At 36.2% G+C, this 121,896-nt stretch overlaps 7 protein-coding genes and 1 long non-coding RNA gene across 12 annotated transcripts; 6 read left to right on the forward strand and 2 right to left on the reverse strand.

The window, feature by feature from the left end:
• LOC109728090 (alpha-dioxygenase 1-like) lies at positions 6,186-18,261 on the forward strand. 2 transcript variants are annotated; one of them, XM_020258387.1, is made up of 8 exons: positions 6,186-6,377; positions 12,438-12,571; positions 14,664-14,874; positions 16,454-16,599; positions 16,683-16,910; positions 17,066-17,268; positions 17,410-17,653; positions 17,818-18,261. In XM_020258387.1, the coding sequence occupies exons 1-8, from the start codon at positions 6,201-6,203 to the stop codon at positions 18,044-18,046; spliced, it is 1,572 nt and encodes a 523-aa protein (XP_020113976.1). In that variant the 5' UTR covers positions 6,186-6,200; the 3' UTR covers positions 18,047-18,261. The 2 variants fall into 2 exon arrangements, with proteins under 2 accessions (XP_020113976.1, XP_020113977.1); XM_020258388.1 differs by lacking the exon at positions 12,438-12,571 and having other exon boundaries at positions 6,232-6,377.
• On the forward strand, positions 25,982-28,685 carry LOC109728091. Its single transcript, XR_002220913.1, has 6 exons — positions 25,982-26,225; positions 26,302-26,448; positions 26,568-26,651; positions 26,778-26,967; positions 27,617-27,730; positions 28,475-28,685. It is a non-coding gene; the product is annotated as an uncharacterized LOC109728091 (long non-coding RNA).
• LOC109728093 (calreticulin-like) lies at positions 42,143-51,990 on the forward strand. 2 transcript variants are annotated; one of them, XM_020258389.1, is made up of 14 exons: positions 42,143-42,341; positions 43,324-43,431; positions 43,526-43,718; positions 44,101-44,359; positions 44,457-44,513; positions 44,798-44,845; positions 50,081-50,167; positions 50,248-50,305; positions 50,405-50,472; positions 50,598-50,693; positions 50,789-50,836; positions 51,090-51,122; positions 51,216-51,314; positions 51,700-51,990. In XM_020258389.1, exons 1-14 carry the CDS (start codon positions 42,218-42,220, stop codon positions 51,709-51,711), a joined length of 1,290 nt encoding a protein of 429 aa, XP_020113978.1. In that variant the 5' UTR covers positions 42,143-42,217; the 3' UTR covers positions 51,712-51,990. The 2 variants fall into 2 exon arrangements, with proteins under 2 accessions (XP_020113978.1, XP_020113979.1); XM_020258390.1 differs by having other exon boundaries at positions 42,144-42,341; positions 51,093-51,122.
• On the forward strand, positions 55,411-64,387 carry LOC109727965 (dihydrolipoyl dehydrogenase 2, chloroplastic-like). Of its 2 annotated transcripts, none has more exons than XM_020258210.1 (15): positions 55,411-55,875; positions 56,546-56,692; positions 57,071-57,205; positions 58,246-58,363; positions 58,986-59,110; positions 59,426-59,551; positions 59,649-59,729; positions 60,262-60,324; positions 60,401-60,475; positions 60,612-60,690; positions 60,788-60,888; positions 61,670-61,783; positions 62,149-62,262; positions 62,724-62,795; positions 63,727-63,878. In XM_020258210.1, the coding sequence occupies exons 1-15, from the start codon at positions 55,540-55,542 to the stop codon at positions 63,736-63,738; spliced, it is 1,698 nt and encodes a 565-aa protein (XP_020113799.1). In that variant the 5' UTR covers positions 55,411-55,539; the 3' UTR covers positions 63,739-63,878. The 2 variants fall into 2 exon arrangements, with proteins under 2 accessions (XP_020113799.1, XP_020113798.1); XM_020258209.1 differs by lacking the exon at positions 63,727-63,878 and adding an exon at positions 63,930-64,387 and having other exon boundaries at positions 55,412-55,875.
• LOC109727966 (GTP-binding protein SAR1A-like) lies at positions 69,046-73,643 on the forward strand. The gene is made up of 3 exons (XM_020258211.1): positions 69,046-69,411; positions 69,643-69,774; positions 73,072-73,643. Exons 1-3 carry the CDS (start codon positions 69,283-69,285, stop codon positions 73,390-73,392), a joined length of 582 nt encoding a protein of 193 aa, XP_020113800.1. The 5' UTR covers positions 69,046-69,282; the 3' UTR covers positions 73,393-73,643.
• On the forward strand, positions 88,214-100,087 carry LOC109727796 (probable beta-D-xylosidase 2). Its single transcript, XM_020257976.1, is given in 7 exon segments — positions 88,214-88,783; positions 95,629-95,922; positions 96,134-96,303; positions 96,832-96,929; positions 97,823-98,173; positions 98,758-99,171; positions 99,257-100,087. Coding segments are annotated over 7 exon segments (2,352 nt in total). The 5' UTR covers positions 88,214-88,354; the 3' UTR covers positions 99,853-100,087.
• Positions 100,716-106,234, reverse strand: LOC109727797 (putative zinc transporter At3g08650). Of its 2 annotated transcripts, none has more exons than XM_020257977.1 (6): positions 105,855-106,234; positions 104,250-105,122; positions 103,378-103,662; positions 102,418-102,546; positions 102,177-102,274; positions 100,716-102,063 (listed from the first exon to the last, which is right to left on the reverse strand). In XM_020257977.1, exons 2-6 carry the CDS (start codon positions 104,700-104,702, stop codon positions 101,250-101,252), a joined length of 1,779 nt encoding a protein of 592 aa, XP_020113566.1. In that variant the 5' UTR covers positions 104,703-105,122; positions 105,855-106,234; the 3' UTR covers positions 100,716-101,249. The 2 variants fall into 2 exon arrangements, with proteins under 2 accessions (XP_020113566.1, XP_020113567.1); XM_020257978.1 differs by lacking the exon at positions 105,855-106,234 and adding an exon at positions 105,418-105,823.
• Positions 116,805-120,195, reverse strand: LOC109728371 (60S ribosomal protein L10). Its single transcript, XM_020258764.1, has 4 exons — positions 120,090-120,195; positions 118,814-119,315; positions 118,185-118,266; positions 116,805-117,095 (listed from the first exon to the last, which is right to left on the reverse strand). The coding sequence occupies exons 1-4, from the start codon at positions 120,097-120,099 to the stop codon at positions 117,015-117,017; spliced, it is 675 nt and encodes a 224-aa protein (XP_020114353.1). The 5' UTR covers positions 120,100-120,195; the 3' UTR covers positions 116,805-117,014.

Below are 121,896 nucleotides of genomic sequence, written 5' to 3' on the forward strand. Positions count from 1 at the left end.
GTTGCCCTCTGCGAGTTGATCCATTTTATTACTCAAGTTTTTTAGAACCTCTTACTTAGTGAGAACATATGGAATTTCAGGATGCTAAATATCATAATTGTCACCATTCAATTTCTTACCTTTGATCAAATCAGCAACAACTTGTTTGGAGGCCATTTAATCTCACTAAGTTCACACAATGCGTAGAGAAAGATATTTTAAAAATTAGCATAGGATACATATATTCAATTTTGTCGCATCTCTAGTTAAATAAATTAAAAATTAGATCANTTCTTTACGCACTATGATCTAATTTTTAATTTATTTAACTAGAGATGCGACAAAATTGAATATATGTATCCTATGCTAATTTTTAAAATATCTTTCTCTACGCATTGTGTGAACTTAGTGAGATTAAATGGCCTCCAAACAAGTTGTTGCTGATTTGATCAAAGGTAAGAAATTGAATGGTGACAATTATGATATTTTAAAAATTAGCATAGGATACATATATTCAATTTTGTCGCATCTCTAGTTAAATAAATTAAAAATTAGATCATAGTGCGTAAAAAAAAATTTTGCTATACTCATAATCACATCACACGCCCTCCGTCAAATTTTTAATTATTTAATTAAGTTGCACAAAATATTTGAGAGTAAAAACATATAATTTACTCTATCAAAATAAAAACTCCCATTTGACAAAAAACAGGTATAAAAATATATTATGCTAAAAAATTTTATTCAAATATTATAAAGGTAAAAGTAAAATCATAACAATATTTAAATACATAGGATTATATTTAATCATGTAATATGATTTTAAAAAAATTTTTTTTTTTTTTTTTTTTTTTTTTTTTTTTTTTTTTTTTTTTTTTTTTTTGTCCTCGTTGCGCCGCGCGCGCAAGACACTGCGCAGGCCGGCCCAACATGGGCCTTGCAACCAATAGGAGATTTTTAATTTTAACGAAAAATTTGTAAAATTCGTAACTCTCAAAGTAAAACTTTAAATCATACAAGAAATATATCAATAAAAAGTTTATGAACCGACCATTTCTAGAGCAAGTGGCAAAGGACTTGGTGGTTGATACCCGAGACCCAAGTTCAAATCATATTTGATTCATATTTTCAGAAAAGTTTATTTCTATATGAAATAAATGAAGCAGGCAGCGTGCTATCTATCACTCAAAAAAAAAGAAAAAAGAAAAAAAGAGAGCTTATGAAGAGCTCTACCAAATCATACAAGTTTTATAGTGTGATATGCATTACACATGAAATAAACCTTCCGTAAAGTTTCGATTAAGGATTTTTTTTTTTTTATAAAATACAAAACCAAATTAAATCAAATTTTATAGATTTAATCTACAACATAGATACTACAAGATGTGTACAAATCATGCTCTAATATCCATCATAGAATAATCTACCATTAACACCGACAAGCATGCAAAAAAAAATTCAAACGATGGTAGATTTAATTCTACGCATGCCACCTTATTGAAAAATTAATCTAAGGCATGAAATCAATCTAGTAGTGTTATGATACTAATGTAAAACACAACTGAAGTAATCGTTCTTACCATTTCCGGAAGGGACTGACGCTAAAACGCGATGAGCCCGGATCATAGAAGTTGATTCACGTGTCCTCGAATCATCCACGAAGAACTTCTAACGCTCCAAACCCGCAGTAGATCGAATTATGAATGAGCACGATCTTTAATCCACCGTTCAAGACCCTAGAAAATAATAGGTTAATGGAGGATGTGGTTTCTCTCTCTCACAAGACGGCTCATAAATTACTTACGAATTTTTGAATATTTTGTTTCTATTTTTTCATATATTATTTCTTATTATTTCTTATGAGAAATAACCCATATATTTATAAGGAATTATAAAACCTTAATAGGGAAGCGAAAGATTAGGTCTAATCGGTTTATGGTTGTTATCCTAATATGGCTAGAATATATCTCTAATTAGCTTTTCAATTTAAAAGCGAGATTAATCCTATTCTAATTAGATAAAATAATAACCGTCGGATCGAGCCCGATCATGACCGCGCCCGATTCGGTTTAACTAGCCTGCAGGTGGAGAGAAAGAAAAAAAAGTATGTTAGATTAGAAAAAGTGGGTTGAATTAGAATATGATCAATGCAATCTATTAATACGAGGATCGAACACGTCATTGGCGCATCCGGTTCGGTTAACCAAATACCAACAGATGGAGAGAGAAAAAAAAGTATGTTAGATTAAAAAGACTGGACTAGATTAGACATATTATGATTAACGCAATCTTTAAATACGAGAATACTCCCCCTCTATCAAGGAAATGATATTAGTACTTAGGAATAAATCTTAGTTCTAACTAAGATTAATATTATCGAATAAATTATTTAGTACGTCACCGTCATAATTCTTTTTTTTTATTGAATTATTGAAAATCTCGAAAAGATAAGTATGAACCAAAGGCATTGTTAGAACCGTACGTACATTATCTCTCTATAGTTAGTTTATAAGAGAGTAAAATTTCTCCACGTCCTTTGTCATGCAAATGAATTAAAAGAAACATGATTAAAAAAAAGAAACACGTGCCCTAAGGTACACGTATCTATCGATGGTTCTTGTCATCTCTCCGTACATACGTAGTAGTTGGCCTGAAAAGTCATATGTACAGTATCAATTAGTAATTATGATAATAACTTTATATATCTACTTAATTTTAAGTTCTAGGCTTCTTTGGTTCGGGATTAAGTAAGAACTAATTATTTCAGAAATAAAATTAAATTTAGGGTTAAGGTGAGATTAAAGTAATTTTGTATTTAGTTGAGAATTGGATTTAGTCAAAATATAAATAAAATAGTGTTTGGTGGAGTAGGTGGGATAAGAAGGATAGTGAATTATTATAAATAAAAAATAATAATTTTGCTCTAATTTTTATATTTGAATTAAAATTTAAAGAATTAAAAATAATAATTTAAGATTTAAAATTTAAAATTAAAATCTATATTTTTAAATCTCAAATTTAAAAATTTAGAGTTACAAATATAAAATATCAGATTTAAAATTTAAATAATTAAAAATAATAATTTTAGATTTTAGATTTTAAATTTTAAAAAATAAATATTAATTTTAAAACTTTAAAATTTAAAATTAAAATTTATATTTATATTAAAAAATTAAATAAGGGTGGAATTAGCTAACCCCATTCCATTCCTGGAGTAGTTCAAATTTTTTTGTTTGGAATTAAAGAGTGATAAGGGGGTCTCTCCTTTGACCCCCAACCAAACCAAACGGGCCCTTGGAGAATGAGGCTAAAATTTTTCCACGTGATTTCGCATACAAATTAATTGAATGAATTAAAGAAGGATGTGCCGTAGAGAACTAAATATCTATCGATAGTTCATGTCATCTCTCTCTATATATAGTAAGTTCTCGGTTAATTAACAAGCACATATATATGTATACAGCTAAATATATATATATATATATATATATATATCTGCTTTACGTTCTAAGAGAGAAGTTAATTAGAGCTAGCTCTTAGAAGCATGTTTTCGTGGGCATTGAAATCCTTAATACACCCAGATTTTCATGCGGCCTTTGGGAACATGTCTTTTTGCGATAAGCTCCGTTTCATTGTAAGAATATGTCTTCTCTTCTTTTTTTTTTTTTTTTTTTTGTTTTGAAAGATATGGTAGGCTACGCTATCTCTTCATTTATTTCATACAAAATAAACTTAGTTATAACGTGAATAACTAGGATTCGGAACTTTGACCTCTGGTACCGAACCACACAACCTTTGTCACTGTTTAGGACAAGTCGGTTAGTAAATATGTCTCTCACTGCAACATGTATATATATATATATATAATATATATATATTATGTATATTTCTAAATTTGTTTTTCAATGATGGAATTTGTAATAAATCAAATCGACTGGCATATCATTATTTTCCTGGTGCTAATTCTTAATTTATAAATGTAATGTTATAGATTTAGGCATCACTTAACTTAAGCTATTGTGGATGGACCAATGCAGGCTGTGCAGCGCAGTGGATAAGACTGAAGTTATGTACCCAGGCTGCCAGTGTCGGGGAACTCGTCTTAACCTGGAACTCGCGTCACGCTGACTTAAGCACTATACACCTCACTCCTGGTTGGAGATAACCACGGGAGTCAATTCAACCCCAAAGATTATCCCTATCCCCACCCGGAGGGCCGACGCAAGTACAACGACCCGAGCAATAAGGATGCCGGCAACGTGAAGAAGACATCCTTCTTCGGTACGAACTAATGCGTCCGACGAGCAGCCCGCATGAGTATACTATACTTGTAATACATATACAAGTAAATTAATACGCGTATATAACGAAACAATAAATATGATATCAAGTCAACCAAGAACTTAAAACTCCGACATAGAATTCTAGACTCACTACATATCAGAATTAGGTATGGGACACATGTTTGGGACACTTTGAGTAATGTCCCATTATCCTAGAAAAACTTAAAAAAAGCATTAGTAATGTAAATATAAAGCCGCAATCCAAAAAAAAATAAAAGATTACTCTAACTCAACCTATCCACCCCAGTCCATTTTGCCGATACCAAACAAAAAAAAGGAAAAAAAAAAAGAAAATCAATTACCATCTTTCTCTTTCTTCACTCATCCACTAAAATCTAGTACGAATGAGCCATTTCCTACAGTCCTGCACTCCGCACGATCACTTGGAGATAGAGTTTTTCGGCGGTTCGCTAATGCTTAATAAGTGTTGGTTAAAGTTAATAGCACTTCTTCTTAATTATATCCGAACTGTCCTTTAAACTGTCCACTATACCTAGCCGACCCCAATATAGCAACACTTTTAAAAGTGTCGTAATATTAGCTAGTACACTTTTTGGACGATGTACCTGAATTTAAAAGTGGTCCGTCATAGAGCCATTTTTGTTGTATATGACTAAAACTTACATATATTTATATATATAATATATATATGTTATATATATAATATATATTATATATATATATAATTATATATTATATGTCCGACTGGGGCTAGCTATTAGTACAAATTCCATTATTGCTACCTAGTTTTTTAGCCTTCGAATCAACTCTTTCATATTTCTAACATTTGATAATACTAAACCGAGATGGGGACCACTTCAACCCAACCTATAATATCATCCCTGACGCCCTCACAATTTTATCCAAGGTTAAACAACTTACAGCAAAAAGACGTTTAAACTATAATAGTACTTCCAACGCCTAATTCTATATATATAATTATATAAAATTATTATATCATATATAGTATATTATATATATATATAATTATATATAATATATTATTATATTAAGTTATCGGCAACGAGTGCCTCCGTCTCCCTGCACCATTTTCATGAAGGAATTTCTGAATCGACGATCGCTCCGTTAGACTGATCTATTGGTATTTAAAGTTTCTAGAAAATACATTTGCAATTTTGGATATCAATTTACCTGGGATGCGAAATAATTCAAAATCAATAATTTTTAATGGTTAATATCTGCCGTTCAAGTTTAACAGTGTGTAGAAGTATTCAAATCAGCATAAATTTTTGATAGAAAATTTTTTTTATACTATTAAATAAATCCAATATTTCCGATCGCAGAATTTTAGTTGCTATATCACAACTTTTATAGCATTTTTATTTCCAAAGCGTTAAAATTATATTTTGAAGTCCTTCGATTGTCAGACAAAGTTATATCGAACAAATCATACAAAAATTAGTTTCGCTAACAAACTTCAAATACCTAATCAAGTCTACAAGAGCCTGATCGTCGATTCGGCGAGTCCTTCAGTTCGGAAAATTGCTTCAGTGAGCACGGAGGGCTTCTTGCTTCCTGAGAGCATCAGCAGGCCGCTAACCTCTCTCTCTCTCTCTCTCTCTCTCTTCTCCTCTCTCTCTCTCTCGTCTCTCTCTCTCTCTATATTATATATATATATATATATTATATATATTATTTATATAATACGTTAGGCTATGAATACTCCAAAAGTACAAGGGGTGTGTGCTTTTGAGTTTTTAACCATTGTATGGAGAGCATGTAGGGTTCTGATGATGGTGGTAGGTGAGGAGGTTGAATATTTTGATTTAAGGAGTATTAGTAATCAAGGAGTAGATCTAAGGGTTAGAAACTTAGAATCACCGAGGGCATGTTGAGGTTAATGATATATTGTATTGTATGGTTTGGTGGGACGTAAATACACAGTTGGTGAGTCCGGATCCTGAGGTGGTGGCGACAAAACTACTGGCTCGGCGAAGCTACAAGGACACGGGCAAGCAGTTCAACTTGATCGCAGCATCCTGGATACAATTCATGGTGCATGACTGGATCGACCACCTCGAGGATACTCACCAGGTAAATTACTATATATAGCTAATTAATTAATAGAACTTTTAATTTGCTACTTAAATCTTCGGTTTTTCTTTTTCTTTTTTTTCCCTTTTATGTTGAATTAGTGTTACTATATATCTGAATAATATAATCACAGCGTACCGTGAATTCCATCCCCAACCAAATAAGATTAAATTATAAATTTTGCTTTAATATTCTTGTAACTTGAAATATATCAAAGAAACCGACCTTCTCTACCTAGCGCAAGTGGCAAAGGGCTTGATGATTGGTACCTGAGGTTTCAACTTCGAATCCTAGTTGATTCACATTTCAAGCTAAGTTTATTTCTAAATAAAATAAACGAAGCAGGTAGCATGCTACCTATCTCTCTCAAAAAAAAGAAGAAAAAAGAACAGTATAACTAGACCTCACTAGGTCCACTACTCTGCAGTGATCTTGCCGCAGTCATGTGCCTGACTAACGGTGTTAGGATCTGCAAATGGGGCGAACCACAAGGAGTAAGGACTTTTGAAAGTTTTCAGTAGGTATAAGTTCCAAGTAAGACGCTAGTAGATGGATAATAAGAGCAATAATTATTTCTATACTATAAATACAGTAAATAAATTTACAACTACAAAGCCTCATTTACTCAAGATGCCACTATGACATTTGTTATAGGTTTAATTACCCAACTACCTCATGTTTCTAACCATCTAATTGATGGTTATGTTCCACACTAAACCTCATGAAGAGCCGAGAGAGATCGCACTACTCTTCAATCGGTTGACACACACCTCATGCAGAGCCAATCTCCAATCGGTTCGCACACAAATTAACCTTATAGAAACCCGAGAGAGGTCGTACTACTCTCCAGTCAATAAGCACTTGAAGTCGAGGGAGATCATATCTCCAAGTACCACATGCGGAGTCAAGAGAATCGGCACTCTGGTGCATAATGGGGGTCGAGAGAGATCGACCCTCCCAATGCGCAGGAGTCGAGTGTGATTAGCACTCCAAAGGACACTTCCGGAAGGTGACGACATAACACATCATGACATCCTAGGCTCAATGACTCCTAGGATTGTAACACATGTCCATTTATCACAACTTTTTCTCTAGTTCATGTTTAATTTAGAGTTCATAATTTTTGCGTCTTACTTTCAGATTTTATCTGAGTCAAAGGCCATACATTTTAACCTATATTATAGGTTCTCATTTTCATTTCATGCCTTTCTTCAATTTTCCATTCTCATACAGAAGAGTTTAAAACCCTAATCTTTTCTAGCATGCAACTAAATTATATATATTTAGAGTAATATTTACTAATTTAGCATGTTAATAAAACAAGAATAATGGACAAAAAAAGAGATCACTCATTTTTGGTGATATTCCCCATCTTTGCTAGTTTTGTCCTTTCAAGGATGACTTGATCTCTTGGAACACCAAGATACCCTAGAAAATAATTTAATAGGATCCAAATCCCAAAAACTTTCATTTGGAATACCCTAGAACAACAATCTCGAAATATCTACTTACCTGTCCTTCTCTAACACTCAAAACGTGGACGAGAAGGATTCTTTCTTCCTCCTAGAACTTTCTTTTGAAGCTTTCTATCGATACCAAGTGTCATGCCCAGGCCCAGCGGAAGCCTGTCCGACGCGTGCACAGACCCGCCGTGTATACCAAGCACCCCCGATGCACACAAGGCATCTACTAAAATAAGGAATAAACAAGAGTAGATTTCTAACAATGCTATTAGAGTAAATAAAATAAAACCACTAATAGTCTACAACATCAACATCTACATGATATACAAAGAGTATATACAACTGAATCCAAAAGACTAACAGATCTCTAAACATATACATAATACATATTTTCCATAAATACAAAAGGAAAAATGACATCGGGTCCATCTATAATAACTCCGCAGAGGCTCTAGCTAGTCGCTAACCCCTTGCCATGATCCCTAGCCTCTCTTGCCGTGGAAGGCTCTAAAACAAAAACCAACAACCAATGGGGGTGAGAACTATTAAACAATAGTTCCCAGTGGGTAAGCCGTCGAGAGTGGCGAAATACACCACTAAGACAACTAAAGCATGATATAATATGGTATGTAAGCAAATATCAAGGTAGTAAGTAAATTCAACAATTTAATTTATAAGTCATGCCTCTACCGAATAAGGTTAACTATCATATGCATGATGTTCTAATGTCACATGTTCAATTATATGTCAATGCCGGTTTACATGCATGTTCATTATTTCTATAATGCCACAAGGAGTAAATTATGCTTTTTATTGTCATTCTAACATTGCATCTATACTAATCCACATAGGCGTATATTTACTACCACTAAGATTGTCAATGTAATAATGTCCCACAAAGATGTCCAACTACTATGAATGCATCAAGTAGTACATAAGGTAGCAAACCACAAGTATGTCCATCTACTATATATGCATCAACCACGGTGATGTACAATATGTCAAGTTAAGTTTCAATACCCAATTTACGAGGGACTTACCCATAGTAACGTTCCGGCTCGTGCCATGCCTAATGACCCCGTGGTGGCATACACTCCCCATGGCCGTCCACTTCGGCGCCCAATCCTGCATGGGCGATCTATCGTCGCAAGGCTAACTCCGGAGTGTCGGCTTATAAGGGGCGATCCTCACAAGCATGTGCGAATGAGCACAAGGAAAAGAAAGCGTGATCATAGCATAGGGTCCACAATTTGGATACTCAATCATCATGTCTAAAATATGAAATTTTACACATCGACTTGACGGTCGGGTACTAGATAATTCATGTCATGTCTCGTTCACAATTACTTGGGTGGTATGTCCCTACCAACACATAATATGCCTAAAGCATGCATAGTTCACATGTCATTATCCTATCTAGGATAGTTCACTATTTTGTTCAAGACTTCAAAGGGGTTCATAAATATGCAATTCCAACAATTGTCAAGGAAGTGGCAAAGGGCTTGGCGGTTGGTACTCGAGACCCAAGTTCGAATCCTAGTTGATTCACATTTCCAGCTAAGTTTATTTCTAAATGAAATAAACAAAGCGGGTAGCATGCTACCACATTTACCAATACCATATGCAAAAGAGTTATAACAATGTCCACAAGAACCATAATGCATGCCATACATATGCTTTTCTACCAAAATCCCCACTACATGGAGTAGAAGTGTTATCATGCAAGCAATTCATTTCACTAGTATTATATGCAATTATTCCTATTAAGGTTCACCCCAAAGCCCTACTACATGGGTAAATAAGATTTGTTAACTAAAAGAAGAATTACATGACTCCTCTTCTACATAGAGTAGATTCAACCCAAGCTTTTTTTCTAAACCTTCCTCGCCTTTCTCTCGTCTTTTATAAACCTAAAAGACTTCTCTCACATGCACCCATGCATAAGGTGCATGCAACATGTCCTAAGCTTTTCCCTATTGCAGACACCACCAAAGAGTTTTTTCTCAATTCACACACGACCTGATCTCACTTTCAAACCCTCGTAGCTCTACCCGAAGCCAAAAAATCGTAGCTCTTCGAGTCAAATGTGACCAGCAAGATCAAATTCTGCCTTAAACTAGAAACTTGCCGCACATCTGTCAACTTCTGCACGAGCCCATCGTGCATCCAGATCTTTACCGTGCCAACTACCACAAATTTGCACATCGTCCTATTCCCCATCAGAGTCATTCCACCCTTGATCGCCTTATAAGTGGCAAAAGACTCATATCTAGACATACGTGAAAGGAACACGTTGAATCAATCACCTATGCATAATCTGAAATTTTAGCACCATCGGTCACTACATATAGTACATTAAAATCGATCATCTCCGATTTTGCCGCTTGCGCCATTGTTGTTGTCTCCTCGTCCTAGTCCACAATAATTTTTTCGTTCTGCGACTTCATCTCTTTCAGATCATTCTGAAGTTTTTGACATTTGTGATTTGTATGCTCTTTCCTATAACAGTAGAAGCACTCCACTTTAGATAGCAGCTTTTTCTTTCTATCTGTGGTCGTCAATATTTTCGCCTCCTTTTTTGCTTTTACTACCAAAGCTATATCATGGATCTACATGCCAAACTCTGGAGTCATCTTCCACTTCTCATTTGAGAGAAGCGCCACCGTGACCGCCTTCATTTTTATAGTCTCCTTGCCATGAAGCAAAGTGGTCATTAAATGCTCATATGCCGCCGATAATGAAGATAATAAAATCATCGCCTTGTTTTTGTCATCCAAATTGACTCTGATACTAGTCAGCTAGGCTACCACTTTGTTGAACTCATTTAGATGCTCATATAGTCTAGTTGTTTCCTGCATTCACAACATGAATAGTCGCTACTTTAGATACAACCTTTTGTCAATGACTTAGTCATATATAGATCTTCAAACTTCTTCCACAACTTTGTTGGTGTCAACTCGCTCGCTACGTTGTAGAGAACCTCATCCGTTAATAATAGATGATTGCAACTAGTGCCTTCCACTCCATCTTTCTTTATACCACATCTATGACCTTCGCCGGCTTTGCCTCTTTTCTATTCAATGTTTGATCCAAATCCTGTTGTACTAGAATTGCTTGAACTTTAATTTACCATAAGCCAAAATTGTTCTTGCTGTCGAACTTCTCGATTTCGAATTTTGTGGCCATCTCCATCGATCTCTCTCGAGAATCAGTGACTTTAAGCTCTGATACCAATCTTTAGGAATATGATACGTACTAGCCCTAATACTAGATTTTAATAATTTGTGACCCGCTTTGATACTAACTGCTATTGATTCGATACTCTTTCCAATAACAGTAGTTGGGATTTCGTAATGGAAGCATTAAATCAAATTTTTACCATAAAACCCATATCTCCAAAGCAAAACGCTAACACAATTGCAAAAGAGAGAACAAACAAAATAAAAAATATGGGTGAAATAAGATTTATAACCAAAAGAAGAATTACACCTAACTCTCTTTTTATACAGAGTAGCTTCAATCCGAGCATTTTTTCTAAATCTCTCTCACCCTTCTCTTGTCTTTTATAAACCTAAAGACTTCTATTTTTTTTCTCCTCCCTATTTTAGCCCAATAATAAACATCCAACAACAATCCCCCCTCCCGCTCAAACACTTGTACCGTTAATATAGTATATGGGAATTAAATCCGTGCTACTGTTTCTGATACCACTTGTGGATCGTAAGCGTTAACCAACTATCTCGAAAAGAACACCTCTTTTGGATTGTAAGCACTAACCAAAAACACGTGCTGGTAAGAAAAGCACATCCATCGGCTCAACCACAGTGCTCATGGACTTCGACCTGACTCAACCCACCTGGACGTTAGGTGTATAGTTGGCCTCTTGCCATTAGATCTCTTGTGGACTATAACCCCACTCAACTTATTAGGCATAGCCAACCCAACTTATTAGTCTTCTAGGCCTATTGTCATGGGGCAGGAAGTTAGACATATTTTAGCTCAATAATAAATAGCCAGCATGTGCGGCCTGGGGTGATGCTCAGCCTGGGCTGTACCCAGGATGTCGAGAAGATGACTGCACATGGGCTTAGCCAGCACGAAAGAAGGTCGAAGGTGGAGTTGGCTTTGGTGCGGTGGTGATCCTCAACAAGAGAAAGAGAGAGAGAGAGAAAATGAGAGAGAGGAGACGGAGGAGGAGGGGAAGTAGGAGGGCTTGTCCGAGGTGATGCGTGGGGTTACACACTTGGCGAGGAGGAGAGAATTAAAGTCGGCGCTGGGCTAACCAGCATGCAGGTGACCAAAAGAAGGGGGCTCAGTATATACGTAGGGAGAAAGCCAAAGGTGAAGCCCGCCCTACAGTAGGGCCAAGATGGTTGGAGGGGCTAGCGGGGAGGACTTTAGCACACCAGCAGGGAGAACAAAGCGTACCTTTTTCATTCCATTTAACTTTGTCTTAAATATTGCAGTGCCCCATTTTTTTATGTCACATTCATTTTATTTTCGAACATTTAACCATCGCATCTTCTTCCACACTAATTAGTTCGGTTCCCAACGTAATTTTTTCTGAAAAATGTACTTCGTTCTTAATTACCTGTAGGTGGAAATTGTAGCTCCGTCGGAAGTTGCGAGTGCATGCCCGCTCAGTTCTTTCAAATTTTACAAAACAAAAGAGATCCCTACACACGCAGAGGGAATTAAGACCGGCCACGTGAACATTAGGACACATTGGTGGTGAGTTTGAATTCCCTTTAGGGTTGATGCTTTCTCTATCCTTCTCAAATTTAACCTGATTACGAATTATATGTTGCAGTGTAAAATCTAATGAATAAATCTTGAATAGCTAGCTAATTAAAACAACATATCTGTCGCCTATATTCGTTATACATCTATTTCATATATTGTGGCATTAAAAGAGGAGGATTAAGACCTGAAGTCTTCGGGGTCAATATTACATTCACATACAGCAATTGTTACACAAAATTGACAGATATAACGTTTGGATAACTAACTAAAATTAATGCAGAGATTATTTTGACAGTTTTAGTAACCTTTTTATAAGTAGTGCAATAATATGTAACCCAAAGTGATGTTCATGGAGGGTTTAATGGTCCTTTTCTCTATTATGAATCGTACAAAGGACATATTTGTGTATCAACGCGCGCAACTAAGTCATCCCATATAATTTATAAACTACATATGTTCTTCGTTTATGCTGGTATCAATTGGCTCTAAAAATTTAGGAATCCTTCATATAACAGTTATGCTGCATAGGGTATACACCAAACTAATCTTATTGTTCTTCCACTTTTTTTTTTTCGATAATGAAACATTCGAATCGACGACTAGCTCCGTTAAACGTGTTCTACACAATTAGAAGTATTGAGAAACCAAATTTTATGATCTTTCAGCATCATTTACCTAGTGAACAACTGGTATTATTATTAACGGCTAAAATAAAAATCTCTAAAAAAACAATGATCAAGACTTGAATTTCATATTAGAGGTACTTATTTTGTTCTAAATATTAAAAAAATAATTCTATCAAAATTTGACTGGATTTGCATTATTTTACATCATTAAACATATATAAGTACGTGCACTACATCGGTTGTTAAATTCAATGTTGAGACCTTTCTATCATTAAACAAATGATCACAGGATTATATATTTTTCTCCATCCTTCTTTGTTCTGTTTTCCAATATGCCACCTCTTTTTAACTCCAAAACTGTTATGGTGGTGGGCCTCCAACAAATACGTTCTATATACTTGTTATGATATATGGAGATCTCCACAAAAAGTAAAATAGAAAAGACAAGAGAGGAAGAAGACCAAATCAAAGAATCTGGTACGTTGTAATGAAAGTAAAACAAAATAATTTTATTGAAGAAAATAACTCATCACCATATGCAACCTTCGGTGAGTGCTAATTAATTATGGCGACTCCCGACTTCATTAACCAAATAATCCCAACCTATCTATTTATAACTAATTACATAGAATCCAACTCTGATTCGATTTCATCTTAACCATAATCTAAATAACCGAATATATCTTAACCATAACCGAATATAATAATGGATATATAAGATCAAATAATCTAATCCTAATCTCATTAGCATTATCTTTAACAAAAACATACCTTCCCTAACTTGAAATCACCCAAGAATATTTTAGAGGACAAAATTTGAAATAATATAATGATAATTTTGGTAATTAACAGTTTTAGACAGTAAAAAATTCTAATCACAATTAGAGAGGAATAAATATTTTAATTCTTAAAATTATAAGGTAATGGTAACATTAGTAGCCAGGTGATAAACACACAATTGTAAAAATTAAGTTCGATTATATATATGCTATCAATTTGTTTAAAGTATGACTCTTTCAATTTCAAAAAATGTGCAATGTGACTGTGAAAAAAAAAGTGCCGAGAATCTTTTGAATCAATCATTTTCTCCCATTGGCAATATAACATTGCATATATTAATTGAGCAAAGAAGATAAAATTAATGGATCGGTAGTAGAAGGATGCAGATAAGAGTAACCATTAGTCACGGGTTGCCATGTAGTTAGTTCCATTTATGTTATTGAGCTTTAATTATTTCAAGTCATGTGTTGAACCTTAATTTCAATTCCAATGGTCGGTCCATGAGCTCCATCAATCTCCTAAGCAAAGAATGATACGGTAGCTGAATTAGCTGTCACTTTATCGAAAGATGATGATGTTATTGGTGCTTAGCGGCTTTTGGATAACACTTTGTAAAGATATGCAAAGTTTAATTGCTCATGCTATATATATGTATATATGTAATGTTTATATAGGGATGGGAGTGCACTTTATGGTAGCGGAAAGAATGAAGCCAAAGTAAGGGCACTGGTTGATGGGAAACTAAAGATTGGTGACGATAACCTTCTTCGGCATGATGCTGATGGAATAGCAATATCCGGCGATATCCGCAATAGCTGGGCAGGGGTGTCAACCATGCAGGCACTCTTCATTAAGGAACATAACGCCATTTGCGATGCATTGAAGGTACCATATATATATATATATATATATATAGAATTATGCTACTATACTATCAATAGTACCAAGCCTTGGTACTATTGACTTTTCGGTCGTTGGATGAAAAGAGGTGCGGTTAGGATGATAGTGGTCCCCGGTTAAATTGATAGTGATCCCCTAGGGTTGAGTGGGTGGTTGGTTTAATAGTATAATCTAACGGGTAGAAATGATCAAAGGATAGATCTAACGGTAGAAAACTCAATAGTACCAAGGGCTTGGTACTATCGATAATATAGTAGCCGGACTCTATATATATATATATATATATATATATATATATATATATATACATATATATATATATATATATATATATATATATATATATATATATATATATATACATATATATATATATATATATATATATATATATATATATATATATATATATATATATAGGGTCCGGCTACTATACTATTATGAGTACGATCGCCCTCGTACTCATAAGTTGTTTTCGATGATAGAGCTTCCGAATCGACGATCCACACCGTTAAACGTTATTTACAGCATTTAAAACTTCTAGAAATCAAATTTTATAATTTTTCGACATCATTTACCTTACGATCAAGAGGTCACAAATTTGACAATTTTTAACGGCCGGTATGGGATACTTGCTAGTTTAACGGTGTAAAAGAATCGAAATTTGTTGAATTTTTGATAGAAAATTCTATTCACTACATAGATAAAGATCAATAACTCCGATCTTGAATTGAAGGATCCGATCATCCTTTTTTAGGACGTCGTTCGATTTTGACCGTTCATTTTATGCCCACTTGATGGACTTTATTATGATTTTGAAAATTTACAAAATTTATTTTCTACAAGTTTCAAATACTCTAGATCATATTTAATGGAGTGGATTGTCGATTCGGAAGCTCCATTATCGAAAACAACTTATGAGTACGAAAGGCCCAATACTCATAATAGTATAGTAGCCCAACTCTCTCTCTCTCTCTCTATATATATATATATAGAGTATTTGAAACTTCTATAAAATAAATTTTGTAATTTTTTGAAATCATAATAAAGTCCATCAAGCGGGTATAAAATGAATGGTCAAAATCGAACGATGTCTTAAAAATGAATGATCGGATCCTTCAATTTAAGATCGGAGTTATTGATCTTTATCTAGGTAGTGAATAGAATTTTCTATCAAAAATTCGACCTATTCGGATTCTTTTGCACCGCTAAACTAGCAAGTATTCCATATCGGCCATTAAAAATTGTCAATTTTGTGAGCTTTTGATCGTAAGGTAAATGATGTCGAAAAATTATGAAATTTGATTTCTAGATGTTTCAAATGCTCTAAATAACGTTTAACGGTATGGATCGTCGATTCGGAAGCTTTATCATCGAAAACAACTTATGAGTACGAGGGCGATCGTACTCATAATAGTATAGTAGCCAGACTCTATATATATATATATATATAAAAGTATGTATGTATAATGTGTGTGTGGTCACGCAATCTCAAATCCATCATAACTAATGCACATTTTCATTAATATATATGTATATATATTAAGTCTAGTTTCATTTGCAGTCAGAGTATCCTAAACTAGATGATGAAGAACTATTCAACCATGCAAGATTAGTGACGTCCGCCGTGATCGCAAAGATTCACACTATTGATTGGACTGTAGAGCTCCTCAAAACTCCCACAATGGATGCAGCAATGCATGCAAATTGGTACACAATCGAAAGAGCACATGCCTATCTAATCACGTAGATCGATGCTATGTTACAAATTTAATTTTGTTTTCATTGTTAAGGTATGGATTGCTCGGAAAAAAGATCAAGGACACGTTCGGGCACATAGGGGGGCCTATCCTCGGAGGGCTTGTTGGATTATCTAAACCAATCAATCACGGAGTTCCTTACTCATTGACTGAAGAGTTCACTAGTGTTTACAGAATGCACTCGCTCATCCCCGACAGCCTTAAACTCAGAGACACCGACGCCGATCCCGGACCAAACAAATCTCCGCCATATGCGAAAGAGTAGGGAGTCCGGCACCTGAACTCTGTCATTGTTTTCCGCTTGAGAAGAATCAATCATCCGTTATTCTATATATTCATCATTCAATTGGCCGTCATCATTTCATTCGTTCCCTTATACGTGCTTACTTTGTCTGTTGTTTCTTTGATCTACGCAGCATCAAGATGGAAGAGCTAGTCGGGATAAGGGGGGAGCAAGTTCTGTCGAAGATCGGATTTGAGAGGCAGCTTGTCTCCATGGGCCATCAAGCATGTGGTGCTCTTGAGCTTTGGAACTACCCTTTGTTCTTTAGAGAGCTCATTGCACAGAATGTTGACGGAACCGAACGGCCTGATCATGTCGACATGCCTGCTCTCGAAAGTAGGGGGATTTTTTGTTCTTTCTGTTTGTATGACTAAGTGCGTTCACACACACACACACACACACACACACACACACACACACTTGAGTCTGAACAATTAGTTAAGGCATAAACTAACTATATATTTGTCATTTGGCTAGTTTATCGAGATAGGGAAAGGAACGTTCCGAGGTACAACGAATTCCGACGTAGGCTTCTGATGATTCCTATCTCCAAATGGGAGGATTTGACCGATGATCGAGAAGCAATAACAGCTCTACAACAAGTATACGGAGAAAACATTGAGAAGTTGGATCTTCTCGTGGGCCTTATGGCTGAGAAGAAGATAAAGGGCTTCGCGATAAGTGAAACTGCTTTCTTCATTTTTACTATAATGGCAACGAGGTATATATGTTACTTCTACGTACGTTGCTAGCTAGCACGCATTTCATTGCTTCCTACATTTTGATTTTAAACTATACATGTCGTACAATACTTTTCGTATGCAAAATGATAAAATTGAGCGACGGGGATCGACGAAATCTGTGGTACGTTCTTGCATGGTACAGGAGGTTAGAAGCAGATCGGTTCTTCACGAGCTACTTCAATGAGGACGCGTACACGAAGACGGGCCTCGAGTGGGTAAATAGCACGGAGAGCCTTCGAGATGTTATCCATCGCCATTACCCGAACATCACTAGCAAGTGGATGAACTCCACCAGCGCATTTACTGTGTGGGATGCTCCACCGAATTCCTTCAATCCCGTCCCGCTGCTTCTTCGGTTTCCTCCTGGTTAAGAGAACAGCTGTGCTACATATGACCACTTGTTTTCGTACATATATTTTTCGTCGATTAATAAGCTTTGCAAGTTTGATTGTCTGCAGAAAATAAGAAGGGAACCACTGTTGTTAATTATGTATGCACTAACTATGAAATAAACGAAGTCCAATATATAGTTTGGGCTCGGATATTCTCTAACATATATACTCGGTGATTTATTTATGTTTATGAACTCTTGTTTTGTTTGGAAATATATAAAAAAAATGCAGCATCCTCCAGTAAGTGAACTATGAAAGAAATCATTTCTGTCAACACCGATTCCAAACAAGAGGTTCTAAATTCTAAGTATTCAATAGTATTGAATATAAAATAAAGAAATGCATCTTATGATAGATCTTTATGGCTGCGTTTGGTATGGGAGATATTCCGGAACAACAGGGAATATCCCTAAGTTGTAATCAAATGGTAGAAGAACATTCCATTAAAAATTGTGTAGTGTCCCGGAAGTTTGGTATCGGATTGGTTTCATTATTAGTGATTGGTTAACATATTTGGAGAGTGTCGGACTGAATCGGAATTGTTTTTCCCTAAAAAGGATGCAAAAACGGATTCGGTACACTCAAATCAGCAAAATTAGAGTTTTGCCAGTTTCGGGCGCCCAGAACATGGTTTGCGTCGTCTAGAACTGAGTGCTGAACTGAACTGAAACTGGAAGCCAATTCAGACCCTGGTTTCGGGTGCCCGGAAGTGGGCCCGAATGTTCACCTTGGTTTTAATGGTTGCGTTGGCACGTGTATGGTGGTAGATGAGGTACGCCGGATCATGTTAGGGGCACATCATGCCGCAGGCGGAGGAACCGAAGAGAGAACTTTGTATGGCCTGGAGGTTTCTGACGCCCAGAAGTGGATTTCGGGCGCCCGAAAGTGCTCGTTCCTGCAGGACAGCATGTTTGTATTCCTTTGTTCCTGGGGCTTATTGTACTATTCCATCTCGGTATAAAAGCTTGTGTTCGATCCCCTGAGAAGCTTTTTCACCCTTCTTCACAGAGAAGCTCCTATTTTGCATTTTAGTCTCTCTAAACTCTCCAATTGCACAATTCCATCTTGAGGATTGCAATTTCAGCAGAATTCCAGCAGCGACCTTCGGCGTTTTGGCTTGTGTGCGACGTAGGATGGTCGGATTGCTACGAAACTTATTTTGGTGGTTAGTAGACTTCTTGAAGATTTTATGGTGCTAATTTGACAACAATTGATTGAGGTTAGTATAGTAAATTTGCTGTTTTTCTGAGCTGCTACTGTATTGGAGCTGAAACTTGGATTTTTGTGGTTTTTTGGATCAAATCTGTGAGAAAGCTGGAATTTCGACCAGAGGAGGTTGCTCCATCATTCCCTACTGGTTTTGAGACTGTTCTTCACCTGAATTGTGGATTAGAAGATTGAAAGGTGAGTTTTGATATTGGAATTGGAGTAATTAAGCTTAAGTGCTAAAATTTGAGGGTATTGATGCGATTTTGGTGCTTTTGTATTTAGATCTTTAGAGAGGGTTGTTGCCGGTTCAAGGGTGATCGTGGTAGGGCTTCCAGCAACTTCTAGCTGTGGACGGACTCGCGCTAGAGGTGGGTTAATGATATACTTATCGGATTCTACGGATTTCCTCCTAAGTCTAGTTTGTTGTCAACATGTATTTTTGGTCTTGTACATCATGCTAATTAGCTCAAATTCATTGATTTGCATATATTATTGAAATCTGAATTTGGAGCATAGTCGGTGATTTGTTTAATCTGAATTAGGAGAAAACTATCGATTCTACACCGTCATTTTTTGAAATTACCAGATTATGCTCTAGGAGCCGTAGTTTGTTTATATCGCCGTAATTTGTAGGCGGTGGATACCCAGAATAGTGTAGAATGAATTTACGCTCGTGCTGAGATGTCGAGTATATTTTTACAGTAGTGTATAGACTGTTCCGGATTGTCGGGTGCCGTTGGGTTGACGGTGGACCCAGATTGCTATTTTTGCACCGGATTTTGCCGAGGGTACGTAGATTATGGTTGTTAGGCTAGCTAGACCTTTCTACTTTGATTACAGCCTGTGAGAGCCTAATTGAACTCGGCAGAGATACGCTTGCATACTCGGTTGGGTAGCGCCCATGAGTGCCACTCCGGAGTCGGGCTTTGTGCTTTTGCGTTGTTGTCGGTTTGTCCTTGTTGGACAAGCTCTCCACTGATGACCCAGTGTGGTGGTAGTTAGTGTTGCTTCGACAGGCGGGACGGATGTGTTCACAGTCCCTAGTGAGTTTTGGGTTAGACAGTGCATTACCATACCTACAGATTGTTGATTAGTGATAGTATAGTAGCATATATGTAAGGTACCGAACTTCTTAAATTATGAAGTTGCGGTGGGGTGTAGTATGCTGAAATTTTAATATAAAAATAAATATAAATGAAAATAGTGTGAAATACTATTTTATTGGACTTATAGACATAAAATATAAGTCTGGAATGGCCCGTGTTGAAATCGGAGCGAAAACAGAAGATTTAGAATTTTCTGTNATTGAATTATTCCTGGGCAATTCTATGTACATGATCTTACTTTTGAGCCTTGGGCGGACAGGGGAGGTGCTGTCCGTCCGGCGTCTGTTCGACGCGCCCGAACCGGACCAAATTGGTAGCGGTCTCGGGGCATGACAATATAGCTGTAAAGTTTTTTTCAATTTTCTTTACTATCTTTGGGCATACATCTGTAGACTTAGTGGGTGAGCCGTTGAGGTCGGTAGCGGTATCCACTGAGGACTACTTCTTTTTGCAGTAGTTCTCACACCCAGTTGTGTATCCTTTTTGCAGAGCCTTATTCTTCGGCTGCTGCTGTCGCGGATACTGATCGTGGAAAGGGAGTCGCGAGCTAGATCTCTTCCCGGTTGCTGCTGTTTTAGAGATATATACCAGCTACAGGTAGTTGTAGTTTTTGTATCTGGATACTATGTATGTATATTGAACCGATGTTATTTATATATGGTTTTTTTTAGCAGCTCTATACTACTGGTTGTAGTGTTGTATGATTACATGTACATGTACAGTTATCGCTTCGTATACAGGAAAAATTTCTATGTATACGGCGAATCTGTTAGCGTGCCCGGGAAAACGAGAAATTCGGGGCGTGACAAATTGTTCCTAGGGGAACTGACTATAATTTTGTTATTCTCTTTATTTTATTAGATAAATAGATATATAAATAAATATATTTTTATATATTTATAATGTAAATATTATTTTTATGATAATATATTTATACTTAAATTTTATTATATAATATAAATTAATTAAATTTGATATATTATTTATTTTATTAAGTTTTATTATTTATATATTAATATTTAATTATTTTATTTTATATTAAGTATTATATATATAATTAATTATTTTATCCAAACTAATATAAATTAATTATTTTATTTTTAAAAATATATTTAGACATTGTTATACACTTTTTATCCAAATGCTAATAAGGATATCCTCTAGAATATCCCCGAATGCATCCAAATATATATTTACAATTGTTCTATCTTATGTCGGAATATCCCTTATTCTTGGGAACAATAAAAATTGTTCTCCAAAATTTAGTTCTCCAACCAAATGCAGCCTATAGCACTACAGGATAATTATCACTTGGTGGCGACATTAGTCGCCACCTAATATATAAAATGTCGCCACCAAATATCTATAGTGGCGATAAAATTTTGTCGCTACATATTGCCGCAATAGATCCGCCACGAAAGGTATTATTTGATGGCGACATTTTGTTGCCACCAATTGTTAGGATTTGTTGGCAACTAATTTTTACCATCAACTTTCAATTCAGATGGCAAATATTTGTTGTCACTAAAGGTGACAATTGGTGGCAAATATGAGTCGCCACTAAATACATCATTTAATGGCAAATATTTATTACCACTAAATATTTTTCATTTGGTGGCAAATACTTATCGCCACTAAATGTGTCACTAAATATGACATTTGGTGGCAAATAGTTATTGCCACTAAATGTGAAATTTGGTGGCGATAAATTATATTCACATTTGATAGTATTATTTATTGTCACCAAATGTTCATATACAAATATACATTAATAAGACAACAAAAATTATAAACAAAATAGTATTAAAACAAAACTCCAATATAACAAGTTACTTCAAAATAATGTCATACATTAGTTTTTTCAACAATAACGAAAATAAAAAAATAAAACAACAATCAATTAAGTTGCCAACTCAGAACATAAATTTAATTAAAAAAAATTAAAAATATTAGTCAGTCATGGAAGTTAAAAATACATTCGAAGTCTCAGTTGATACGAGCAGAAGAAGTTGCTGACGCCGCAATACTACGTAAAATCGATAATCCCGTCATGATAGTAGTATAGAGCTGCTAGAAAGAAATAAAACATATATAAAAACAGAAGTTCACTATACATACATAACATCCAGGTGTACAAAACTCTCGCTCCAGTGTGATACAACATAAGTATGTATAAGAACTCAAAAACTACCACTATCTGTAGCTGGTATACTGTAGATCAGCAGCAACTGGAAAGGGATCTAACTCGCGACTCCCTTTCCACGGTCCGAATCAGCAGCAGCAGCAGCCGAAGAAGAAGGCTCTGTAAAAAATTCCAACAACTGGGTTTACCCACTAAGTCTACAGATATATGCTCAATGATAGTAAGGAACTGAAAATAATCTACAGCTACATGCTACTATACTATCATGAATCAAACTAACAGTCTGTAGAATACTACAACCTCTGACCCAATCTCACTAGAGACTGTGAATACACCTGTCCCGCCTGTCGAAGCTATATAGCTACCTCCACACTAAGACATCTCTGGAGAGCAAGTCCAACCAGGACATAACGACACCAACGCAACAGCACTAAGCCGGACTCCGGAGTGGCACTCGTGGGTGCTACCCAACTGAGTATGCAAGTGTATTTCTGTCGAGCTCAATCAGGCTCTCACAGGCTATAGTCAAGTAAACAGGGTCTAACAACCAACTCACGTGCTCTCGGCACAATTTGATGCAAAAATAGTAATCCAGGTCCACCGTCAACCTCGACGGCACTCAACAGACCAGAATAGCCTGAACACTGCTGTAAAAATAAGCTCGGCGTCCCAGCACATGTGTAAATACATTCTACACTATCCCGAGTATCTCCCGCCGACAAACTACGATGATACAAACAAACTACGGCTTCTAGAGCTAAATATGGTAGTTTTAACATATGACGGTGTAGAATCGGCAGTTTTCTCTTGAGTCAAAACCAAGTCCAACATATATTATTTAACTAATAATTTAAGCTCCAATTTAAATTTTAGAAACACAATCAATCAATGAATTGAGCAAGGAAACATGCTATTCAAAACAGAAAATACATGTTGACGACACTAGACTTAGGAGTAATTCCGCGAAATACGGTAAGCATAACATTATCCCACATCAACACAAGCTCGACGATAGTCCGAGCCTCTGGAAATCCTTTCGAGGTCAGTCAAGATCACCCAGGTCCAGCAACAAAGCTACTCCAAATATCTACACACCAAAAGCATCAAAATTTCTATCAAAATCCAAAATTCTGCACTTAAGCATAAAGTAGCTTCAATCTCAATGTCAACTTCACCTTCCAATTTTCAAATCTGGTGAAGTAAGGTTCCAAAACCTGTGAACTATGATGAAGTATCACCCTCAGGTCCAAAATCCCACTTCCTCCGAAGATTGCATCATGAAAATCCAAGAAAACTCAAAATCAGGTCTAAACCACCAGCAGCATAGAAACACACGAAATTGACTAAACAAACCTCAATCAATTTTTGTCAAATTTGCTCCACGAAAACTCTAAGAAGTCCTCTAACCACCAAATCAAGTTTCGCAACAATCCGATTCTCCTATGCCGCACACGAGCCAAAACGCCGAAGGTCGCTGCTGGAAAACTGCTAGAACTGAAATCCTCTATGTGCAAATTGTGGAATTTGGATTAATTTGAGGAGATTAGAGGGGTTGGAATGCTGATTAAGGGTTCACTGTGAAGGAGGGATAAAAAGAGTTCATCAGGGTCGTACTCCATCTATTTATAGGGGTTTAGGATGGTCTAATAAGCCCTAGGAACAAAAGAACCTGAGATCCCAGCAGAAACGGCCACATTCGGGCGCCCAAAATCCCTTTCTGGGCGTCCGAAACATCCAGGCTACACAATTGCTCCCCTTCGGTTCCTCCGCCTGTAGTGTGCCGCGCCCAAGTCCTGTTCCGGCGGACATCACCTACCACCAGCCACGTGTCAGCGCAAGCTATATTCACGAGGTGAATTTTCGAACCCACAACGGGGCGCCCCAAACTAGGATCCGAATTGGCTTCCAGTTCAGCTCAAATCAGCACTCGAGTTCTGGGCGACCCAAACCAGTTCTGGGCGCCCGAAACTGGCAAAACTCCAGTTTTGCTTATTTGAGTGCACCGAGTCTATTTCTGCATCCATTTCGTGCAAAAATGACTCCGACTCAGTCCAACACTCTCCAGATGTGTCAACCAGTCACTAATATTGTAGCCAATCCTATCCAAACCTTTGGAAACCTCTGGAACACTACAAAAAGAGAGTTAAAGCAAATACTATCAATGATATTTCATCCAACCGAAATAGATAAGTCATCCAAATAAAGCTATAGCTTGTAGAAAATACCGTATTTATATACCATAATTATTTTCCTCTTCCTAAAGCAAAATAGATGATAATAATTCAAATGTTAATACATTCAAACAAAAAATAGGACTACAAGCTACGAGAAATACCGTAGAACAAATCTACTGTACACCAGCTTTGGCAGAGCTGAAAGAACTTCTGCTTCTGGAAAGCACAAACAAAAGATTAGGTAAATGCCTATTAGCAAATCTAGATAAAATAGCTACAAGTCATGTTCATGAAAGTCAAAAACCACATGATGTTAGGTCTGAGTCTTACTATATGCCCATTACATGAGATGGGTATGGGTCATGACAACAGGAGGAAATGACATAGTTGAATACGTGAATTTGCACATTATGTAACTAATACTCATAGTATATTAAATATTCGAATAGCAAAATCACATTCTTATGTCATAAAATACATAGTTCAAATATGAAAAATGGGCCATTAGGTCTTGATTAAACAAAATGCCATATGCTGTATTAGTTATTATAAAATCCTAGCATATGCATGTTCAGAAATTATAGAAAATTTTGCATGCCATGCTAAAAATAGCTCAAAACACTGCATGTAAAACAGTAGAATTTTGAATGTAAATAGCATGAAGCTACAAATTAAACTGTATATAATAGAAAATCATGTATCATACACCAACTAACCTTGTTCTCATCAAAATCAAAATCAATTAACGGGTTCGCATCTGGACATCGATACTCATCATGAAATTGGCAACTTCCTGCAGACCATAGGCAGGGTACCTAACACAAATACTTCAAGATTCCTAGATATTGTATATGTAATAGACTGAAAATTTGATTAGAAGCTAATTGTGATCAAAGTGATCACAATAATGCTAAAATAGAAATTAAGTGTTTTTGAACTTAATTAGTAGCTTGAGAACAGCAATTGACATGTTTTGAAAGTGTGTGAGTGGACTCGAAATGAATTGGATGTGCCAAAGACCTCCAATTTCTATTACTATCATGAAGCTGAAATTTTAGTTAATCTTGACCAAATGATCAAAATTAATGCCAAATTGGAAATTAATGCTTCCAAATTAAATTGGTAGCTTTGGGAGGATCCTTGGCATGTTTTAGAAGAATTTGGATGAATTGGAAGTGAGCTAAATGGGTGAATTATGCTAACTAAGCTGCTGCTGATGCTGCTGCCACATAGGACAGCAGGGCAAATTCTGAAAATAAAAGGGCTAAGTTGCAATTATACAACCTTATCACCTAAACCAGCTCACCTGAAGTTGCTTACGTACTGGATGTTTATCCTCTCAGCCCCTTTTCACTTCTCTTTCCTCTCTCTCTCTACTTAGCAAACAATTAAGAGAAAAGGGATTACCTTTCCTGCTGGAACTGAAGCAGACCTTGGGGAAGCCTTCAATCCAGCCTGGTGGCTTGCGGGCTGAGGAGGAGGTTTTGATCCGAGCAGGATTCCTGCTGATGGAGTTGTGAACTAAGGTGAGCTTAATTGTTAACTGAGTCAATTGCTTTAACTTAAGTGTTTTGGTTAATGTTGAGTGGACCTATGAAGCAGATTTAAAGGAAATCTCTGCAGTTGATGCTGCCGAACTGCAGGAAATTAGGCTAATTGAAGCTATCAAGTGGAAGTCCAGCTGAGAATAATTCATAAAAGGGGTTCACGGTTGCTGAAATTTCAGATTTCAGAATTGGGGAATTTTGGGTTAGTTGATGTTGAAAGAAAGTAGAAGAGCCTTAAATTGAGGCAAGTTGCTTCTATAATTAATTGTAATTAGGTTACTTACTTTAAAGTGAAGTAATAAGGACCTTATTGGCTGCCAGGAATTAAAATTTGGTGGAGTTGATGCAATAATTAAACTGCTTGTGACCCGAATTGTGAAGAACCTGGTAGAGCTCGGAAATGAGGTAAGCTGAATGTTTATCCCTGGTTTGAGTGTTTCTTTTGATTGCCTAAGTTGAAGAAGGCAACAAGCAATTGAGTTCTAAGCTTGAACTAGTAGCAATTGTGAAATGGATTAATTACTGCTGCAGGAATTGGGAAAAAGGAAAAAGAAGTTAAGTGCTGAAATTCCTGCAGTAAGGAATTTCTTGCTTGCTGAAGTTGCTGAATCAAGGTTGCAGTTGAAGGAAATTACAACTCAAGTGGAACTTCTTTTGATGCTTAAGCTGAAAAAAAGGAAGTTCTAGAAAGCTGAGAGCAAATTAGAAGCTTCTAGTTCAGGTGAAAGAAAAATAGAAATTAAACCCGAATTGAGTAGAGTTGTGAAGTACGATTTCAGAAATCCAGCATGGAAAATACTTGTCCTTGAGCTGGGAATTATGTAAATGGGACAAATACAGATTAAGCTACTTATAATTGTGTTATGATTAGAAGTTAGTTGGTTGCTCTAGAAGAATTCTAAGCATAAGAACAATTTGTTCCATGCTTATAACAGCTGCTCAAAGGGAAGGAAATGCTGAAAATTCAGCATAAGTTAGAACTTCAGCTTGATGCTGAAATGGAGATTGAGCTGAAACTTTTAAACACAATGAGCTCTACGGGATTTATTCTAAGTAAATACTTATGATTACTAAGCTACAGCTAGGAATTGTTGCTGCAGCAAGCAGATTTCAGCATTGAAATCTGTTACCTAGGGAGACTAAAAGTGAGTAGCGAAGTATTAATGCAGAAATTCAGCAAAAGTGAAATTTCAGCATTGAGATTGAGTACATTGAGGCTTATTGAAGCTGCTATAGTAGTAATGCATATACTACTTAGAGTCGAGATACAAGTTTCGCTGAGGTGTATGTATAACTTCAGTTTAATCTCTTTTATTCTCCTATGAAGGAAAGTTAAATATACTCAAAGGTCTAAATTAATATTTCGACAGGTTCTTGGTACGCTAATTACGATAAAGCCAGTTAGGCTCTATTTGCATCTAGTCGGGTGATACCTTCGTGGATTCAGCCCGAGACGTGAGTTCTAATTGTTAGCATCCCTACAGGTGGGTGGTGCTATCCGAAGTCTTTGAATCACCTTTTATGTCTATTATATTTCATTGAGCATATTTATAATTGTTTAGTCATGCATTATAGGGTAATTGGCATTGTGCAAGTGAAAATGTGAATTTCTATCAACAGTGAGAATTTGTGGACTTTAGAATATGGACATAGAACCCTATGAATGTATGGACTATAACAATAGTGAACTTGGTGACATTCAACTAGAGGTTTGGTTAGCATCGAGAAATGGAATTGTGAAACTAGCATAAAGAACTAGTTAGAGTAAATTGTGACAGTGTTTGTCAGTTGAATCCTCTAAAGGGGGATCAGATCATACTCACATTTGTTTGGTTCAAGTGAGGTCGCTCCTCCTTGAACGATGAGCTCCGGAGTAGTCATCTTTACTGGACCAGGAGGTTGCGTCTCCCCCAGTTGACAGTCCCGTCGGGTGCAGGTTGCGTCTCCCCGATATTTGGGATAGTGTCAGTGAGTGATTGTTAACCAAAAGGGTTAACCAATGAATTGGGTAAATTCAGTAAAAAGCATGCATGCATATTTACAGTTTTCCTATATTGCTTTCTTTCAGCTTGTACAGGCATTGTAGTAGTTACATGTACAGTTGGTTACTATCTGTGTTACTTTTCTTGCCTACATATGCCTGAATAGACCTAGTGGGTGAGTCGGCGAGGTCGGTGGCCGAACCCACTGGGAACTTTCTTGTAGTTCTCACACCACTAACCATACAGGTTCCAGTGCGAGCGTTGTGGCCATGGATCGCGGCAAGGGCCCCGCAGCTTAGCTAGCTGACACCAGAGTTCTAGTAGTTTACCATTTTGGCTTCATGTATCATCTAGTTTGATGTACAGAGACATGTAAATGAATGTATTATAGAATATGTAAATAACTAAATGCGTTCATACTCAGTTATGCAAAGTTCAGTTTGAAAGTTTTAAATTACTGTGAATTTTCTGTATAGCTAGCTTACTATCACTTGTGATTGTTGCTTGCCCTCGTGCAAGCCATGTATATTGAAATGTTATCCTGGGAATTGTTTATTTCTTTATACATGTACTCGTTGTGGTTGAGCCTTGGGTGGACAGCGGAGGTTCTGTCCGTTCGGCGTCTGTGTACGGGCCCGGATCGACCAAAGTGGCGATAGCGGGACGTGACAGTATATGTGTTCACTAAAGGTTCAGAGTAGTAACTATGCCCAGGCTATTTATTATTTAATTTGCATGATCGAAGAGCAATGCTCCTCTTGCACACACCACCTTCTCTCATTTGACGAGGTTAAGATATAAGCTTTCGTGACGTAACTTTTCGAGTTTCACATTAGTAAATTAGGCAATCGAGCACGAACTGATTGTCTCTACAAGAACTTATTCATTTTCTATATGAAAATAGACTATAACTCAAATCCAAACGATGTGCTAAACAAGGCCACTAAGGATAAAAAATGAGTGTGTCATGTCCCGGGACCAATTTTAAAAGCCTTTTATAATAAATACTATTTTAGAAATCAAAATAAATACTATTTTTGAAATTAGAATTGCGAAAAATGTGCATTTTTTTTAAATTCAACCTGGCCCACGTGGCGTACAGACCCGCCACAAATACAAAGTTTTTCTGCCCACATGGACAGAATCTCCTTTATATTTGCACGGCGTACCCAACAATAACAACAACAGAATCACAACTCACAATCTACATTTACCAATCCACAAACAATTCATGCGATGCAATTTCATACAGCTAGCGATCCTTAAAGATGATGTATGTCTTTAAACACTCCTTAGGTGCTGGATGATGCGATGCACAATACAACAGTCATTCTATTTAAAAGTACTCCCCGCCTGGAAACTTTATTTTTAAACTCTATTTGTTCATCCATAAAAATTATTCGAAAATCTTTTAAAATTGTTTCCTACTCGAAAACTCCATTTTTGAAAGCCGATTACCGCGAGGGGTAGAAAACCACAATGTATAAATCCAAATACCGACGATCTATAACACTCTAATTGCATGCATAATATAAAATATTAACTCATACAAGTTCACGATTAATCAAGCAGTAATTATGATCATCTAACTGAACCATTTATTATTTAAATTACTAACTGAAGAAAAGAAAATAACCAGGGTGATGACCACGAATGTAGCCTTGCTAGGACGTCCTCCCGTCGCGCCAAGAACTAACTCCTTGCCTTTGCCCGAGCCATCTGAAAAAATAGGGGGGGGGGGCGGGGGTTCCAGTGGATACAACAGAGTCACAAAGGCAAATCGTATTCACTGAAAAATAAAAAAAATAGAACAACAGGTATACAAGATACTTAAGTGAACAACAGTAGTAATAACAGAACAATAAATGAGCAAGGGATAAGGCTACAATATATGCCTCAAAGGTAAATGATCCAATATGATCCAATCAAACCTAATCCGATGCCGGCCATATTGGTCCGCAGACCTCAAGCGTTGCCTATCACAGAGCATACACTGACTTGATTCACGCATTCACTAACGACCTATTCGAATACGTACACTCCCTGATCGGTGGCCAAACCAACCGATGTCTAGAATACACAGTGCTGTGACTAAATTATGCTGATATACTCAATACGAAAATTGGTAGAAAATCGGTGCCTTGGTGAAGCCAGATACAAGGGCGTATAACGTCGAACCATGATCAACCAGATCGAAAGACACGACAAAAGAGTCGATGTGTTGCCTGGACCCAAGGTCCACAGATATACAATATATGCAAGCCTGCCCTACATGTCTAATAATAACTGTCACCATGCAACTAACACGATATAAATGAATGAACGATAAACAAAATCAACCAATATGTAGAGACTAAAGTACTGATATGCAAGTGCAATAGTAAGGGAGAGGAAGGTGAAACGATCTCACCGACTACCAGCTCGAAGCACCTACCTGTATCAGTGTCGCACCTGTTTCCAAACTGTATACGATCGTCAACCAGACCTACGGAGGGTCCATTGGGTCAGTATCCAACCCACTAATCCAAAATACACGACTAACGAGCCCCACACAATACCTCAGAATCGATTTCCTAAAATCGATCAGTGTAACTCGTCGGAAATCCCAAAAATCACACCGAGACTCCGCCAGGACCCACGAAGTGTCCCAGAACTCACCGACTAGTGCCACGAGTCACCCGCTGCTACACAACACCATAATAAGGGTGTCTTGGCAAGAAAGACGTATACTTACATCAAAACGATTATCGTCGGATAATCGTTCCGATCTGGGTTCCCGAAAGTGTCAATTTCGACACCGGAACCCACCGTCGCTCACCCGACGTCTCCGAACCCTCAAAACGACGTAAGTGATTAGCCAACTAGGCTCAACGACCATTATAATATGCTTGAACATTGTCGGAAGGAATCCGAATCGAAATCGTATTTCGTCGGTGAATTTCGCCGAAAAACGCACTCGAAATCGATATTCGATTTCCGCAAAGGTCTCGGACCTTGGACAATCAGTCCAGAGATCACCCACCACCCGCACATGCTGCCCACAGAAGCCACGAAGTGTACATTTGTACAAAAAGTCCCTACAATCACGTAAAATTACATTATTTTATGTGATTTATGAGGTTTTATGGCTCAACAGCACAAACTGAGGGCTTTCGAGGCAGGCTGAGACACATGTTGACTGGTCTCGACGTGCCGGAGGCCGTGCTCATTATCCGGAGCATAGCCGTCCACTGTGGAGAGCGCAGGAGCGACACAAAATTCAGTAAACTGCGCGCTGAGCCTAAACTGCGCTTAACTTGCAAACCTGAGGCTTGCTGACCCCAAAGGAGATAAGCATAATGATCGGCATTGATCAAGGATCATCGTGCTCACTTTCAAAAGCATCGGAGTGCCCTCGGGTCTCCGGAACAGTGACCCGAACCTGCAGTACTGCACAAAACAGCTTAATAAATGCTTACTGGCTGTGGGGAATTAGGGCATGGCCGGTGGTGGCAGGGCGGCGGGCATATCGACAGCATATGGGTGCGGCCGTGGGGTGGAGGCCGGGGCTCACGTTGGCCGGAGGCGGGAGGCGGCGGCGACGGCGGTGGAGCAACCCACGGCCGCACAGCTCGGGCTCGGGTTTAAGGAGCAGCGGCGGTCACGGCAACTGGCGGGGCACTCAGGGGCGACGGCGATAGGTCGCCAGAGGCAGAAGGGAGGCGGCGCGACTGGCCCTAGACGACGGCGGCGTGCGGAGAGGGAGAAGACTCAGCCTCTGCCAGAGCTGCTCCAGGATGGCCGCAGGCTGCCTGGGGCGGCAGAGGCAGCGGCATGTGGGGACGGCGGCAACCGGCGTGGGAGGTCGCCAGAGGTCGGGTTCGCTGCCAGAGGGGGGGCCCCGAGGGTGTGAATCCTCCTAGGTTGCTCTCGGACAGAGATGGTGAAGATTGGTGGTGGAGATAATAGAGGAGAGGAGGAAGCGACCAATTCCGGTGGCCGGCGACATACGCAGGCGGCCGGGGCACGTGCGGTTAGGACAGGGGGGGAAGAGAGGGAGGCGGCTGGAGGTTAGCTAAGCTAAGGTTAGGGTTTGCATGGTGCAAACCCTAGATGGCCTTATATACATGAAGCTTTATTTTGCACAAAAGTCCTCCAAAATTAAATATTTTAATCTGAGTCCTTCATAGCGCGAGTAAAACGCGCGAACACACCCCCATATTCGATTTCACACGAATCGGTACATAAAATGTAGGGTTTTTCGTAAAATTTCTATTTTCCCACGTATGACCCTTCCTCGATCCTCGCGCGATATCAGGAGATCCGTCCGTCAGATTTGCGAACGGACTGCACCAACGCGCTCTGCACGATAAACGTGGGATATAAACACCCGTTTATAAACCACGTTAAAATCACTTGATGTGGTAACACACATCAAGTAAGGAACTGCCCGCCATTAGCGTGAAAACGCTAATGGAAGAAGGGCAGACTAAAATCTATTTATCTTATAACTTCCCTTGGGAGAAATCCCCAATAAAATGTCTAAAACAACCCCTGGGAAAAAATCCCAATAAAGGTGAACCTGCCCGCCATTAGCCCTTTCAGGCTAATGGGATAACCAACATTCCATCCCTTGTCGGGACCCGAGATATTCCTAACAACAAACAGGTCGAACTTTTCTGTGATCACTATATGTAATTTAATAGGTATAAGACTGAAGAGGTATGGTACTCTAATAGATTGTCCCTGCTGTGACGGCTAGTTCAGTAGACAAAAAATGGGGGAATAATAAAAATCACATCACTTCGTTGTTCCACGTTCTTATCTTTGTTGGAATTCCGACTGCACTTTCAGCCTGCTACAGCTTGATTGCTTGCCATATTCATTCTCCTCACCAAACAGATAGTGGCTGAACGTGCCATAAGGAAGTTCACACTACGGGACTGAAACTGACAGTATTCTGTACTGCTGATACTGATAGCAATCTCGCATCCATAGAGGTGGTCTTCTTTAACCACGTAGTCTTATCCCCAGTAAAAGAATCCGTCAATCGAGCCGAAACTCGACCTATGAGTGTCAAGGGAGGATTCCCCACTTAGGGCAACCAAGCACGCCCGTACTAAAGGGGGATGGAAAGAAGAAGAGAGACCCCGAGACCTAGGTGGATGTAGCACAGCGCCTAGTTTTGGAAGGTAGGGAAAGGACCGCGGATGTGGGTGCCAGGAGAGTATTCTCAGGCTACGCCTTTCCCCAGTCAAGACCAGAGGCTCGGGCTCTAACTTGGGGAATCTTTCCCAGATTCACAGTTGTAGAAGCCAAGTGGGAATCCAGATCATTCGATTGAACTAATCGGAACTAGAGAGAGAGGCATTATTTTTTGAAAAAATCACCCTCCAGACAGAAAAAGACTCCTTTTTCTTTTTTTTTGAATAAAAATCACTGAATTCTATGTGAAATTCTGCGTCTCGCAAACATCTGTCCCCATCCGTTCCTCAAACAGCTGCACGTGTCGGATCTCATAGCCCAATTGGAAAAGGGGAGCGGGTCTGAGGAAAAAATCACGCCACATTCAAACTCACAATTTTTTTCACCTAGTTTGGTCGCAGATTCGCGACGAAACCCAACGTCTCTTTGATTAAACAAAACCACACACAAATAAATAACTTATACTCAATAATTGCCTCCAAGATCCTCCAATTAGTGAAAATGCGGCCAAAGTCCCTCCCAACTAGTCTTCTCTCATAGCAAGGTCCCTGCCCGAGGGTCCACACGCAAACGAAGCAACGAGAAGTTTTAAAAAGCAAAAACGGTAAGGAACAAAAGTCTACTTTGCAATAAAATCCAATTTTCTCGAAAATCGTGCGTCAAACCTAAAATCCGTCGACGCCATTGGGTCAACGATAGCGGACCATTGAAAATGAGCTATTGGATCATCATGAACGGAGTCCGATACGCGTAAGAAGTTATCTCTACTCATTGGCCTCTCTGAAAATCCGCGTTACTACTCACTTTAAGTGAAAAGTAAAGATCGCGTAAAATCTCCATCCTAGCTCGTTTTTTTTCTGAAACTTGACGAGTACTTTTGTAATTAAAATACACACAAAAACATTGTAAATAGAGAGTTTAGCTACATAGTCAAATTCTCAGTCCTTACAGAGTGACTACTACAAATTATATTTATAAAGAAATCTGTAAGCAGTATATATAGAAATCTACCTGCTGGCATGATAAACAAAACGAAATATAACAAAAAATGGCATGCTGTGACAGCTCAGTAAATACATCAGATGTTCAAATGCAACAATACGATTGCTTAGTGCTATTCGAAGAAGCAGTGACAATTTTTCATCAAGATCTCCTAAACTGCTTCTGTAGTATACTGAACCCTCGGTGCACCATACCGAACTTTAGTCAAAATTGACCGAAGTGTGGTAATGGACGATTTGGAGAGGTCCGTTATTGTTTCGAATGCTTCAGAATAGTTTAAACAAGTGCTAGGGACCTTGGAGAGCAAGCCTGAAATTTTCAAGTCATTTGGGCGTGTTTTGCTCTCAGGGTCCGGACCCTAGCTCCATGGTCCAGACGCCGAAAAACGCAAAATTTCAGAATTGACCAAAAATTAGTTTTGTGAAGGATTATGGTGTAATTGTGTTGGGGGAAGCCTTATATGAGGGTATTAAGTCATTTCCCCTCTCATTTCCCCTTCACACCTCCAACATGAGAGATTTCCCTTTCTCTCTCTAAACCTCTTTCTCTTTTCTAGGGTTTGCTCCAATAGTGGAGAAGTGGTGGAGAGAAGCTTGCTTGGAGGTGAAGCAACCTTCTTGTGCACCTTATCTTGGAGGAGTGTTTTGGTTTGAGGTAAGCTTCATGAGATTTGAGGGTTTTTGAGTTAGGGTTTGTGTAGAAACCTTAGAAATGAGATTAATTGAAAACGCTATATAATTCTAACCTTGATTATTGCATAAATCATGAGAGATTTGGATATTATGCTATATATGGGTTTCTAGGGTTTCAAAAGAGGGTTTTGTGATTGTATGGGTTTTGATCAAAATTGATCCTATGTTTCCGCAATTGAAGGTAAAACCGACACGGTGGATCGCTTAGATTGAGGTTTCGTTAAGCCGACGGAGGTCAATTTGGAGAAAATCTCGTTTTTGCTTCGTTTGTCGTAGTCGGTTGAAATCGACGACGATAAATTGCACAGCTTGGCTTACCCGCTTCGTGACGTCGACACAAGGTGGGGGGTGCTATCCGAATTAGCCGGATTTCATTCTATGTCTAAATTCTACATATTGATCATGTAGTATCATGCATTGTTATTATGTCAGAAACCTATGAGTTCTTGGTAAATTCATGCTTTAGTGTGAGGGATGATGATCCATGTTGCATGATACTTGTAGGTGTATTATTTGCATGATGTTGAGATAGACGTATATAGGTGTATACATGAGATGCTAGTGGACATATGCATGTAGATATGTTGTGAGAATATGCTAGATTCATGTGAACTAGATATGTGGACTTATGGCACTTGGACATGTGTATGTGGACATGTGAGAATATGCTAGATATGTGCATGAGATACTAGAGGACATATGCATGTGGTCGAGGGGTGTGAAAAAAGGCAACCTTATCCCAAGCTGTGACTGTGTACCCATAATCCTGCGGCCAGGGTTGAGACGTCACCCAATGCCAGGGCTATGGAGCTACTCTACTACTTGGGGTCAGGTGATCGATGCACTCACCACCTAGTGACCGGATTCATGAGGAACTAGATATGTAGCATATTTTCACTCATGAGAATTATAAACTTATGGCATTATAAAAATTGGAATGTGGGATTCCTTGAGGTCCTCGGGCAGGACGACTTGAGCAGTGTAGTGTCGTGGTGAGCAAATTAAGGAGCTCTAAGGATTGTTAACGCAACGAGCGACTACGGCCCGAGTGGGTCGAGAGCTGCTTGTGTTTGTGGTTAGTGCCCTAGTGTGACTAGGGGATGGTTGCGGTGGTCGTACCCGTAGTGGCGCGCTGTGTACTGTAAGGAAGCTGCGACAACGAGATCGCACTGTGAGAGAGTTTGAGAGGGAATCCTCTCGTAGGGTCAATTGTATTCTGTGTGTAGTTCGGAATGACAAGAACGAGGACAAGAACGAGACTTATGGACCTTACTCGCCCACCCTTGTTCTTCCTCTCGTCTTTCCTTTTTGCTTCTTTTTTCTTTGTTGTTCTGCTTCTACTATGTTAGTTTTCAGCTTCTTTCCCCTTGCGAGTCTTCTTCATTTTCTCTTTCCTCTTTGTTACTCTTTTTTTTTTTTTTTCTTTGTCGTTGTTCTTCTTCCTGCTGTTACTCGTCGTCTTGTTCACATATTTTTTTGTAGTTCTTTTACGTCTTACTCGTTTCTTTGTTTTTATCGTCTTATTATTTATAATTTATTTACTTTTTATTTCTTCACAATTTCTTACGTAATTAAAGAGCTTTTGCGTAGTTAGACACTAATAAGTTACACAATTTTATTACTAAGTAGTGCTTTCTTCTTCTTCTTGTATGTTCTTCTTTTCTCCTCGCTAGAGGAGAAAATTTGGTTTGACTAGTTTTCGGTTTAAACAATTCGGCTTGACCAAAATTTTCAATTTTTGGTTTTGGTTCGGGTGTCTAAATTAAAATCCGAATCGACCGAATTAACTGATTATGTCAAGATGCTTGAGTAGTAACCCCTTTTGTTATTATAATTCTTGGATCAAAATATTTAAAAAAGTGAAATAAAAACTTTCTATTAAGTCTAACAAAATTTTTGTTATTATTTTCTGTTAATTTTTTAGTATAAATTAAATTTGAATATAAATGGTTTGAATTTCTTAAACCAACAAATCTAAATGATTGGCTATATAATTCTTAAGGACCAATTTAGAAAGGCCCAAGCCCACTAAACCGTCCAAACCAAACCAAACCAAACCAAAAAAATTTTGATTTGTTTGGTTTTCAGTTTGGAGTAATGGTTTGGTTCGTTCGGGTCAGAAAACTATAAAATTGAAAATTTTGGTTCGGTCTACCACTCCACTAAAGACCAACCGAGCCGACCGAATGCTCTTCCCTACTTCGTCTCTTCTTCTTCTTCTTCAATCCTCTTTATTATAAAAAATTTGCAAATAGTGCAACACGCATTTAAATAGTACAAGATCAAGTCAAATAGTAAAACGTGTGTGATATATTGAAATAAATGGTACAATTCACTCTTAAATAGTGCAACAATGGTCGATATTTGTGACATACAAATTCAAAAAAAGGAAAATTTTTTTTGTCGTAACCAATAGGGGTGGCAATCTGGCTCGCTGTTCGTGAGCCAGCTCGTGTTCTGCTCGAAATGAGCTCGAGATCGANTGGTTTAGCTTGTTTAATAAACAAGCCGAACACGAGCTAGGGTCGTCTCGCTCGTGTTCGGCTCGATAATAGCTCGAATACATATATTTTATATTTATATATATAAATAAATAATTATATATGTATGTAATATAAAGTTTTATTATTTGATTTTTAGCCCAACTTAAATATAAAGTCCAACTCAATTATAAAATGGTTCATTTATATATAAAATTTCAACTATTAGATCAAAGTATAACGGGTAAGATCTTATAAATTTATTTTCTATATATATTTTTGCTATTTTCTAATTCTTTTTAAATTTTTATTTATAAGCCAACTCGTATTTGGCTCGTTAATAAACGAGCCAAACATGACCTGAATTTTTCAGCTCGATGAGCTAGCTTGTATTTGGCTTATTTATGAAACGAGCCGAACATGAGCCAACTCCAGCTTACTCGTGTTCGGCTCGTTGACACCCTAGTAACCAATTGTATTTGCTTTTCGAGAGAAAATAATGTTAACAGTTAGCGTGATGATGCAATAAAATATTTTCGAAAATTGTGAAAATTGATATTATTTTCATTGTGTACTGTTTGGATAAATTTGAAACAAAAATTGGGTAGAAAATTGGAGAAATAACTATGTACAACACAGACGACAAATGGTGTAGCATCTATCTAAATAGTACAATAATTATTGAAATAGCATAATGTACAAACCAAGCAATACAACGTGGTTACAAAATAGTGCAGTTTTTTTGCCAAATAGTGCAACTCACGATCAAGCAGTCTAACCCTGTGCGCCCTTGTTCTTCATCTCATCTTTCGCTTTCTTCTTCATCTTTGTTGTTCTACTTTTTCTTTCTTCGTCGTTTTCATGTTATTATTTTAGTCTTCCTTTTTTCTTTCTATTTGCAATTTTTCTTCTTTTCTTCTCTTCGTTCTTCTTCTTCTTCTCTTTCCTCTTTGTCAGGATACATTTAAGTAACAATGGACAATATATGTATACATGACTCATTAGTATCAAGAATTAAGGCTAACAATTTGTGCAGGTCATATCACCTTTTCGTTAGAATGCAACTCAAACCAGCAATTCTATTGGTCGTCCTCGCTGTTTGTTGTTCGTGTAAATTTAAAAAATAGCTAGGCCAATTTTATACAACACGGACGATAAATGATGTAATATTCCTCTAAATAGTGGAATACCTATTCAAATAATGTAATATTTCAATCAAGCAGTGCAATGTTGTTACAAAATGGTGCAACTTTGTAGCCAAATAGTGCAACTCATGTTTAAGTAGCTCAACCATGCTTGCTCTTGTTCTTCCCTAATTTTCGCTTTTTTATTTCTTTTTTTTTATTCCTCTCTGTTATTCTTCTTTTTTTTTTTCTTCGTCATTCTTCTTTTACTATGTTAGTCTTCTGTTTCTTTTTCTTTTTTCTTTGCAATTCTTCTGCTTTTCTCCTCGCCGTGCTTCTTCTTCTATGTTCTTTTTCTCCTTCCCCTCTTTCCACTTGGTTACTTTTGTTTTTTTTTTTTTCATTACAATTTTAGTATTAAGCAATGCGTTCTTCGTCTTAACCCATGTCATTATTCTTTTTCTTCTCTTTGTGGTTCTTCTTCTTTTCTCCTTATAATACTCCTTTTTCTTTTTCTTCGTTTTCATCTTTGTCATAAAAAAAATTGCAAATGGTGCAATGCATATTTTTAAATTATGTAAGATCATGCCAAATAGTGAAACATGCGTGATATATTGAAGCAAGTGGTGCGACTTATTCTTAAATTATGCAACATTGATTGATATTTGTAAAATACATATTCGAGAAAATAGAAAAAAACATTTGCCCTTAGCACTAGCACTTTCCGGGGTGCCCTATGCGACGGTAAAAGTCATGGTTTGCAGTGACGAAACAAGATTTGATGGCGAGACTGGGGACGAGGGAGTTGGTAATTAAGGAGACGGTGTGGGTGGGATGAGTGCTCGAGGCAAGTAAGGAGAGCATGATGGCGCGAGCGCGATGGAGGCAAATAAGGAAGGAGAGGAAGGGGAGAAGAGAGAAAAAAAAAAAATGAAAAAGAGAGAAGAATAAATCAATTTAGGGCAAAGTAGTGATCTCTGACTATAACTTGCATTTTGAACTACTCTTGCATCCTAAACAGACTGGAGCATTTAAGGAGAGTCTCGTCCCTGTGTACGAAAAAGTCCAAATAAGCTTTCAAAGCATAATAAATCTAAACAGAACCTACCAAGCATCATTAGAAAGCCGCCCCCAATTTCTGAATGAAGCGTGTGATCATTTTTTTAAAAAAATTAGACTAGATCTATAAAATCCAAAAGATAATCCACTATTACAAAAATGCACTCCTCGATGGTGTATATAAGTAAACAAAAGATTTATAGTTACTATGTTTTTATAACTGCTATATTTATAATTGTATATATCTTAGGGCGCGTTTAGTTACAGAGTATTTCGATATATGTAGGTATCTTAGATTTCTAAATAAGATTATTACTGATATTGCATTATCGTGTTTGGTTTAATACAGTAATGTAATACTGGATTGCAGTGTTTATATCATTACTATATTTGGTTCACTCTATAAAATTTAGTAATTTTGACAATAAAGTATAGCCTATTCCAAAATTGCTCTTAGTCATATTTGGCAAACTTTTTTTACTCTTTACAAATAACTTTTTTTTACTAAATTTCACTTAAGATAATTTAAATTTGTAAAATTTTAAATTTTAAATTTAAAATTTAAAATTTGAAAATTGAAATTTAAAGTTTAAAAATTTTAAATTTTAAATTTAAAAGTTGACAATTCAAAATTTTAAATTAAAATTTTAAAAATGATGCATTGAAAGAGTTTTGGGAGTTGGAGGGGTCAACTTGTAGTTTTGTATAACTTGCAATATTAGCCACTTTCAATAATCTAAGATACACACTACTCCTCTTGGTAATATTTTTGATGTAATCTTACACATTCTGTAATGCTATAATACTGAACAAATTACATACCAGATGAACCAAACACAGTAATCCTAACAAGATCACTAATAATCCTATCGGAATAATCCAAACCAAATGCACCCTTAAATTAGAGTTAAGCTGCAATACTATCAGTAGCAAACGGACTTTATTACCACCAATTTGTTTTCAATAATGGAGCCTCCAGATCGATGATCGGCACTGTTGAACATGATCTATACTACTTGAATTATTTACAAACGAAAATTCAAATCTTTTCGACATTATTGTCCTAATGATCAAATGGTTTCAAAATCTGTAATTTTAATGGACAATATGAGATGTTTTCTCGTTTAACGACGTAAAGATATTTAAATGAATTGAATTTTGATTAGAAAAGATTTTAAACTATTTTAAAATAAAATCTGTACTCTTGATCTTGATTACACGACTCCTATAATCACTTTTTAAAAGATATTCATTTTTAGCCGTTCACTTTTTTATTTACTTGATGGACAAGAGAACAATATCGAAAAGTATGAAATATGATTTCTAGATGTTTCAAGTGGTATAGATTATACTCAACGGTGTCGATTTCCGATTTGGAAACTCCATCATCGAAAATAAATGGGTAACGATAGAGCTCGTTTGCTAATAATAGCATTCCAGCTCAACTCTTTAAATTATACTATATTTATAATTATATCTAACTAAGTGTTCCCTAATAAGTGTAAGAAAAAATACAATTAATTCTTTGTTGATTTAAAAAAGAAAGCCAATAAATTTTCACGCCCTTTTACCCAATCATCAAATAAAAAATCCGTCCCACGGATTAATTAAAAAAAAAAATTCAAAAAGCGCCATATACTAACTGCCCATACACGTCGATCTGCACACGTGGCGTCCTCCCATTGGCCAGACCCTCACCAGTGGAGTATTATTAGTAACCCCGGGCGTAGCTGTATCAGCAGTACTAGATTCCCGTCACCGTCCTTACACTCACCCTACTCCACTTCTCGGCAAATTATTTGATTAGATGTTAGATGTAGTTACACATAAAATATAGTTGAAGATATATACAGTTAAAAATACAATAGTTATAAGTTATAACTATATGCATCATGTTTGGTTGGATATAATATAAAGCGCTGCAACTACAAATACTTTGTTTAGTTGTATGCAATTAGAAAATAATTTTTAAAATTTTATTATTTTGTATATATGAGGTGAGATTACCTTCAATATATAAAAAAAATTATTTTTTATTTAAAAAAATATTTAAAGAGGTAAGATTAACTTTGCTACAGGTGGAAGTGCGGCCAATTTGGGCGTAGTATCTCATCCTGTAATTTCTACTCTCACAATTAAAGTTAAATACATTAAACTAAATATCGAATTTGTATTTATATACAGCTATAACTGCCGTACACTTACAATAATATGTAACCAAATGGCCCTAAGATTGAGGCAACCTCACCAAACTTGCAACTCGGTAACTTCACTGTTAAAGTGACCACACCGCTAATTACCCCTTCTATATATATATATATATATATATATATATATATATATATATATATATATATATAGATATATATATATATCTCAGCTCCCCCTCCATTTCTCCTCAGTACTAGGAGCGGCGTAGAGAGAGAGAGAATTAGAGTAGTGGTAACAATGGCGACTACGACGAGGTGCCCTCGCCGTGGCGGCGCCGCCTCCGCCGCGTCGGTGGTGGCGGTGGCGCTCGCGATCGCCACCGTAGCCGCCGCCGAGGTCTACTTTGAGGAGCGATTCGGAGGTATTGATCGTCTCCTGCAATCTCCGATTCCTGTTGTTCCGGATCTCTTATTTTGATGCTTCATTTGGTGTGTTGGATGCGGCATTTGCTTCCGATCTAGGGTTTTATGGCCTCTTGATTCCGTTTATTGGCTCCTTGATCCGTTTTCTCTTGGATCAGTTTGCATGTGCTTCGATTTTTTGGAATTAATGCTAGTTACCTTATTCCTCGCTTATATGTCATTTTTTGCGGAATCGATCCTTAATCTCTTTACGTATTTTAGAAATTTAGATCGGAGAAATGGGGGCGATACTTCACAAGTATCGTGATCGCGCCTCATTTTTGCTTGTTTTTGTGATTATTTCATTGATATGTGTTAGGGTTTATGTCTAGGGTTTAGTATTTGTGCTCCTCAGTGCTCAATCACTACCGATTATATGGAGATGCGCTATGTGGTGTTGTTATGCGATAGGATTGGTTGGATCGCCTAATCACCTAGCTTTGTTTTTGTCTATAACTGTTGCTCTTTCATTCGGTGCTCAGCATGTGGGATCGTTCTTTCCTCGTGACTTTGTTGGTTGTTGCCTTGTCCCAGTGTCGACTTTAATGGCTTTTGTGAGTAGATGCTTCCATTTTCGTTTGAGATTGAATAAAAGTGCCTGTATGACCTCAATTCTGATTCTGCTTACAGCAGAAGTCACCTTAGTAGAGAGTTCGACAAACAGAAGAGTCTGGTGATTCTGCTGCATTGTGAATCAGAATAAGATTATGAGGTTAGAATAAGATTCTTAGGTCCAAAGCAGAAGCTTTACATAGGCGCTTTTACTTTAGAATCTGTTCCAGTGAATTTGGTACAATGCTTTTCTTTAAAGGCACTACCATACTCTACAACAGAGCCAGAAAGGGCCTAACCATTGTATGAAATGCATGGATGATTGTATTCTTTTGGCTTTTGGGTTGAAGGATATTATAATTTACGTTTTCTTTTTTCTTGTAATCTAAGATGGGTGGGAGAATCGGTGGGTTAAATCTGATTGGAAGAAAGATGAGAACCTGGCCGGTGAATGGAACTATACATCTGGCAAATGGAACGGGGATCCTGAGGATAAAGGTATTTATTTTCTTCCGCATCATCCTGTTGTTATTTAATTCATCTTAATTGGCCTGTTAATGTATGGTTTGTTCTTTTAATTCTCCACATGCAGGCATCCAGACCTCCGAAGATTATAGGTTCTATGCCATTTCTGCGGAGTTCCCTGAGTTTACTAACAAGGATAAGACCTTAGTTCTGCAGTTTTCTGTGAAACATGAGCAGAAATTAGACTGTGGAGGTGGCTATGTGAAGCTGCTTAGCGGTGAAGTTGATCAAAAGAAGTTTGGCGGTGACACTCCTTATAGGTAAGAAATCAAATTGGCCTTATCCCAATGATAGTGCATTTTAATAGACTTTTGATTTTACTGTGCTTGTCATTGCATTTGATTTCGATCCATTGGTCCTGTTAGAATATTTCATTAAAGAAAAGAATATCATGTTTGGTTACAAAATATTTTGTCAGAAATAGTTGAACGCGTTCAGATTTGACAGGGAGCTACTTTAAACAAATATATCATAAGAATAGATAGTGAAAATGAAAATTGTGAAAGTTTAGGTAGTCTTTTCATTATAATTGATAGTTCAATAGGCCTAGACAATTGAACTTTTTTTTTGCTCTCTTCTTAATCTTATATTTTTATTTTGTCATTGAGAATCTTACCAAGTGAACATTTTTCTGAATTGCAGTATCATGTTTGGACCTGATATTTGTGGGTACAGCACCAAAAAGGTCCATGCCATTCTTTCTCGTGATGGGAAGAACCATTTGATTAAAAAGGAAGTGCCGTGTGAGACCGATCAACTAACTCATGTCTATACATTCATTATCCGCCCTGATGCCACTTACAGCATTCTTATTGATAACGACGAGAAGAAATCAGGAAGCATCTATGATGATTGGGATATCCTTCCTCCGAAGAAAATAAAGGACCCGGAAGCCAAGAAAGTAAGAAATATATTCATCGTTTTTGCAACACCTCCTATCTGTCTGCTTAGTTGATATTGTTTTCTTTTTTTAACTACACAATTTCTCTTGTTTGCAGCCTGAAGATTGGGATGACAAGGAGTACATTCCTGATCCTGAGGATAAGAAGCCTGAGGTATTATAGCTTACTTTCTGTTAATTCATTAAAAGTTGAAACAAGAACTTGTGATGCTCTGGTCTCTGTTAAAAAGTGCTTAAACTCTTTTCCGTAGAAATGCTATCTTTTGACATAAATCTAGCCCAAATTTCATCCGAAAAATTTGCTATAATATCTCTAAGCAAGCAAAGTAGGTCAGGTGGGTCACTATTTTGTACCTTAATTGGACCTGAATTGACCAAATTGTATAAAGCAATTTCTGTTCTGGAACTTGACCTGACTTGTTTTAATGCTCTCTGCAGGGTTATGATGACATTCCCAAAGAAATTCCCGATCCTGATGCTAAGAAGGTAAAATAATAATAATAATAAGGAAAAACTTCAAAAACCCCCCTNTTGCTCGAGCTCGGCTCGAATTAATTTCAATCCAAGTTTGAGCTTAAATTTAAGCTCGAAATTAATTTCAAGCCGAATTTGATCCGAGATAAGCTCGCTCGAGCTCGGCTCGTTTCCACCCCTAAAACTACCCCCTATGTTTTTTTTTTTTTTTTAAATGTGATTAGTAGGCAACTTTATATTTTGTTAAAAATTACTTTTTCCAGCCGCTATAATTAGAACTAGCGTAAACTTCAAATACCCCTCTTGTGGTTTCACACTTTCTCACTTTAGTACTCTGTGGTTTAAAATGTATCAAGTTAGCTCTTGTGGTTTCGCAGTTTCTCACTTTAGTACCCTGTGGTTTAAAGTGTATCAAGTTAGCATCCTGTGGTTTTATTTTTCTCATTTTATTAAATTTTTTCATTAAATTAGTGACAAAGTTAAAATTAAATGGTACTAAAGTGAATTTTTGATAAACCTAGATAGGGTATCTGAAGTTTTTTGTATATAATTTAACGAAATATTAACGGGAAAAAATATCAGTGCTAAAGTTAAAACTAAAGGGTACTAAAGTAAATATTCGATAAACGTAGGTAGGGTATGTGAAATTTTTTATATGTAATTTAACGAAATATTAACAGAGGAGTCGACGAAAAGAGAAAAATAAAACCACAGGATACTAAATTGATGCACGTTAAACCGCAGGGTACTAAAATGAGAAAGTGCGAAATCACACGGTACTAAATTGATACACTTTAAACTACAGGGTACTAAAGTAGAAAAGTGTGACACCATAGGGATGGTATTTGAAAATTTTCCTTAGAACTAACTACAGCCAATTACAAGTATAGTTTCTACTGCTGCTGCTGATTTTGTCACTATTTTTGCACCCACATGTATTTAAAACTACGATACAATCGTAATTGTATATAATCAAACAAATCAGTGGGACTTGCTACTTTAAAATTTTTAAAAATTTTAAATTGACTTTTTATTTAGTTTTTAAAAATTTTAGTTTCTGAGCTCGGGGACGTTAATAGCCAGCAGGGCATTAAAATAATTGAAAACGGCTATTTAGCTCCTTTTATTCACTCTTTCTATTTATTTTCTCAAAAAACAAGGAAACACTCATCTAATTAAAGTAAGGGCTTTGTTTTTTTTTTTTTGCATTTGGCCCGGGAGAAAAATTATTTTTACAAATAATCCTATCAAATTTATAATTACAATTTTGGTCCTATCCCTACAACGCAGGCGCCATATAAGCGCCACACGAGTAAAGATGGAGATGCTGGAATAAGTGAAACACGGTAATTCATTCACAGTGTTTAAGAAAATATATGTATTGTGAAAAAATATAAATATTGAATAGAGAGAATATAAATATAGAATGCGGTGAACCATTTACTGTATTTGAACACGGTAAGCGGTGGAACATGGTGAGTGTGGTCCGCCGGTGTTCAACTGAACGCCCCTCCCTAGCCAGCTTGCGTGGCGCTGATGTGGCGTCTGCGTTACGAGAATAGAACTAAATTTATATTATAAATGTTGATAGACTTTTTTAAATATATACATATATATATATAATATATATATATATATATTATATATATATACTAGACTCCAGCTATGGTGCTGTAAAAGTACCCAGATGTTAGTGTTGTTAAATTTTTAACCGTATCTTTCCATTTGATCATTTTTAACCATTAGATATGCTATTCAAACCAACCACCCACTCAACCCTGACGGGCGCACATCATCCCTAAACCACACATCTTTTAATCTAAGGGCACGAAAATTTACATAGCACCAATGACTTGGTTTATTTTTAAAAGCATAGGAGTCAAATTCAATAAATTATATAGCCCTATATAATATTAATATTTAATTATATATATAATATAATCTATTATATAATATATTTTTTTTTTTTTTGAGAGCACGCAATGCAAAAAAAAAAAAAAAAGCCCTTTAAATTAATATATTATCTTGTTGTGTATACATGGTAGTTCACCTGGTCCGCCTATAAATGTCACAACGCAACCTCTTCACACCATCGTCCACACGCAATTCCCTGCTACTACCACATTACACCCGGTCTAAATCAAGTTCTCCACGCGGCGCAATCCTATTTGTTGAAACTCTTCAAAATTTTAATTTATTGTAAAATTTATATTTTTACAAATGAGGCATGCTTCCATGCAACACTTTATTAGATTTTAGCCATCATTATTATTACTTTTTAAATTAACGGCCGAGATACCATTTTGACTTTTTGAGAATCTACTATTAAACTACAGTATCCGCCATCCATAGAATAAAAAAAAAGGCTTTTTTTGCAAATAGCCCCTGGATAAATTTTTTTTAAAATTAGCCCTGTTAAAAATTTATTTACAAAAATGACCCTGACCCTGCCACGCAAGCGTCACATCAGCGCCACGCGGGAGGAGCTCGGGCCAGGTGTTTAAGTTGAACACGGTGAACCGTTCACCGTATTCAAATACGGTGAATGGTTCACCGTGTCCAAAATATTATACGCACCCAAGTCAGGGTGTGAATAATACATTGAACACGGTGATTGGTTCACCGTGTCTAAACACGGTGAATAGATCACCATGTCTAAACACGGTGATCCAATCACCGTGTCCATTCCAATACAAATACTCTGGACTTAGCCAAAAAATGGCGAAGTTGGGTATACGCACGGACTTAGCCATAAAATGGCTAAGTTGGGTATAAGCATTGGACACGGTGAATGGTCCATCGTGTCCAGACACGGTGAAAGGTCCACCGTGTCCAGACACGATGAATGGTTCACTGTGTTCTCTTTGAATACACCCCCCTCCCGAGCTATCTTCCTCTTCCCCCAAACTCTCTCTCTCTCTCTCTCTCTCTCTCTCTCTCTCTCTCTCTTTTTCCTCTTGCTCTCTCTCTTTGGCAGACGCCGACGCCGACGCCGCCATTTGTCGCCTTAGGTGTTTCCCCACACTCATTCTCTCTCTAGCCTAGAAGCCCCCACCTCTCTCTCTATCTCTCTGTGGCCCACCCCGCCGCCGGCGGCGACGCCGATGCCGCCCTTACCCGGCCGAGAACACCCCCCCACCTCTTTTGCTCTCTCTAACCTCTCTTTCTTCCTCTCACTCTCACTGTGCCCCCCCTTCCTCCCTCCCTCACAGTGAGAAGCCTTTGTGAGGCCTCTCACTGCCAACCCCGCACAGAGACCCTGTGAGGCCTCTCACTGTGCAACCCCCCCTCACAGAGTCCTCTCACTATGAATGGACCAATCGCTGTGCAACCCAAACTCACAAGTACACTTTGCAATGAGCCAATGACACAATTACACTAAATCCACAATTCACTTAGCATCAAACTCACAAGTACACTTTGCAATACACGTTTGTGCCTTCGGCTGTTCGATTACACTTTTAACTTGTCAAAACCTCACTACAACTCTTTAAAAGATGTAGGTTAGCTCGAATTACCCATCCCACTCTCGAACTTTGCAATATACCAAGTTCAAAGTACTACACCAATATATTATGAAAATACCGTAAGACAGATCCTGAGTTGGTAATATAAATATTGAATCTTTTAAACATTGAATTATCTAATTTTTATGTGCTTTCCTTTTAATTCTTAGAGCCTTTTCGTAGTAATCATATGTATTTTTCACAATAGTTCAATTTTGATAACACGAGTCAACATAGTCCAATTTTGATAACTAATCATATATATTTTTCACAATAGATTACATGGAGGCCTTATGACGACACAGTGTTAGAGACGCTCTCACCTTTTTGTCTGGCGGGGTCCCAGGTTTGGCGATCGAGGACTACCTTAGTTTGTTTCTACATTATTGAGCCCTATCATCCCGATCGTGTGCTTCGGCAGTTTGGGCTATTACAGCATATACCTGAAACAGTGCTTGTCATACCTCGCATCAATTCACGAGGCAGAGCAGATAAGGATTGGGCGGCATACCATGCTTTATACATTCAGCGTTGGAATGATAGATTGGTGGATATAGCAGAGGTGGCCCCTGAGACAGATTCAGATCCTATACGAGCTACTACTGTTTACATGCAGTGGTATTGGACGATCACCAGGAGGTGGATATCTACACCTGTACAGCGGCCACCCTTCGCGTATCAGCCACGTGGGCACGTCGAGAGAGTATTGGTATGATTGTAATATATAATATCTTTTTATATTTATTTTTATATATACAAGAAAGTTTCGTATAATCTTTTTGATGGTGCTTTTATTTCAGGTTGATATCGTGCAGAGATCACATTATGCGATCAGACGTGTCCTGCCAGATATTCCAGGAGGTGGAGTATTAGATGCTCTATCACATGTTGCCGATCAGATGGAAGCAGTTTTGGAGACTTTACCTACGCTTCCACACACTGTATCTCCACGACCGGCAGACTATGGTGGAGCATCAACGTCCGGCCATGCACCAGTATATAATCCACCGAGGCCATCATCACCGATAGAGGAACCACCTTATGTTTATGTTATGAACCCGGCACCAGCACCAGTATCACAGGATCCACCTCGAGCAGTTGATATTGTTTATTATAGGCGTCGACGACATATGCAGTCTACCCGTACAGATCAGCTATCCTCTTCAGCTCCTCCACGGCTAGACATACCACCGACAGATGCTACTGCTGTGATTGAGCCGGTTATTGAGGGTGCTGCTATCGAGCATCTGGACCAGTTGGAGATCTTAGAGCCTTTTGATGAGCATGGTATTGATCGTGGTCGCGGACGTGGTAGGCGACGTGGTCGAGTGAGTAGGAGGAGAACATGATATTATATTTCTATATTATTGTAAAACTTGCTTTAATTTTGGATATTCTGTTGNTCTGGAAAGTGATCTTCTCTTGTAATGTGGAGGAGATAAAGTGCAAAACCACAGGGTACTAACTTGATACACTTTAAACCACAGGGTACTAAAGTGATAAAGTGAGAAACCACATGGTACTAACTTGATACATTTTAAACCACAGGGTACTAAAGTGAAAAAAATTGAAACCACAAGGGGGGTTTTTGAAGTTTTCCCTAATAATAATAATAATAATAATAATCTGGAAAGTGATCTTCTCTTGTAATGTGGAGGAAATACTCTTTGCTATTGCTGGGTTCCCAGTTACTAACATTATCTGCTTTTATCTGCAATCTTCTATTGCTTGCTTGATGCAGCCTGAGGATTGGGACGATGAAGAGGATGGTGAATGGACGGCACCGACTATTCCAAACTCCGAATACAAGGGGCCGTGGAAGCAGAAGGTAAAGAATCACTTCCATTTTGTATCAAAAGCCTCTCAAATCGGAACTGCTGCTTATTTCTCTTTCTTTCTTTTCTTTAGAAAATTAAGAATCCTAACTACAAGGGCAAATGGAAGGCGCCATTGATCGACAACCCAGGTAAATATTATTAACAACCCTAGTTGTAAACTTTCTTTGGCGTTTTCCTATTTACAAAAAAAAAACGCATCTAAAGCTATATCTTACATATTTTTGCAGATTTCAAGGATGATCCCTACATCTATGCTTTCTCGAACTTGAAGTACATTGGCATCGAGTTGTGGCAGGTATGCTTTCTCGAACTTGAAATACATTGGCATTGAGTTGTCGCAGGTCTAGATGTCTTTCTATTACTCTTCGATCTTGTTCCGTGTATAACACATTTCTTACCTATATTATTTTTTTTTGCCAGGTTAAATCTGGAACCTTGTTTGATAACTTTTTGATCACCGACGACCCTGAGTATGCTAAGAAGTTTGCTGAGGAGACATGGGGCAAGCACAAGGATGTATGTCTTTTTAAGCTTTTTAATTGCTCTAGTAACTTAAAAACCAAATATAATATCTTGCAACATAACTTTGGGGCCTTTTTTGGATATGGCAGGCCGAGAAGGCTGCGTTTGATGAGGCCGAGAAGAAGAAAGACGAGGAGGTATACTCATTTTTCATCTAACAGTTCTTTTCTTTTTGTTGTCTCATTATATTGCATTTATTTGGAGTTGTTAATGCAAAATTTAGAGTTGCCACATAAAAATTCGAGTCAAAATTTCTGATTCATCTCCTAGTTATGGTTGTCATGTTAATATATTTATAAGTTTTCCGAGATCATATCGTTTATCGTTTATTGAGTAATAGAAAGATTCGATATTAATAGTCTTCCTGGTCTTCTTCCCTTTTATTATCAGCAGGAATCGAAGGATGCGGACTCTGATGTGGACGTAAGCTCCGAAGTCTCAACTCTTCTGGTTTATAACTTAGTAATTTTATTACATTTCTCAATTTCATTTATGAAAACAAAAATCATTTGACAGGATGATGAGGATGATGATGATGATGCGGATGGTGCCGATTCCGACTCTAAATTCGATGCGCAGGCTTCTTTAGAAGATGAGGTCGAGGCGACTCCTCATGTATGCTCAATCTCTAAAACCCTTACAAATTTTTCCGTTGCTTATCCTACAAAAATATTATGGTGAAATGTTTGAGTTGTTCCTGTACCATCCGGTATTGCTACTTGGTCCCCCAATCTTCGGCTTAAAAACTCTTGCGTCCCAAACTCGAACATATAGATTGCACTATAGCTCTCGACTATGAAAACGACCCTGACTTTTGCTGTAAACTGACCTTTTACCGGTGAAAGTTAAAATTAATTTTACTAGAGACACTAGATTGTTTTTTATAGTTTATAATTAGGCCGACAGTTGTGTTTTAATTCGAAAGTATACAGACCAGGCTGTGATATTTAACCCAAAAGTTTTTATTATTAACTCGATACTTTTGCCGCTGTGTTTACAGGACGAGCTTTAGACGAGCAGGACGGTGAAAAGCAAAAGCCCCGTGCCCAGCTCTCGCCCTATCCGATCGCGGTTCGCTTTTACCGTTATTTTATTAGTTGGTCTTAGTAGTTAGAAAGAGGGATTGATGATTTTTCACTAGTGATCTCTTTGTTGAGAAAACCAAAAAGAAACAAAGGGAACAGTTGAGGGATTCCATACAAACATGGCTGTTTTTTTAAAAAAAATTTTCTTTGTTTCTTTGCTTGTGTCTTTGAACTCGAATTTTTAGTTCACTTTTATATTTCTCCTTTCTTTCGCCTCCTAATATTGCATTTATATCCATATATATAAACAACATTGTATGTAAATGATTGCGGATAGAATTTGTGGTGATTTGGATTTCTCAAGCATAAAGAGTAGGAAGAGTGAAAAGATGGAATGCAGTGTACAAAAGATTCGCACAGCATGAAATCCAGCAGGAGAAAAAAAAGGACAAAAAAAAAGAAGAAAGGTTTGATAATATGTTTTTAAAATTCATCTTAGTGATAATTAATCACAAACCTAATTTACTTGAATTCCAATTGTACTTTACGGAAGCTCATTCACTATAAATTCTGGTCCGTACTCGGAGATCATCCTCTTGAATTTCCTACCTTTTTGGTTGGGTGTAGCTGTAAATAGTATGTAGTTCGGAGTGCTTGTAGTTGGAATTGTAAATAGTGTGTAGTTGGAGATGCATGTAGTTCGGAGCGCTTGTAGTTGGAACTGCACGAGATTTAGTTACACGGGAGATTTAGTTATGATTGCTGCAATTGAGCTCTTTTGTTTCAATTGAAATAATTAATTCAAATAATCAAATCAAACATCGAATTTAAATTTGTATGCAGTTATAACTGTAGTGTAGTTGTAATTAGGTGTTCCCAAAATATTCCCTAAAATTGAATTCGAAACCTCTTTCCTTGGGAACTTTTGATTTGCATAGTAACTTATGAGTCTGGCTGCCGTACTATCGGTGGGTAGCACGGAGGTCTTTGTGCTATCAAGTCATTTTCAATGATACGGTTTTTAAATCGACGATCGGCTTCATTAGAGTTGATTTAAACTATTAAAAGTATTTGAAAACTAAATTTTATAATTTTTCGACATTATTTATCTATCAAACGATTAGTTTAAATATGAACGGCTGAAAATAAAAGTCTTATAAAAAATGATAATAAAAAATTTGAATGTAAGATCAGACGCACTGATCTTATTCTAAATAGTGAAAAAAAAAATTTCTATAAAAATTTTATCAGATTTGGATTGTTTTACATCGTTAAATTTACAAATGCATTACATCGACTATTAAAATTGTTAATTTTGAAATCTTTGATCACTAATCAAATAATATCGAAAAATTATAAAATTTAGTTTTCAAATATTTTCAATAGTGTAGATTAAGCCTAATGAAACCAATCGTAGATTTGGAAGCCGTATAATTGAAAATAATTTGGTATTATAGAGACCTTCGTACTTCCGGATAGTACAGCAGCCTAGCTCTTAACTTATTGTGTACTTAAACACTTTTACATAGCCTTCCACATACTCCTAATCATTAGGTTGCGATCATGTCACTTTTAACGGTTTTTGATTTGGTTGACCAATTCCATGCGCAAATCAAAACCACTTAAAAATACGCTGAGAAGTATTGTTTGGTTGGATATAAAAAAATATTTGTAGTTTAAAAAATATATTTTATTTTTAACAATAAGAATTTTGCTTGCTTAAATATACCAGATAAAACCACTCGAAGAATTGCAGCTATGCATAACTTATTTGGCTCTCCCGCACTTGATAACTTTATATACAAATTTTACTATTCTACATATTGAATGGTAAATCAACTATATTTTGGATGGTAAAACTACCTAGGGCTGGCAAATGAGCGAGCTGGCTCGCGTTCGACTCGATATTTGGCTCGCTCGAACTCGACTCGAAATTAAATAAGCCGAGGTTGAACCAAAAAAAAGGCTCGAAATTTATTTCAAGCCGAGCTTGAGTATTACTCGGCTCGTTCGAATTAGGCTCGAAAAGCTCGAAAAACTCGAATATATATATATATATNTTATATTTCTATATTATTGTAAAACTTGCTTTAATTTTGGATATTCTGTTGTGATTATCTAGTATTGATACTTTATTGAGATTCTGTTGGTAGTGATGTGTATATTGTACTATTGTGTTGTGATGCTGTGATGTTGTATTGTACTGTTGCGTTTAGGTATCTGTATTGTATTATTGTGTTGTGATGTTATGATGTCTATTGATTTGGTTTTTTGCGCCAAAAAAATAGCTGTCAGGTTAGTTGTATTGAACACGGTGAACCATTCACCGTGTCCAATACAAATACCCGGGACTTAGCCATTTTCTGCTAAGTCTTTGGTACTTGTATTGGACATAGTAATTGGCTCACCGTGTCTAAACATGGTGAACAATTCACCGTGTTTAGACACGGTGAACAGTTCACCGTGTCCAATACAAATACGCCATACTTAGCCATTTTTGGCTAAGGGTTGGGTATTTGTATTGGACACGGTGAATCGTGTTTAGACACGGTGAACAGTTCACCGTATCCAATACAAATACGCCACACTTAGCCATTTTTGGCTAAGGGTTGGGTATTTGTATTTCACACGGTGAATCGTTCACCGTGTCCAATACACGGTGAATAGTTCACTGTGTTTAGACACGGTGAACCAATCACCGTATTCAATGTATTATTCACACCCTGACTTGGGTGTGTATAATACATTGGACACGGTGAACCATTCACCGTATTTGAACACGGTGAACGGTTCACCGTGTTCAACTTAAACACCTGGTCCCAGCCCCGCCTGCGTGGCGCTGACGAGGCGCTTGCGTGGTAGGGTCAGGACCATTTTTGCAAATAAATTTTTGACATGGCTAATTTTTTTAAAAAAATTTGTCAAGGGGCTATTTGCAAAAAAAGCCCTAAAGGAAATGATTAAGTGGAAATGAGTAAAAAATTCAAATTGGAATGATAGACATAGGTTTAACTTCATGAAACTCAATAATATGTACAAACTTTAATATACATTATAAATTAATCAAGAAAGGAAAAAAAAAAAATTATTGCCTTTTATGTGAGTCATTAAATCCATTATTGCCTTTAAAGTAAGAAGTTGGTTTCACAAGTAATACTGCAAATTAAATTCAAATCTAAAATTTGAATTTAGTTTTTAAAAATAGAAACTTTATATTTAAATAAATAAAAAAAGTTGGGTTTATAAGTAATAGTAAAAATTAAATTCGACAAGAAAATTTGAATTCAGATTGTTAATTCAATACTGAAACAACATAGAAGCTTGAAGATTTTAATCAAATTCAAAATTTTCTTGAATATAAAATATAAATTATTGTGATAAAAAAAACTTATATGTTAAATTAAAGTTTTTAAATTCAAATTTAATTTATATGTTGAAGATTTCGCTACTTAATAATTACCCATGGTCTAATTTGATAAGTATCAAAATTAAGTAAGAAAATAAACATTTGATGGACACTATTTAGGGCAATTTTACCTGTCAGGTCCACGGATGACGTGGTACAGCGAACCCAAGCAGAAACTTTTCCACAAACCTCAAACACCGGGTCTATGCAACTGTGTAGACCGTCCCCTCGCCCTCTCCCTCTCCCTCTCCCTCTCCCCTCTTCGAATCCTCCGCCCTCTCAACGGACTCTTCGAGGCTCTTCCTCACTCTCTCTATATCTCCCCCTCTCTCTCTCTCTCTCTCTCTCTCTCTCCACCCCCCTCAAACCCCAACCTAACCCTAACTCCCCCTTCTCTCTCTCTCTAGCGATGCACTCGGCGATCTCTCTCTCCGTCGCCGCCCCCTTCCCGGCGGCGGGGGCGAGATCCGACGCCTTCCCGCTGGCCGGAGGCCTCCGGCCGGCCGGAATCCGCTTCTGCGGCCTCCGCCGCGAGGCGCTCGGGCTGCGTCGCCTCCGGTCGCCGGCGACCGGCCGGATCCCGCCGGCGCCCGCGCGGGGGCTCCCGAGGACGGTCGCCGCGGCGGCGGCGGCGGCGGCGGCGGGCGCGGGGAATGGGAGCCCCGCGTCGGGGTTCGACTACGACCTCGTCATCATCGGGGCCGGCGTCGGCGGCCACGGCGCCGCGGTCCATGCGGTGGAGAATGTAATTTGTTTTCTCCGAGCTGGATCTGTGTTCTCTCAGTGTAACTATGCTTAAAATCCACTTGAATTGGAGTATTAATGCTTAATTTTATTAAGTTGTTGATGAATCCGGTGCGTTTGGAACTCTACATTGGGAACACTAATCTTTTGTCGAGTGTTAAAGGCCTCGAACCCAATCCCAAAAGCCTGAGCATCTAGTGAATGGTGTTTTAATACCATAATCGACATCGCGTAGCTTATATAATTTTTTTTATTCTTTATTTTTTTTGGAAATCACATGTCAAATGAGATAAATTTCTACTATTGAGAGCAAGATTCTCGATGGGGGAATGCATATAATGCAAGATTCTCTTTTTCTTTGCCATTAAGTTTGATACCAGAGGTATTTTAGGTGTATGTGATTGTTACGAGATCTGGTTCTTGTTCCAAAGGAATTGTTGACAAGCTATTCAGAATTCAAATTTGTGGTGTCAATTGTCAAGAATCAACTACTCGCATGTGCAATTGTATGGCTACTCTTATTGTTTAGGATGAATCTTTAGCAATCAGTTACCTAAGCATCAGTTTTTGCTGATGTGACTGCTAATGCTTCTTTTGATCATTGTTGCTTGTTGGAAACTCTGTTCTGTATGAAAACTGATTTACATATGCTATCTTTATTGGTTTCGCAGGGATTGAAAACTGCCATTATTGAAGGCGATGTTGTTGGAGGAACATGTGTAAATAGAGGTTGTGTGCCATCTAAAGCACTTCTTGCTGTAAGCGGTCGGATGCGTGAGCTTCATGACGAACATCATCTGAAGTCACTGGGTTTAAAGGTATTGTCGCTACATCATGCTTGCTCGTTTATGTTTCTCATACAAGGACACTTTATGAACAATATGCGTAGTTAGTTTATGTTTAAAAAAATGCCTTTTGATTTTGTAGTTATAAAAAGGTTCGAGACTGTACTTATCATAGTCTTATCATATTTTTCATTTCTGTCAGTTGTTTGATCTGATCATGCTGATTGTAAAATTGTACATGCTAATCAAATATATTCAGCTGCATCAAAAAAAAAAAAATTATACAGTTCCAGAGACTTATGTGCCTTTCTATTCTCATACATATACTGTTGGGAAGACTTGGATAACTGCAATAATATTGCTGTTCTGTCCAATTTTCAAGTTCTAACACCTTTCTACTCTTGGTGATAGGTTTCTTCTCCAGGATATGATAGGCAAGGAGTTGCTGACCACGCAAATAATCTTGTTTCTAATATTCGAAGTAATTTGACCAATTCAATGAAAGCTTTAGGCGTAGACATTCTAACTGGTGTTGGCACTGTCGTGGTACGTCAAACATTCTTCTGTGTTTATTGTATGTCACAATATAGCTTACTCTAGCAATGAGGATTATCATGTATACGCATCAATGATTGTCGTCTTGCCCTATGCTGTACCGTGCCCCTAATTTTGTTTGTTTTATTTTTGTTTTTTGGTTTTATTCTTTCTCTTTTTCCTTATTTTCTTCTTTCTCATTCATCTCTTTTCTTTTTCCTTTCTTTTATTTCTTCCTTTTCTTTTTCCTCCCGTTTTTCTTTTTCTATTTGCTTTTTCCATCCTATCTCCTTCCTTTCAATAACATCTATAGGAAAAAAAGAAAAGAAAAGAGAGAATGAGAATAGGTTAGAGTGAAGTACGTACTAGAAGGAGACAAGGGAGAGAGTCATCATCACCCTGATAGAGCCATGGCCGCCATCCGCACTCCCAGTGAGCCACCATCATTTGCTGTCCAAAATTAGGGCATATCAATCCCATGCGTTCATGACTAACTAGAGAAAGGGGGTGAAGTTCAAAACTGGGAATTAGGGCGCAATATGTATCCCTCCCTTATAAGTTGGTTTGAATGCTGGTTTGTTGGAAAATTCAATTTCTCCAACCCGTTTTTGACCCCCAACAAGTGGCCCACTATATCCTGTCCTGTATCCCACAATATCTTTCGTATCATGCCGTATTGAAGTCGTATCCGCTATTTTTTTTTTATATTTTTGGAAAAATGGGATATTTAAATGCTGTATCAGACACATATCAGTGGAGTATCGGTCATGTATTCAGATCCAATACATATTCAATATGCGAACGGCTCCAAAAATGAAGTATATGTGCTTCACAGGCTTCAGCACATACTGTTCTTTTTCCCCCTTTCTGAACGCATTAAATTTTCTGAAGAATTATTGGATAAGCAATATAGTTTTAATTATTCTTCTTTTGTGCTGATGAAGCAGATGGCCCTGCCTCTTGATAATTTAATACAGCTTCCATGCTGATTATACTAAATTAAGCTCACGCGTAACGTTAATTAAACCTGGATCACTTGGTAACTAATACAGGGCACACAAAAAGTGAGATATGGGAAAGTTGGGCTTCCTGACAAGGAAATCACCGCTAGAGACATCATAATTGCAACCGGATCTGTTCCTTTTGTACCTAATGGCATTGAAATTGATGGTAATTCCCGTTACCTCGGCATCTTGTTCATAAGCAGTCAATGTGATGTGGATTTAGGGTCAGGATGTATTAGGTGCTGTCCGCTGAAATGATTTACTTTGCACCTGTTTTGTCCTCATAATTTTTATGACATATGATGGCATATGGACAAGCATGAAGCAGTTCTAAGTAGGAGACCTTGATAACAAACAATATGTTTTATGATCAATCCTTCTAACTGTTGAATGCCAGTGATTCAGGCCATATGAGCTGCTTGAAATTTCCCTCCTGACACATCTTCGTGCTTTGGCACATAAAAAGGTCACTGGTGAAGAACCATGATTTGCAGACTCTATGTTGCAACTTTCTCATACTGCCATTATATTGTGACATAACTCGTTATTCATGAAGCTTGAGTTTAAATGCTCTGAAGTTTGCTAGCAATAATGAACGCATTTGATATGTTTATGTTTGAATATTCCATTGTATAGTTACAATTTGATTCCATTGTGCAAAATAAAGCCTCTAATTACAGTGCTGCTTAAAAAGTATAGCATATTAGTAGTAAGTCTGCTTCTGATATGATTTTCACTCCTGCTTGATCTTCATGACTGTTAAATCTTAAGTGGATGGTGATTTGCAGGGAAAACTGTATTTACTAGTGATCATGCCCTCAAGCTGGAATGGGTTCCAGATTGGATAGCTATTGTAGGAAGTGGTTATATTGGACTTGAATTTAGTGATGTCTACACAGCCCTTGGAAGTGAGGTATACTTAATTATTTTATCCATGATTTAAATATGTAATCCTTATTTCACAGGATTAAGTCCGCCCTTTGACTTAGTATCTATAGTCTAAACCTAGTGTAGATCAATGCAGACAAATTGGATTAGTGATGTTGTTGTAAATGAACTTAACTTTTTTAAATCCATGGCATTAACTCCACTCTTTGACTTGGAACTTCAGGATCAAATGTGCTAGTGAAGAATCTTTAATAGTTAGTGGACTAACTGGTAATTTTAATTATTTCCGTTTATCCTTAAGTTGAATTTTTCCCTCAGTTTGGCAAACTTGATTGGACAGGTTACTTTTGTTGAAGCTCTTGATCAGCTCATGCCTGGCTTTGATCCTGAGATTGGAAAGTTGGCCCAGAGGATTCTTATTAATCCTCGGAAAATTGATTATCATACTGGTGTCTTTGCTAAGAAGGTTTGCTTTAACTGCCAAACTCATCTTTCCTGTGCTACTAAGTTGATTGCGGCAATATTGATGATTTTTTAATTTCTATATATGCTTGTGGTTGTAGATTACTCCGGCAAAGGATGGAAAACCAGTCCTTATTGAACTTATTGATGCAAAGACAAAAGAACCTAAAGACACTCTAGAGGTATATTGATTTTATGGATTTTCTCCTTTTGCAATTTCTGTAGATGCTTGGAGAAGTTTACACTTAGTAATGTTATTTTCAACTTTATGACCATGATCAATTATCTTAAAAGCCAGTGGGATTTAATTGAATTATAATGCATTTTATGAATTTATTACTTTGTTTTAGTGAAAGTGGAGGAAACTTACTTGACAGTCTCTATGCCTGATGCGCTTATGCTTGACCACAAACTCTTTTGCCAGTAAATGGAAGGATATATGCCATGAGATATTCTCATTTCATTATATAAGCCAATTATTGACAAAGCATATCTACTTATGGAAGGATATATGGCATTTTGCATTACAAAAGGACGTGTGCTGACACACCATGATATCAAATATTTATTTTCTTTAGTACCGCTATATTCTAATCGCTTATTATATTTTTTATCAAATCTTTTGCACTTTATTGAGATAATTACTTGCTAAGTACTTTATTGAGATAATTACTTGCTGATTACAAGAATAATTTGTAGAATTGATTTTTACAGGTAGATGCAGCCCTTATAGCAACTGGAAGGGCACCATTTACAAAAGGACTTGGCTTAGAAAATGTAAGTGCTTGAAACTGTTAATTATCTAGAGGAAAAACTCAAAAGGGTTGACAATTAACTTTTTTATTATCTCCAGATAAATGTAGTCACACAGCGTGGCTTTGTTCCAGTTGATGAACGGATGCGAGTTATGGATGCGAACGGCAATCTGGTTCGTCCTTTACTGTCAACTTAAACTATAGCCATTGATGTCTTATCCATACAAATCCTTTTTTTCGTCCCTTCTCCAAAATCAGTAATTCCCACATGGCATGTCTAATACAAATTTTCTGTGTAATTATATATAGGTTCCACATCTATATTGCATAGGAGATGCCAATGGTAAACTTATGCTTGCGCACGCTGCGAGTGCACAAGGGATCTCAGGTACCTTTTCCCCGCAAAAAGAAGTTGTCAAGACATGTTTCTAGCAACTATAGTTAGTGATTGTGTCATTTAATATGTCATGATGTTGTGGACATAGTCGTTGAGCAACTTTGCGGGAGGGATAATGTTCTAAACCATCTGAGCGTTCCAGCTGCTTGTTTCACCCATCCTGAAATCAGTATGGTTGGCCTCACTGAGGTAATTTTGGTGTCTCTCATTACATTCTCATATGTGGGCTTGTTGTGATGCTGCATTTCGCTCCTGGCTGTATTGAATCTGTTGAGGTTCTAATATCAAACATAGTCTAGACTCTAGAACAAATTATAAATTTGTTGATAGGGCAAACATGTTTATTGTCTCGTTTTTTCTGTAATGCTGCGAAAAAGGGCAAGATTATCTTGGATAAGAAATTATATTTATATACTAGTATTTCTCTGTTGAGATTTGTTGAATTTAAGTAGTGGAAACAATGAAAATGCAAGTGCTTGTTAACTCTTGGTATATCATTTATTATTTATTACTGGAAACAACATGAGGCTAACCACCTTTTTAGGACAAGTAATTTGGTCCTATCAACTACATGGTTTATGGAATCGGATGCTAAGCCTTCTTTCATTTGGCAGCCTTCTTTCATTTGTAATAGGGATAAACATATGCAAAGTATACTGTACATGGAAGATCCATAACATTAATTAGTTCAATTCCTAAAAACATTTCAGAGACTAGAAATCTTGTTGTCAAATGTCGTTTGCATGTGCTGTGAGTTGGTACAAAATGGGAGGTGCAAATTCAACTAGACCATTCATTTAATTGTTGGTATGTATTGGCACAGAACACTATCAGCATAACTTCTAAACTTTGAAAAATTGATGATATATTATTCATCTCTCTTTATTTTAGAGACCCGTAACCTTGTTAATTTTGTTGGATCTTAAAAGCTAGATGATCATCTGTGGTATGACAACTGAGCTTTTTGCAGCCCCAAGCAAGGGAGAAGGCTGAGAAGGAAGGATTTGAGATAAGTGTTGCTAAGACAAGCTTCAAGGCTAACACAAAAGCTCTAGCAGAAAATGAAGGAGAGGGATTTGCCAAGGTTAATTTTCCATACCTTTTTTTTTTTTATGGATTTGTATAGTAATTCTCCTTTCTTTCTCTGAAAACTTGAATCCATGTTTCTGCTACTTGACCCTTGCAAAGGTATGTGATTGCGTCTCTGAAACATATTCAAACATTAATTTAGTTGTTTCCGCAACAAGTTTTGTTATTAAATGTATACTAAATTTAATTTATTAAACATTGTTATTTATTTTTGCTCCTTTATTTGACATATCCTTAATCATAGCTATATATGGTCTAATAGTTTTGCACTAAATGCCTAGCCGCTGTGTAAGTGTTCTTCTTTTTCGTCAGAAAAATTGGGCAACAACTTAGACTATGTCTTTGCATGTTTTGATGCAGCTCATATACAGGCCTGATACAGGGGAGATTCTTGGAGTTCACATTTTGGGTTTGCATGCTGCTGACCTCATCCATGAGGCTTCCAATGCAATAGCCTTGGGAACACGTCTACAGGTATGACAGTCGTGTAACCTCGTAAAAACAATTAAATTTGGAATTCAGACATGTCGATTCATAGTCCCTATAATGTTGATACTACGTAGTAAAGGTTGTGAATGCTAGTGAGCTAGGTCATGATATTTAACACTTACTGTGGAGCTTTGGTTGCTACTGAAACCTTTGAAGCTTCTGTTCATGCCTTCTCCAATCTAATGACTTTCTTTTCTTTTTTTGTTTTTAATGAAGAGCAATTTCTCTGATTCAAATTGCACTATTCCAACAGACAAATTTCCTGTAGGAAATAATTGTTATCTACTCTCTCTCTCTCTCTCTCTCTCTCTCTCTCTCTCTCTCATGAAGTCCCTTTATCTTTTCCAAGGATTGTATGCCTCTGTAGTTTAGATTTTAAAGGTAGTCTATGGGAGAATTAATACATGTTGCCCTTGATTTTATTATTCCAATATTGTTGCATCCAGGAATTAAAAGTCGCCGTTCATGCGCATCCAACCTTATCTGAAGTTCTCGATGAACTCTTCAAATCTACCAAGGTATGCCTTCATTTTCACCAACATAATTCTGCAGATAATGATGTCTACCCTCTACTTTGTTTTGTGAAATAATACAACATCAGTACAACAATTTGTAATTCTATTGGGGCTCAACTAGGAATAAACTCAATTCATTGTTTAAGACTTAGTAATTGCAAATTTTAGTATGCCTTTCCAAAGTTAAAAGTCTTTACTTTCAGATTATTTTATTTTAATCAGTTAACATATTTAGAAATTCGTAGAATTTAATATTCACGAAATAGCCGGATTACCTGCATGTTTGGTGCTATGTTTTTGCTCAAATTGTATGTGATTGGATGCGCTGAGAGATGACCTAAACTAAAATTGCTATTGTGGATTATTTATTTATTTATTTTCAGTTTCTGCATTTATAAAGAACACAAATTTTGTATTATCTCTTTTTTATTTTCCTTGAGTTTTATAGATGAGTTTGCTAATGAACCAACGGTAACAATAATAGACAAATTCATTTCAAATGCTTTCAATCACATGAAAACTTAAATAATGCCGCACACTCCCTTACGTCATGTTTGTTTCACCGAACGTGAAGTTCGGGTTGAATTAGATTTTTCAGGTGAACTAAGAGTTCAGGTGAAAATCAACTGTAGAACTTGAGTTTCTCAAGTTCCGCTGTCTGCTAGTTCCGCTGTTTGTTATAGTTTTCTTATCCTTTAAACGACTTTGGTTCAGAATGGGCTGAAGTTAGTTATAGTATTTTGAAAGAGTTTGAGTTTCAACCGAACGTGAAGTTACAATAAACCAAACAACGGAAGGGGCATTTACGGCCGAAAATCACTTCAACCTCTCTACATTTGGTGAAACAAACATGCCCATAGCGAGTCTTCTCATCATCACCCTTTTTTCTTTTTTTCTTTTTTTTTTTTTTGGTTTACCCTTTTCTTTTCTTCAGTTGGACACTTGAACATTACCATATAACATGCGGCGCCACGGTACCTCTCTGAGTAGTATGAAAGTACTTGGAATTTTCCCAATAATGGTATTAAAAATCAACTGTATTTCTATGATATATAACTTAGATGCATGAATCCGGAATGCAATATGCTGCTTACGATAAGCAAGTCTTCTCTCTTGTTTTCTCCTTCTTTTCGGCAGGTTAATGCTGCTGTATCTCGTTCTATAAATGAACCCGTTGCAGCTTAAAGAGCGCGACCAGCGGCTTATCTATCTGTTTGGAGCCGTCTCAAAAATCATTACCTGCATCAGAAGCCTTTTGTTTTCCCTCGTCGAGATCAATCGTCGGTGATCTTTTTACGGAGCTGCCGCTCTCGGACCACTCTATTTGTGAGAGGATAAAAAAAAAAAAGCTTTATTCCTTTTTGCCATGTTCATCTGATGCTGCTTGAAACTTTGGATAGAGATTGGAATTTTGGCAGGTAATTATTCTCTTCAATTTGGTTGCTCTCCTATTTTTGTGAATCTCAGTAGTGTGTTTTAATTCTTGTGAACAGTGTGATTAAGTTATCTGACATGGGGGCTACATTTATTATGGGGGAATAAATATAATGAGATAAAAGCTTTCCTAAGTTGTTCTGGAAAAAAAATTAGGTTGATTTTAATTTGTATTTGCAGTTACATGCTTATAAAAATTTTATTTGTAAAAGTAGATTTGAGGGGTTAAAATTGTGAACCGTTTATTGTTTTTAAATTGCGCTAAAATGATTAATCGTCTAAGTTTCTATGCATTTCTAGTTTAGTACTTTAGTGTACGTGGTGCAATACACGGTCCACAAAAGAAAGCAGAAAATAAAAATGTTAAAAAAAAAGTAATCTGTTCAATCTTTGGATTTTAAAAAACTTTGTTTAATTTCTTAATATTTTGAAAAAGGTAATTTGTTCAATCTCATTTTATTAGGATTTTTTTTTTCAATCATCATGGTTGGGTTATAAAATTTCTACTTTAAATTTTTAGAGAAAAAAAAACAAAGGATTCGGGGTTTTGTGGTTTGAGATTCAATGGTTGCCCTTTTGGTTTCAGAAATTTAATAAAAAAATAAACTATGAAAATTACTCTCTGTGTTTTTTTTAATATTTTTGATAAAAATATATATTAAGAAAAGAATAAAAGTTTTAAAAAATAACAGAAAAAGGCAAAAATAAATAAAATGTAATTAAAAAAAAAAGATTAAGCTGGAAAGAGAGCCCACAGGTTTGCTTCCTAGTTATTCTTTTTTTTTTTTCTTGATAATTAAAAAAAGCAAAAAGACAGGGAAAAAAAATCCCTGAGGGTATTGTTTTTTTTTTNAATCCCAGATAAGTTGTTTCCTTATCCATATCCATATCCATACTCTTTTAAAGAGAGGGAGTTTTTTTTTTTTTTTTTTTTTTTTTTTTTTTTTTTTTTAATATCACTCAATTAAAATATACTGTAAAAAATATACCGTTAAAAGTGATACTATGATACCGAGTCCAGCTACTATCCTATTAATAGGATAGGAACACTTGTCCTATCAAGTCGTTTTGAATGATCAGAACTTTAAATTGATAATCGGCACCGTTGAAATTGATCTATACAATTAGAAATATTTAGAAACCAAATTTTGTAATATTTAAAAATCATTATCAAGTTCATCTTTAGAGTTAAAAAATGAACAGTCATAAATGAATAATCTTCTTAAAATAGAGGTTAGACTTTCTCAATTCATAATCAGAGTTATCAAACATTATCTAAATAGTATAAATAATTTTCTATCAAAAATTTAATTTCTAGATATTTCAAATACTCTAGATCAACTTCAACGGCTCCGATCATCAATTCGGAATCTCTATCATCAAGAACCATTTGATAGGACAAGTGCTACTATCCTATTAATAGGATAGTAGCCCTAGCCCTACGATACCATCCACCGATCATCTTAGTTATACATGTGGCAACAATTCGATCTTTTGAGATTTTCTATAATAATATTATTGTAGGCATATTTTGAACTGTTGGATCTCATCTAATGGATGACAAATGAGGTATCTGTCACTTTCTATAACAAAATCGCTCCTTGTACAATATTTCAATAAGTTGCACATTAAACCCTATTTGCCTATGTCAAAGCCCACTCTCTTCCCCACAAAGATTATGCAAATCTCTTTCCTCTCTATTTACCATTTACCATTTTTTCGCTTCTCCTTTCCCTCTCTTCTCATAACATTTTTTTATCAAACTTCTTTATCTCCTTTTCTATCCGTCGTTACTAATTGTGCGCATGGACATCATCTATGTGTTGTGATCGGTTCCTCGCATACTCGTCGGATAATGTGTTCCATGCATAGTTGTCAATAATCGTTGTCTACGAATTCATTATCGTTGATTTCGATTCAGGCTTCGTCGATTAATTTACTTGGTTTTTCTTTTAAAAAAATGCTAACCAAAAGGGGCCCTTTTTTTTTTTTTTTTTGGCACTTTTCTCTTTTTTCCATTGTTTTTTGTTTTTTATTCATATCAATATTATTTTACAAAACTTTTTTTATTTATTTTTGATATATATATATATATATATATATATATATATATATATATTTGTTATGATCCGGCCCAAATGGAAACACTCTAGATAGCGTGTCCAGAACTGCCGTGTGCACAAGTCTTCCTCACGCACACGAAGCGATAGCCAATAATAATCAACTCATATAAATAGATAAAGATTTATATGAATTGGAGTATCAAAGTATAGAAATACTATTTTGTTACAACTACTAGAACATTTCTTGAGCTGGGTTAGGCATCAAGAAGCAAAATTGATATGGCATATATCCTAACCCTCCAAGCTGTCATTGTTTTACAAGGGTTTTTCCTCTAGATATACCAAAAAGAAGGTTTCTGCCTCTGGACATACCAAAAAGAAGCGGTGGAGAGCTTACTACTGCGTAACCCCTTTGTCTCGATCACTTGCGAAGGACGAAGGGTACTCTAAAAAAAGAAGCCAATAAAATGCTGTGAGAACTATATAAAATAGTTCTCAGTAGATATAATCGTCGTAAAGAGCGTTCTACCCACTAAGTCTACTAACAATAGATAGTAGATGCAGAAAGGAAAGTAAATACTAACAACAAGTAAAATTTACCATCATACTTTTATTGTATCAATTGTGTCAACTATCACCTCTACATGCATCAATGTACGTGAATATAGGTTGACTATAGGATTTCCACATAACCCGACCAACAAGGTGCTTTCAACGGCTTGTCTAGTGAGACGTCGAACAATCGCACATGAATCCACTTCAGCACTCAATAATTAGGGCGAAGCGAACAATCGCATCATTGCTTGGTTATACCTCCGGAGGGCCATGTCCTGCAGAAAGCGACACTCACAAGCTAAAGTACTCATTAAGTTTATTTTGGCTCTTATAAGCTATAATTTATAAATCTAAAATTATAATATGAACACAATTGAAAGCTTACAAGCTACATTGGTATTTTATCGAACAACTTGTGTGCCCCAATCAAATCCTACATGCCATTTTGTCTTGTACAATTGATATCCCACTACAATACTATGCTAACTAATATGTTTTACTCAAGAACATAAATAACAACATCTCCAAAGTATACATATATAAAGGTTTAACTCCAATAGCTAGATTTTCTACCTATGTTCAAGATTCATCATTTAATAATATTTCTTTACTTTGACTCGATTCATCCAATGCAACATAGAATAGAAAAACAACAAGAAATAAACTAAAGAAGACATAGGAGGAGATCATCAATTTCGGAGATTAAACCCAACGATTCTTCGAGAAAATTCGCCAAAACTTGAACGAAGGTGTGGATTCCACCAAACAATCTACAAGAGGGTTTCTAACCGATCAAAACCATCTAAAAGTCTTCAAATAGAAAACCCCCAAATCTAAAACCACATTCTACCTAAAATCCTCAAGAACTACCAAAATCACAGTATATTTATAGAGTGTAGAGGAATTTCGCTCACTTAAAATGTACAAATATTATTAGAAGTTTATGGTGTTAATGGAGAGGTTGAAATGACTAAATTTCTTTTACTTTTTCAAAAAAAAATATTAAAATTTTTTTTAAATATATTTCTGTCATTTTCAAAGATATTTTCAATACAAACTATAAGAAATTGACAGAATTGTGATAGAATCCTGATTGAGGGGGTTTAAATGTATCAATTTGAAATTTTGAAGGGATAAAACATAAGTTTTTGAAAATCAGGAAAGAGAAGAAAAAAAAAAGATATTTACAAAAGATTATCTATATTTTAGCCAAGAAAAAATTAAATGGGTCGGCTCTACTCTTTTTCCAGCCCTTTGAAATAGACGGAATAGTGACGGTACCTTGACTGAGGGGGATTAAATGCATCAGCTTAAAATTTTAAGGGAATAAAATATAGGTAGTCAGGGAGTAAAAGTAAAGAGTGAATAATTACAGTAGTTTTTTTAGTATTTTAACACACAAAAAAAATCAAATGGATCAAATCTTTAAAATGGACGGAATAATAATGGTATCCTGATAGAGGGGGGACTAAATGTATCAATTTAAAATTTTGAGAGAGTAGAATATAGATTTTTAAAAATCAAAGTGGAAAAGTAAAAAAAAAAAGAAGATATTTATAAGGAGATTTTCCTGTATTTTATTTTTTTAAAAAGGGCCGGGGCTACTCTTTAAAATGACGGAATAAAAACAAAATCCTGCCGGAGGGGTACTAAGCGTATCAACTTAAAATTTTGAGGGGAACAAAATGAATATTTATAAGGAGATTTTCTGTTTTTTATTTTTTTTAAAAAGGGCCGGGTCTACTCTTTAAAATGACGGAGTAAAAACGAAATCCTGATAGAGGGGTACTCCGCGTATCAATATAAAATTTTGTGGGGGGTAAAATATAAATTTTTAAAAGTTAGGATGGAAAATGAAAACACAAAATAAATATTTATAAGGAGATTTTCTGTATTTTATTTCTTAAAAAAGGGCTGGACCTACTCTTTAAAATGAGGGAATAAAAACGAAATCTTGACAAAGGGGTATTACACGTATCAACTTAAAACTTTGAGAGGGAGTAAAAATAGATTTTTAAAAATTGGGGTGGAAAAGTGAAAAACGAATATTCACATAAAGATTTTTTAGATTTTATTAGCCAAAGTAAAAAAAAAATCAAATGGGTCGGGTCTACTCCTTCCCCAGTCCATTGGACCGAATCTTTAAAACGGGCCGGATCGGGCCCGTTTCTCCCAAATTATCCGCTCCACTCTCTCTCTCTCTCTCTCTCTCTCTCTCGCTCTTCGTTTCCGTTTCGAACACGACGATTCTCATTCTCCTCTCCATCCACACGGCTTAGGGCCTAGGGTTTTCCCCTCTCGCCCCGCATTTTCGTTGGAATCGATCCTATCCCCCGCGATCGGGTCGGAATTTTGCATCTCTCCGATCATTTCCGATCGAGATCTCGAGAACTTTTTCCCCCCCTTTTGTCTTTTCGTTTAAATTCTTCGTAGTAGAGATGTTCCTAGTCGATTGGTTCTACGGCGTCCTCGCGTCGCTGGGGCTGTGGCAAAAGGAAGCGAAGATCCTGTTCTTAGGGCTCGATAATGCTGGGAAAACCACGCTTCTTCATATGCTCAAGGATGAGGTCCCTTTTTTTTCTTTTTTTTTTTGGTCGATTTTTACTTATTTACTTAGCTTGAGAGCTAGGGTTCCTCATTTGTTTTGCTCATCGATATAAAAAAGTGTAATTTAGTTACTATTTTGATTAGTTTTGGTAGGATTTTGTTGGTTCTTTTTTTTTTTTTTGTGTGTGTGCATAGTTAGGGTATCATTGTTGTGATTTTTTGAAAAAAAGAGTTAAATTTTTTTGGAGCAGAGATTGGTTCAGCACCAGCCGACGCAGTACCCGACGTCGGAGGAGCTGAGCATCGGGAAGATCAAGTTCAAGGCTTTCGATTTGGGAGGGCATCAGATCGCACGCCGCGTCTGGAAGGATTACTACGCCAAGGTCTCATTTCCTACCATTCTCTCTCTTTCCCCACCATATAGTTTTGATTGGTAAAATTGTATTGTAGAGAACCCCTTAACTTCCAATTCTTTGGAATTAAGTAATTTTAGGCAAGAACTTTGGGGATTTTATCGAATTTTTAATGCTTCCACCGAATTTAATGACTTTAATTAGTTTTTAGCAAATAAAGTTAGGTCAATTATCAGTTAATAACTCATAGAGTCATTAATTTTGATTTGATAACTTAAGTAAGTATAAAATCTCAAATAAAAAAGAATTTAGAAGTTGAGTGGTGTCAATCCAAAAAAAAAAAAAAGAAAATAAAAAAGTTGAGGGGGCTATTTCAGAATGGCCTATAGTTGAGAGGTTCTCCATATAATTTTACCTTTTGAATTTTATGTGTGTGTGTGTGTGTTTTTAATTTTCTACTCTATATTTTTGTAATGAGCCCGCTCGCTACAACTAGCAACTTGTCGGACCCAACAATTCTTAAGCCAAAAATATTAGCACTAGATTGGTTAGCCCTTATATACCAATACGCGATCTTTTACTTGTCCAATATGGGATTTTTGGGGCGTTGCAGACTCCTCTCATTTAGATCTGTATGTCCTTGTCAAGCCGAATCACATACGCAATCCATGGTTACTGGGTGATGAGAGACCTAACCCGCACTTCGGACTGGCAATTTGGCTCTTTGACACCAAATGTAATGCCCCAGGCTCTACTTGATTTATTAATCTTTATCTTGCACAACAGCAGTCGTGCATTTTTCGTTTGCCACTCAGTGGAGAAGTTCATAAGTTCCTTGACTTGATTAACGAAACTTTGAGTTTTAGAGCTCTCTATGATCAGTTTTGGTGGGAAACCTCAATAGAGAGAGCTGCTAACAGGGAAATTTATGAGTTTCAGCCACTTTATGCATGCTTGGTTCCACTGCCTTGTCGGATCGTTGGCGCTAACCATTAATCCCAAAAGCTCGAGCTGTTAGAAATACACAATCAATTCACTTAAAGTGTACAAATACAGCGCCCACGGGTCTCAATTGTGACTCGGCCCACCCAGCCTTACGCCACTTCGAACATGACTTGGCCCAACCCGGCCTCACGCCATTTCGAACATGACTCGGCCCACATGGCCTCCCGCCACAGAGCAGGATGCTAGCCCATTTAAGCCAACATGCTTGTCTTGAATTTTCCTCAATTAAAGGCACCTTAGACAGGCGGCTACCTGTCAAAACTAGGTTTTTGTGAGTTTACAATGATCAGGGAAAGTGTAAGCAAGGAGATTGCTTAATTCTGTTTAAAATTCTATCGCCTGTTTATTGCAATGTTAGTCAATTGAAACACCCCTAAGGCTTATTATTGTATAGTGTAATTAAGGCTTTTGTTTTTCGGTTGAAACATACAGATCTTACCTGAACTATGGCAGAGTTTGAAACGAGTACCTGAGATTTAGAACTTATGATTATATTACCCAACCTTTTGTTCTTTTGATTTCAAAAAACTTGTTAAGAAGTAGAATCAACACTTGGTAAGGCCTGTGTGCTTTTACCTTCTTTGTTCTTTAGCATTATCTGTTGTTTCTTTTGTTGGGAGAGTTCTACTGCACCTGTAGTATTGGTTTGTCATATTCCTGGTTGGACTTTGTATGTTTACAAGAAGATATGTATTATTTTCGTTTCATATAAGTCAGTTCTGCCTTTTCATTTATTTGATTGATATGATTCTTTCCACACCGTCTAGTTCCAATTCAAGAAAATTATTTATAGAAATCTTTTTTGTCTGTGCTGTTCTTTGACCTTGCTGTCTCTATGTTTTTTTTCTGAAGGTTGAGTTAGTGGTTTCGCTATAAATGAGATAGTTCTGCTATCGAATGGCATGTCTGCACCATTGCACCATTTATTTCTCTCTATGGTTTAAGTTGAATGTATTTCCTTGACTTTTAGTGATTCCACTTGATTATTTAACTAATTTTGTGAGAGTGGCTTCTTCTCCTGCTGAACCATGGATACACTTAATGCTTTTCTAGCATTTTCAGATATGCTTTTATATTCCAATATTTTGTTTAAATTTGGATTTGTGTGCATGCAGTCATTTCATGTTAGCCTGTAATATCCGGTCTAGTTAGACCCGTTCCTCATAAGTCTCTTCATTATAATTATTCCTCTTTCAAATTATACAACCAATTGATCTATTCGTGCCATGACATTTCATTTCCTCCATCCAAGACCTTCTAAAGTTTGAAAAAAGTAATATGAGAACGATTCTTTTGTCTGGAAGTTATTAAGTTCACTTAACATTTGCTGCCTTTTATGCAGCACTTTAGATGCTTGCTCAGTTGTCTTATTTTTTCACTTCGACCATTGTAACATTTTTGGAACTTGTATGCGTGGTAGTAGCTTCGTATGCTGTTTTCTGGATTCTTATTTAATGTCATTTATGTTCATCAATTTGTTGAATGCAGTTTTTGCAGTGACTAGTTGATATAGCTATGAATTCTTGCATGTAATAAGTCATGTGATCGTCTGATTATTACTAGTCATGTGATCATGTGATCATCAAATCAACTAGTTAAATATTTAATTAGAATATCTCGGTCAATTCATAAGATAGAATTTGGGTTGAATGCATTAATCGGGGCCTAGGAGTAACATAATTTCTTGATTTTTGTATCCATTGGTACTTAAAAGGGGATTTTCGCATGAATTCACTTATTTTATAGAGTCCCTTGCTTTATTTCATCCACCTTACAGTTTCATGCCACAGTACTTCTGCATTTAGCGGCATATCCCGTCTAAATTCTTGAGAATTGGGTAGTTTTCGATTCCCGCATTTCGAACGCATTCTAGTTTACCTATATCTGGTGGAAAGTGATTTACTTCGGATTTGGATTGTCTAGTTATACTTTGAAGGTGACAAATGGAAAGCATGTCATATCATCTCCATAGTGAATGCTATATACGCACTTTGTGCTTTCTATCACAAACATAAAATATCTTTCTCATCTCACCTCCAACTTTTGTAAGATAACTGCCGCCGCCTTTTCACTACAACGCTACCACCACCATCGCCACCTTTTGTCATCATCCCAGCACTAGCTCCGCTATTTTTTCTTGGGCTGGGAGTGCTTTATGTCGCGGTATCTCATTGAGATAAGTAATAGAATCGTTCTAGGAATTTTTGAGTAAGTGATTTCATACATGCAACTTAGTACCTGTTACCCGTGGATTAGATAATTAGATTATTATTATTATTAGTATGTCTCTTCTTGACTAATCCTATGTATCAATGTATTCAGGTGGATGCAGTGGTGTACCTGGTGGACGCATTCGACAAGGAAAGGTTCGCAGAGTCAAAGAGGGAACTTGATGCTCTTCTATCAGACGACTCCCTAGCAAACGTGCCCTTCCTTATCCTAGGAAACAAGATTGACATGCCGTACGCAGCCTCTGAAGAGGAGTTACGTTACCACCTTGGCCTCAGCAACTTCACCACCGGCAAGGGCAAAGTCAACCTTGCCGACTCCAATGTCCGCCCCCTCGAAGTCTTCATGTGCAGCATCGTCCGCAAGATGGGATACGGCGATGGCTTCAAGTGGCTCTCCCAATACATCAAATAGTACTCCTTAGCTGGTGCGTTATGGAAAACTTAATTCCTCTCTCTATCTCTGTCTATATATATATTTCTCTCTTTACTCTTGTTCATGTATTTAAATGGTGGGGAGCGCAACGTGGGGTTTGCAGTGTTATAATCTGGTTGGAGTCTGGAGTAACATGCATGTGTGACCTTTCTTGTTGCTAAAATCATTTTTCTTTTTTTCTTTTCGCTACCTTTAATCAAGTATTATAGAAGTAGGGTTAAAGCTTGTTAGTTGTTTGCATTGCAAGGAACATTTTTTTCACGCTTCGGCTATATTTGAATATTGCTGCTGATGTTCTTTCGGGTTGCGTCTCTCCTTTCCAATCCATGAGGAGTTGAAAAGGCTTAATCTAGTGTAGCTCTCTGATTGGAGTTGTTCCTTCCTGTGTTTAGACCACTCTTTAGCACATGCTCAAAGTTCGTTCGTGTCGAAAGGTTTCCGAAGAAAAATCTTATGGTATAGCCTTAAGTGATAACTGCTCATAGTGTTCGCGCTGTAATCAGTCTTATCTTAGGGCTTTTAGCAAATATACAATGCCTCGCTGCGACTCGACTATTGTCGGCTGTTAGCCATGTGGTGCCAATCTAGAGAGAATAGAGAATCAGGGGTTTCAGAGTAGCAGTGGATCCAAATTAGTTAATCAGGTTTAAATCTTTAGAATGTTTCTGCTCTGACTTTTGATTGGAGAATTGGATATAATCTATTTCGCCACATTTTGATCCCCATCAACTAAGTGAGTCAATCTTAATGCGTTCCCAATCCTTCTACAGTTCTATGATTTGCTATGGGCTAACTGGGCTTGCTATCATTTTCTTTTTGTTATTACTATTTTATTGTTATTACTGGTAACTTGGTGCAAGGGCAAACTTTTTTTTTCATAAGAATTAGGAACTAATAACCTATTAGAACATATTAAAATTAGAATTGTTAATCGTGGAATAAGTGCATTGAATGGGGGGTTGGGGAACTTGATGTGATCTTAGTACTAGTTGGGAGTAGTTGTATACTATGAAAATTGCGGATGTGTTTATTGAATTGTTTTTCCATACTTCTAGTAGGACCGAAAGAGTTGAAAGCACGCAGAGAGATGCTTTTCTCCTTTTCTGTGGGGCTGGAGAATTATATCATAATTGAATTATTGCCATCAAAATGATATTTTTTATGAAATTAAATAGAATATCTTTTTAGTATACTTGTGTTTAGGGATAATTTTATACAGCTCCTTGTAAACATATCGAATAACAGTTATATTATTACAGTTAAAGTTTCAGATTTATCTCCAAAAAATCCTAACAGTTTCAATTATATTCCTGCTATTCGTGTCTGTTAGAAAAATATAGTTAATTATAGATAAAATACTTAATCTTGGTTAGTGAGTGAGGTAAATCGACTTTTTAACTCCTTTGATATTGTACTTTCTCTTTTAATCAAAACTCTAGTTTAATCAAAATCCTAGTAATGAAAACTCTTCTTTCTCTCTCTCTCTTTCTCTTCTTTATGCTAGTTTCAGATTCGTAACTAGGATTTTTTCGTCCCCATTCATGTACGATGCATATCATTCCGCCCATGTCGGGCGCTGAGCGCAGAGGAATCAGTATTAGATAGGTAAAGGAGAAAATGAGTGAAAGAAGAGATAGAAAAGATGTGGCAATAATGGTAAAATGGGTTAGTTTTTATAGAGAAAAAAGATGACAATTAGAAATTTTTTGAGATAATATTTCTGCACGATTCTAACAGTCGGTGCTAATGTTGTTTAAATAAAAAAATTTGAAGAAGCTCCGCCAGTTTTTTTCGCTCTATGTCCAAATCCCCTTTTGTTAACATAACTTCAAATGTAATACAGTTGAATATGCATGCAGCTGAAATTGCAGCAGTTACAACTACGACCAATTTTTATTTTCCTTTATTTGGCCAATTTGATTCTTTGCCAATTACAACAATTGAGCTATTGAATCCGCTCGTTTAAGTCCAACGCTGTATTTAGATTCGCATGCAATTTAAACTATAATGCAGAAGTAACTGTGCGCAACTGAATTGTCCCAAATAAAGAAGTAGGTTTTTGCTTTTGGAGTTGAGAAGCTCATTTCAACTTTTTAAATAAGCAAAAGCTCTACTCAGTTAAGAGGAGAATAGTAATTCTTGGTACTTTTTTAATACCGTTTGGAAGAATAAAAAGAATAAATTTCGTATTCTTTCTTTATTCCTCGAACCAAATATAGTCTTAGTTAGTAGTTGGGAGTTGTAGGAAAATTGTGGCGTGTTTACTTCTAGTAGGGCCAAAAGAGTTGAAAGCACGTAAAGATACGCTTTTCTGTATTTCGGTGGGGTTGCAGAATTGTATCATAATTGAATTATCGCGATCTAGATAGAATGATATATATATTTTTTTTTACGAAAATAAATAGAATATCTTTTTTATCATACTTTTTAAAAAAATATATATATCGCATTCTCCTTGCATTCTCAAATGGGTCTTAAATAAGCTTTAATACGTTATTATTTGCCTTACTTTTGTTAAATATAAAAATGTTTAAACACTGTTTTCTAACAGTTCAAGCTTTTAGTACTCAACGGTTGTTTCACATGATATCAAAGCAGGAGGTCATGAGTTCAAGTCATACTATGCTCCAGCATAATTAATTTCCTCCTATTTAATTGAAGTTCACGTCATGGGGCTTGCAAAAAGTATCAAGCTCAGATGTGAGGGGGAGTGTTAAATATAAAAATGTTTAAACACCGTTTTCTAACAGATTAAGCTTTTAGAGAACAACAGTTGTTTCACAACTTCTACTACAATAAGCTTTATCATGTTCGACAAACGGAAAAAAAATTGAACTTTTTGGTATCAAAACCCAAGTTCCAAATAGTAAATTTTGCGTTTCGATCAAAACCTATCAAAACAGCGAAGTTCGAACTATCAAGCTAATGCTGTTGTTCACTTGATTGATATGACATGATCAGGTACAGTAAGTTTGTTATTTTTTCGGAAAAAACCAAAAAAGATGAGAGCAAGAAGGAGAACATAACTGGATCAAATCAAATTCAAAAGGGGTTGGTGAAATTAAAGATGAAATGAAGCTGCTGGTGTAATCACACATGCGAGATGTGGGAGATTAGTTGAAATTGCGTTGTTATGGTGGGGGTGGGGATCTGCATGCACATGCACGCTCGGCTCGGATGTTCCTCTTTCCACAGCTCATCAGGGCCCTCCATTCTTATTGCCACCGCAGGGTGATGTACGGTCACCAAATCCCCACCAACCTGCTCACGTGGCTGCTCCTGATTGGTCCCCCCTGTTATTACGTCAAAATGTACGGAAACACCCTCAACTATGTAGCTAACTGAAAAAGCTCCCTCAACTTATTTTTTTATTTTTTTTTTTTTGGGCTCTAGGGGCTCTATTTTATTAGTTTTATTTACTAAAAAAATACATAACTTATTTGGGTGAAATTACTTAAATCTTAATAAATCATATATTTAAGATTCGGTTTAACAACACGGACTCTGGCGTAGCGGGGATAAAACGGACTTTAATTTGTGAAAGTATATAATATCCTATGAGATGATTTTGCTACGGGCGACGCAAAATTTTGAGAGGGCCATTTCGAAAGTGCCTATAGTTTAGGGGGTTTCTATGCATTTTTACCTATATAAGATCTACTAATGAATATATATGAATACAGCTATATTATTATGATATGTCTTCATCATAGAGTTAAGCACCTCCCAATTAAGTAGGAAATAATTAGGGCACCTAAAACCTCTATCCTAGTTGTTTGATGTAGATGGGGAGGGAACATAGACTAATTATTGGTAGTTGGTGACACTGATTTTTGTATTATGATTTTATTGACCTAGGTCGTTAGTTGGATCCAGATTCCTACTTACTGCTAAATCTAATTAAGGCTTTGTTTGTGTTCACGGACAAAACACGTTACGTACGGTTAGAAAAAGTAAATTTATTCTATTTATTTCGATAGTACACTTTTAACATACTTTGGTTAGCAACCATTTTAGGCCGAATAGCATTCGACGATCGTGATCAGTAGTAAATGGATCCTAAATCTAATTAGCTTAGTTTTGCAGAAGCGCTGTTTGAGTAGAGCCATTTGATGATCCATTGAAGCGAGAGAGCGTGGGTCTCAATTGGAGTTTTGATCATTCTAACCCGTATGACGAACCCAAACCCGTGAAGCCATTACATTGAAACAGGATCCAAATTTAGCGTTCGGTAGAAACATATAAGATTCAAGTTCAAATATTAATCAGATTCAACAAATCTTTCTGTTGGTACCAAAACTAGCTCTGAACAAAAATAATTAAGAATCTATCATCACACAACCATGTTAAGTAGAAGGAAAGTAAAAAAGCCAAAAGTTAACTACTTGAGGGGCATGCTCAACTCAAAACCTCATGAATTATTAATTATTCTTTTTTCTTTTTCTTTTTTTTTTTCCTCTCTTGGGTGGTTAGCATTGGAATAAGCTTCCCCCCCTATCAAAATAAATATATTATTATGGGGGTGGTGATGCATGGTGTGGTCCCATGCCCACTATTCCCATCCCTATTGTATCTTTTTGATCTTTCCTACTTTGTTACTCAAAATCCCATGCCCAATCTTCTTCTCATTTTAAGTGCCTGCAGCCAAAAATAAAGCCCATGCCTGGAAAGGCAGCATCATGGCATGGAGTGGAAGTTAGCCAAAATCTAATGGAGAAATTATTGCATGCTATACATGCATGGCCAATACACTTGAGTTCTCTTATGTTAAGTATATTTCTGAATCGTTTTTCTACTGAATTTTTTGGTATCATAGTCAATTCTAAACTTCTTCAGTTCTCTTATAGGTCATGGTTCAAATCTCCTTGGTATCATAGCTAATTCCAAACCTCTTCAGTTCTATTAGAATATGGTTCAAATTTTCTGTGTAGTTAGTATCAGAACTAATTTCAAACCTTCTTAGTTCTCTTAAGACACGGTTCAAATGTATCAAAGCTAATTCCAATCCTTTTCATATCTCTTAGGACATGGTTTAAATCCCCTTTGTACAGTTGGTATCAAAGCTAATTCCAAACCTTTTCAGCTCTCTTAGGACACGATTCATATCTCCTTCATATAAATTAACATCACTTATCTCATATCTTAATTTCATGTCTTAAATCGTATGTTCAAATCCGCTTTGCGCATTGTCAATGTGTTCTAAGTTCACTTTACGTATCGAAATTTTTAAAAATCCTTTTCTCATATAATAAACAACAAATTTTTTGTCACCTTTAATATTTGTTACTATTTTATGCTCAAGCAACAGATTCTTTAAACTTACAATAGTTTTTAATTGGAAAACTATTTATGCTGTATCACATCCAATGATTTTAATTTAAATTCTAAGGCATCTAAATTTGGGATAATAGCATATAGATTGTAGTGCATGCATGCATGCAATAATTTCTTAATTATATCTTTAGCTATATATATATATAGAGAGAGAGAGAGAGAGAGAGAGAGAGAGAGAGAGAGAGAGAGAGAGAGATGTATATTTTTATTTTTTTTATATTTTTATTTTTTGTATGGAATAAGATAAAAGCCTTTGTGGTTGGTGCACTTTTTGTTGCCTCCTCCTTTTTTTTAACTTTTTTTTTATTTTTTTGGCTTGTACATAAATTTACCTTCAAAGAATTATTAATAATACTTTGTCATTTGGGGTCCCTTACTGGTGAGCCATCTTTTTCTCCTATTTATTACTTACCTTGAGGTCCAAGAAGTAGCTTTAAATAGCAGAAAAGGGGAAAAGAGGAATAATTACTAACTAAAAATCTTAAAATTTGGTTCCTATTTTTAAAGTAGAATTACTTGCCTACTTATTTGTTGACTTTATAATTTATTATTATTATTATTATTATTATTTTGAAATTATAATTATCATTCTGACTCGTACATTATATCAATTATTAAATTTAAAAACATCTAGGGGTGTTTGGTTCGTTCAAAAAGCGTGAAAGGAAGTTTTTCATGAAAAATCATTTTTCAGCTTTTCATCCCTTTGGTTTTTAAAAAATTAGGCTTTTATGATTTTTTCTTTTCATATATTATAGAAAAGTAGTACATATGTTCATTTTTCTAAAAAAATGGGAAAAAGAAAATGCTAGTTTTTAATAAAATATGAGAAAAAGATTTTCAAAAATGTTTATTTTCGTTCAAACCAAACAGGCGAAAAATTGAAAAAAAAATTCAATGAAATATTTTTTTCTTGAATTTTTTTTTTTTTAACCACTTTTTCGTGGAACCACACAGTCTCTTGGTTTATTATCTTTGTGAAATATTGTAAAATGGGTAAATGATTATAACATTACTACCATAACATTACTTTTAACTTTTTCTTAATTAATGCACCAATTTTATAATAATAATTATTACTACCACTTAATTATGGTATAAGTGTTAGGGAGGTGATGGTGATGAGGAGAAGCATCATATCCAATTTTAGCAACCATGGCATAAATGTGAAGGGGGAGTTGATGATGATGGGTGGAGCATCCAATCAAGATCCAATTACTCATTCCTTTGTGGGGCCCACAAGAAAAAAAAAGAAATTAAAAAATAAAAAAGCAATTTTTTTGGAGTTTAAAAAAAGTGCTTTTTTTATTTTTTCTTTTTTGTGGGCCCCACAAATAATGCTTTGCCCCCTCTCTTCTCTTGTGTACTTATTTGTTAGGGTATATAAGACTTGTTATGGAAGCAAGGTTAAATTAAGACCATTGCATTTGGTCAGTGTTCCTGATCACTGTAAAGCTTCATTTGGATTAAAAAGTCATGTGACTTATTTTAGTTATTATGGCATAAATGCTTGGGTTGGTTACCTTTAATAGGATTATTATTATGTCATATATGTCATACTCAATTTAATAATTAAGTGGGAAATGATTTGGATCTGCTACAATGTTCTTCTTACAAGATTTTGATGTATTGATAAATATTTTACCTATAAGTAATTATATTTTTTTAACGAACCCTAATAGCGAGGGTATATTTGAAAATATTTGGACTTTTGCAGGATTGAACTTTATAGGGATATATTTGCTATTCGATATGTTTACCGGAAGCTGTATGCAATGAACCAAAACAATAAAGTTCAGTGTGTAAATTGAAAGAATTGAGATTTGATGATCAAAACGAAACATTATTACAAGCTTAGTAATCAAGATTTGAGATTTTGATGATCAAAATGAAACATTATTACAAGCTTAGTGATCAACGGTGGCAACTTTATTTCTTGAGCCTTTTATATTCTAATCAAAATAAATATTTATTTATTTTCGAGCTATATATATCAAGTCAAACACAAGTGAGCTAAGTTCGGCTCGTATTCGACTCGTTTATTTTTTAAGCTGAAAAACTGAGCTCCTGATTAGCTCGTTTATTAAACAAGCGAGTCGAGTTTGAGAGCCAATTTCTAGTCGAACACGAGCCAGCTCGCGAGCAGCGAGCTCGATTGACAGCAATAAGCATCAATGACTAACTATACAACTGATGAAAATGCTCACTCCTCTTTTATATGATTATTGTAACATTTATATATCTAGCTTTACAAAATAATTAAACCAAATAGAAAAGATATACAATTAATTACCCTTTTCATAATCACAGAAAATTTGTGAAGGAAGAGCTCTCTAAATGAAGATTAAGAAAGGTTTTTTATATACTTTTATTATCGAAGGAGATAAAGTATAAAATGTTATATATTTAGGGTGGTTTTCTATATTTTACTAAAAGAAGGAAAAAAAAAAAAACTTCTACCAATAAACAAAAAAGAAAAGGAAATTTTGGGAACATGAGGGGTTATTTGCATGTGCAAGCAACTTAATTTTGGAGCATCCAATCAAAATAAAATCAACTTAGGTAAAAGATATATTATCTTAATTTGCTCTTTAATCTTCACCAGTAAACAAAAAAGAAAAGGTCAAAAAAGGAAAGATGCATTATTCTTTTCGTTCTAATTGAGACAAATAATAAACACAAGAGTATATCATTATGCCCAACTAGGGATGCAAACGGGGCGGATCCGGGGGCGGGAGAGTTCCCCCACCTCCCGCTCCATTTCTTATCTGGGCGGGGCGGATTCGGGGCGGGTTACTTTTCATTTTATTTTTGGCTCCTACTTACCGCTCCATTTGGGGCGGATCGGGGCGGGAGCGGGGCGGGAGCGCGGATTTTTAACGGATCGGGGTAGATTAAAGGAAGAAAAGAGTCTCCCGCCTCCTGCTCCATTTACTTGGCGGATCGGGGCGGATTCAGGGCGGATTATATTTTTCTATATTTTTTGTTCCCACTTACCATCCCATTCGGGGCGGATCGGGGCGGAGCTCCACCAACCCGGATCCATTTGCATCCCTATGCCCAACAAGTTTAATTCATTTTTATTTTATGTGGTAAAAAGGTATCGAATTTAGCTGAATTATGCACTATTTTGAGTACGCTATCCAATTTTTGAAAATTTTAATTTTACTATCCAATCTTTCAATTTGTTTGAATGAGTTAGTACCAGCGAGATCTTGACTTTAAACTTTGAGTGCGACGTTTATCTTTACATGTTTATTTAGTATGTTTTATGTAATTTACGTAATTATAAATTTATAAGAGTGAGTAATAAACTTAAAATGTAAAGTCAAATTATATTTATCGACCGATTTAAATCAAACAAATTGAAAGTTTGGATAGTAAAATTAAAATTTTAAAAGTTTTAAGATGCCCTATATATATTTTTACCATTATTTTAAGATAATTTTGTTACAAAACAAAAGAAAGAGATTATATAATATAATGCTTCTACTCAATAATATGGAACCACTGGAAATAACTGATCTAAACTCAAATTAATGTCTTTATTTTAAGATAATTTATTTAATTAGGGTTTATCTACAAATTTTTTAAGGCTATTTCCCAAGCTCAAAACCTTATCAATCCTATTGTTAGGAATATTGGTTTCATATTGATGTAAAATTGAATTATAGCTAGTTAATTAGTATATAAAGTGAGAGATTTTTACACTTATCAGTTTAAATTTTTGGTTTAGATCTGAACTCTTTAACATAATATCTGCTTAAAATTTAGGGCATGGCTCAGTGTTTTTTTTTTTTTTTGGGTCCAATTAATCCTGCTTCAACCTAGTTTTCTCTGGCTCTCATCTAGTTTTGTCGAATTCCAGTGATTCAGTTTCGCTCGATTTAGTTTAGATATTTTGAAATATTAATTACAGTTATGTCTCGTATAAGTTTACTGTATTCGAGCTACATGCTGACACTTAATTTAAAAATGATTATCATATTGAATACAAAATAAAATTTTGACCTGTATATAATGTGAATATTTACATTTTTTTTAACAATTAACCCTTCAAAAATAAATTTGCCATGTCCTTTGCTTTAACTTGATCCACATGCATAATTTATGTTAAAATATTTGGCAACCTAGGAAACTAATTTATGCCATGCTAGGGTTGGGTAGTGTAGTCCATGTTCAAGTGCATGCAAAGAAACTTTCACATGGAGCCCTCACAAGATTCTTATTTAATTTACACCCCAATTTATCATCAACTTATTTGCTTATTTATTTAGTTAAAAAGGTTAATTAACATATTTGTTTAACCCTCAAAAATTATGAATCTATAGGTAGTGTGCATGCACTGGTGAGAAATTAATTAGAATCTAACTAATTTAATGTATTCCATGGCATTTAAAATGTCTAAATTAATAAATGTTTACTAATTTTAAGTTGAGTTCTCATAAATTATATAATTACTGTTCTGTACTGTTGATTATTGAAACCGCTTGATGTCTTAGTACTTATTAGTTTTCAAATCCTATGATTCTTTTTTAATTTGTAGGCCCTTTAAATGGCGTGGGATCGTGCTTACCTGATTAGTTTTTGATTTTAAGACATTGATCAATTAATAAGAAAAATAAAAGTGTAGTGCATGAGACATTGATCAAGAATTATACGGTTGGGATGACTGCAGTTCTTTCTAGAGTTAAGTAGTATCTCTAGGGTTAAGTGGTCTCCACAGGGTATAGTATTAATCCAAAAATTAGAAATGATTAAAGGGGCTGACCTAAGGGCCAAAAATTAAGTCAGAAACGCCAAATCCCTTATGCTTCCGATAGCATAATAGCTCTACTATATATATAGAGAGAGAGAGAGAGAGAGTCTGGTTGAAATACTATTGATAACACAAAGCGTTTGGTGCTATCGAGTTTTCCGCCGTTAGATTTAACTCTTTGACTATTTTCACCTGTTAGATTATACTATTCAATGAATAAATCACTCAACCCCAGGGGGTCTACGTCATTTTGACCATATATTTTTTTATTTAAAGGTCGAAAATCCAACAACACAAATAGCCTGGTGCTATTTATAGTATTCCAACCTAATTTTATATATATATATATATATATATATATATATATATATATAATGTAANATATATATATATATATATATATATTGGAATTAGACTGGAATACTATTAATAGTAAAATCCTCTTTTGGCTATCAAATTTTTAATCCTTGGATGAAAAATTGTAGGGTTAGAATGATATTAGTCAGTTAGAGTTGAGTGGTCCCTCTAGGGTTGAGTGGTCCCAACTGGGTTATAGTATTTAATCCAATGGTTAGAAATGATGAAAAGAGTTGATCCAAAGGCTAAAAAAACTGGTAGCAACAATGAGATTTTGCTACTAATAGTAGCCCAGTCCAACTCTATATATTGAGCTCCTATGCTTTTAAAAGTATCAAATTATTGGTGCTTGTAAATTTTTAGGCCTTGGATTAATAGATGTGCAGTTAGGATGATGTGGGCCTCCTTGGATTAAGTGGGTGCTTGGTTGAATAGTATAATATAACAGATGAAAATGATCAAAGCCGTAGATTTAACAGTAAAAAATTCACAAGCACAAAGTGCTTGGTGCTTTTACAAACACCATAGCCGAACTCATATAGAATTATATATATATATATATATATATAATGTGGGAGCGTGCGACTTTATTGAGGAACTTCTTAACGAAACCTCCTTAAAACAATTTGATAAGCCGTGTGTGATTTATTGTGCGTTCAAATCTAAAAATTCCATTCTAATCTAATAATTTTTATCTGAACTTTAGTACTGTATTATATTATATAATGTATTTGGAGTAATCAAAAGATAAATAATGAGGTGTTCCTCATACAAAGTTTTTTTTAAAATTTTTTTTTTTGCTTGGTGATCATAACCACACTCCCATATTATATTATTATATATTTAGCAATGGTATCTTCAGAAGCACGTAGCAGTTAAGCAAAGCATATGTAGATGATCATTTTATCCATGCTTTAAAGTTAAGAATTTCTTTAAATTTCGTGCACCGTCCTATATCCACTCCAAAAGAAAAAAGGTAATATTAAGCCGACTTATATATATATATTCTGGATATTTTTCTAGAAAATATTTTAGGCCTTTTTGGCACCAAAAAAAAAAAAAAAAACTGGTTTTCGGATTTGTTGCAAGGTTTGGTTATTTTTTTAGTTTATATATTCGGGATCAAATTCGGTTTTTTCGCAAGAAATGGGGAGCATTTGATCAGATCTTAAAAGAGCCTTCAAAATTTAATATAACGGTGGACAAAAACTGTTAAAAGTATTTTAGAAATTAGTATATATTTTTATGTAAATTAAGGTAATATTTTTTATGTCAATTATACGTTAAAAAAAAAAGGAGGGGAGAATTTCTAATTGCATGCAATGCATGTAGATTGAGTTGATATGGTATGCTGAGGTTGTAAAAATGTTTAAACATCAAAGTTATCTTAATTTTTTGTGAAAACTGAAGTTTAACACCACTGCTCACATGTTAAGTAGATATGTACCAAGCTAAAAATGATACATAATATTTGCGTAGGATACTGAGAATGGATAGACGGAAAAGATGACAATTGATCATTTTATTTCAGTTAATATAGTATATATATATATATATATAGTATATTATATATATAGAATTAGGCGTGGAAATACTATTATAGTAAAATGCATCTTTTACTATCAACGTTTTTAACCCTCTGGATGAACGAAAATTGTAGGGTTCATGGGAATTGATATTAGTCGGTTTTTAGAGTGAGTGGTCCCCTAGCGGTATGAGTCTCCACTGGAAACTGGGTTATAGTTATTTTAATCCACATGGTTATAGGAAAATAATGACAAGGTTGATCCAAGGCTAAAAAACTGGGTAGAACATATGAAATTTTGCTACTAATAGGTAGTCAGTTCCACTCATATTATATAAATATATATATATACTATACTCTTTATGAGGTATAATTAAATTCTTTTATATTTATACGTTTTTGGCCTATTAGATCTATTCCTATTGATTATTACTTCACCTGTTAGATCATTACTAGTCAACAACCATCACTCATATTCTAAAAGACCACTACTATTCTAACCGAAAATCACTATTATCCGTAACCGCCCATTGCCTATCCAATGGCGCGATAATTTATGTAGTATAGTATAGGGTCAGGGTCTATACTCATAATAGTATAGTAGTCCTATTCTCTCTATCCAGCGTATATATTATATATATATATATAATTATATCATATAGAATTAGGCTGGAAATACTTATTAATAGTAAAAATGCGTATCTTTTACTATCAACGTTTTTAACCCTTGGATGAAAAAATTGTAAGGGTTCAGGAATTGATATTTAGGTCGGTTTTAGAGTGAGTGGTCCCCTAGGGTAGTCGTCCCCACGAGGTGGGTTATAGTTATTTTAATCCAACTGGTTTAGAAAAATAATGACAAGAGGTTGCATCAAAGGCTAAAAACTGGGTAGAACATATGAATTTTGCTACTAATAGTAGCAGTTCCACACTATATTATATAATATATTATATATACTATACTCTTATGAGTATAATTAAATTCTTTTATATTTATACGTTTTTGGCTATTAGATCTATTCCTTTGATTATTATCACCTGTTAGATCATACTAGTCAACCAACCATCCACTCATATTCTAAAAGACCACTACTATTCTAACCGAAAATCACTATTATCCTAACCGCCATTCCTATCCAATGGCCCGATAATTTATGGTATAGTATAAGGGTCTATACTCATAATAGTATAGTAGTCCTATTCTCTCTCTCCCCATATATATATATATATATATAGTGAGGCTACTATGCTATTGGAAGCACGGAGCCTTCCGTGCTTTCAGCTCGTTTTCGATGTTGCGACTTTCGAATCGTCGATCGGCGCCGTTAAACTTGATCTAGAGTATTTGAAGTACCTAGAAAATAAATTTTATGATTTTACGATATCATTTGCCTAGTGAACGAAGAGGCTCAAAATCAACGACTGAAAATAAAAATCTTACAAAATATAATAATATGACATTAAAATTTTAAATCAAAGATATTGATCTTATTTTATATAGTATAAAAAATTTTAGCATATATATACTCATGTAGTACTTTAGCATATATATATACTCATGTGGTACTTTCAATATTTTAAATCTTAATTATATCGGCACATTGATCATTCTCTAGCCCTCGGGCTAATGCTGGAGAACCACTAAACCCAAGGGAGGCTCACTATCACCCCAAGTACTCTACAATTATTTTCGTACTTTTAAGTCATTTTCGATTATAGAATTTTTGAAGCGACGATTCATACACTTAAATATGATTTAGAGATCGAATTTGAAACTCCTAGAAACGAAATTCATAATTTTTCAACATAATTACGTTACGATCAAAAGATCTAAAGATTCACAATTTTTAACGACTAGTGTGGAATGCTGCTAGTTTAACAATTTAAAAAAATTCGAAATCATTTGAATTTTTGATAGAAAATTTCATTCACTATCTAGAAAAAGATCAATAGCTCTAACCTTAAATTGAAAAATTCGATCTCCTATTTTTAAACGGTCATTCGGTTTTGACCGTTCATTTTATACTTGCTTAATAAACTTAGTTATAATTTCAAAAAATTATAAAATTTATTTTTAAAAGTTCTAACTGCTTTAAATCATATTTAACGTTATGAATAGGCAATTTGAAAACGACTTATGAATACGAAGATCTCTATACTTATAAGAATATAAAAGCCCTAAATTTTTTTTTTTTTCCTATCTGCTTTGTTTATTTTTTAATTTAAAAATAAACTTAGCTGGACTTGTGAAGCAACTAAATTTCGAACTTAGAATCTCGAATACCAATCATTAATTTCTTTATCACTTGTGCTAGGAACGACCGGTGGCCTGTGGCAGTGTTTGGATTGGGGATAAGGGGTTATATTTTGTATTCGAGAATAGTAATTTTTCGGTATCTGAAATAATCTGGTATAACTATCTCTACCAACACCTCCATTTTCTACATATAACTACATATTATTTTTTTTATTCCATATTATCTATCCAAACGCTATTTTTTTTGTCCCCGGGAACAATCTAATTTTTATCCAAACGCTATTTTTCTTATCCCCATACTTATACCTATCCCTGTAATACCCGAACCAAACGCTACCGCGTAGGTTTTTAATAGTGGTTCTACAGGCTTATTCAAACAAAAAATAATAAAAAATAAAATAAAATCTGCCTCCCGTGAAAAGTGGCGCGACGCATTGTACATTTTTAAATGGCAAAACCATATATTCCCCTTCTTATTCTCCCTAGAATAACTCACCCCCCCCTATCCACCTCACTTATCCCCTCTCTCTCTCTCTCTCTCTCTCTCTCTCTCTCTCTCTCTCTCTCTGAATAATAAATAAATGAATAAATAATTCTAATTCCTCTATTCCTCCTCACTCCCTCCAAATCCAAATCCAAATCCCTATTTATACCCCCACCTCCACTCCTCACTCCAAATCACTCTTCCTCCCCCCACAATTCCCCTGCAATGTCTTCCAAACCCTTCTCCCTCCTCCTCCTCCTCCTCCTGCTTCTCTCCACCGCAATTCTCCTCCGCTGCGCGGCGGGGGCAGGCGCAGCTGCGGCGGCGCAGCGCGGGGCGTTCGCATGCGCGGCAGGGGGGCCGGGGGCGGGGATGCGGTTCTGCGACGCGTGGGCGCCGGTGCGGGAGCGCGCGCGGGACCTGGTGGCGCGGCTGACGCGGGCGGAGAAGGTGCGGCTGCTCGGCGACGGCGCGGCGGCCGTGCCGCGGCTGGGGATCGCAAAGTACGAGTGGTGGTCGGAGGCGCTCCACGGCGTCGCCAACACGGGTCCCGGGGTCCGCTTCGGCGGCGCCTTCCCCGGCGCCACCAGCTTCCCCCAGGTCATCACCTCCGCCGCCTCCTTCAACGCCTCCCTCTGGCAGCTCATCGGCACGGTACGTATCTATCATTCTATCGTAATTGTTGTGCCTTCTATTCACATTTCACAAACGTTCGCGATGTTTCCATCTCTTTATAATATTCTCACTCTCAAAAATTATGAAAAATTATGTTTCTTTTTTAATATAGGATTTATATAAAAAAAAGTATATTAAATTACGAAAAAAAATATAGAGAACTAATTGCAATAACGTAGATTGTGTAAGGACTATTCATACATTTTACATTAATGTGAAAATAAGAGGAATACGAATATCATAACCATAATCCATGCATAGTAACCTTTTAATAACTTATTATTATTTTTTTCTTTTTAATCATAGTAAAGTGCTCATCAGAGTGTATTATGAAGTTAGGTATCTTCATTTTTTAGCTCGTATTACATTAATGTGAAAATAAGAGGAATACGAATATAATCAACATAATCCATGCATAGTAACCTTTTAATAACTTATTATTATTTTTTTCTTTTTAATCATAGTAAAGTGCTCATCAGAGTGTATTATGAAGTTAGGTATCTTCATTTTTTAGCTCGTATTATGTTGATTATTATAGTAATATACTCGATAATTAAAAAGCGCTTTTTTTAATTGCCTCCGAAAACTAAGGGCCTACGTGCAAAAGCATACACACACCTGCAACTCATAGGTAAATATGAATGCCAATATCAACTTTATATGGGTTTCTATGCAATTTTGCACTTTTTTGTCCATGAATTAAATCAACATCTAGCCATTTTGAGAGTTCATGCCAACAAAAGATATGGTTACAAAATAAACTTTTAAAATAATATTATATATTGTGGAAGCGTGATTTTTTTTTATACCAATTGTTGGAACCGGTATTTGTCCATAAAACAAAATAATATGAAAAAGAGATATCGAGCAGAAAGAAGATAACGAAACTAATACTTTATTAATAAAAAGCAATTAATTACATTCTGAACAACACCCATGCAGTTATATCTACTATGGTTTATTTCTCTAATTAATTCATACCTAACTATATATAACAGATGATAAATTTAATTTTACTTTGGATAATTACAAATTCTAATCATAATCAAATAAAAGATTTAAATTTACCTGTAACTGTATTTTAATTAAGTTTGAATTATTATTTCCAACATCCTCTTTTAATCCAAATTTCATTTTCGATCAAACCGCAAATTCCGTGAAACATGCACTTTGATTTTGCAATCTTTATTGTTGTTGTTGTCGTTGTGTTCAAGTTGTGCACATGACGCCTGTCAAATAATTTCGCCATGGTTGAAATATTGGCCACCAGTAATTTTTATCATATCCATCAATCTTTACAAATTGCTGATGCCAAAAAATATCTTAAAAAACATATAATTTTGAAAAAATTGGATCGATATTAATTTTCTAATTTTGTGGTAGGCGAGGAAAGTCTGATAGACATGAATGTCTGTTCGGTACATTGATCTCGATTTATAAATTTTCATGTGCTTTCTATTTTCGTAAATCTAATTTGTGATCTGCAACTTGGATCATATTAAAATAATGGTAAACTTCCTTCCTACTTTGTTGCATAATTTCTTCATCAACAGAAATTTCTTCAACCATATTATAATTATGAACTTTCTCATTAGCCTGAATCTCATCATTTTGATCAACTGCATACTCTTTACAAATCTTATCTTTTTCATGATCTTGATCAGATTTTTTTTTTCCAATTTTTTTTACAAATGGGGTTCTCTATATTTTCACCATGGGTTGAATTTTTTTTTCTTTTTTTTGAATTTCATTCTCTTTCTTCAAATATTCTCCTCCAATTTTCGATAGTATTCTCCACGCTTCTGATGTCGTCTTTATCGTTGAATTTTTTCCAACCAACGATAAATCCACTGGTTGAAAAATATCTGATAGAAGTTCTCTATCTCTTTTTCTAGATTTTTTTTTATCAAATTTTTTTCATAAGTTTTATTTTCCACTAAATCCCACAAATCTAGGATTCTAAAAAATATCGAATGATAATTTTTCATCGTTTAAAGTTCGTTCCATCGAACTTTGGTAAATTAGGTTGAATAAACCAATCTAAATCTATAACAAAATTTGAAAATCTGAAAAATAAATTTCAAATTTATATCTTTCGGTTTGGATGACGTTCTTAGTTCATCGAGATCTCACCGAATTATTTTGTACTTCGGCTTACTTGGCTATCTAGTCAAGTCTTCTTGAATCTCTTCATGGGTTCTCTTCGCTCTCTTTTCGTCAAGAGTCACAACCACTCGGTGTGTTGTGCGGAGGCCAATTTCTTCAAAATGATTTCTTCGCTTTGGTTTCACCTGAACGTCACTTTCGTCAATCAGCTACGAATTGGTTGAATTTAAGGCAGCTCGATCTCCAGTATATTGGATCTATACTCTTTTCAAATATGTTGACATTCAATTTATAAGTCACATGATACTTTTTTGCTCTGATACCACCTGTTGGAAATTGTTGAAACTGCTATTTGTGCTGATACCAATTATATAATCCAAGATATAAAATATAACAAAATAATATAGAGAAGAGATATTTGGAGGAGTAAGAAGATAACTAAACTAATACTTTATTAATAAAAAGTAATTAATTACATTCTGTACAACATCCATGCAGTTATATTTATTATGACTTTTTTTTTAATTAATTCATGCCTAATTATATATAGCCATCAAATCATAACAGATGATAAATTTTATTTTATTTTAGAATAGTGTGACGTGAGGCTGTAAACGAGTTAAACACGAGCGAGTTGAGAAACTGGCTTGTGTTCGTTCATTTGTTAGATGAGTCGAAAATAAGCTGACTCATTAAAATATCGAACTGAAAAATTTAACTTGTGTTCGGCTTGTTTAATAACGAACCAAACACGAACTGACTCATGAATTATAAGTTAGTACGTCGGTCCAACTGGAAGGCGAAAAGTCGGAAAAAAAAATTAGAATTTTAATCTAATGAAATAGAACACGAGCGAATTGATCCGAGCTCGTATTCGACTCGTCTATTAAATGAGCGATTGATTTTGAGCTCATTTCGAGCCGAATGCAAACCCTGGCATTGCGGTAGAGATGGAAATAACGGTAATGAGAGAGAGAGGATTTAGTGTTCTATGGATGACGTGGTGGACCCGGTGCACTAAAATTTTTCAAAAATAGTACAGTGTGTAGTACATTTATCTACCACTGTACGTTGACAACGCATAATGTATCTATGCGTGTGTTGTGCGACATCTAGCACTCAATGACAATGAGGTGGGTTAACACTTCAACACCTACTTCACATGATTGCTCATAAATATATATATATTTAAAAATCAGGTGAATTTAATTTTGGTCCCCAAACAATTTTAATCTTTAATTTTGTTATTATTTAGGTTTAAACTTTAATAAGGCACTGTTTGGATACTTGAAAATATTATTGTAATGTAATTATATGTTACGATATATGCTTAATTATAACAATAAGCAAATTTAGAGCATAGGCTTGCTCTTTTTCTACTGTTATAATAATTCACGGTACTTTTAAAATATTTTTACTCTTTTTTGGTACTCTAAAAAAAAAATCTAAATACACTTTTGTAAANATATATATATATATATATATAGTCCGGCTGGAATACTATCGATAGCACAAAATTTTTGGTGCTATTAAGTTTTCTGCGGTTAGATTTATCTTTTTTATCATTTTCATCCGTTCGATTATGTTATTCAACCAACCACCTACTCAACCCTAGAAGACCTACATCATCCTAATTATACATCTTTTAATCCATGTCGGAAAACTTAATAGCACAAAATCATTGGCGCTATTAATAGTATTCCAGCCTAATTATATATATATATAGAGTGAAGTTGGAATGCTTCTGAAAGTATGAAGTTTTTCACATTTTCAAGTCGTTTTGGATGTTGAGATTTTTGAATCGACGATCAGCTTCTTGAGACTTGATAGATTTAGTGATCGAAAGAACTCAAAATCAATAATTTGAACATAACTTATTTTTCTTCCAACATTTGTATGGACATAATTTATAATGAGTAATAAATAGTATGGGCTAAATATTCTCATCAACGGATTTTTGCCTCGTACAGCTACAGTACAATTTTTTCTCTTTCGCTGTAGCTATAGTACAATTCCTAAGACGAAACTTGTAGGACACTTAACACCGTTGTATTGTCATAAATGGCGAGCTAATTCACGGGCATAGAATTTAATTTAATTTTAGAAAAAAAAGTACTATATACGTACTCAAGATAAGTATAAATTTTGTACACATTTTGATAAGGCTAAATTACAGAAAATTTTTTTGTCAAAATTCAATTTTTTACTTTTGCTCCGTGTCATTTAAAAACCTACACTTTGCCCTCCTAAAAAATAAAAAATATTCACTTTAGATCCCGCCGTCAGTGTTCCGTTAGGGTTCTGTCTATATCCCATTATTATATATTTTTTTTATTTCCAAAATATCCTTTTACAGATAAAGGAGGATTGGGGAAGAAGAGGAAGAGGGAGAGGCATTTTGGCCATTTTATCAATATTATTAATACCGTACCCCTCCGGGAACATTTTTTATTTTTTAGGGGAGCAAAGTGTAGGTTTTAAATGACAGGGCGGATAAGTGAAAAATCGAATTTTGATAGAAAAATTTTCTGTAATTTCATGAGGTATTTATCATGTTGTTGTCAATGTTTTAAAACCCGCTTCCATTCATCCCTTTAAATCGAATAAATTAAAATTCGTTTTGAACCGTTTAAATCAGGCCAGCAATTTTTAATTTTGTTTATGATTGATTTTTGCTAATTTAATTTTTTTTATTATAAAAAAATTAAAAACTTATATTTTTCTTAATTTTATATAAAAATTATTATTTATAATTTTAAAATAATTAAATATTTACGATGTCGTGCTAATGTACCTGGTTTAACCCGCACCGATTAAACCAATAACTCTGGACCCAAAAATTTAATTTTTTTTTCTACTTTAGTTTTGTAATGCATACTTTGGGGTACACTTTGTGATATGCCTGTCGAAGGATTAATTGCACCGTTGGTCTCCAACATTTATCTATTTTAATTTTAGTTTTTAATCTCTTATTTTTTTTTACAATCAGGTCCTCAAGTTTAGAACTAATTGCAATATGAGGTCTCTGACCTTCTCTGATTGGCGGATTCGGCGCTATGCATACTACGAGCGTACCCAACAATTCAAGTCGTATTTTTCCCGCTCCAATATAATAATAGAATGATTACTTACGGGGACAATTTGGGGTACCCATACGAGACCTCTCACGGGGGCGTCCCATATTGTCCTTTGTTGGGATATTAGTTTATTACCTCAGAATGATTAATTGCACCGTTGATCCTCAACCTTTTTATATAATTTTTCATTGTGGTCTCCAACCTTTTATTTTCTTGCAATCATCGAACTCATGACCTTTAAAATTAATTGCACTATTGATTCATATCACTTTGGCCCCTAATCTCTTCTTCTCTTTAGATGTCCATCGCGTTAGGTCCAATCCCATTATCCTCATCAATATTTTTTTTTTGTGTCTACGTACCATGACGTTGAAGTACTTGTGCATATTGCGTACTGCCTCTTTTATAGAATGTGTGATACTATTGACGTTACGTCGGGAGTAGGAATGTCAACGGGTATGGATATCCGAAATTTTATCCGAATTCGAATCCGAATGAAACGAATATATTCGATGGATATGAATATAGATTTGGATATGGATATAAAAAATAGAAATCCGACGGATATGGATTTGGATATGGATTTTGATTGTACCCGACCAGAACCCGAATCCGACCCGAACCCGAACCGAACCCGAATTTATTTTGTATTATATATATAATATATATATATATATATATATATATATATATATATATATATATAAATTTAATGTTATATTTGAATTTGTATTTTAAAAATTTAGATTTAATATAATATATTTTGAAATATTAAAAAAAGAAATAATTGTTTCGGGTTCAAATTTTCGGGTTCAAGTTCGGGTTCGGATTTCGAATTTTTGATCAGGTTCGGGTTTGGATATGGATTTTTAAAATCCGTCGGGTTCGGGTTCGGATTCGGGTTCGGGTCTCGGGTTTGGAGTCGGATTCGGGTTCGGGTTTTTAAAAATCCGCCCCGAATCCGACCCGTTGACATCTCTAGTCGGGAGTGTTAGTTCCTAGACTCTTTAGAAAAATTTTTAAAAAAATCAAGATTGATCGAAGACTATCGTATCATAACCGTGTTTTATATGAGCAGGCTATATTTATTAGAGTTGACGTAGCCTATCTTATCAAAGTTAATATAAATTTGGATGATTGAAATCTAATTAAAATAAAATAAAAATATTAAAAATCAAATAGCGAAAAAAATAAAGTTAGGGACGAGAATGAAAAAAAAAAGGGTAAAGGTTAGGCATCTATGGTTCTATTAACACCCCAAATCCCCTATAAATTTGGTGGATCATGGTGAGCAGTACATTAATTAACTCTTATAATTTTATATTTTTAGAATAAGTAAATTCAGCTAGAGATGTAAGAGTAACTAGATTTCCAACTTGAGATTTTGAATATCAATTATTAAGTTTTTAGTCAACTATATTAAGTACAGCCGCTCTAGTAGAATTCTTGGTTTTTTTATTGATTTTTTTATAAGATAAAGACCGCGAGCTGCCGGCTTCGTTTATTTTTTACTTTAAAAACGAACAAAGTTGGAAATGTAAACAATCAGGTTTCAAAGTTGAGATCTCGAGTATTAACTATCAAGTTGTTAACCAACTGCACCAGGTACGATTGGTATTTCATGACTAGGGTGTAATGCAGGTCGTGTCGGATGAGGCACGTGCGATGTACAACGCGGGTCAGGCGGGACTAACGATGTGGAGTCCGAATGTGAACATCTTCAGGGACCCGCGGTGGGGCCGCGGCCAGGAGACCCCCGGCGAGGACCCCCTCGTTGCTGCGCAGTACGCAGCCGTGTACGTGCGCGGCCTCCAGCAGCCCTACGGCGGTTCCCCCGGGCACAGCCGGCTCAAGCTCGCCGCCTGCTGCAAGCACTACACCGCCTACGACCTCGACAACTGGAAGGGCCACAATCGCTACCAGTTCAACGCCATAGTATGTCTCTTCTTCGCTCAAAATCTATATAATTCTTGAACATTGACAGCATCATTGTCGTAGCAGATTCATTTCAATATTGTTGATGAGTCACTATCGCTCTTAAGTGTTGAATTTTTCACAACGGGTCATCGAAACTAGTGAAAAATTTCACCAGCTGAAAATTTTGATCATATTTAATAAACCTACTTACGAATATTTGTATACGTAGGTGAGCAAGCAAGATTTGGAGGACACATTCAATGTGCCGTTCAAGGCGTGCGTGGAGGAAGGGCAGGTGGCGAGCGTGATGTGCTCGTACAACCAAATCAACGGCGTGCCCTCCTGCGCCGACCCCAACCTCCTCAGCGGCACCGTCCGCGGCCTGTGGGGCCTCGACGGGTGAGTCCCGAGCTCAATTCGTAAACTACTAAATATATCAAATTTTAATTTATAGTAATTTCTAATTCAAACTTTTTCATAATCGAACTTAGATGAGTGAATAATGACGCATCACTTATATAAAATGATATGGTATCTTAATTATTAGCGCATTATTAATCACGATACTCTTACTCACTTCTATATTAACGATATTACAGGACTTGATTGCAATAATTCTGAAAATTCGAGTTGGAAATTGAAGCAAGTTAAATGCGTTTTGTTGATTTTAACTGAAACCTTTAAGTTTTCACTTGTTTCGATTTGAAACTTTTTGTCGAATTACTTACTGATTCTGTCAAATGCATTTTTAGCTGAGAAAGTATAAATTTTGTCAATAATTAATTTTAACATTTTTTTTAAAAAAAAATCTCTTATTAGCATTTACATTTTTAATAGTACATAACATTTTTCTTTTCCATTTTTTTTTTTTTTTTTTTTTTTGAGAGATAGATAGCACGCTACCCGTTTCGTTTACTTCATTTAAAAATAAATTGTCTCGGATTGCGACTCTGTAGGTGTTTTATACGGTGCTCAACGTTTCACCCACACCCCAGAAGATGCAGTGGCTGTTACGCTCAAAGCAGGTAATTTTTTAAAACAATCAATCCATTTTTGCTTATCTACTCACTCATCCAAAAAAAAAAAAAATAGAACAACTCATTTTTCTCTTTTCGTCAGCTTTTCTGTTAATATTTCATTAAGTTATATACAAAAGCCTTCAGATATCTTATCTAAATTTATCAAATATTCATTCACTTTAGTTTTCTTTAGTTTTAACTTAGTCACTGATTTAACGAAAAAAAATTAGTAGAATGGATAATAAAAAGGAAAAAATAAAACCACAGAGTATTAAATTAATACACTTTAAATCATAGGGTACTAAAGTGAGAAAGTATGAAACCATAGGGGTGGTATTTGAAGTTTTTCCTAATATATATCTATATATATAGAAGATTTGTCGAGAAAATGGTTATAACTTGTGGGATTAATTACTTCAATGCCCTCTGGAAAAGTTGTAATTTCATAAATGATGTTTGGAGGGATATTTATGATATATTTATATATTTAGAGATTTCATAAATGATGTTTGGAGGGATATTTATGATATATTTATATGTTAGAGGAGCATGCAATGAATGATGAGTCCGGCTACTATACTTTTATGAGTATTGGCTCCTTTATGCTTATAAATTTTTGGCTCTCAGATTTATTCTATTGATCATTTCCACCCGTTAGATCATACTATTCAACCAACTACCTACTTAACCCTAGAAAACCACTATCATTCTAAGTGAAAACCACCGTCATTTTAACCACACATTCTATCAATCAACGGTTAAAAATTTATGAGTACAAGGGCGTCTATACTTATAAAAGTATAGTAGCCCAACCATGAATGATGTATTTAGATATATTATGTTTGGAATAACCTTTCACTCATACAAAATTTGGTGTATTGTGATGTCTTTTACTGTAGGATTGGATCTGGACTGTGGGCCTTTCTTGAGCAAGCACGCGGAAAGCGCGGTGCAGCAGGGGAAGATCAGCGACGCCAACATCGACGCGGCCCTGATCCACACCGTCATGGTCCAAATGAGGCTAGGGATGTTCGACGGCGAGCCGTCGAAGCAGCCCTTCGGAAACCTCGGCCCGCGGGACGTCTGCACCCAGGCCCACCAGGACCTGGCCCTGCAAGCGGCCCGGCAAGGGATCGTGCTGCTCGACAACGACCGAGGAATTCTGCCTCTCTCTCGAGATCGCGTCTGGACCGTCGCTGTCGTCGGCCCGAACTCCGACGCCACCCTCACGATGATCGGAAATTATGCCGGTAAATTTGAAAGAGAGAGAGAGAGAGAGAGAGAGAGAGAGAGAGAGAGAGAGCAAAAAAAAAGAGATTCATTTCTTTAGTATTCGGCCCATTAAAGGCCCAATGGGCTTCTTTTTTTTTGATTGTCCATCTTTGGTTAATTTGCAGAGAGGCCCCTCCACTATACACAGCTTCGAAAATGATCCTATAGTTTTCCTTTTTATTTAGGATTTTTTTTTTTTTCATCTGACCTTGGAACTCTTGAGGGGTGTTTTGATCTAAAGTTTATACTCTTGAGGGGTGTTTTTTTACCGAATTCCTGTAACATTTAACAACCAATTACTAGTGAATAGTTAACGGAATTGTTTAAATTATGTCATCTAACAAAATAACTCTAATAATCGCAAAATTCAAAAGAAAACCAAACTCCAGGAGTTTCTAATTTAAGAGAAAAACAAAAAACAAAATTAAAGTTGCCGGCTCTGTTTTGAAAGTCACAATGGTTGGAGGGTCTCTTTGCAATTTTATATATTGCATTTTTTTTTTCTTCTTTTTTTTTTTTCTGGGAAGAGTTTGCACTAATGAGATCTTGTATATGGTGTTAGGTAATCCATGTAGGTTCACAAGCCCTCTGCAAGGGATTGGGCGATACGTGAACACAATTCACCAAAAGGGTTGCACCAATGTGGCCTGTGTAGGGAACCAGCCCATCGAGGCGGCGGCGGGCGCGGCCCGCGTCGCCGACGCGACGATCATGATTGTGGGCCTCGATCAGTCCGCAGAGACCGAGGCGTTGGACCGGGTGTCGCTCCTCCTCCCGGGCCGGCAACAGGAGCTGGTGTCGAAGGTGGCGGCGGCGGCGCGGGGGCCGGTCGTCCTGGTCCTCATGTGCGGCGGGCCCGTGGACGTGACGTTCGCGAAGAACGACCCGAAGATCGGCGCGATTCTTTGGGCCGGGTACCCGGGCCAGGCCGGAGGCGCGGCGATCGCCGACGTTATATTTGGCGCCTACAATCCAAGTACTTTTTCGTCTCCAGGTGTTACAGCGCTATTCGAAAAAACACTAATAATTTTTTTTATTTATTTTATTTTTTTATTTTACAGGTGGTAAGCTCCCAGTGACGTGGTACCCCGAAGAGTACGTGGATACGGTTCCTATGACCGATATGGCGATGCGACCCGACCCGGCCCGGGGCTACCCGGGCCGGTCGTACCGGTTCTACACCGGTCCAGTGGTCTACCCCTTCGGCCACGGACTCAGCTACACCCGGTTCGCCCAGTCGCTCGCTGAACCGCCTCCGGCCTTGCTCGCCGTCCCGGTCCGGGGCCGTCCCCGGCTCAACTCGACCGGGCCGGGCTGGGCGGCGGTCCGGGTGGACCGCGCGCGGTGCGAGGGCCTCGTGATCCCGGTCCACGTGGACGTGGCGAACGTGGGGGGCCGCGACGGGGCCCACACGGTGCTCGTGTATTCGAGGCCCCCGCCACGTGGCGGGTCGGCGCCCGGGAAGCAGCTCGTGGCGTTCGAGAAGGTACACGTGGCGGCCGGGGGGAGGGTCCGCGTGGAGGTGGGCGTCGACGTGTGCCGGGACATGAGCTTCGCTGACGTCAGCGGGGTGCGGAGGATCCCGATCGGCGATCACAGCATCCAGATCGGCGATTTGCTGCACTCCGTCTCGCTAACGGTCCAAGCCCACGTCTAAAAAACGTCCCCTCGACATTTTAGAAATTACGCATTGGTCCTCCATTTATTATTATAGGAACTACGAATTATTATTTCAATTTGGGAACCAGGAAAAAAAAAATGTTAGGGGGAGAGTCGCAAGAGTCTCTCGTTTGAAAACAGGAAAGAAAAGGGCAAATTATGACTGTATTGATGTATTGATTCAGGCACTGAGAATTATATTGGGGGGAGATCAAATGAAATTAATTATGAAATTATGCAAGTAGGATATATATATATATATATATAGTTGGACTGGGCTACTATTAGTAGCAAAATCTCATTATTACTATCAGTTTTTTAGCCTTTGAATCAACTCTTTTCATTATTTCTAACCATTGGATTAAATACTATAACCCAGTGGGAACCACTCAACCCTAGGGGGACAACTCAACTCTAACCGACTAATATCATCCTGATCCTACAATTTTTCATCCAAGGGTTGAAAACTTGATAGCAAAAAAAGCGTTTTACTATTAATAGTATTCCAGCAATCCAGCCTAATTCTCTCTCTCTCTCTCTCTCTCTCTCTATATATATATATATATATATATAATTATTGATGATTCAAATAAAAAAAAGGAAATTGATATTTTATTTCCGAATTGGGTTTCCCAGTTTTGATTAATTACAAAGAGATGTAAAGATGACACTAAGAAGGCGAAACCCTACATACAAAAAGGGATCATTCAGCAAACTTTTAGTCTCAAATTTTACCATTCCAGCACTAGAAAGGTATCAAACATATCAGAATGCAGGATACAGGTCCAAAATAGTAGAAAGGTATCAAACATATCAGAATGCAGAATAAACATCCAAAACATAGTAGAAAGGTATCAAACATATCAGAATGCATAAGACAGATCCAAAAATATAGTAGGAAGGTACCAAACATATCAGACTGCAGGATACAGATCCAAAAATATAGTAGAAAGGTATCAAACATATCGGAATGCTGCTGATTCACAATCTCCAAAATGTCATAGAAAATGGCTTAGTCTAAAACTAGGGCACAGCTCTTATATCTTGTCGCACAATCGAAACACTTGCAGTAAAATTGATGCCTCTAATAAAACAGATGTGATATAGACCTTCGATCGTATATACATCATGAGAGAACATAATCGAATATAGCATCGCATTTCGTCAGAAAGAAGGATCAATCAATAATCCTTTCTCCATCCATTATGTGGATCCTGTAATCTACTTGCGCTGACACGAAAATAACCCTAAATATTACATGGCGAATATCATAGTTACAGTATGATTCCTCATTAACCATATCAAGGGGCAAGGGGCTTTTCCTCTTCTTACTTCTGCAACTGTACCTGCATCTCTCTGCCAAATCCGGTAACGAGGGCACACAGCAAACAAGAGTTATTTGACCGCCTCCGGAGCTGAATTGCAGTAAGGCGTATGTAAGCAAACCAACCTAGTCGACGTTAAACACAGGCACGCAAACCCTAACCCCATCAAAAGCCCGTAGTAACTCTTCCTGGCATCCAACCTCACCGACCGCTTAAACACCCGCCCGAAACTAGGGATCAACGTCCCGCAAGCAAACACCATCCAATAGTCGAGCCCGTTGTAGTCGATGCCTGCAAGTATCGCACCGATAGCTGAGGTGGGACCTGCGAACCCAGTTAGGGCAGCGGCAGCCAGGGCAGCCCGCCAGCTGTCGGTGGCGCCGAATATGCAGCTGGCGACGGCAGCACCACGTGGCAAGCCGTGAAGGGAGGCCGGGAGTACCATGTGGCGGCCGAGGCCGTAAGCTTTGGGGGCTGCCACCCCCAGGGCTAGCCCTTCGGCTAGGGCGTGTAGGGAGATGGCCCCGCACGCCAAGAATGATTGCAAAGTTAGTGCACTTAAAGAAAGGGTAGAAGAATGCGGGAAATCATTGACGGAGGCCTTCTTGCGCTGTACCAGGTTTAATATGCTGGATGTGGCTGCATGGTAGAAAACGGAGCCTGAGAAAAGGATAGTGAGGAGGGAAAAGAAGCCCATTTTTGAGGCAGCGAGTAGTTGTAAGGGTCGCCATGCCGCGAGGAGAAAGGCAATGCCAGAAGCCACACCGGTTAGGAGAGTATGCGGCAGGTGGAAAGCAAGAGTGAAGGCAACAAGGGTGATGCCGCCAAAAAGCGGGCCAAGACCGAACAGAAATGACACCAAGAAGCCTGAGGCATCTTCGGATCTGTAACATGGATTAAATAGTTAATAGCAGAAGCTTGTCTCTTTTCTGATAAACCCGTATAGATCAAAATTTTACTGAAAAAACTGTATTGAGTAATGAAAACTGGAGCTTACTTGTATCCATGGCTAAACCCCTGAAGCACTACGCTTAAAGTTTCCATGAAAGCAACAGCAAGTGTGCCGGCAGAAGCAACTTGAGATGGAGTAGCTTCCTGGAAAGGAAATAGAAAAGATATATATTATGTTGCACTTGAAAGACGGAAGAATGAGGCACAGAAATGAAGTAGCCAACCCCAAAATTAGATTCTAATGCTAACTGTATGGAACAAAGGGGGGGTCAGTAAGTTTTAATTACCTTGAAAGCATCAGGGAGGACCTCAGCAATCACCATCCATATCATGCATCCAGCAGCAAAGCCCGTACAGAATGGAAGGACCTTGTGGAATGCATCGGCACAAAGGAACGATGGAACAGCTACAAGGGGCTGAAAAATAACACGAAGCCAAAGTTATTTTCGTAATTGAAACTCGGAATGGAAAATAGAGGTGTTACACAAGCTGTCATCATTGCTTATTATGTTCAGCAGGGCATGGCATTTATATTCTTAGAGGGAAACCAGAAGGGAGAACAATTTTCAAGTTCAAAAACAAGTTCATTAATTATGCAGAAAATAAATTGCTGTGGCAACATAAATTTTGAATTACTTTAAATGAAGAGCACTTGCAAAACCTGCCAGTCTTCTCAACATTTTTATAAAAAACAAGCTCCGAGAACAGGAGTTAAGACAAATTTGCAATCAAATTTAGTCCAACTAGAACCATAATTTACTGGAAAAAAAAAAGGACCCTTTGTGTTCAATGTTAGCTGCTTGGCCAATTAAAAGGAGTGTGCACGATTCGGTTGGTCTGTTTTTGGAGCAAATATGTTTGACCTATACAGTGGTCAAATATGATAAGTTTTCAACTCTTAAACCCATTTTTCTCATAGTGGGGCCTGCTTGATTTATCAGTAAGTAGAAGCAACTATACTAGTGTGGATAGTTGTTGCAGTGGTAAACCTTAGATTTTTTTGGAGAGGATGCGAGTCCCAAACTCTCTGACCAGACAATACTTTTCTACTTGTAAATTTAATGTGAGTAATTTATCTTTTGTTGCTGATAATTTAACTAATTTTTATAACCAGAATTGGTTTAATTCAGTTTGAAACCAGATTTTTGTAGAAGAATACAGAAGAATGTAGACAGACAACATATTCTTCAGTTCAAGAAAATAAGACAAATAATTTGATAATGATAACTGCAATGGACAAAGTTTACCTGAGGCAATGATGTAATGAAACTCCACAACATGGCATTTTGCGGGGAGACCCCTCGAGAAGCAAGAACCATGCTCACAGCTAAACCTTCAGGTATGTTGTGCACAGCTATTGCTAGGGTTACCAGAATTCCTTGAGAAAGTCCTTTTGATCCAGCAAAGGACACCCCAACGCCTGAACCCTCTCCAAAAGAATGAAGTGTCATTATTCCAACCACAAGTATTACTTTACTAGCATCGGCACCTTTAATGTCCAGCATGCTTACTTCTCCATATTGTTCAAGAAACTGCACAGCAAAGAACAACATTAGTTAAATACATTATTATGTGCGATTCAATGTCTATGAAAGATAAGTAGGACATGTCACACCAAAATTGACACTGTAAGACATTGCATGACCACTCACCAAAATTAACAAAAAGTCTAATTTCAAATGCAAGGGTTGAACGATGTGATTAAATTACAAGATACTTTGGTATCTAAAGTGAAGAATAAAAAGATAACTGAAGAATGGAGGATATCCAAATTACAGATATTCGACCTTGTTTTCGTTGTTTTCTCCTAAGGAAAATAGTTTGAAAACATAAAAGAAGGTAAGAAAACATTGCCAAGCTGAGCATGCATGTAGTGCAACAATTGCATTACAATTAGAAAATTACCAACAATTAGAAGAACACAAAGAAGCAATTCAATCAAGTGATATGCATGCACATATGATCAGAGACAAATATGGCTATCTAAGTAAATGAAGTTGTAAACTGAACACATTTTATGCTGGCAAGCTACAAAACTAAAAATAACATAATATGCTCAACCATTTAGGTTGAGAATATAAACATGGATTTCAACCTTTCTTTTATCGACACTTTATACCTTCTTACAAAGCCAAATGAAGATCCCTCCACTTAAAAGCCCAACAACCACCCAGTTTCCACCACCGTAATCCTGGCCTTCCTGAACAAGATCAAAGCTTGCGGCCAACATCACCCCAGCAGCCAAGCCATTACACACACCAGCCCATTGGGCCTCCAACTCCACAAAGAAAAAAGGGATCGCTCCCAGCCCAGTTGCCGCGGCCATGGCAAGAGTAAGCCATGCAACAGTTGACACCGACACTCTGCTCCGACCAACCTCCCTCTCTCCAAATGATTGGAAATTATCAAACCCAGCTGTAACAGTTCCATCATTAACTTTATTCTCGATGTTTCTGTGAGGAGCAGTTCGAATTCTGTGAACAATTTCCTTCTCAGACTCCGCCAATGTATGGCCATTTAACACGAGAAAGAAAAGCAGAAAAGGCAAAACAATTTCTATCCTTTGGGCCATCAAAAGAAATGATATATCAAATATTAAAAAAAACTCTGGAGATCTTTTGCCTCGGAACAGATTAGAATTATCTGTACATCGGCTAATATGAAGGGAACATTCAATCTTCTCCTTGAACACTATACCCAATTCGAAACTCTGCCCTTCCGTGAGAAAGACAAACTGACGAACAAACGCGTTCAGAAATTAACCAACTCAGACAAGTTGGGCTGTAACATAGGTGTCACAAATTCTTCTTCAATCTCTTCATATCAGCAAACCAAGCCTCTGAATCCACCAACCTTTGAAGAATATACATAGAATTGTGCGAAACTAAAGGTTCCCAAATTTTTCCCTTTGACTATGACTCAGTCATTATGCAATTCTAAATGAGAAGATATCTTAACGCTCGATCAAACAGGCATCTGAGGAGATCCGCAACTGCAGAACAAATAAAGATTATCAAACCATTATTCAACAGCTAATTTTGCAAAATATGAAAGCAATAAAAAGACATTCAGATAATCGAGATGTTTCAAGAATAACCAATTTACCAATCAAATGCCTCATTCAAATGCAATAGAAAGTAAGATCCATCAAGTTCGATCTACACAACTCCCAATTATGAGTAGTAAAACAAAACTATCATGGCCAAAATGAAATGTTTGATGAATTCAATAAACGCATAAGAACGATTCGTAACTGAAAAATGAGATCTTAATTGCCAAACTGTTACCAGATATGATAGCAAACGTGCCTTCTTCTCAAACATATTGTTTACTTCCTCTTTGCGTAAAATGAAACCCATCAAAACCCTAACTCCCCATTTCGAAAGATTTATTAAACCCTAATACAGCCGCGGCTAGATCCAACAGATCCAAAAGCACCAAATTCTAGAGGAAATTCGCTTAACAGGTTAAACAATTTCTCGATCATAAATCGAATACCACCAAAACCCCAACTCCCAATTCGATTATCACAACATGCAAGAGAATCAGAGAGGAACCCTAAAAAAGCCCTCAATTGTGAAGTCAAACTGCTCCAAAACTATCAAATTTCTCGAGGAAAACATCGAAAAATTAGTATTTGCATAAACAGAATCTCATCAAAACCCTAATTCCCAATTCAATCATCCAAAATCAAAGACAATCAAAGAGAGGAACTCATAAAAACCTCAAAATGCGAGATCCAACAGCTCCAGAATCATCGAATTCTCGGCCAAATTCGACAGCAAATCAACGCACGAACGCGATCCTAGTGGGACGAAACCCCAGATGGCGTGAAAACCTCCTCTTTTAGGATTCGAATATTCTTCGTAAAAAAATATATATAGTAATTAAATAGATCGGAAAAGGCGGAAAACTAGGTACGCGCCCACTGAATCGGAGCGAATCCACAGCGAAAAAATCGGTAAAAAAAAAAGAAAAAGAAACAAAGAAATTCTTTTTTCGATTGAAGAGTTCGAATTCGTAGGGGGTGAATCGAATTGATTTGGGGCTTCGATTCGAATTGATGAGAGAGAGAGAGAGAGAGAGAGAGAGAGAGTGGAATTGCAAAGGATAAAATGGGTAAAGGGGTCTCTCGCGTACAATAGGGAAAAATTCGAATACCACCCTGTGATTTTACACTTTTTTATTTTCATACCTTATAGTTTAAAGTGTATCAATTTAGTGTTCCATGATTTTATTTTTCTCTTTTTATTATCCCCTTCGTTATTTTTTTTATTAAATCAGTGACAAAGTTAAAACTAAAAGGTACTGAAGTGAATATTCAATAAACCTACGTCATCTGAAGTTTTTTTGTATATAATTTAACGAAATGTTAATAGAGGAGCTGACGAAAACATCTATAAACTCTATATTAATCCCCATGATTTAAAGCTGACGTGGCAAAACCACAATTTTTTGGAATTTATTTATTTTTTATTTTTTTTTATTTATTCTTAATCTTTTCTTCTCTCTTTTGATCCTTCACGAGACGTCCCTTCGACTCCCGCTCCTCCTCCTCCCCAACCCGACGTCCCCTCGATTCCCGCTCCCCCCTAACCCGACGTCCCCTCGACTCCCGCTCCCCCTCCTCCCCAACCCGGCGTCCCCTCATCTCCCGCTCCCCACTTCCCTACCCCCCAACCCAATGTTCTCTCATTCTCTCTCTTCATCTCACCTACGTCTTCTCTCCGCGGTCCTCCTTCCACCTTCTCTCTCCTCCCTTCCAGATCTCGCGTCGACGCGCGCCCCTGTGACCCCTACAACGTCTACACCAACCCCACCGCCGCCATCCTTTGCCCCGACCCCTTCTAGAGCATGTACGCGCAAATGCTCTGCGGCCTCCTCCTCTCCGCCGATGTCCTCCACATCGGCGCCGTCTTCGCCTTCAGTTCTCCGCGCCCTCCACTTCCTCTGCCTCCACCGGCCCCAAATCTGTCACGGCTTATCCACCGGAACCCTGAACCCTGCCATTGTCACCGACCCCTTCGTCTGCAAGGCCGTCGGAGAGCTCCTGACCAAGCCAGAGCCCGAACTAGCCCAGCGGATCGCCGCGGAGTGCTCGGGGGACAACTGGGAGGGGATCGTGCGCCGCGTGTAGCCGAACACCAAGTACTTGGACGTGATCATGGGCAATGGCACAGCACAAAATACTCATACAAGCTATCTTACATTGCTGAGTTATTGCATTCAGGAATGTTACCATAAATAAATATTTTCTATATTGTTTTCATCAACAACTCGCAAGCTAGCCCAGAAATATCTGAAGAACAATCAAATAGTCGAAAAAGAGCATGCACATAAGAATGAATCAATTAGAAGTTCACATTGCATTGAAAAATCAATAAGAATAATAACTTATACTGTACTTTGTTTTGTAGTTACATGGAAAGTTNTTATATATATATATATATATATATATATATATATATATTGAAATAGAAATTTATTAGATTGCCAACTTTGTATGCTATTATTTATTTCAGTTTTGTCAGATCTGATAAGAAATTTTGCAGTTTACTTAATGAAAGGCCTGAAGAGGACTATGGTCCTGCTGTCATCGAGAGGGATGGGATTTTGCATGTAAAGGGCTTTCCTGCAGTGAGAACCCAACCTTTATGATAGGAGATCTTTTGAAGAAGGTTCAATGTGGTAAAAACAAGCTATCAGGTTGGCCAAAGAGCACTTTATACAAATTTTATAGAAGAGCTTTAGTTTCAACCCCATTCCCATAGTGAGTAGTGCTCTGTTTAGTGGATTAGGTTGAGCTAAAAGCTCTTAATGGGATCCAAGGCAGTAATTTTCGCGAGATGTGACTGTTGTACACATATCCCTAGAGGAAACCACCTATATAAGAGTATCCGTATGTAGCCGCGACTATGTAATATGGGCTATCTATAGAAACTCTTATGAAAAATCAAGATACCGTCATGGCCATTAACGCACAGACACGTAACGGAGAATTTTGTACTGTGTATGTGGTGGTTGAAGTCAGGATCAAAGGAACGTAGTTCAAGACCCGATTCACTCCGATTCCTTCTGATGAAAATTGTTTACACTAAGGGCATGTTTGGATCACCTATTTTAGAGTATGGAATCGGAATGGAATTCATTGATTCCGATAGTTGATGTTTGTTTTATAGGAATCGGATTCCGATTTCGATTCCACTCCGGAATGGGAATGGCCAAATCCATTTATGATCCAATCCGGCTTTGAATCCCGGATTTGCTCATTCCAAAGTAAACTATTCAAAATCTTCTTTCATCAACACATACCTCCTCTCCCTTTATCACTTTTCTCTCTCTTAATCAAAACCCTCTGTAAAAAATTTTAAATTTTCATTATGATTTCCATTCCAATAATGAACCAAACATTTTTGGATGATTCGTCATTCCATTTTCCATTCCAAAGCAATCCAATTTTATTTTCCATTCCTATTCTAATCATAAACCAAACATACCCTAAGTGAGGTTAAGTCTCTTAATGATACCTCACCCATTGCATGTATAAACACCCAGTATTTTTCTTTTCTGACTTTAATTTGTATTTTAAGAATTTTGAGTTTTGTGGGGGATTGTTGGTTAAAAACTCAAAATTTTAAAATTTGAATTTTATTCTATTTGAATTTTTAAATTATTTATTTATTATTTATCGTTATTTATTATTTTTATAATTTATTTAATTATTTATTTTTATTATCTTTCTTAATGAAAAAGAAACTAACGGGATATTTTTCCGTTCCGTGTTTCTTCCGCCAAACGGAATCCCATTTCGTTGCCCGCCAAACGGAATCCCATTCCGTTGCATGGGTTCTGCTCCTTTCTCGAGAAAGAACGTGAATTCTCTTCTCTATATATTATTTCTTTTTCTCCCTTATTAAGAATGATATTAGATAATCTATATATTATCTCTTTTTCTCCTCTGTTAAGAATGATATTAGATAATTGGTTAATCTTTATCTATTCATTATTTTATTTTCTAATATTTTTTTCTTATCTACCGGGTGCTGAAAGAATTTTCGTCAACCTCTTTCGATCGTGCTCGCAGGAGGTGGAATTCCGGTCGTACCTTCGGGTGTTATTTCCGGTTAATCCCGCACGTAAGGACGGGAATACACCTTAGGGCAGTGCCTAACACGCTTCCGGATAAGATCAAAATTTTATTGAGATGTTTGCATTTATCTATAAGTTTGATTTATTTATTTTTATCACAAAATTAGTTAAATTTTAATCACAATTCGATTTATGTTGCGGTATTTCCCCAACATATTTAAGATCTTTTTTTCGCACATTTGAAAGCATTTAAAAATGTCGGCAAATATAAATATGCTATACTAAAGAATTACCATCGTAAAAATATGAATACAATGAAATAAGAAGTTGCCAAATAGCCCTAAATTAAATTACAAGTCCTAAAATTTCATATTATATTTCAGTGTTAGATCTCTCTCTCTTATTTTTCCTCCCATCTATATGCTTGGATGTGAAAGTGAGTTGTTGAGACTACTTTTAAATTTTTCGCATAAAATTTAAAATGCATATTCTAGACCGCTAATTTAGTTATCAAATCATATTTGTAGATGATGTAAGAGTTGAATAATAATAATAATTATGAATTAATACCACAATTAAAAGCCTATCGATTGTTGCGATACCATTTCTTGATACTTGAGTTANTTTTTTTCAACAATTTTTTTTTTTTTTTGCTTACAGCAAGTGTAAAATTTTATCCCATGAATTAATCCTATTTTTCAATAGTCAATATAGCAAAATTAAAATTTCAGCTAATAAATATCAACACCTTTTTTTTATTTTTTTCTACATCAAGTATAAAATTTTACACTTGCTATTATTGATATTTCTTCTCTATATTTTCTAATGTTACTAACTAATATATTGCTATATCTTGCATGCATCTTTTTTTTCATTTTTTGCACTCTTTTTTATCTGATTTGCAAGCTTATAGTTACAAATATGGTATAATTTTTTATATATTTGTTAGTCACTGCTTAGTTCTTTTTTCATGTGAGATTTTTTATAGTTCTCTCATATAGATATATCATTGGTTTTTAGATTTTTTGAATTAGTAAAATATGCAATGATTGCAAATTTCAAATATTTTGTTAGTTCTAAAATTGAACACTATTATAAATATACTGTTAGTTCTTTATCTTATTTTTTTAATTATGCAGTTATTATTTTTCTTTCGCAGGATCGACCCGCCGCAACGCACGGGTGACTTAACTAGTAAAAGTTAAACCACATGGTACTAAATTGATACATTTTAAATCACAGGATATTAAAGTAAAAAATTACGAAACTACAGGGGTGGTATTTGAAGTTTATCCATAATAATATAATACTAGCGAAGGTACCCGCGCGATGCAGCGGTCAATTTCATAAAAGCATATGATCGATTTTTATAGAAGCAGTAAATTAGGATCCTGATCTTAAACAATGATGGATCATCTCCATAGTGAGCAAACAGCACCCTCATAATGTCGGGAGTAGTCCATGACAGTCATATCATAATCTGATTGTACGGCCGCCGTTTGGCTCTCATTCTCCCCGTCGCGAAAGTTACTCAAATGGACCAATTTAGGTTTTTTTTTTTTCTTTTCTTTGTATAAGCACCCCTACTAATATGTAAAATTGTAGAGACAGACCTAAAAATTATTATTTGACATATTATTTAGGGATAAATATACAAAAAGAGAAAAACCCAATTTATTTACGGTTACTTTTCTTTCAAGCTAGAGATTACAATCAAGATAATCACAGAATTTGAAAATAGCATAGCAAAACTTAAAGGGTTCAATTCAAAATAGTATGAAACTCTCACAATTTCCTTCAAGAATAGAATTTGGAAAAATATTTTGTAGAAGTGTTTGTGAGTATATCACTTTTTGATTGTTGAAGTATTTTAGTTCATCTTATCCATATATTGTCTAAAGTTCATTCCGATGCATTGATAAAACATGAATTTTATGGCACATTTGATTCACTTAAAAGCAAAAACATTGATCAGTTTATACTTTTTAAAATTTAACTCGATTAATTTTGATACATTTTGAAATAAAGGGTAGGAATTAAAGAAGAGAAAGTTACCTTTAATAAATAATATCTAGAAGAAATGCTATTAGTAACTCTACATTAGGTAGAAAGCGATGCATATCTGGAAGCTTCTGAGTGTTCTTGTTACCCCGCCATTATCTCGATCAACGGCACTGCCTGTGCCAAGATTGTCGTCCTCCACCACTACCACCACAACGCTGGTGCTGCTGGCTCATCCACCTCGTCTTCCTCTACCGTACGATCCAACCCCTATTCTTTCTAACCCCGTGCCCTCGCGCGCTACACTCGCCACACCCACCAAAGGGTTCTCACTGATGGCGGTGAGGATAGGTCTGGCAACCCCATTTTCGGCGATGGTAATAGTAACAACAGCCTCTTCAGTAGTAGCAGGGCGGCGAAGAGCGACAGCGGAGTCGGCATGTAGGAGCGTGTCAAATCTAAAGAGAGAGAGAGAGAGAGAGAGAGAGAGAGAGAGAGAGAGATGGAGAGGGAGAGAAGACATTTCAAAACCAAAGACAACCATGGAAACTCATTAATTGGAGGACGACATATGGGAAGGCGAGATAACCGGTGGGAAGGCGAAGCGGCGGCATCGTAAAATTGCATAGTAAAGAAACTGAAAATAAGAAAAGTGTGAACACAATTATAAAATGTTGTGTAGGAATGTGAGGAGGTGACAACACGATTGAAAATAAGAAAGGTGTGAACACATTAATTATAAGATAACGAATAGGAATGTGAGGAGGCGGAAACACTTCATAAAAATAGAATAAAAATTTTAAAAATGAAGTCTATTTCCCTAAAATATAGAGGGCATGCCATGTCAGCTCGGTATTGAGCTTTCATATAGTTTTATAGATAATTCATATATATATATATGGTGACAATGTATGGAAAACCCCCTCACCAATTGATGATTTTGAAATGGACCGTCAACTCTGAATATTTTTTCTCTCTAAATTTGATATGTGAAAATTTTATTTTATAAAAATAAGCGTTTATACTGCCACATTCATGCTATGACCGTCAATGATCCGAACACGAGTGATCTGGGACTGTCTCGTGTTCATTATAAAGTTAAAAAATTCAATTTGTGTTTGGCGTTTATTAACGAGCCGAACAACTTACTGACCGTCAATCCTACTACCGGATGAAAAGTTGAAGGAAAATAAAAAAAAAATTAGAATCTTAATTTAATAATTAAAATTCATAAAATATATATCTTTTTACGTTTCTGTGGGTCTAGAATAATTTAAATAGTAAAAATTTGTACTACACACACGAGCTACAGCGAGCTGAACGCTAGCGAGTTGACTCTAATTCATGTTTTACTTATTAAGATTTCGAGCTAAAAAATGTATCTCATTTGATTCGGTTATTAAATGAGCAATCGATCTCACAATCTAGCTCATGAATAGCGAGCTAAATCAACAGCTCTAGTTTATATTTTATACTATACGAGTGATTGATATTATACGAGCTAAAAAGTATGATAAGTCGTTTACCGTATTTTGGATTTGAATCATTGACTACCTAATCATTTAATTAACAGTTAACAATTAATTATGCCATTAAATTTAACGAAATGTTTAGTGTAACTAATTATTATAATGCTGAAATAAAATTTAGAGAAAAAGATGAACGTAACTTTTATGTAACGTATTATATCTAACATATCAACAGCACATAAAGATAATATTCTAAATAACTTATAATATCGATGTTATAGTAAAAGTTTTTTTTTTTTTCTGACAATCTTATCGAATTTTGTAGAGATATATTTGCATTATGATATGTTTACACGGAGATGTATGAAATTATCCCTTTATTTTTTATCATCCAAACTCATACTTTGCATTTTTTTTAATTAAGTTTTTACTGTTAAAAATAGCTTCCATTGTAAAGAAACAGTTTTTATAGAGTTAATAGTATCTGAAATAATAGAAGCTTAATTGAAATAAAGATTAAACTTTAAAACTATATAATTATTTTAATCAATTATCGAACTCCTAATTTTATTTTTTTTGGTTAATTTCGTACAGGTCCCTACAAACATAGTGAATGACAAATATATTCCTACAAAGTTCAACTTTCATATGTTGCTTCTAAAAAAGTGCTGATATTTTCAAATATGTTCCTCTGATTTGTAACCATTAGAGAACCATTAGAAAACCATTTATATTTTCAATTTTGTTATCACAAATATATCCCTTCAAAAATTATAACAGTATAATATAAAGAGTGAAAATATAAAAAACTAATCAAGGTTAAGTATTTAACATATGGTTAACTAAATTTTTCTAATAGATTCTAACGGCAGGAACATATTGAAAACATCAGGACTTTTATAGAGACAATATATAAAAGTTGAATTTTATAGAGATATATTTGTCATTCACTATATTTGTAGGGACCTGTATGAAATTAATCTTTTGTTTTTTAATAAACTATTGGAGAGAGAGATAAATGTGATTATTTTATAAAGCTAGTCGATGACAATGATAGAATTATTATTTTTACCATCTAAGAAATTAAAAATTATGTAATAACTTTTAAGTTTATTACTTAATAGCTATTTTATTAGTGGCGCAATCTCATCGATACCCCTCTAAAACTTATAAATTACATATATGTCACTGCAAAAGTTAAAATATTAGGTACATCCCTTCAAATATAAATATAAAAATATATTATGATTATCCCTACTGTTAAAACATCATTAAATAGGAGTCAACTTATGAAATGACGATCTTACCCTTATGATTTGGTGATGCGGGGTACCTTAATATGTATGAAGGCCCCTCAACTATAGGCGAATTTGATATTGAGCCCTTAACATCTTTTCTTCTTTTTTTTGTCCTTTTTTTGTGGTTGACACTGTCTAATATTTTTTTTAAAAATTCTGAAGTTGAAAAGTTTATCAAATTTAATAATCGTATGAGTTACAAATCGTCAATTAGTCTAGTTTTATTCACTGAAAAGTGAACAATATCATTAAATTTGATAAAATCACCAAGAAGTTTGATAAAATCTCTAATTTTTTGGATTAAAATCACATAATTGCAAAAAGGTTAGAAAGATAAGGAGGACTCAATCAAAAGAATAAAAGTTCAAAAAAAATCAAAAGTTGAAGATGTCTCAATAAAAAAAGAAATTCAGTTGAGGGCGCATTTCAAAATTGCGTATTAGTTGTGGGGCTTCCTACAATTTTAAAAGATGTATTTAATGTGCCATATAAATAGGGATTAAAATGGCATGTAATAACTATGATGGTCATTTTTGACAAAAGGTTATTAAGAGAGGTCTCATGAATATTTTTTTTCAGGCGATTGCTTTTATATTCCTAAAAAGTTTTTAATTTTTTATTTATTTTTCTTAGAAAATTAATATTAAAAATATTTTTTAAAAATTTTTAAATCTTTCATATATATACCTCTAGAGTTAAATTCTATTAGGTGAACTATTAGTAACAACTGTTATCTATGTGAAATTATTTTTTTGCCCATCAAATATACCCTTCTACCACCAACCAGCTTTTCTTATTTGCCCTTATGTTAGAGACAAAATAGATATTTTATTATTTTTTAACTATAGTAGAAATTTAACTTAAATTTAATTCGAAATAACTTAACATGCACTAACAACAGGTGTATTTTTGAATAACAGAGAAACATATGAGAGATATATTTAAAACAAAAAAAATATAGGGATAAATAAATAAGATATTTTAGAGGTTTTGAGGGGTATATAAGCAATCATCCTTATTTTTGTATCTACAGAAGGCCATTTATGATATTCTGAACTTTAGAGGGGTATTGACAAAATACAAAATTTTACTTCCAATGTAAAATTTTATCTTACTATTTTATCAAATAGACCGAAAAGTTTTAAATAGTCGCTCAATTTAGAAGTAAAATTTTATAAAACATTCAAATTCCATAACCTTTACTCATGTTTTCTTTCTGGTCCTCTTAAGTTTATTTTTTAAGGGTAAACTTAAAATACCACCCCTGTGGTTTTATACGCTCTCACTTTAGCATCATGTGGTTTAAAATATACTTCAGAAACCCCACCTAGGTTTATCAAATATTCACTTTAGTATTTTTTAGTTTTAACTTTATCACTAATTTAATTAAAAAAAATTAGTGAAGAAAATAATAAAAAAAAAACCACGAACACTAAATTAATTAATACACTTTAAATCACAATGTACTAAAATAAAAGGGGCAATTACTTACATACTCTTCAAAAGTTCCCGACTTTCTGATTTACTCCTCTTAGAAGGCTAATATTGAAAATACCCCTCCTACGTTCCAACCTATTTCTAATATACCCTTAGAGTTAAAATCTGTTAATAACTCTGTTATCTCTATAAAATTACTATTTTGTCTTTTCAAATATACCCTTCCACCATCACTGTCTTTCTTATTTGCCCTTAAAGTCAAGGGCACAAAAATATATTTGAACTTTTGGTCTTACAAAAAGTATTTTAACTTTTGGTCTTTTCCAATATATCCCTCTACCGTCACCAATCTTTTTTATTTGCCCAATCTTTCTTATTTGCCCTTAAGTTAAGGACAAAATTGGCATTTTATTTTTTTTTAACTGTGGTAGATATTTAACTCACGTTTAATCCAGATTAACTTAACAGGAGATAACTGCAGGGATATTTTGCAATAACGGTGAAACATATGAGGAGTATTTTAAAAAGAAAAAAAAAAGGGATAAATGAAATATTTACATACAAGAAATATATAGGCAATTATCCCACAGAATTAATATTTGCAGTTTTTTTTAAAAATTTCTTTTTTACGTCTGGATACTTAACCTTCGTATTCATTATTCTACTGCAGCTGCATCCCAAACATTCCAATTTTTGCTAATTTTGATAAAATAAGCAATATCAATTCCAATAAAACCCGGTTTGATAAAATAGGCTCACATCAACTCCAATAAAACCCAGCTTGGTGTCAGGTCTTAGCATTTTTGTTCACAAAATCCGTATCCGTGCAATGCCCGCCTTGGAGCATCCTGCTCGACGATGGCGAGCCTTATTCTTTATTGCTAGTCTGGACTTCCACGCCCTATGCAAAAAAAAAAAAAAAAAAAAAAAAAAAAAAAAAAAAAAAAAGAAAGAAAAAAAAAAAAAGATAGACACAAAAGAAATTGTATATATAATCCTTTTTTTTTTAAATAGTGGAGTAATTAATTTTTTAAAAATCTCTACCCCTCTCTTCTCTTCCTTTTTTGCATACTTAGTTGTAAAACGTGAAAATTCAGACTGGCAATAAAAAGTTAGACTTGTCCATCTTCGAACAAAATGACAGGCACCCCATGGACTTTACGAACAAAAACGTTAAAGCCGTGACATTGGTCTCATCAGACAACCGTAATGGTCCGATAGCTCCGATCAATCTCGCCACCGGCCTCTCCAAGTTTCCGGAAGAGCACGGCAATAAGTTCGCCCAACACCAAAACCCCGAATGCTCCGGAAGTACCACTGCCGAGTTCGAAATAGTCACAGGCATGGAAGAAGCTTAGTTATAAGCTGCAAGGCAAAGCATAAAGGGGAAAAGATGCTCCAGGTTGATACCCCGACCAACATAGCAGTTCAAGCATACAAGATCACGCGGCGCAGTTTGACAAACAAAAACGAGGAACACAGGAGATTTTGTCTGTTAGGAAAACCAAACGCAAAATTTAGACACCAAACAAGTACTAAAGACTTTAAAGAACCAAAAGCTATTGATAGTGCTTCTCCACAGAACATGATCTAAGAGGCATCTGCAATTGTCTCTGGCAGGAAAGCTTGTCCAGGCTGGCGACGAGCAAGCGGGCCGTGGCACCCGAGAAGCTGCAAAAAGTGTCAACAGAATAGTATCTTAGCTGCTGTAGATGAACTTTGGAAAGAAGGGAGGAGTGGAAAGAAAGGAGAGATTTTGAAAGCACGATTAAAGTAAGAATGATCCATTTGAAAAATTGAACCATAGCTATAGAGGTAGTATTTGGTAGGGGAATATAGCAGGGATGGTGGCGAACATCCCTGCGCTGTACCAACAAGCACAAGTTGGATAGGAGGGTTAATGTGAATAGTGCGAACAAGATATTGACACAATACAACCCTCGTACAGATGACCCTCTATTCTTTAAATTAGTAAGTAATTTTCTCAATAAAGTTCAAAAAATTTGATAAAAAAAAACATAATAAATGGTTAGAATATTTTGTTGCTAAAAAACAAATAAATATTTGACGCCATTATGTGTCGGCACCCACGTATTTTTTGCGGCCGGCCGGCATGCATCAGCACAGCTCGACACGCAAAGTGCCGTACCATGTCGGCAAGTTTCAGGCACAACCCATGCTACGGCACTTAAATCCTTGCTTAGGACCTTAATCTGGTAGTCTCATGAAAGATATGCATCCCTGTTCTTGGAATAAAAAATCTCCTACCAAACTGTACAAATAAATTGCATAAACTTTTAGGTTGCCTGTTTTGGCCTACAGAAGAGTGGATAGCCAAATGCACAAATGCCTCGACCTTTTATGGCTTAATGATAGAAACACAACCCAAGACGACTCGATAATCACCAACAGACTCCACCAAAAAGAAAAACCCCAACTGACCTCCAGAGTTATCATTACAAAATATTTTGATAGATTGCAAAACTTTGATGGCAAACAGAAAGCAAATGAGACTGCATAAAGCCTAACAAGTTGATAAAGTCGTAATCTAGTTATGCCAAATAAAAAGCATGAGATAAACCTCAAGCAAGTACACATTTGCCCCACACAAGTTTCAACAGTTCATCTAGGTTATGGGCAAAAACATGCTAAAATAGAAAAACAAGTTAGCACCAAATGATAGTGCAGAGGCTTGAAGGATGAGCAGAGAAAAGACAATATTTTACAAAGAGAACGAAAAAGGAAGGTGTTTTCACAAACCTTAGCATTGACACCATCAGGAACAATTCTGTTCTCGCTTTTCCACTTCAGATAGTCAGTGCGGCTAAATTTAGTGAATCCCCTGAATTATATGTTTAAGACGACCGTTAATAAAGCAGTATAGCACGTAAGTTAGCAAATGCTGATGTTATAAAGCATAAAAACAGCTTTGGTAACATCAAAAAAAGAACAACAACAAAGAATATCTACAAAAACGGATATGCCTTATTCGATTTTTTAAGCCAGCCCAATTACTTTACGCTCACATTTTTAGCACGGCAAAAATTGAATCCCATTTAACCAGAGTCACTTTGCAATTGTGATTTGGCATTCAGAGAGAGCCTCTTCTATGGCAGTCTGTTTGCCCCGGCTTCTAGAGCTTCTCTATTCAAGAGGCAGAAACTTTCAGCACTGGGCACGTGCAAATTAAATTGTTAAGAGCTCAGAAGCTTTAATTTGAAGCTTCTGCATCTGCAGTCACATGGAGCCGTTGATTTTCAACCAAAACACTACTAGCGCTTCTTTGAACAGATCTATTCAAGCACTACTAATACAAAACCTCAAGATATTCCAGATAGAACTTGAATTCAAATCATTTCTTCAAAAAATAGACTTCGTCAAATAATTACCATTTCCTGCTGATGATGATCTTTTGACGACCAGGGAATTTGAACTTGGCACGGCGAAGCGCTTCTTGGGCGTGATTGCTGTTACTATCCTTGCAGCGGACAGACAGAAGCACCTGGCCAATGCTAACCCTAGCGCAAGTACCTTGAGGCTTGCCAAAAGCACCCCGCATTCCGGTTTGGAGCCGATCAGCCCCAGCACAGGAAAGCATCTTGTTGATCCGAAGAACGTGGAAAGGGTGAACCCTAACCCTAAGATGGAAAGCATCCTTCCCGGCATATTTGGTCATGTACTTGTTGCAGGCAATGCGAGCAGCCTCGAGGGCTTCACTAGAAACATTTTCTTTCTCCCAGCTGACTAAATGGACGCAAAAGGGGAACTCATCGACTCCCTTCTTCTTCATACCAACATCATAGATACGGATCTTTGGGTCAGGAACACCACGGCAGTACCTCGATTTCGGGTAGGGCTTATTTTTTATCTGGCGATAGCATCTTGCAGGTCCTGCACACAATATGCCATAAAGTTTAATTTCTTTTTTTTAACAAAACAATGCATCTAAGGATACACGAAAAAAAAAAAAAAAAAACTAATGTTACACAATAACATCAAGAAATAATTATCAATGAATATCTGTTTTACTAGGCTACAAAATACCAAAAACTCTATATCGTAATCTTAGATCTAGATGGAAACATTAAACACCGATCATTTCCTATTATCGATATCACAGTCCATCCATTTTTCTCTTTACTCTAAGATACAACTTCAACATCATTTCAATGTTAGAGTCCATATTCATACCATGTAAAAATCCTCCAATAATTGGACATTTGAACTTGAAATAATACTAGTACTAGGAAAAGAAAAAAATTTTGAAAGCCACTGCTTTGCTTCTGATGAACGATCCAATATGCATACCAAAAACATAGATTTCAAATCCCACACCGTTTTTTTATCATAAAAAGAGCATAAAGATAGAAAAATTAAACCTCAAAACAAAGGAGATAAAACCTAGAATCGGATCCTCGACTTATAAAGATCAACAAAACCCTAATAAGCATTAAACAACATCCTTAGATTGATCACTTCACCACGGACAATCAAAGAACCAAAGTACATCAAAAAAAAAAAAAAAAATGATCGACCACACTAGTAATTGCAACGATTCGAACGTTAGGATACAGAGATCGATAAAAACTAGATACAGAGATCGATAAAAACTACGAAAAAATGGAGAGATTAAGAAGGAAAAGAGATCGAAGAGCAACCACTTACTTCTCCCCATGGCGGCGGAGCGGCCCGAGCTGCAGCGGAGAAAGCCAAAAAAGCTAAAACCCTAACCCTAGAGCAGCGAACACGTTCACGAGGGTGTGCGATTTATATACGGTGGGGAAATGAGGGATTTATCGGGTCGGGTCGGGTTCGGGTTAGGGTGGGACCACCCCTATGGACCCAAGTTTAGTTAGTGTGATTCATTCATTTCTCTAACTATAAATTTATTAAAGTAATTAATTAATTAAAATTCTGAGGTCAAATTAACGTTCATTGACTCAAATCAAACAAATTAAAAAAGTTGAGTAGTGAAAGATTCGATAGCTGATTGAAAATAGTCCATAAATAAGCTTTTTATTTAGGCTAAATTTCAGAAAACCCCTCTGTCAAAACCTGATTTTTCACTTTTTTTCCTGTCATTTAAAAACCTACACTTTGCCTCCTTGTAAAATAAAAATATGTATTTCACCCCCTACCGTTAGTGATTCGTTAGGGTTCCGTTATAAAATATTTTTTTATGCCAAAAATACCCTTCCGCCCTTTTCTCAATTCTTCGCCTTCCTCCGACTCGCCGCCGCCTCACCATCCCCCACTGCCTCGCCCTCGCCTACATCTCCGTCCGCCCACAAACACCCCTTCGCCCTCTTCCGCAGCCTCGCATTCGCCCTCGTTGCCCTTGCCCACCTCTCCATCCACACCCACCTCGATTTCCTCCCTACTGTCGCCGAAATCGAGGGCCGGCGAGGGTGCGAGAGGAGAAGGGGAGCAAGTGGAGAAGAAAATAGAGAAAAATCGCAGCCGATCGAGGCGTAAACCGTGGCCAAGCGAGGCGGCGGTTGAGAAAGATGAGAGAGGAGACGAAAATGGTAAGGGGCAAAATGGTCATTTTATCATCACAATACAACCGTACCCCCTGTGAACATTTTTCATTTTACAAGAAGGCAAAGTGCAGGTTTTTAAATGACAGGGAGGAAAGTGAAAAATCAAGGTTTGACAGAGGGGTTTTATGTAATTTAGCCTTTTATTTATAATTTAAGATAACCATTTGAATCATTATTACAAAAGTTTTGAGTTAAAAGGGAAAAAACAATCAATATATTTAAAATATATGGACACAATATGGGTGTTTGGCCTAATTTTGAAAAGTGATTTTGGACTTAAAAGTGACTTTTAGCTCAATAAAGCGTTCTGTCGCAATCATTGAAAAAACTAATTCTGCTTCAAAATCAGAAAAATGATTTTTAGGGCCTCAAAATCAGAAATAGTTTAAAACTGATTCCTGCAGAATCAGTTCATCATTTTAAAACTTTAATAAAAATATCCAAAAATGCGCATAAACTAATCGCATGTTTCTCCAATATCATGGTATATTCCCATTTAAGGAATAATTTCATCAATACCCGTTTGGAAAATCATAATTTCATGAATAACCCTCTAAATTAGAAAATAACATCAATACCCCTCTTAAAACAAAAAATATTTACAGATACCTTTAGCTTAACTTTCTATCAAGAAGTCATCCAATATTTTATAAATACCAATTTTACCCCTAGCACGAATTTAACCATGTAATATTTAAGATTAATTATATGATCAATTTTTAATGTTTGAATTACATAATAATTTAACATTCTTTTTAAAATTTTACAATTAAAGATTTATAGTCTATTAAGTGTGATAGTTAAATCTCATTATGATTTTTCACTTTTAAATTATACATAGTTGTAATGCAATTGTCTATAGTAGTATTCAACATTAATTATTTAAAAGATTTATTTTTTAAAATTTTATTTAAATAACTCACATATCT

Source organism: Ananas comosus, linkage group 23, assembly GCF_001540865.1.
Source record: "Ananas comosus cultivar F153 linkage group 23, ASM154086v1, whole genome shotgun sequence".
In the NCBI taxonomy this organism is placed as follows: Eukaryota; Viridiplantae; Streptophyta; class Magnoliopsida; order Poales; family Bromeliaceae; genus Ananas; species Ananas comosus.

Coding starts and splice junctions, on each gene's coding strand:
- LOC109727966 (XM_020258211.1), top strand. CDS start 69,283: ATGTTCCTAGTCGATTGGTTCTACGGCGTCCTCGCGTCGCTGGGGCTG. Junction 69,412..69,642: donor TTCATATGCTCAAGGATGAG/GTCCCTTTTTTT, acceptor TTTTTGGAGCAG/AGATTGGTTCAGCACCAGCC. Junction 69,775..73,071: donor GGAAGGATTACTACGCCAAG/GTCTCATTTCCT, acceptor CAATGTATTCAG/GTGGATGCAGTGGTGTACCT.
- LOC109728093 (XM_020258389.1), top strand. CDS start 42,218: ATGGCGACTACGACGAGGTGCCCTCGCCGTGGCGGCGCCGCCTCCGCC. Junction 43,719..44,100: donor GGCGGTGACACTCCTTATAG/GTAAGAAATCAA, acceptor TCTGAATTGCAG/TATCATGTTTGGACCTGATA. Junction 50,694..50,788: donor CATGGGGCAAGCACAAGGAT/GTATGTCTTTTT, acceptor TGGATATGGCAG/GCCGAGAAGGCTGCGTTTGA.
- LOC109728090 (XM_020258387.1), top strand. CDS start 6,201: ATGGTTTGGTGGGACGTAAATACACAGTTGGTGAGTCCGGATCCTGAG. Junction 6,378..12,437: donor ACCTCGAGGATACTCACCAG/GTAAATTACTAT, acceptor AATTACCTGTAG/GTGGAAATTGTAGCTCCGTC. Junction 12,572..14,663: donor AACATTAGGACACATTGGTG/GTGAGTTTGAAT, acceptor ATGTTTATATAG/GGATGGGAGTGCACTTTATG.
- LOC109727797 (XM_020257977.1), bottom strand. CDS start 104,702: ATGGCCCAAAGGATAGAAATTGTTTTGCCTTTTCTGCTTTTCTTTCTC. Junction 102,547..103,377: donor TCATTACATCATTGCCTCAG/GTAAACTTTGTC, acceptor GTTATTTTTCAG/CCCCTTGTAGCTGTTCCATC. Junction 102,064..102,176: donor GGGTTTAGCCATGGATACAA/GTAAGCTCCAGT, acceptor TCCATGTTACAG/ATCCGAAGATGCCTCAGGCT.
- LOC109727965 (XM_020258209.1), top strand. CDS start 55,540: ATGCACTCGGCGATCTCTCTCTCCGTCGCCGCCCCCTTCCCGGCGGCG. Junction 55,876..56,545: donor CGGTCCATGCGGTGGAGAAT/GTAATTTGTTTT, acceptor TTGGTTTCGCAG/GGATTGAAAACTGCCATTAT. Junction 60,325..60,400: donor AAGGACTTGGCTTAGAAAAT/GTAAGTGCTTGA, acceptor TATTATCTCCAG/ATAAATGTAGTCACACAGCG.
- LOC109728371 (XM_020258764.1), bottom strand. Junction 118,267..118,813: donor ATCATCATCAGCAGGAAATG/GTAATTATTTGA, acceptor CATATAATTCAG/GGGATTCACTAAATTTAGCC. Junction 117,096..118,184: donor CTGATGGTGTCAATGCTAAG/GTTTGTGAAAAC, acceptor CACTTTTTGCAG/CTTCTCGGGTGCCACGGCCC.